This window comes from Scyliorhinus canicula, chromosome 6 (genome assembly GCF_902713615.1).
Source record: "Scyliorhinus canicula chromosome 6, sScyCan1.1, whole genome shotgun sequence".
Lineage (NCBI taxonomy): Eukaryota > Metazoa > Chordata > Chondrichthyes > Carcharhiniformes > Scyliorhinidae > Scyliorhinus > Scyliorhinus canicula.
The window spans coordinates 151,457,616-151,601,794 of NC_052151.1; the positions used below are offsets into that span (position 1 = coordinate 151,457,616).

General features: G+C 46.4%; 1 protein-coding gene across 4 annotated transcripts; it reads left to right on the plus strand.

Annotated features, from left to right (window-relative positions):
- The first annotated feature begins 46,960 nt into the window (after nt 1-46,960).
- Nucleotides 46,961-115,073, plus strand: LOC119967580. 4 transcript variants are annotated; one of them, XM_038800291.1, is made up of 21 exons: nt 46,961-47,112; nt 49,101-49,172; nt 49,996-50,079; nt 51,951-52,031; nt 52,868-52,951; nt 53,788-53,871; nt 54,708-54,791; nt 64,415-64,579; nt 68,995-69,062; nt 72,462-72,572; nt 75,066-75,170; nt 77,296-77,385; nt 83,906-83,992; nt 88,737-88,825; nt 96,937-97,066; nt 99,836-99,896; nt 102,804-103,145; nt 106,571-106,753; nt 108,539-108,633; nt 110,386-110,433; nt 114,768-115,073. In XM_038800291.1, the coding sequence occupies exons 8-20, from the start codon at nt 64,426-64,428 to the stop codon at nt 110,398-110,400; spliced, it is 1,530 nt and encodes a 509-aa protein (XP_038656219.1). In that variant the 5' UTR covers nt 46,961-47,112; nt 49,101-49,172; nt 49,996-50,079; nt 51,951-52,031; nt 52,868-52,951; nt 53,788-53,871; nt 54,708-54,791; nt 64,415-64,425; the 3' UTR covers nt 110,401-110,433; nt 114,768-115,073. The 4 variants fall into 4 exon arrangements, with proteins under 4 accessions (XP_038656219.1, XP_038656217.1, XP_038656221.1 ...); XM_038800289.1 differs by lacking the exon at nt 114,768-115,073 and having other exon boundaries at nt 110,386-110,795; XM_038800293.1 differs by lacking the exons at nt 72,462-72,572; nt 114,768-115,073 and having other exon boundaries at nt 110,386-110,795.
- The last annotated feature ends 29,106 nt before the right edge of the window (nt 115,074-144,179 follow it).

Here is a 144,179-nt window from a genome sequence, read left to right on the forward strand (position 1 = left end):
AGTCCACCCGCGTTCAGGAGCAGGGAGTGGTGCCGGTCATGCATGCCACCCAGGCCGACACCGCACGGGTGGCTTCTACGGTGGAGGCAATGGGTGCGGCGGTTTCAGAGATGGGGAGCAATATGCAAGGCCTGGGGCTTTCCGTGCAGGCGGCCTCCATGGCCCAGGACATGGCTGCCCTCTCACAGGAAGCTATGAGCCAGAGCCAGCGGCAGATCGCAGAGGCGCTCGATGCTGTTGCCCAGTCTCTGCAGGCCATTGCTGAGGGCATCGGCACCATTGCCCAGGTGCTGGCCGCATCACCCAGACACAGACATGGACGGCCAACTCCCTGAGCTCCATGGCTGCAAACTTGCAGCTCCATGTTGATACCAGGACAGGCCTCCAGGACTGGCAGCGCCAGGTGCCGGGGGTGCATTGGATGCTGGACCCGTCCGCACATCCGACCCATGGAAAAGCCGGGGGGCCATCGGGTACCCCAAGGGAGGAGGAGGTTCTGGGGCCCGTTCCGGGTCCCCCTGCCGGGGACGTCCCGGAACATCGTGACACCTCGGACTCCCCCCTTCCGGGCAGGAATCACAGGAGTCCACCTCTAGTTCTGCTGTACCATCTGGGGAACCACCTAGATGTAGTCATAGGCCAAGAAATTGGACACTAAGTTGGCACAGGCGCAGGCCACAGGTTAGTTATAGGGGTGAGGGCACATGTATGAACTGTTTGTCATTAAAATCACTTTCACACCTACAGAAGCTGCCTTTGTGCTCTGTCCGATGCGTGCGGGGGTGTGGTGTGGGGTGAGTGCCTGTGTGTGTGTGAGGGCTAATAGGACGTCGGCCTCAGGTGAGTGTGCCTCCCCCCCGGGTCGCCCTTGGTGGTGGGTGGGTGGGGTGAGGGTGGTGGTGGTGGGTGGGTGGGGTGAGGGTGGTGGTGGTGGGTGGGTGGGGTGAGGGTGATGGTGGTGGGTGGGTGGGGTGAGGGTGATGGTTGTGGGTGGGTGGGGTGAGGGTGATGGTGGTGGGTGGGTGGGGTGAGGGTGATGGTGGTGGGTGGGTGGGGTGAGGGTGATGGTGGTGGGTGGGTGGGGTGAGGGTGGTGGTGGTGGGTGGGTGGGGTGAGGGTGGTGGTGGTGGGTGGGTGGGGTGAGGGTGATGGTGGTGGGTGGGTGGGGTGAGGGTGAGGGTGGTGGGTGGGTGGGTGGGAGGGTGATGGTGGTGGGTGAGTGGGGTGAGGGTGGTGGTGGTGGGCTGGTGGGGTGGTGGTGGTAGGCTGGTGGGGTGTGGGTGGTAGGCTGGTGCCATCCTGTCCTATATGTGCCCATACCCGGTGATTCCCACACCCCTCCTAGTCTGTATACCAGGCGGCTATCAACCCGTCCCGTGCCCACTGGCCCAGCCGGTAACGTAAGGCAGCCTCCCGTCCATGTCCAGCCCGCCTGTCCTGTACATGGCCCCCATCCTCCTCATCTGGGGAGGCCGGCCTTTCGTCATGTTGCTCCTCCCCCTCCCCCCCTCCCCTGTCTCTGCCTGCAGCACATCGCCCATCTGCTGGGCTATATTGTGCAGGACGCAGCAGACCACAATGATGTGGCTGACCCTATCTGACGGGTGCTGGAGGGCCCCTCCAGAGCGGTCCAGGCACCTGAAGCGCATCTACAGCAGCCCAAAGCACCTCTCGACCACATCCCTGGTAGCTGCTCGGGCATCATTGTAGCGGCGCTCCCCGTCGGTCTGTGGCCTCTGTGGAGGCGTCATCAGCCATAACCGCAACGGGTAACCCTTGTCGCTCAGCAACCAGCCCCTTAGCCGGGTGGAGGGTGTCCCTCGAACATTGTGGGGATGAATGATTGCGCCAATACGAACGACTCAGGTACCGGGCGCAGACGTGCAGGATCCTCATGCGGTGGTCACAGACCACATGAATGTTCATGGAGTAGGTCCCCTTCCTATTCGTGAACACAGCCCTGTTATCAGCTGGTGTCGCATGCATCCCATCGATCACCCCCTGGACCATGGGCACCCTGGCCACGGCAGCGAAGCCCACTGTCCAGGCATCCTGGCTGTCCCAGTCCACAGGGAACTGGGTGTAGCGGTCCGTGATGACTTACAAGGTGTCTGTCACTGCACGGATGCACCAGTGCACCATGCTTGCGAGATGGTGGACAGGTCCCCACTTGGCGACTGGAATGACCCCGCCGCGTAGCCGTTCAGGGCCACCGTAACCTTGACGGCCACCGGTAGAGGGCGTCCTCCCCCCGTGCCACGCGGTGCCAGGTGTGCCATCAGGTGGCAGATATGGGCGACGGTTTCCCGGCTCATCCTGAGTTGCCTCTTGCATGCCTGGTCCGTAAGGTCCTGGTACGACATGCGGCGCCGGTACACACAGGGCCTCATCGGGTGTCCTTCGCCGTGGCACCACCACCACATCCTCCTCCTCCTCATCATCATCCTGTCGGGCTGGTGGCCCACCAGCCTGGGCGGCAGCCACCTGCCTCTCTGCGGCACGCTCCTCTGCGGCAGCCTCCACCGCCTCCCTGGTACGCTCCTGCTCCAGGTACCCCCAGGGCAACATGTAGAAGGGCGGCTCCCGCCACGGCGGCCAACATCGCTGGGTGATGCCAAATATTACAGTCTGCAGGGGGTGGGGGATAGACGACATATCACCATTGTACATACCCCCCTCCGCAGCCAGATGCCATGGGCTGCATGGCCGCGACTGTTGTCATCTGGCACTCACACTCCCTGGCACTCAGAATCCCGAGCAGCCCCCTCCCCGGCACTCACCCTCCCCAGCCCCCCCATTCCCGACACTCACCCTCCCTGGCCACAGCCCCCCCACCGGCACTCACCCCCGGCACCGACCACGATCTCCGGCACGCACCCTCCACCGGCACCCGCGACCCCTCCCCCCCCCCACTTTCACTCCTCCGGTGGCCACCCCACGCCGATCCCTACCTCAGCACTGGCCGGCGTCAACCAGCACGACTGGTTGACACCGTTAAAAATGTTGCTTGACATACGCCGGTGTGATCCGTGGTCCATCCGGCTACTCTGCGAGGCGGCGGCACGATTCCCGTCGGCGTGAAGTTTTGGCTGCCAGAGAATATCACAGGCAGTGCCGGAGCGGCGGGGCGGGATTCACATGGCACCATCTGCTGGCAATTGTATGCTAATGCTTTACTGCACTTTGGGGACAACAACAGGATGAAGCAGATCGCAGAAAAAAGACGGGTGCGCCAAGTTTGTAAGAATTGTATCAGACCTAGTCAACGGGAAACATGGGGCGAAATTCTCCGACCCCCACGACGGGTCGGAGAATAGCGGGAGGGCCTTCCCGACATTTTCCCGCCCACCCGCTATTCTCCCCCACCCCCCGCCCAACACCCGACCCGAATCGCTGCCGCCGTTTTTTTATGGCCGGCAGCGATTCACAGCTGTTCAATGGGCCGAAGTCCCAGCCCTTTACGCCGTTTTTACGAACGGCAAACACACCTGGTCTGGCCGTTCGTAAAAACGGCGTCACAAACTCGCTTTTCATAACCATGGCACCGATTGGCATGGCAGTACCACGGCCGTGCCAAGGGTGCCATGGGCCCGCGATCGGTGGGCACCGATCGCGGGCAGCGGGCCCGATGCCCGCGCACTATTTCTCCTTCCGCCGCCCCGCAGTATCCATTCGCGGGGCGGCTGAGGGGCATCCCGGCCCGCGCAAATACGCGATAACGTCATCCGCGCATGCGCGGGTTGGAGTCTTCCAATCCGCGCATGCGCGGCTGACGTCATATGACGCGTCAGCCGGCGCTAACTCCGGCAAGCGGGCTTAACGATATTCGTTAAGCCCGTCATGCCGGAGCCTACGGCGTCGGGCTGCTAGCCCCGACCGGGGACCAGAATCGGTTCCCGGTCGGGAAGGGGCGCGCTGGCGTCAAACCAGCCCAGGTTTGACGCCAGCTTTACGATTTCTCCCGTTTTGGGAGAATCGCGCCCATGGGGCGCGATTCTCCGCCCCCCACGACGGGTCGGAGAATAGCGGGAGGGCCTTCCCGACATTTTTCCCGCCCTCCCGCTATTCTCCCCCCCCCCAACTCCTGACACGAATCGCTGCCGCAGTTTTTTACGGCCGACAGCGATTCACAGCTGATAGATGGGCCGATGTCCCAGCCCTTGACGCTGTTTTTACGAACGGCAAACACACCTGGTCTGGCCGTTCGTAAAAACGGCGGGAACAACTCGCTTTTTATAACCATGGCACCGATTGGCACGGCAGTACCACGGCCGTGCCAAGGGTGCCATGGGCCCGCGATCGGTGGGCACCGATCGCGGGCAGCGGGCCCGATGCCCGCGCACTATTTCTCCTTCCGCCGCCCCGCAGTATCCATTCGCGGGGCGGCTGAGGGGCATCCCAGCCCGCGCATGCGCGGGCTTCGCGCAAATACGCGATAACATCATCCGCGCATGCGCGGGTTGGAGTCTTCCAATCCGCGCATGCGCGGGTTGGAGTCTTCCAATCCGCGCATGCGCGGCCGACGTCATATGACGCGTCAGCCGGCGCTAACTCCGGCAAGCGGGCTTAACGAAATTCGTTAAGCCCGTGATGCCGGAGCATACGGCGTCGGGCTGCTAGCCCCGACCGGGGACCAGAATCGGTTCCCGGTCGGAAAGGGGCGCGCTGGCATCAAACCCGCCTGGGTTTGACGCCAGCCTTACGATTTCTCCCGTTTTGGGAGAATCGCGCCCATGATCAGTCTGGATTATCGTGGACTGGGATTTTGCTCTGTTCTGTGGAAATGATTGTTGACTGTGCATATCATTGTTAGGGTAGTTGGGAGACAGATGTATGGTGACATAAATTAGCTGAAGTGTGTTTTGACTTGAGAATGGTTTTAAAAGACTAGTCCTTTTATTTAGAGTAACAAATGATTTCCTGAAACATAGAGACACGAGTGAGTAATTAAAATGGAGCCATCTCATTTGTTGCTTTTAATTTGGCATTTGTAAAATAGGTGTGCACATCACCAACAATCTGTCCTGGTCCACCCTCGTCAACACTCCGACCAAGAAAGCACAACAGTGCCTATACTTTCTCAGGAAACTAAGGAAATTCGGCATGTCCACATTGACTCTGACCAACTTTTACAGATGCATCATAGAAAGCATCCTATCTGTCTACATTGCAGCCTGGTATGGCAACTGCCCGGCCCAGGACCACACGAAAATACAGAGAGTCGTGAACACAGCCCAGTCCTCCTTTTCATTGACTCTTTCTACACCTCCCGCTGCCTGGGGAAAGCGAGCAGCATAATCAAAGACCCCTCCCACCCGGCTTATTCACTCTTCCAACTTCTTCCATTGGGCAGGAGATACAAAAGTCTGAGAACGCACACTAACACATTCAAAAGCAGCTTCTTCCCCACTGTTACCAGACTCCTAAATGACCCTCTCATGGACTGATCCGATCTCTTCACACATCTTCTCTACTGAGTAGTATACACTCCAGTATGCTTCACCCGATGTCTGTGTCTATGTATTTACATTGTGCATTTTTGTTTGTCCTATGTGTTTTCTTTTCATGTATGGAATGATCTGTCTGAACTGTACACAGAACAATACTTTTCACTGCATCTCAGTACACTTGACAGTAAACAAATCCAATCCAATCTAAATAAAAATGTCCTCGATTTCAACAACCCAGTTGCAAATCTCTCAAAATTGGGAGATTTGGTGAAAAATTATGATACACTGGGAAAATTAAATAAACAGGCATATTTTTCATTCAGCTCATAAGAGAAATTCTATATTTATGGCAGAGTTGGTGGCTAAATCACATTGTGCCATTTAGGCAGCTAAATTATTTAAATGAAATGTCCCTTTCAGCCGCTTCCCGGATGGGGGCCACGAGCCAGGGATCCAGTGCTCAAAATGCTGTTCAGACAGGGAAGTGAAGTTGGAAGTTCCGCAAGGACCTGCTCCTCCAATCAGAGGTGTTTCTCTCCTCGATTTGCTGCTGCTAGGCTCACTGGTGACTGGAGGCGGAGTGGACAACAATGGCGGTCAGTACACAAAGGGAAAAAAGAGCGGATGTCTGAGGTGGTGAGAAAGGACAAAAGAGAGCCGGGTCCTGTGGGGGAAGAGAGAGAGACACTGCTGAAGTCAATGGGCGAGAGAGAAGAGGGCCTGTGGGGAGATCGAGGCATGGCTGCGGGGCATGGGTGGGGTCCTGAAATGTTTCGCTATTTTAGTAAAATCATAAACCTATTCAAAAATCAGGACGTTAACATCTTTGTAAATATCGAAGACAAAGAAATTTTATACAAGCATGTTAACACATTCAACACGCGTATCAAACAGCATTGTATACCTATGTCTATGGATTTTGAAATTCTGGTCCCTGGGCATACCTATTTTTTTAATGCGAGTTGCCAGTTCACTAATTGAACAATCCCTCTTGTAATATTAGTAGACATGGTATGGGGGAAAGAGAAGTGATTTGTGGGGTGTGGGGGAGGAGGGTCAGTAATATTATATATTTCTCTTTCAAGAAGCCCACTTTCTAATTCCAGATTGTAGAGATTCTGTTGCCAACTGCCTTTCAAAGGGGGAGCTCATCGCTCAATATAAGACCGCATCGCCATCAGAATCGTCAATCGTATTTCTGAAACATCGCACGTTCACTGATAAAGCTGTTATGACTGGCTGGGGACGGACGAACTGGCTCCCCTTTATTCATCCTGCTCGGTTAGTTGCAAGAAAAGTTTTAAAAAATGTATTTTCCTTGTAAATGCCGTTTCCAATCCAAATATATTCACTCTTTGATATAGAGCTAATAAAACCAGATTTTCTTGAGTCAAAGAAGGAACATTTTTGTTTAGTTATTAACCCTATAAAAAATAATAAAAGACACAAACTATCATATGACCACATGATTAGAAGTGCAGTAAGCCATTCGGCCCCTCGAGCCTGCTCTGCCGTTCAATAAGGTCATGGCTGGTCTGATTGGAGAGGTGACATATGCACATAGATATCAAAGATAATAAATGTTAGATTCCAAATAAACGTTAAAAGAATATACCCTGTACAATGAAGCCCTTTGTTTGCCCTTGAGGCATAACCTGTTGAACTTTGTAGCTGTTTGATGTTAGTTGGCTCTCTTTAAAATTCTGGAATTTAGTTGAAGTAAATGTTCGTTGCTGGAGACAATCCAACTCCTAGAAATTGATGGATCCTTTCTGGTGGAAATACACTATCTCTGTGAATGGTTTTTAAATTGCTAAGAGATAGAGCTTTTCTTCTTAAGAGAGAGATTCCTTACTGCTCCCTTTTGCAGTTTTTCAAGATGACTTTGATGACATCTCTATTTCTGGCATGGCAAAAACATGCTGTCTGTATATTCTAAGAAAGGAATTCAATTAATATGCTTTTGCAGTCATTGTCATGGAACAAATCATATTTTTCATCTTTCACCTCAGAAACATTTAACACATTTCAAGATAGTAGAAACCAACAACAGATGGGGGTAGGGTTATCTTATTTTCCACAGTAGGGGGAATTTGAGTGTCTATTGTATGTATCCCGGCTAGTTAACAACCCCATTGGCTTGATAGGATTACAGTTGATTAAAGTACCGCACTTTGCATTCTTAATACCTTCTTTTCAAGAGTTCCCTTTGTCATAATATACATCCAGGTATATGATGGAGTGCAGACAGGCAGTGATTGACACATAGGATGACCAGTGAGCACACAGAACACAGCAGCCAACCACCAGACAGGACACGACCAACATAAAGCCAGAGTGCACCAGTTTTCCCGCTCTCGCGGGATCCAGCCTCTGAGACAGTCAGAGCTCGTGAGCAGCAGCTAGTACAAACACCATGTGGTAGTCAGTTAATCTGGTCAGGTTAGCCTCAGGTCTCCAGTCAAGTCAGCATAGTGTCAACCCACAGTTAAGCATGTATTATAGTTAGTTGTTCAATAAAATCATGTTGCATCTCTTCAAGTGTTGGAAGCCTGTCTCTCTCTACACTGCATCAAACGCAGTCCACATAGACACAGCTTACCCAACACATCATGGTACCAGTGAGTAATGCTGAAGTTTGATGGACCTACCTTGAGATAATCTGCCTTGACCAGCGATCAGCCATCCGGTAACATGGACAGCGTTCGCCCTCCCCCCCAGCTCCGCATCGCCGGCAACCTCGGTGCGAACTGGAAGATTTTTAAACGGACATTCCAGCTCTATCGTGAAGCCACCGAACTCGAGGCCGCATCGGATGCCAGGAAGATCGCAATCTTCCTTTCTACAGCCGGGGACCACGCTATCCACATCTACAACTCCCTCACATTTGCTGAAGGCGAAGACAAGACAAAGTTTAAAACAGTCCTGCTGAAGTTCGACAGCTACTGCGACATTGAGGTGAATGAGAGCTTTGAACGGTACGTTTTCCAGTAGAGGCTTCGGGGTAAGGATTAACCTTTTCAGTCATTTTTAACCCATCTCCGCATCCTCGCGCAACTATGACTCGACAACTGATTCCATGATCCGGGATCAGATTGTTTTCGGGGTCCACTCCGATTCCCTTCACCAGCAGCTTCTAAAAGTTAAGCAGCTCACCCTTACCAATGCTATCGAAATCTGCGTCCTCCATGAGCATGCTAACAACCGGTACTCCCACATCAAAGTGGCAGAAACAGCAAGGCTAAACTCCCACGAGGCAGAACGGATGCAGGCCATCAAACAAATGCAGGGCCTGAGTCTGGATGAGAGTGACCATTTCGCGCGCTTTTCCCGGGCTCCAGCGCATGCGCGCCACGACCAAGGGGACGGTGAGACCGACGACCAGCTCGTGCAAGTGCGGACGTCGTTCGACCGCACTACGCATGCGCGGTGGCGCACGGAAAGTCCTGACGTCGGCGTCATGACGTGTTCCAATTGTGGCACCGCCCATTTAAAGCGGCATTGTCCAGCAAAATCTCGCACTGTCTCCAGTGTGGCAAACTTGGCCACTACGCAGCCCTTTGCAGATCTGCTCCACTGCCCAGCACACAGCGATCCCAGCCACCGCGCAAGAGCGTCCGATCAGTACAGCAACCCGCGACAGACTCCGACCCCGACAGTCTACCAGACCCCGACCCTGAGGGCCTCAAATCCCCAAACCAGGTAGGCATCATCGCTAAGCATGCGCTGCCTTTCTCTCAATGGTGAAACAACTCCCAATTCTGAGCATTGATCAGGATGACGAGTGGTGTGCCACCTTTACGGTTAACAAGCTGGACACCGGCGCTTCAGCAAACCTCATTTCAAAGTCTGACCTCGACACCATCCGCGTCAGACCAAGCATTTTTCCACCGGCCTGCCAGCTCCTCGACTACAATGGCAATGCCATTGCTGCCAGTGGCTCATGCCAACTTGCGGTGTCCAATAGGTCATTAAAAGCGACGCTGCGCTTTGAAATCATAGGAACCGACAGAGCTTCCCTGCTCTGTGCTCGGGCCTGCAAACTCCTGAACCTAGTGCAGCGGGTTCACATCATGTCGTCCGCTGAGGCAACAGCCTCGCCAGATGATAACTTCCAGGCTCAAATCGATGACATTATAGCGCAATACCATAGCATGTTCGAAGGTATGGGCACACTCCCATACCGATACAAAATCCTATTGAAGCCAAATGCCATCCCTGTGGTTCACGCACCGTGTCGGGTGCTGGCACCCCTCAAGAACCGCCTCAAGCTGCAGCTGCAAGACCTCCAGGACCTGGGCATCATTTCAAAGATCACAGAACCCACGTACTGGGTGAGCTCCATGGTTTGCGTCAAGAAGCCATTAGGGGAACTTCGAATCGACCCCAAAGATTTGAACCGTAACATCATGAGGGAACACTACCCAATACCAAAACGAGAAGAGCTAACCAGCGAGATGGCTCATGCCAAGTTCTTCACGAAGCTGGATGCCTCCAAGGGGTTTTGGCAAATACAGCTGGGCGTGTCCAGTCGCAAGCTATGCACATTCAATACCCCGTTCGGTCGTTACTGTTACAACCGAATGCCCTTTGGCATCATCTCCGCCTCAGAGGTGGACCACCGCATAATGGAACAAATGATGGAGGGCATCGAGGGGGTGCGAGTGTACATCGATGATGTCATAATCTGGTCCACAACTCCTCAAGAACACATCGATCGCCTCAAGCGGGTGTTCCACAGGATCCACGAGCATGGCCTCCGACTCAACAGAGCCAAATGCTCATTCGGTCAATCAGAAATCAAATTCCTTGGCGACCACATTTCGCAGCAAGGTGTGATGCCAGATGCAGACAAGGTTTTGGCGATCAACGCCATGAAGACCCCGGAGGACAAGAAGGCGATCCTCCGTTTCCTAGGGATGGTCAACTTCCTTGGGAAGTTCATCCCCAACTTGGCGTTACACACCACAGCCCTCCGCCATCTCGTTAAAAATACGACGGACTTCCAGTGGCTACCCGCTCATGAGCAAGAGTGGCGTGAGCTAAGGGCAAAACTCACCAAGGCCCCGGTGCTGCCGTTTTTCGACCCCGCCAAGGAAACAAAAATATCTACCGACGCGAGCCAGGATGGCAATGGGCAGTGCTCCTCCAAAGGGATGACTCCTCCTCCTGGACCCCAGTTGCATATGGCTCGAGAGCCATGACGCCCACTGAGCAACGATACGCTCAGATTGAGAAAGAATGCCTGGGCCTCCTTACAGGGATCGACAAATTCCATGATTATGTGTATGGCCTCCCCAAATTCACGGTCGAGACAGACCACAGGCCACTGGTTCACATCATCCAAAAAGGTCTCAATGACATGACGCCACGGTTACAACGCACCCACAAGGCTCTGGTTTAGCACACTGAGCTAAATCGCTGGCTTTTAAAGCAGACCAGGCCAGCAGCACGGTTCAATTCCCGTACCAGCCTCCCCGAATAGGCGCGGAATGTGGCGACTAGGGGCTTTTCACAGTAACTCTATTTGAAGCCTACTTGTGACAATAAGCGATTTTCATTTCATTTTCATTTCATTTCATTTCCTCCTCAAGCTCTACCGACACGATTTCGACCTGGTGTACACCCCGGGCAAGAGCTCATTGTTGCCGATGCGCTCTCCAGATCTATCACCACACCGTGTGAGCTGACTGACTTTGTCTGTCAAATAGATGCGCAGGTGCAATTCTGTGCCTCCAACTTTCCGGCCACTGATGAGATGGTCGTGCAAATTCGTGAGGAGATGGCCAGGGATCCTCTGCTCCAGCGGGTGATGCAGCACCTCACGAAGGGGTGACAAAAGGGGCAGTGTCCCCAGTTTTACAATGTCAAGGACGATCTGACGGTGGTAGACGGCATCCTTATGAAAATTGACAGAATTGTGATCCCACAGAGCATGCGAGATTTGGTTCTTGGCCAAATCCACGAGGGTCACCTGGGGGTCGGAAAATGTCGCCGTTGAGCCCGAGAGGCAGTATACTGGCCGGGCATCAGCCAAGATGTCGCCAACACGGTCCTCAATTGCCCGACGTGTCAAACATTCCAGCCGGCCCAGCCTAAAGAAACTCTACAGCCGCATGAAATGGTGACCTCCCCATGGTCCAAAGTTCGTGTTGACCTGTTCCATGCCAAGGGCCGTGACTATGTCCTCCTAGTGGACTACTTTTGCAACTACCCCGAAGTGGTCAGACTGTTTGACCTCACGTTTGCGACGGTAATCAAGGCATGCAAGGAAACCTTTGCCCGACATGGGATCCCACTCACGGTGATGAGTGACAATGGCACCTGTTTCTTCAGCCAGGAAGTGGTCTGATTTTGCCCGGCCTTACAACTTTCGGCACGTAACCTCCAGCCCCCACTACCCCCAGTCGAATGGGAAGGCTGAAAAAGGGGTCCACATCGTTAAAAGACTATTGTGGAAAGCTAATGACTTGGGTTCTGATTTTAACCTGGCGCTGTTGGCATAGAGAACGACCCCTCTGTCCACTGGGCTGCCCCAACGCAGCTCCTTATGAACCACACACTGCGAACGACGGTGCCGGCTATCCACATTGCGGACCTTGACAACTTCCCGGTCATATGGAGATGCATCAGTCTCGAGCCCAATGCAGGTCGGCGCCCAACGCCCATGCCACAGATCTCCCCGAGCTGGTCCCTGCTGACCGAGTTCGTGTTCAGCTGCCTGACGGTGGCTGGTCCGCCACAGCTGCGGTGGTCAAGCAAGTGGCCCCGAGATCGTTCCTCGTCCGCATGGCTGATGGCTCCTTTCTCCGGCGCAACAGGCGGGCACTGCGTAGACTTCCACGCCCGCCACCCGACCGTGATGTCCTGCCTCACACACTGCTTCCTCAGGACGCGCCCTTCCATGAGGCCACCGATCTGCCAGTTATTCTACCGACCTCTACAACCACCGCATTGGAGGCAGTTCCGCCCATTCAGGTGCAGGCGGTCCCTGACCCACCCTTGAGGCGGTCAACCAGAATTTGTCCCCGGCCACAGAGACTGAATTTATAGACTGAATGTTGCATTACCTGGTTATGTCATCGTTTTGGCATCTGTACATATCGTTTTTTCTCATGTGTTATCTGCCCTCTATCTGCACTAGACACCTTCCCATGTATATAAGTTAGCATATTCTCTACATAGTCATGTTCCTGTACACATGTTCATTATTTATTGACCTGAACACATATTTTTTTTCAAAAAAAGGGGGTAGATGTCATAATATACATCCAGGTATATGATGGAGTGCAGACAGGCAGTGATTGACACACAGGATGACCAGTGAGCACACACAACACAGCAGCCAATCACCAGACAGGACACGACCACTATAAAGCCAAGGGGACCAGATTTCCCGCTCTCTCGGGATCCAGCCTCTGAGACAGTCAGAGCTCGTGAGCAGCAGCTAGTACAAACACCATGTGGTAGTCAGTTAGTCTGGTCAGGTTAGCCTCAGGTCTCCAGTCAGGTCAGCATATTGTCAACCCACAGTTAAGCATGTATTATAGTTAGTTATTCAATAAAACCGTGTTGCATCTCTTCAAGTGTTGGAAGCCTGTCTCTCTCTACACTGCATCAAACGCAGTCCACATAGACACAGCTTACCCAACACATCACCTTTTTGAAGTGGAGCATTACACCCCCGCACCCCCCCCCCCCCCCCCCCCCCCCAATCCTCGATGTGAAATTCCACCCAACATCATGGCAGGTCTGCAGTGCAATCAGATAGAAACTTTCCAGAAAAATGATCAACTTACAAATGCAGACTTCCGGTGATGGTGATGTGCTGAGGTGGCTCTCCTCCCAACCAGAACCAAAAGAGCTAATTCGCAGAGCCTTTAGGCCCAAAAAGCCATAATAAACAAACCCGAAGGCGAAGACTTAAAGTGGGAAAAAGGATGCCGGTGAAAAAGTGCAGGAGTGGCAGAAAAGGGCAAGACCAGCGAGCAGACAGAACAGCGGAACCCACAGGAGACCTGGAAGCCCCAGCTGGTTAAGAACGGGGGTAGGACGTGGACCCGAGCAGAGACACCAAAGCGCAACCACGACCTCTCCCTTCCCACCATGGGATGGGTGGAAGAGCTTCCTAAAAAAAGGAACTGGCCGCCATGAGGGAAGAGACCAAAACGGAGTTCCAGGTTGCAGTGAAGGAGGTGGTGATGGAGGTGATGGCTTCCAGCACACGATAGAGGGCTTGGGGAAAAGGTGGAGGCACAGGAGAGAACGATCCTGGACCTCGAAAAGGCCTCGTCGGACCAGAGTGACCGGATTGTAGTCCTGGAGGCAGAGGTGAAAAGGTTGGTGGCAGCTCAGGGAAATTGACGGGGAAGGTCGAGGACCAAGAGAACAGGTCTCAACAGCAAAATATCCGGATTGTGGGTCTGCCGGAGGGCATCGAGGGCAGGGACCCAACGGACTATATCACCCAAATGTTGGGTAATTCAGTCGGGGGAGACAGCTTCCCCAACCCCCAGAACTTGACAAGGTACACAGGTCGCTCCAGCCGATGGCCAAAGGAGGGGAACAACCGAGAGCGATTATCGCTAGGCTGCACCGGAACAGGACTGGTAAAAGATTCTGAGGTGGGCCCGGCACACGAAGTCGAGCTCATCGGAAGGATATAGAATCCGGGTCTACCAGGACATTGGGGCGGACCTTGCTAAGAAGAGGGCTGAATTCAATAGAGCGAAATCGGCGCTATGCAAAAGTGGGGCACGATTTGGCATGCTGTTCTAGGCTAGACTCTGGGGCACATACCAGGGGAAAGAACACCCTGCAGTGGCCAATAAATTTGTTACAACGAATGATTTGACCGAGAACAGACCATGGTGGAATTCCCCGACATTGACACACACTGACTGATCATGGGAGGGAACTTTAACTATGTACAGGACACACTGACCGGCCGATCAAACCCCAGAACGGGGGAAAAAACAGGCATGTGTAAGGAACTGGGAACATTTATGGAGCAGATGGGGATGGTGGACCAGTGGAAATTCTTACATCCAGGAGAAAAGGAATTCTCGTTTTTCTCACAGGTGCACAAAGTATGCACCCATATTAACTTATTTGCAGTGGGGAAATCGGTGCTTCCAGGAATCATAGGAGCGGAATACTCCATGATAGTCAACTCCAACCACACTCTACATGAAGTGGATGTGAGGTTGGAGACGGGCCTGTTACGTTCCTTGTTTTGTTCTCCAAGATAGCCAAAGATGTGGTATTGACAAAGAACATTAAACTATATTTTTAAATGAAAACTAATTTATTTTACATTACTGAACTTGATTTGGTTCGCACACTCTACTGAGTAACAGTTAACAAAATAATAGTATTGTATCTGTGATACAGTAATTAATAATCTCTCTAATATATAAACTACACTCTAACTCAACTTCACACTATCCTTCTACATCAACTTCTCTGACAGCTTCTCCCAGCATGCCAAGAGACGTAGCCTTTTATAAGACTACTCAGTGATGCCATCTAGTGTTGATATACATGAACATCCTCTTCTTAACCCTTTACTCTCCTTAGACTATACACATCATTATTGGGTCGTGCCCAGCCCCCCACAGTTCAGAAGGAGGCCATTTGGCTCATCGAGTCTGCACTGGTCCTTGGAAAGAGCACCCTACTTTTAAAAAAATATATTTTTATTCTCCTCCTTTTTCACATTTTCTCCCAAATTTACATCCAACAATAAACAATAATCAGTAACAAGTATGTCAATCCCCATAACAACGATCCCATCCTCCCACCAAAGTCCAAACATTAGCCCGCATGTTAACATAAACAAATGCCAAAAAGGAATCAGGAATCACCCATAGTCACCATTAACACACACAGTTCCCCTGCCCCAACTCTCCCAACCGCCCCTAATGTTCGATTAATCCAATGGCAGGGGGATGGGAACCATTGCAGGAAGTCGGAAGGCAGTAAAACAGGGACAGAAACAAAAGGCAGTAAGGGGGAAAGTGTAAAGCAGAGAAGACATAGTCAAAAAGGTACAGTGACTGAGGGGAGCTCACTGAATAGGCCCAGTAATACTAAAAGGAATAAAATGGGAAGTAAAAACATAAATTGTAAGCGACGCGGCAGGTTGTTACATGAAGATATGGGTTCAACGACAAGGAAAATTAGGAGAAAAGTTAAGAGGAAATTTAACGTAGGAAAGGTTACTGATCGAGGTGTTAAGATTCAAAACAGAGGTATAAAAGCCAACATAAGTGTACTTTAACTGAATGCTCGTAGTATTCGGAATAAGGTAAATGAGTTGATGGCGCAAATCATCGTGAATGACTATGATTTAGTGGCCATTACTGAAACATGGTTAAAGGATGGTCAAGACTGGGAGTTAAATATCCGAGGGGATCAAACTATTTGGAAGGACAGAGTGGATGGTAAGGGAGGTGGTGTAGCTCTGTAATTTAAGGATGACATCCGGGCAATAGTAAGGGATGACATCGGTGCTATGGAGGATAAGGTTGAATCCATTTGGGTGGAAATCATGAATAGTAAGGCGAAAAAGTCACCGATAGGAGTAATCTATAGTCCACGAAATAGTAACACTATGGTGCGACAGGCAATAAACAAAGAAATAACTGATGCATGTAGAAATGGTACAGCAGTTATCATGGGGGATTTTAATCTACATATTGATTGGTTTAACCAGGTCGGTCAAGGCAGCCTTGAGGAGGGGTTTATAGAATGTATCCGCGATAGTTTCCTAGAACAGTATGCAATGGAATCTACGAGGGAACAAGCGGTCCTAGATCTGGTCCTGTGTAATGAGACAGGATTGATTCATGATCTCATAGTTAGGGATCCTCTCGGAAGGAGCGATCACAATATGGTGGAATTTAAAATACAGATGGAGGGTGAGTTTTGTGCTTAAACAAAGGAGATTACAATGGAATGAGAGAAGAACTAGCTAAGGTAGACTGGGAGCAAAAACTTTATGATGGAGCAGTGAGGAACAGTGGTGAACCTTCCAAGCAATTTTTCACAGTGCTCAGCAAAGGTTTATACCAACAAAAAGGAAGGACAGTAGAAAGAGGGAAAATCAACTGTGGATATCTGAGGAAATAAGGGAGAGTATCAAATTGAAGGAAAAAGCATACAAAGTGGCAAAGATTAGTGGGAGACTAGAGGACTGGGAATCTTTAGGGGGGCAACAGAAAGCTACTAAAAAAGCTATAAAGAAGAGTAAGATAGATTATGAGAGTAAACTTGCTCAGAATATTAAAAACAGACAGTAAAAGTTTCTACAAATACATAAAGCAAAAAAGAGTGGCTCAGGTAAATATTGGTCCTTTAGAGGATGAGAAGGGAGACTTAATAATTGGAGATGAGGAAATGGCTGAGGAACTGAACAGGTTTTTTGGGTCGGTCTTCACAGTGGAAGACACAAATAACATACCAGTGACTGATAGCAATGAAGCTATGATGGGTGAGGACCTTGAGATGATTGTTATCACTAAGGAGGTAGTGATGGGCAAGCTAATGGGGCTAAAGGTAGACAAATCTCCTGGCCCTGATGGAATGCATCCCAGAGTGCTAAAAGAGATGGCTAGGGAAATTGCAGATGCACAAGTGATAATTTACCAAAATTCACTAGGCTCTGGGGTGGTCCCGGCGGATTGGAAATTAGCAAACGTGACACCACTGTTTAAAAAAGGAGGTCGGCAGAAAGTGGGTAATTATATAACTTCGGTAGTAGGGAAGATGCTGGAATCTATCATCAAGGAAGAAATAGCAAGGCATCTGGATGTAAATTGTCCCATTGGGCAGATGCAGCATGGGTTCATAAAGGGTAGGTCATGCCTAACTAATTTAGTGGAATTTTTTGAGGACATTACCAGTGCGGTAGATAATGGCGAGGCAATGGATGTGGTATATCTGGATTTCCAGAAAGCCTTTGACAAGGTGCCACATAAAAGATTGCTGCATAAGATAAAGATGCATGGCATTAAGGGTAAAGTAGTAGCATGGATAGAGGATTGGTTAATTAATAGAAAGCAAAGAGTGGGGATTAATGGGTGTTTCTCTGGTTGGTAATCAGTAGCTAGTTGTGTGCCTCAGAGATCAGTGTTGAGCCCACAATTGTTCACAATTTACACAGATGATTTGGAGTTGGGGACCAAGTGCAATGTGTCCAAGTTTGCAGACGACACTAAGATGAGTGGTAAAGCAAAAAGTGCAGAGGATACTGGAAGTCTGCAGAGGGATTTGGATAGGTTAAGTGAATGGGCTAGGGTCTGGCAGATGGAATACAATGTTGACAAATGTGAGGTTATCCATTTTGGTAGGAATAACAGTAAAAGGGATTATTATTTAAATGGCTAAATATTAAAACATGCTGCTGTGCAGAGAGACCTGGGTGTGTTAGTGCATGAGTCCCAAAAAGTTAGAGGTGCAACAGGTGATTAAGAAGGCAAATGGAATTTTGTCCTTCATTGCTAGAGGGATGGAGTTTAAGACTAGGAAGGTTATGCTGCAATTGTATAAGGTGTTAGTGAGGCCACACCTGGAGTATTGTGTTCAGTTTTGGTCTCCTTACCTAAGAAAGGACGTACTGGTGCTGGAGGGTGTGCAGAGGAGATTCACTAGGTTAATCTCAGAGCTGAAGGGGTTGGATTATGAGGAGAGGTTGAGTAGACTGGGACTGTACTCATTAGAATTTAGAAGGATGAGGGGGGATCTTATAGAAACATATAAAATTAGGAAGGGTATAGATAGGATAGATGCGGGCAGGTTGTTTCCACTGGCGGGTGAAAGCAGAACTAGGGGGCATAGCCTCAAAATAAGGGGAAGTAGATTTAGGACTGAGTTTAGGAGGAACTTCTTCACCCAAAGGGTTGTGAATCTATGGAATTCCTTGCCCAGTGAAGCAGTAGAGGCTCCTTCATTACATGTTTTTAAGGTAAAGATAGATCGTTTTTTGAAGAATAAAGGGATTAAGGGTTATGGTGTTCGGGCCGGAAAGTGGAGCTGAGTCCACGAAAGATTAGCCATGATCTCATTGAATGGCGGAGCAGGCTCGAGGGGCCAGATGGCCTACTCCTGCTCCTAGTTCTTATGTTCTTATGTTAATTCTCGAAAGTGCATATTGAATAGCCCCCATGAATTGTAGAATCTCTCCATCCTTCCACTCAGTTCAAATTTGACCTTCTCAAGTGTCAAGAACTCCAGCAGGTCCCCCCGCCACGCCAGGGCACATGGTGGTGAGGTAATCAATGAGGCGAAGACTACAACATCTGTCTTCGCACCTGTTTCCTACCCCGGCTGATCCGACACCCCGGAAATGGCCTCCCGAGGGCCCGGGTCCTGTTTCACATGCACCACTTTCTAGATTACCCTAAAAACCTCCTTCCAGTAACCCTCCAGCTTTGGACAGGACCAAAACATATGAACGTGGTTTACAGGGCACCCCCCTGCATCGTTTACACACATCTTCTACCCCCTCAAAGAGTCGGCTCATCCTCGCCCTTGTAAGGTGCGCTCTATACACCATCTTCAGCTGTATCAGCCCCAACCTCGCACACGAGGTGGAGGCGTTCACCCTCTGGAGAACCTCATACCGGAACCCCTCCTCCATACCCTCTCCCAACTCTTCCTCCCACTTTGCCTTGATCCCGTCCAGCGGCGCCTTCTCCTCCTCCAAAATAGCCCTGTAAACCGCCAATGCTATCCCCTTCTCCAGTCCCCCGGTTGTCAGCACCTCCTCCAGCAATGTGGAAGTCGGCCCTACTAGGAAGCTCTATATCTCCTTTCTGGCAAAGTCTCGAACCTGCATGTATCTAAATATTTCTCCCTGCTCCAGCTCATACTTCGCTCCCAACTGCTTCAATCCTGCAAACCAACTCCCAAGAAACAAATCTTTTAGTGTCCTAATTCCTTTCTTCTCCCATCTCCTAAAATTTCCATCCCACTTCCCTGGCTCAAGTCCATGGTTTCCCCGAATCGGCATTTCCCTTGACCCTGCCCCCAACCCGAAGTGCTGGCGAAACTGCCTCCAAATTCTCAACAAAGCTATTACTACCGGACTCCCTGAATACTTCCCCGGGGCTGTCGGGAGCGGCGCTGTCGCTGGAGCCTTCAATCCCGACCCCCAACCCAAACTCTCCTCTATTCTGACCCATTGGGAGTCATCCCTTCTGACCCAGCTCCGTACCTTCTCCACATTCGCCGCCCAGTAATAATACATCAGGTTCATAGACCCAGACCCCCCCTGCCCGCCTTCCTCTCTGTAGCAGCACCTTTCTAACTCTGGCCACCTTCCCTCCCCATATAAATAAGGTAATTATCCCTTCATACTCTCTAAAAAATGCCTTTGGCAGGAAAATCGGCAGGCATTGGAAAATAAACAGGAATCGCGGCGGCACATTCATTTTAACCACCTGTACCCGACCCGCCAGTGACAGAGGGAGACCATCCCACCTCGCCAGATCAGCTAAGAGCACCCTACTAAAGGCCACACTGCACCCTATCCCCATAACCCAGTAACCCCACCTACCCTTTTTGGTCACTAAGGGCAATTTAGCATGGCCAATCCACCTGACCTGCACATCTTTAAACTGTGGGAGGAAACCGGAGCACCCGGAGGAAACCCACACACACACGGAGAGAACGTGCAGACTCCGCACAGACAGTGACCCAAGGCTGGAATTGAATCCGGGACCCTGGAGCAGTGCTAACCACTGTGCTACGGTGCTGCCCTCAAGTTAAACGTAGATCTCACTCAAGTCACAATTTCCTGTTGTTGTGACAGCTGACAAAACAGAATTTCAAAAGTGTCCTCACTACAATAAGAATACAAAGCATTCATTAAATCAAGAGTGAGGTTTTCATTCCCTGTGAAGAGTCCAGTTTGGCGACTCATCACACAAAGAGTAGCTTATTTAGAAGGAGAAAAACTTTTAAAAAAGGACAAAATTGTCACCCTGCAAAACAGTAGTAAGTTAAATAAGTCTACAGAAAGATAGATTTTAAATTACACATGTAGTTCCACTAATTTCCACTATCACAACCAATCATATTGTGCAACTCTTTGTTCAGGTAATAAGCTCTTACTGTCCATGTCATATTATGTTGGCTCCTGCTATGCTTAGCTGATTTATGATTACACTTGCCAATGCTACATAATTGTCATTCCATAGTTTAATTTTTGGTTTATTACCTGAGAAGTTAGAAATGAAAGGAGAGGGAGAGGATATGTGAAAGGGAAATAATAATAAGAAAAAAAGGAGCAGTTTCACTTCCATAAAGTGAATACATGTTTACAATTACACTGGACTCAGGCTGAATAATAGACAGATTAGTTTTCTCTGGAGCTGAGATAAAGTGAAATCTGGAAATAAGTGAGCCAGAAGTAGCAACTTGTATAGGTCAGAAAGTTCCTTCAGCTTACAGACGAGTCAAAAATAAATGTGTTAAATCTGTTATCTGCAATAAATCAGTGAAATCAGTAACCATGCTCCACAAAGTATGACGTTGTCAAGGGTGTCGTTAATGTGCGTGTAATAACTTCAAAATTGGCTCCACCAGTTAACTTACAAGAAATGACAATTTATTCCAACTATAAACAACTATTTGCAGAATGTTTTAAAACAGTCTTTCCACACTCATTTCTCAGGTCCAACAGCTGGGACAAATCCTAACATGTCCCAGTGAATTCCCAACTGTCGCTGATTGGACTAGCATGTCACATGAACCCCCCTCTCTCAGAGAATGCCCCTTAAAAGAGGCTAGCTACTACAGTGAGGGTGTCAGTAATGTAACTCAAAACATGGCTGATAATTAGCACAAACAGATTTGAGCAAAGATTGAAAATAAGCGATTCATGCATTGGAGTTGGGCAAAGAGCAACTCTCTCACTTGAGAAAACTGAAAATATGTTGGCGGGCTCTTTGAATACGAAAATCCTCCAGCTTTGAATATATTTGAAACTTTTCGTAGTGAATGTTTCATGTTTCATCATTGTAAGAGCTGAAGTGAAAATCCTAACACGTTTGAAGTATATTTTACCGATTAACTGGAAGTTATATACTAACAAATCAAGTCTATTGCATCCAAAGGGTGGTATAGTGGTTAGCACTGCTGCCTCACGGGGCCAAAGACCCCGGTTTGATCCCGGCCCCGGGTCACTGTCCGTGTGGAGTTTGCACATTCTCCCCATCTCTGTGTGGGTCTCACCCTCACAACCTAAAAATATGCAGGGTAGGTAGATTGGCCACGCTAAATTGCCCCTTAATTGGAATTTTAAAAAAATAGTCTATTGCATCCAGATATGCTAAAGACCATGGGTTCCACCAATGCAAAGCTCCTTGCCATGCAATCTGGGAGACACAGGAGCAGAGGAAAGAAACAGCGAGGGAAATTTATGAATAATTCTGTGAAATTGCTCTTTGACTCTTCAGGTGAATCGTGCAGTAATTCAGAATGATTAATATCTACCCTCGTTGCCTGCTGTAACTTTAAATACATTTCTCTCTTATGTGTTTCTCCAGCTGTTTCTCTAGCTGTAAGAAACTTGGGATTACAAATTAGATGGTGCCATTTTTGTGTGCTTATTTTGTGATTCACATTCGGATAGAATCATAGAATTTACAGTGCAGAAGGAAGCCATTCAGTCCACCGAGTCTGCACAGGCCCTTGGAAAGAGCACTCTACTTAAGCCCACACCTCCACCCTATCCCCGTAAACCCTTTAACCCAACCTAATCTTTTGGACACTAAAGGGCAATTTAGCATGGCCAGTCCACCTAACCTGCATACTTTTGGACTGTGGGAGGAAACTGGAGCACCTGGAGAAACTCTACACAGTCACCCAATGCCAGAATTGAATCCAGGTACCTGGAGCTGTGAGGCAACAGTGCTAACCATTGTGCCACCCTCCTGCCCAAACATGGTTGGCAACATGCAAATATTGTGTCCCCAGCCTCACCCGAATGACTATGGAGCAAGCTGATGCACCTCCAGTGCTACCTTCTGCTTCTGAATGCTACCAGCGACTTCTGTGCACAGCAGGAGGGCCAAATACCGATGTTTGCAGACCACGTGGTATTGTCAGAGTGCTCTTTCTTTAAAAACTGGTTCTGTCTTTGACTCTTCAGGTGAATTCAGAATGATTAATATCTACCCTCGTTGCCTGCTGTAACTTTAGATACATTTCTCTCTTATGTGTTTCTCCAGCTGTTTCTCTAGCTGTAAGAAACTTGGGATTACAAAAAGATTGTTGCAATCCTCTAAACTGAACCTCAGGGCAGGTGGATGGATCCAGACTGACAAATGTGTTGCTCAAAGATGCATTAAAAAAAAAAATCTTGATTGTCACAAGAGTTATATTAACACTGCAATGAAGTAATGGTGAAAAGCCCCTAAACACCACATTCCGATTCCTACTCAGTTACACTGAGGGAGAATTCACAATGTCCAAATTACCTAACAGCAGGTCTTTCAGGACTTGTGGGAGGAAACCGGAGCACCTGGAGGAAACCCACACAGACAAGGGGAGAACATGCAGACTCCACACAGAGAGTAACCCAAGCCGGGAATCGAACCTGGGACCCTGGAACAGTGCCACCTGCTGTGCTACCGTGCTACTAACATAGAGCAGAAAACCTCTTGTGAACCACTTGAGTTTGTGGAACTGTTAAGTTTAAATGCATTAAACGGATTATTTAGTAATGAGAGTGCTTCTTTAAGTCAGCGAAATCTGCACTCAACACTTTATTTTACTTAATCTCACCATGGCCTCTGATGTCTGCCCATGGTGATTACTGGTTGAGATGGCATAAAGGGTGTGAAAGTAAAGGGTTGTGGATGGGGATTCAGGTTGTCCAGAGTTGGTATAGGGACTATAAAGGACCATGGGATGTAAGTAGAGAGGCATAGGTTGACATGGAATATATGAGGAGACATGGTGGGTGCAGGTGGGAGCATGAGTTGTAATGGATGGGGCATGGTGAGTGGGTGAAGGTTACGGGGCTTTTAGTTCTTATTTTAACTAGGACGATGGCCCAGAGCACTGGGGTAGGCATTTTAGCAGCCCGCCTTGGCATCCTGCATCCCTCATGGTTGACTCCGCATTGTTTCCAGGGTAAATGTTAACACTCACTGCACACCACCTTCCCCCACCCCAAACATCCAGGGCGCTGTCTCACAATCGGGGTTAGGGTGGGACTGGGGGCGGGGGCGGGGGCGGGGTCGTCCCCAGGCCCTGTGCCCTTAGAAGAGAGTGTGGCCGGTGTCACTGGGAGGCTGTTTTGTGTCGTCATGAGGGAGTGGGCCCTGCCCTTATAAGGGGGTGGGTCTCGTGCGTCATGAGGCTGTGGGTGTGTCGTCACCAGGGGGTTGGCCCTATGCCCTATTAAGGGGGTGGGGTCACGTCCGTCATGTCTGTGGGTCTATGACTTCATCAGCACCGCCAGGTTAAAAATCTGCGACCGGTCTCCGCTCCTGCAGAAGGCGGGGAAAAGCTGGCATCAGCCAATGGAGATGCTGCCGGCCTCGAGGCGGGGCCTGTTTGACCAGGGGCGGAGTCAATGCTGGGTGAAAGGTCAGCGGGCTGAGCCTGTCTCGAGCTGAATGTGGGCCGATCGCGCGTTTGGAGCCGCTCCCCTGAGGAGAAAGATGTGGAGGCCGGGGAACGGGATGGACATGGCGAAGGCGGCTGTGGGGAGGGGGGGCATCACACCCAGCTGAACGGCTGTGGGGGGCATCACAGACCCAGCTGATCGGCTATGGAGGGCATCACAGACCCAGCTGATCGGCTGTGGAGGGCATCCCAGACCCAGCTGATCGGCTGTGGAGGGCATCACAGACCAACTGATCGGCTGTGGAGGGCATCACAGACCAACTGATCGGCTATGGGCATCAGTCCCAGCTGATCGGCTATGGAGGGCATCACAATGAAGGGCACTCAGAAGACTGGGGAATTACTCTGATGGAGTTCACCAAGAACAAGACGAGGGCGATTTACTTTGGGGAGGAACCACGCAGACGAAGATCATCTACCGACACATTCAGGGAGTGTGTAAGTGTTTACAAGAGGTTCAGGGAGTTTTAGTGTGTGAAGTGTTTGCAGGAGGTTCAGGAAGTGTTTGCCCGGAGGAGTGTCACTGTTTATAGGGGGGGTTCAGGGAGTGTCGGTGTTTACAGGGGGGGGGGGTTCAGGGAGTGTGTCAGTGTTTCCAGGGGGGGTTCAGGGAGTGTCAGTGTTTCCAGGGCGGGTTAAGGGAGTGTGTCAGTGTTTCCAGGGGGGGTTAAGGGAGTGTGTCAGTGTTCCAGGGGGGGTTCAGGGAGTGTGTCAGTGTTTATAGGGGGGGTTCAGGGAGTGTCAGTGTTTACAGGGGGGGTTCAGGGAGTGTGTCAGTGTTTATAGGGGGGTTTCAGGGAATGTCAGTGTTTACAGGAGGGGGGGTTCAGGGAGTGTGTCTGTGTATAGGGGGGGTTCAGGGAGTGTCAGTCTTTACGGGGGGGTTCAGGGAGTGTGTCAATGTTTCCAGGGGATTGAGGGAGTGCGTCGATGATTACAGGCGGAGTTCAGGGAATGTCAGTGTTTATTGAGAGTTCAGGCAGTGTGTCAGTGTTTACGGGGGGGGGGGGCTCAGCGAGTATGTCGGTGTTTACGGGGGAGGGCGTTCAGGAAGTGTGTCAGTGTATACAGGGGGGTTCAGGGAGTGTGTCAGTGTTCAGCCGTCTTGGTAATCCTCTCCCCACTCAGCCGGCCATGTGTGAGTCATGGGGGCCACCATCTTGGACGCCATCTTGGCCATCGCCCGATGTTCACCTCGACGACTATGACCTCAGTGGACAGTCATCACGGGGCCACTCCAGCACTGCTGATCGAGCCTCCGACTACCCGCAACTCAACACAGACACGTTGGACCAGTCGCATCCGAAGCACGTCCGGAGCTCGATGATGTCCGTTCACATCAATGGATACAAGACACCGCGCCTCTTCGGCTCTGGGAGCACCGAGTGCTTCGTACATCCTGACCTGGTAAGATGCTGTTCGCTCCCTATCTTCCCCGCACGGCAAACTATCTCCCTCGCCTCTGGCTCGCACTCGGTCCAAATACAAGTGCGGCAGCTACTCTAATTTCCAGCTGTACGTACTCCCCGACCTTTGTGCCCCACTCTTACTTGGGCTCGACTTTCAAGAGCCTCACACTCGGCTTCGGCGGACCCCTACCTGCACTCACTATATGCAGCTTAGCGACTCTAAAAATCGACACCCCTCCACTCTTCGCTAACCTAACGGCTAACTGTAAACCGGTGGCCACTCGCAGCAGGTGGTACAGCCTGATGGATAGAGTATTCATCAGAGCCAAAGTCCAGCGGCTCCTACGTGAGGGAGTCGTAGAGGCCAGTAACAGCCCCTGGAGAGCTCAGGTGGTGGTCGTCAAGACCGGGGAAAAGTTCCGGATGGTGGTTGAATACAGCCAAATCATTAACCGGTTCACGCACCTTGATGCGTACCCCCTTCACAGAATTGCAGACATGGTCAACCAGATCGCCCAGTACCGCATATTCTCCACTGTGGACCGAATGGTGGACCAGTACGGGCTGCGGGCCACGTTTCCATACTTGGACAATGTCACCATCTGCGGCCATGATCAGCAGGACCACAACGCCAACCTCCACCGATTTCGCCAAACCGCCCAGAAACTCAATCTCACAATAAGGAGAAATGCGTTTTCCGCACTACCAGACTAGCCATCCTCGGCTATGTCATGGAAAACGGAGTCCTGGGCCCCGACACAACTCCCTCTCCCTCATTGACCCACGGCCCTCAAGAGGTGCCTGGGATTCTTCTATTACACCCAGTGGGTCCCCCAGTATGCGGACAAAGCCCGCCCACTATTTAAGGCCACACTCTTCCCACTGTCAGCCGAGGCTCGCCAGGCCTTCAACTGTATCAAGGAGGACATCGCCAAAGCCGCCATGCAGGCGGTGGATGAATCAGTCCCCTTCCAGGTAGAGAGCGACTCAGAGGTCGCTCTCGCCGCCACTCTGAATCAGGCAGGGAGACCAGTCGTCTTCTCCCGAACCCTCTCCGCTTTGGAACTTCGACACTTCTCAGTCGAAAAAGAAGCTCAAGCCATTGTGGAAGCCGTACGGCACTGGAGGCACTACCTCCGTAGGTAGGAGGTTTACCCTCATCACCGACCAAAGATCGGTTGCCTTCATGTTTGACAACTCGCAAAGGGGCAAAATAAAAAAGGATAAATCTTGAGGTGGAGGATCGAACTCTCCACCTATAATTATGACATTATATATCGACCGGGGAAGCTCAACGAGCCCCCAGATGCCCTGTCCCGTGGCACATGCATCAGCGCGCAAGACGACCGCCTAAAGGCTATCCACAACGACCTCTGCCACCCGGGGGTCCCCCGGCTCGCCCACTACGTCAAAGCCTGAAATCTGCCTTTCCCCACCGAGGAGGTAATAGCCATCACCAGGGACTGCCCGATCTGTGCGAAGTGCAAACCGCACTTCTATAGACCAGATAAGGCCCACCTGGTAAAGGCTTCCCGGCCCTTTGAACGCCTGAGCATCAATTTCAAAGGGCCCCTCCCCTCGACCAATCAAAATGTGTACTTCCTCAACGTCATAGACGAATTCTCCTGCTTCCCCTTTGCCATCCCGTGCCCCAATATGACCTCCCACACAGTCATCAGAGCCCTGCACAGTGTCTTCACCCTGTTCGGCTTCCCCAACTACGTACACAGCGACAGGGGTTCGTCCTTCATGAGCGACGAGCTGCGTCAGTACCTGCTCGACAATGGCATCGCCTCGAGCAGGACTACCAGCTGTAACCCCAGGGGAAACGGGCAGGTGGAGAGGGAGAACGCGACGGTCTGGAAGACCGTCCTACTGACCCTCCGGTCCAGGAATCTCCCGACCACCCACTGGCAGGAGGTCCTCCCCGACGTGCTCCATGCAATTAGGTCCCTCCTGTGCACTGCCACTAACCAGACCCCTCACGAACGACTATTTGTTTTCCCTAGGGCACTACCACAGGGGCTTCGGTCCCATCTTGGTTGGGGACACCGGAAGCACGTCTGGACACACAAAATGGACCCACTAGTAGAGAGGGTACTACTGCTACACTCGAACCCACACTACGCCTTTATTGAATACCCCGACAGCCGTCAGGACCTGGCGCCTGCAGGATCCTCCACTACCACCACCGCCGCCGAGGTACCAGTCACACTACAACCCCCCACGCCCTGCGCCCCCACGCCTATAGGTTTCCTGTGCCCCCCCTAAGCCCATTGCACCGGTCAGGAACGGAGCTCGGCCAAAACACCCCGGAGTCCACCCTCATATCCACGCCGACCGTCACCACCCAGCCACCCGAAGAGGCTGCAACCCCGGTGCTCCGCCGATCCCAAAGGACGACTCGGCCACCGGACCGGCTCAACCTGTAGGCCCGTCACCCCGCCGGACTTGATTTTTTTTTTACAGGAGGTGAATGTGGTGAATGTAATTCACACTGTATTGTATTGTATGGTATTGTGTCCTTGTGGGCTCTGTCTGTGAGCCGTTGCGCGGCTCTGCCCACAGGGGGAGATGAGGTGCTTGTACAGGGCTCCACCCTCGGCTCCGCACATGGCTCCACCAATGGCCCCTCCCACTACCGACCGTGTGAGCCTGCCCTCAGTTCTTCTGGTCGCAGGCAGGCTCAGTTGTAAGTCTATTAAAAGCACAGTTTACTTCCAATCGTGTCTCGTGAATTGATGGTCACATCACCCTGTACCTCCTGTAAACACTCTCCCTGTACCCCCTGTAAACACTGACACACTCCCTGAATATCCCCCCCCCCGTAAACACTGACACACTCCCTGAACCCCCCTGTAAACACTTGACACACTCCCTGAACCCCCTGTAACACTGACACACTCCCTGAACCCCCCCTGTAAACGCTGACACACTCCCTGAACTCCCCCCCTGTAAACACTGACACACTCCCTGATCCCCCCCTATAAACACTGACACACTCCCTGAACTCCCCCCCTGTAAACACTGACACACTCCTGATCCCCCCCTATAAACACTGACACACTCCCTGAACTCCCCCCTGTAAACACTGACACTCCCTGAACCCCCCCCTGTAAACACTGACACACTCCCTGAGCCCCCCTGTAAACACTGACGCACTCCCTGAACCTCCTCCGTGTAAACACTGACACACTCCCCGAACCCCCCCTGTAAACACTGACATACTCCCTGAACCCCCCCTGTAAACACTGACACACTCCCCGAACCCACCCTGTAAACACTGACACACTCCCCGAACCCCCCCTGTAAACACTGACACACTCCCCGAACCCCCCCTGTAAACACTGACATACTCCCGAACCCACCCTGTAAACACTGACACACTCCCCGAACCCCCCTGTAACACTGACACACTCCCCGAACCCACCCTGTAAACACTGACACACTCCCCGAACCCACCCTGTAAACACTGACACACTCCCCGAACCCACCCTGTAAACACTGACACACTCCCCGAACCCCCCTGTAAACACTGACACACTCCCCGAACCCACCCTGTAAACACTGACGCTCCCTGAACCCCCCCCCCGTAAACACTGACACACTCCCCAAACCCCCCCCGTAAACACTGACACACTCCCTGAACTCCGCCTGTAAACACTGACACACTCCCTGAACTCCCCCCATGTAAACATTGACACACTCCCTGAACCCCTTGTAAACACTGACACACTCCCTGAACTCCCCCCTGTAAACACTGACACACTCCCTGAACCCCCCCCCATGTGAACACTGACACACTCCCTGAACCTCCCCTTGTAAACACTGACACACTCCCTGAACCCCCCCTTGTAAACACTGACACACTCCCTGAACCCCTTGTAAACACTGACACACTCCCTGAACTCCCCCCTGTAAACACTGACACACTCCCTGAACCCCCCCCCATGTGAACACTGACACACTCCCTGAACCTCCCCTTGTAAACACTGACACACTCCCTGAACCCCCCCTTGTAAACACTGACACACTCCCTGAACCCCCCTTGTAAACACTGACACACTCCCTGAACCCACCTTGTAAACACTGACACACTCAATAATCAGACTGCGGGCGGGATTCACATTAGCTGACCCCAAAATTGGGAAGTTCGATGTGACGGAGAACAGCTACTGGCCGCCAAAATCGCAGCAGACGCCGATCGCAGATCGCAAATCGCAGATTTGACGCCAAATCACGATTCTTCCTCACCTCGAAAATGGCATCTATGCATTTCACTCTGCACGTACTGTAGGCACCGTTTGCATATCATTAGCGGTATTCTCTGGGGCTCCGCGATTCTCCGCCTCCGATGGGCCGAGTTCCCAATGGCATGGTTCACTTGTGCTTTTAAATATCATGAAACCGGCGTGGTGGCTGCTGAGGGAGGGAGAGAGAGGTGGTACAGAAAGTGTCCAACATCGCCATAGTGTGCTGAAAGTTGTGCCGCTGGCCGGGGGGGCTTCTGCCATGGCCGGGGGGAGTAGCGGTAAATGACCAGGAGATGGTTTGTGGGTCAGGGTGAATGGAAACAGAGCACCATTGCCGCTGTCGACAAGGCAGCTGCGCACACCACTAACAGCTCATGTGAACCTGGTGCCACGGGTCGTATAGGCTTCCCCCCAGCGTTCCCTGATGGATGGTCTCAGTGGTCAAGAACCCAGTGTGGAGGCTGCGCCACAGACGACCCATCAGCTTTATGGACACGCTCCAGCACAACCAGTGCCACCTTTTTGGCTGGGATAAGTGTGTGTGGGGAATGCAATGTGTATGTGTGGCTGCAGCTTGTCAGCCTCCCGAGTGTCAATCACAGACCTGACTTATCCCACACCGTTTTTCAGTGGAATCGAGTGCGTTGCACACGGTACCAGTGTTAGCCCCTCAGCGGTAGCGGAATCAGTCCAGGTGTGGTGCCGGTTTTTCCGTCATAAAAGTCCACGGATTCTCCCTTGGCTCCAACACTTAATGCTGGATTCTCCATTTCAGCAGTTAAGTGCCGGCTGAAACAGAGAAATCGCGGGCATTTTATGATGCCGTAATTGGCGGCGAACCCTCACTGATTCTGGAACCGGTGAGGGGCCAGCAGCGGCATTGGGTGAAACTCCCAGCTCCCACGCCGACTGGCCAGGTCCGTGGCTGCCCATGCCCACGGTGACGACCTGCAGCAGTCCCGCCGTACAACATGGCGTCGGCCATGCATGGACCCGACCCACCAAACGTGACCCCACAGGCCACCCCTGGCCACCACCAACCAGGCCCCCCAGCCCTGGCAGAAGGCCCCCCCCTCCCCCGGTCAGCGGCACGGATCCTGGCCAAGTGTGGCATCGCTGGACACCGTCCGCAGCCGCCACACTGGGTTCCTGACCACTGAGACCACACATCTACTGCGCAGTCGGGCACGGCCCATCGGGGGCGGAGAATCATAGGAGGGCCTTCTGATGACCCGCCAACATGGCGCGCGAGGCGATTGCGCCACTTCCAAGGGGGCTGAGCATGGCTGACCGGCGTCAAACAGACGGTGGCCCCGATTTGGTCGTCGGAATGATTCACTGCTCGCTTGCCAATTGCAATATCGCCGTCTGGCAACGGAGAATCCCGCCCCATATTCGGTTTAATAACTGGTTTTGGAGGAAGTTGGTTCAATTGGCTAGTTGACAACCGGTGGGTTGACCAGGGACAGTGTTCTGCCTGACAACAGTCAGCGATTGGTTCCTGCCAGGAGTTTTTTTTTGAGAGAAGCTGGCAGAAGCCTCCAGATCCTTGAAGGAAGAGGAGCTGTGTTTCTTCTTCTCTCTCTGCTGCCGGTTGCCTGCTGTCTCCGTGAGTCTGCAATGAAGATCACTACGAGCTGAAGGAAAATAACGTATCCAGTTGAAGGCTTAACCTTAAAAAAGAAAATAACTGAAAGACACCTATCAACCACCTTTTTCCCTCTGTATTGTTTGTCTATGTGTGTGTATAGAGAGAGAGTGAGCGGAGTTAGAGAGTGGCGGGTTGGGAATCAGATAGTGGATAGCTAGTTGTATTTTTTTTTCTATTTAATTATAATTATTGTTAATAATAAAAAGGTTACTTGTGTTTACATTTTACAAACCTCGAGACTTTAGACAATTTAACTCAACCAAAGCCACGGGTATTAATATAAAATCTAATTCCATCTGTGTTGCGACTCAGGGTCAAGTGGGGCTGGAATTGACCACACACTAGTCCAGGGTGTTGTAACACAGTTTACACAATCACAGCTATTTTTATCAGTCATACATTTGCTACCACTGAGTCGTTTAGCTTAGAGTCAAACACTCCCTATGCACTAAGTTGTGGTGGATCAAGAAAAAGAAAACTCCAATCAGTTAAATTATATATAAATATACATAAGATGTCAATTATTCTGTCGGCATCCAGTCCAGCAAGAAAATTTCACTTTGGTCAATTGCTTAGGCAGTGAGAAGAAGAACTGTCGAATATACCTGCCTATTTATCATAGTGAGCCATAAGTTTTTATCAATCGAAACTCACTGACAAGAACAAATATAGGTCACATATCAGATGTTTGGTGATTAATTGCTCATATATCTGCCAGCAATCTTCTCCCCCAATCATTCATTTAGTTTGAATGTTTTGTATTCACTTATATGCAACCAACGGATATCAACTCTTCCCACAAGATCAATTTTTCTATCATGAAATTTAACTCTCAACTTTATTTTATACGCAACAATTGTTAAACAGTCCATTAAGCCAATTCACTTCCAAATGAAATTCACTATAATATCCCTGCAAAAAATAATAATTTCACATGATACCAATGTATTTTTATTATATTTTAATTTTAGCATTGTTTAAGGTAAATATAGAATGAACCAGATCACTTTTAATTTTTGCGTCTATAGAAATCAATTTTTACAGACCAACTTAACATAACGTGAGGCAGACTTTCATAAATAGCATTAACTGGGCAAAGAGTGGAACAAGTAATCCATCTGCATGAAGAAAATCATCACGTTTAGCATGCCATTTTCTTAGATGGGCTTAATTGAAATTAAATTGGCTGGATGCCAACAAACAACATGTGTTCTCTGGGCAGCTGGCCAATTGGCTGGATGGAAAATCCAGAGAGCAGTCTACTACTCAAACAGGTGCTTTAGTCAATGGTGGGTAGCAGACAATATCAGCTATCAACAATATGTTGCCTTCAGCTGAGTTAAACATCCAATGACACTTCACAGGAGCATGGCCAAACAAAATTTGATATCTAATGACATAGGGTAGGTGATCAAAAGAAGAGGTAGATTTTAAGGAGCATCTTAAAGGAGAAAAGTGAGATAGAGAAGTTGTGAAGTGGGAGGTGGTTGCACAGATGGGGAGGAGCGATGGGATGGACGGATTTGAAGACAAAGATAAGAATCTTCATATTAAAGTTGCTTAATTGGGGACCATGCAGCTCACCGAGCACTGCAATGATGGGTAAACCGTATTTTGGCAAGTTTGGAAATAGGCAGTAAAGTTTTGGATTAGCTTAAATTTGATCAACATTGAAGGTGGGAGGAGAGACAGGAATGCATTGAAATTGTTAAGCCCGGTTTTAACAAAGACAATGGGCGGGACTCTGTAGACCAACGCCAAAATCATGATCGGCGATCGGGCGGAGAATGGATTCCCACACCGAAATTGGGGCTGGCGCGCACCATTTTAACAGCGTTGGTGGGTCATCACCCGTGATGATCCGCCCCCGATGGGCCGAGTTTCAGACGACGCGGGCCAGGTGTGGTCCCAGTGGTCGGGAACCCAGCGGGGCCGGCTGCGGACTGTGTCCAGCACCGCCACACGCAGCCGGGATCTGTGCCGCTGGCCGGGAGGCTTCTTCTCGGGCTGGGGGGTGGCCGGGGGTGGCATTGGGGTGGGCTGTGAGGTTGTGGATGGCGGGTTGGGTTCGCGCACGGCCAACGCCAAGTTGTACGGTGCAACCGGTGCAGGTTGTCGGCCGTGCGCATGCATGGCCAGGGACCCGGACGTTCTCCAGCCATTTTTGGCGCGGGCGAAGGGAGGTTCATTCAGTGCCGGTGCTAGACCCTCACCGGTACCGGAATCGGTGAGGGTTTCAAGACAAATTTCCGGTCGATAAAGACCACACATGCTCTGCTGGCGTCAACTCTTAGTCTCCCAAATGGAGAATCCAGCCCAATGAACGTGTATAGCAACATGGAGGGGGCAAATGTAACCATAATCCCCATGTTCATTTATGTAATGGTAGAGGTACTCACTGGCCAAGTGTGCAGCAGAAAAAAGATTTTTATTGTCTCCGATTGGCATTGAGTCAAATTAGTTAAAAGGCAAGGACAGAGGTGGTGATGCAGGTAAATGCTATCAGCATTGTGCCAGGAGCTGACCTGGTCAAAAACATTGGTAATAGCCAAATGGTTAAACCTGCCACGAGGTGGAAATGGAGTAGAAAATGGAGCTGGTCAACTTTAGTATATGCTATGAATGTTACATACCTGATGGCTAATTGGTAAAGGAAGAAACCAAAGCCAGCCTTTACTTGAAATAGATTTATTCAGAGTGCAAAATTACAGGTCTATGTCTCCTGGCTGCGTTGATAAGTTGGTCACATCTGTCCTAAAAAGCAGGGTGTAATAATCCTTGCGAGACCCACAGGCACTATCCAATTGATCCTCCGGGGGGGGTTAGCGGAATACAACCTCCCCTGCTGATGGGTGGAGGCCTGTCGATGTCATGTAATCAACCCTTAAAAGCCGGCCCGGGTTGGGACGATCGGCAGTCCAATTGGGACCTGTCTGCTAAATTGCAGCCTTTTCTTTTTGTTGAAAATAAACTTCCGTTTCGGATCACCTCAGGTCTCCTGAGCTTTTATTCTGGTGACAAGGAAAAACTACGGCTGCGGTTATCGATGTCCGGACCGCATTTGAACTCCTCAGATCAAGAGCAAGGCCGGCAAAATTTAAAGAATGTCGCTTTTTTTTAGAGCAGCACGGTGCCGCAGTGGGACTACGGCGCTGAGGTCCCAGGTTCGAATCCTGGCCCTGGGTCACTGTCCGTGTGGAGTTTGCACATTCTCCCCGTGTCTGCATGGGTTTCACCCCCACAATCCAAAGATGTGCAGGGTAGGTGGATTGGCCACGCTAAATTGCCCCTTAATTGGAAAAACAAATGATTGGGTACTCTAAATTTGTATTTTGAAAGCCTTTGACACAGGTATGAAAGTTTTGGTGCAGTGTACCAAACGGATGCAGTGTTTCTTCCAGGCAAATGGTATTGTAGGAGACGACTGGCAAAAGGTAATACTCCTGACTGCCTGTGGAGCCCCAACTTTCAGTGTGTCAAATACGCGGCAGCCCCATATTCAAAGACCTTTAATGAACTTGTAGAGCTTGGTGCAGATCATTACAACCCTAAACCATCAGTGACTGTGCAGAGGTACTGGTTCAACACGGTCAGGCGAACCGCATGGGGAATCGGTCATGGTGTTCCTGACGCACTTTCGTAAGTTGACTGAGTATTGTAACTCTGGCCCATCCCTCCTGGAGATGTTGCGAGACTTGTTCTATTAAAATAGTCAGAGGGTTAGATAGGGTGGACAGTGAGTCTTTTTCCTCAGATGGGGATGACAAACACGAGGGGACACAGCTTTAAATTGAGGGGTGGTAGATATAGGACAGATGTCAGAGGCAGTTTCTTTACTCAGAGAGTAGTAGGGGTGTGGAACGCCCTGCCTGCAACAGTAGTAGACTCACCAACTTTAAGGGCATTCAAGTGGTCACTGGATAGACATATGGATTAAAATGGAATAGTGTAGGTCAGATAGGCTTCAGATGGTTTCACGGGTCGGCGCAACATCGAGGGCCGAAGGGCCCGTACTGCGCTGTAATGTTCTATGTTCTACTGTCTAGTATGTGGCATTAATAACACGGCAACCCAAATGAAATTGTTGGCAGAACCAGCCTTGGATCTAAAAAGGGCTATAGAACTATCCCTCCATGTGAAAATGCAGAAAAAGAGAGTCCAGGAATGCCGTGTCTCAATGGACTTGGATGTACAGAGCATTGGCCAAATCCCATTCTGGCAAGTAACCCCCCCAAAAGCAGGGCCTATGGGACACAGTCGCCACCTGAATAACGCCGTCAGACCCATTGGCCAAGAACCATTGCAGGAAGAATACTCAGAACGGTGCTGCACTTATGGTCGCAGAAACCCTGGCAGCCCAGAGCACCAGAATGGGCAGTGAATGCGTCGCCCTGGTCGGGTGACACAACTACCCCAAGCCTGATGAGGAGGATTGCACGCAACCAAGTTACATTACAGCACCAAAAGTAACACCAATTAAGATAACCCTTCAAGTGAATGGCCTCCGCCTGGAGATGGAAATAGATACAGGGGCTGCTGTCTCGGTCATTGAACAACAAATTTACCAGAAAATTCATTTGGCGATCCAGCACCTGGGCTTAAAGAACACTAAGGCATGGCTGGCGACATACACCTGAGAATCATTAACAATTATTGGGACAACAATGACCCAAGTTACCCACGGACAACAATCAGTTTGACTGCCACTAGTCGTGGTGCGGGGACCCCGACCCAGCCTTCTGAGCCGCAACTGGTTACAGAGACTCTGTCTAGATTGGCAGATCTTTAGTGTGAGTACTGGCAGATTGTATGATGTCCTGGGAAAATACGTGGAAGTCTTCCAAGACGGATGAGGGAAGATAAAGGTTGTCATCTCTAAAGTTTACGTTGGCCCAGATGCCCAACCCAAATATTTCAGGGCCCACCAAGTCCCATATACCCTGCTGTCAAAGGTGGACAATGGGCTGAGCCGGCTGGAGAACTTGGGGATTATTTTCCCAATCCAGTTTGCAGAATGGACAGCACCAGAATTTCAGAAGTAGGTGTCCGTCTGAAAAGGTGTAAGTGCGTCTCCCAGACAAAGTACGTCGTAGACCTGGGATACCGGGTTGACAAGGACGGTGAACGGAATCAACTATTTTCTGATAGAAGAGAACATCCGAACAATGCCACCTGGGTGCCATCCTAGCACTACCAAGGTGCCCAGGTTGCACTGTCAGCTGGATGAGGAGCTGACATTTTTCTTGCACGGTGGTGATTGGGCTGAGGTGTGCCCTTCGGAGATGTGGGTGTGTGCAGGGGGGCCCGGGGCCCCCTATAGTGAGTTGGGGCTTGGTGGGGTACGGGAGTCATATCCGAGCGGCATGAAGAACCGGGCTAATCTCGTGCTATGGCACTCTGCCCCCATTCGGGTAGATCAGGCCTAATACCAGAATTAAACAGGCAAGGCCATATCAAAAGAGGTAGAGGAAGAGAAAACCCAGGCCCTGAAAGCTGATACTGCAAAGCCAGGTCCAACAACACCCTGTTGTGATGGCGAGATGACCCTCGGAGTGGTGGAGGGTAGGGGGAAGCTGTGGTCGTGGGAAGATAGGGTGAAGGCAAAAGGGTGGTTTGGTGGGGGGGGGGGGGGGGGGGGGGGAGAGGGCAGCGGAGCTGCTGCCATTTTGGACTCCTATTCGGAAAATCGAAGGTGATCAAGTCCCTGTGTGATGGCCCTGAATGAGTCGTTGGGCAGCCCTTTGAGCTAGCTCCAGGTCCTCGCCTTTCTCCTCCTGGTCACCATCCTCGTCCAATGAGGCCAGGCCTGTTGCTCTCCCTCCACCTCCAGCATGTTGCCCCGCTGCTGCGTGATGTTGTGCAGGATGCAGGCCGCTCTGTTAATCCCTCTGATGTGCAGCTGTCGTTTAATGTGTGCAATGAGGAGAGCCACCATCTGGTGGTTCGGCGATTGTTGATGGCCACACCCATCCTGTTGATCATACTGCTGAGACGTGAGAGTTGTGACGGTGCGCTGGAGGGGCTTCCATGATCAGGAGACCTCAGAACGTTGCCTGGGTACTGGCACCAATCATCCTTCTCAACATTCAGGAGCCTGTAACTTACATTTAAGGGGTGGGCTGGAATGCATTTAGAGCAGCCATGGGAGGTTCTGCCAGGGCACCCCGTTCCCAAGGGGGACACCCCAAATCCACACACTTGCCACCAAGTCAGTCCCCACTAGTCCCAGAACTTCAAGCATACATCCCCCAGCAATCGCGCTTCCCCTCGAAGACCATGATGCTAGGGCCCCGCTTGTAAATATTCATACCAAATCTCGCCTGTTTGACTCCCATCTGAGAGGGGTGGAGCATAACAGGGAGGGGGGGGGGGGGCGTGGAGAATTGGACTTCCAGCCACTTATCATATTGAAGTGGATACAAATTGGTGGTTTTCATGTTGGTGCCGGTGCCTGGTGAGTTGCGATGGCTAGTTGCAGAGGAGCGGAGAATGGGAACGAAGCCCGTCCCTGATCCCATTTTTTGGCCAACACTCCATTCCCAACCCAATTGCAGTTCCCGCTCACAGCGGCAGGGAACAGGGGGTGGGATTCTCCAATAATGGGGCTGTGTCCCCAGGCCTGCGAAAAAACGCGGGCGAATCGCTCTGGACTTTCCTGAAGAAAGTCTGGAGCGATTCACTTACCTGGAGGGGGCTAGGAGAGGCCTGGAGTGCTCGTCACAGCTCCAGCTGCCGATACGGGGCTCCTCATTCGGCCGTCCCGCGCAAAATGGCTTACCCACACTGCAGACCGGCACCAAGAAGATAGGCTCCCCTGAGATTGCGCGCGCCCGCAGATTGGTGGCCCCTGATCGGTAGCCTGGCCATCCTGGAGTTCTCCGGTGAAGGATCCCCCTGCCCCCACCAGGACAGACGTGGACTGAGTCTGCAGCCGCCACGCCACGCTGAGTTCCCAATGGGTGAGACCATGAGAGAACCACGCTGGCGAGAACTCGGCCAGTTGACGTTGGAGAATCGCCGCAGGAGCCTATTTCAATGGCCCCCGACCGGTGCTGCATCAACCGCACACACGCGATTCGCGGCGATTATCCGGGGACCAGAGAATCGCGGGAGCAGCATCGGATTGGATCTCGTATTTGAAGCCCATTCCCCGCCACAATGCCGATCACAATTTTAGCTCGGAGAATTCCGCCAAGGGTATCCCGACCTACGCCTGTCAGCTTAGAGGAAGTCAGCATTTCCAACCCTTTCTGTTTTTATTTCCTATTTCAACATCTGCAGCATTTCACCGTTGTCTTAATAATGTGAAGTTATTTTTATCATTATTCTGATGTATTTGTACATAATTATGGGAAGGCTTTAAATGTTTTTGAATTTGGGGCAAAATGACCGTTCTATAGTCGGAACTATAAAGTATTTATTCGATTTATCATGGAGCTACTTAAAATTTTCAATTGACGAAAATTATACCAACAATACCAACGAGAATTTTTGCGTAACTCTTTGGAGCTCATCTCCAACAGTCAGACAACCGGTGACGTATGAACCTGGCCAGATTTCTGACCCTGCTGTCATTTATATACCGGAGGCAGCCTGGGCGCGATTCCCCGCTCCCCACACTGGGTGGGAGAATCGCGGGAGGGCCCCCCGACTAATTTCACGATGCCATGGTGCCCCACGCGATTCTCCCACCCCCCGCTCGGAAGAATCGTCGCTCGCCATTTTTCACGGCGACCGGCGATTCTCCGACCCGGATGGGCCATGCGGCCTGCCGTTCGCGACCGTTTCACGATGGCGGCAACCACACCTGGTCGCTCCCGTCGTAAAATCGCCGTGAGATGCCTGTTTTGGGGCTTGTAGAAGGCCTGGTGGGGAATGAGCACCACGACTGTGCTCGGGAGGGGACAGGCCCACGATCGGTGCCCACCGATCGTCGGGCCAGCGTCTCAATCGGACGCACTATTTGCCCTCCGCCGCCCCACAAGATCAAGGCGCCATGTCTTGCGGGGCAGCTGAGGGGAAGACGGCCACCGTGCATGCGCGGGTTCGAGCTGTCACATAGGCGCCGCCGTTGCATCACTCTCGGCGCGCCGCCCGGTTGCCGAGAGTTACGGAGCACCGCTCCTAGCCCCCCGGGTGGGGGTGAATACGGTGAGAGGAGCGGCCTCCCTGGCCATCGTGAAACTTGGCCGAGTTCACGACGGCCTTCACGATTTTTCCTGGGAGCGGAGAATTCCGCCCCCGGGTCTCTGGTCTCTTGTGAACAATCAGATTGGGAACGTTTCTGCGGAATGCTCATCAGCCTGAAACATTAACTTTGCCCATCTATCCACAGATGCTGCCTGACTTGCTGAGTATTTCCAGCACTTTCTGGTTTTGTTTCGCATTATTGTAATATCAAAGTGTCCATCATGGCCACACTAATTCCAATTATATACTTTATATTCAATCAAATTCAATTCTTGTCTCACCTATTTTCCTTTTTCTAATTTCCTGAAATAATGAGTCCTTAGCGGCTAACTTTCTGAAGGCTCGTGTATCAGCCTTGACAGCCACTGTCACACAGCCTGTGCGAGAGGAAATCAAAGTGAAAGCTACCAACGAGCACACTTCTGGCACCACTGTTACTACTATTGTTACCACAGTTGACCCCAGGCTATTTTCTTCCTCTGTGCCTGGCTGAGAACAGATTACTCACCACAAGGACCAAACTTTCCTACTTTATGTGGTTCATCTATTGAAAGTCTAAACCTGGCCCTTCGGTATATCAAAACGGTATACCCCATTTGTGAAGAGAAAGTTTCGTAGCAATCTTATTAATTATATAGTAGTGTTCAAAATAGCATTCCAGTCTTCAACTGAGCCTCTAATAGACCGACAATAGTTTTCTTTGGGGTTACTAATATATTTAAGCTACTTAGCACAGTGGGTACTTCAGGCTTCCTTCCTTGGTTGCAACAGGGGACTTTATAGGTTGCTGCTAAGACATTGATCACAATTGATCCCTGTTACCTTAATGTGATTTGACATCTTCAATAAAAAAGCCAGGACTGATTTTCTTTCAGCATTTCAATAGGTTTTCATGTGGCTGGGTTACATCAAAGTTATACTCCTACATTTAGCTTATTTTCATTAACAATTGTAAGAATGTTTTGTGTTTAACCATTCGCACACACACACACACACACACACACACATGTAATATTCTTTGATTGGGCTGATGTGGAATCTCGATATTGCCATGTGAACAAAGAACATTAGACTTTGTGTTATAAACAAAGTTATTTAATAATGAACACTAAACTAACAGATAGCTAAAATATCTACGATGAATACAGTTGGAGATAAATATCTAACACTAACTCACCCTTAGATAGAACAGGGTTGCTCTAATATGGGATTGCTATCAACTCCTTTCAAACACCTTCTGCCGGAACACATGGTGCATCCGGGTTCCAGGACTCTGTACTCGCCCCACCTGCTGGCCGGATGCCAGAATTACAACAGTGAAACATATAACTTATAATACACATGCAGATCATAGATCATAGAATTTAGAGTGATGATGGACTACTCATATATACAGATGATAGTCCGCTTATCATCACAACACACACACATACTTTTTCCCCTTTGAAATTATTATTAGCCCATTGAACCATATCAAGGACATTCCTTCCATGGCCAACATGTCTTGTCATGGGACTTGAACCTGGAGCTTCTAGGCACTGAGATAGGGACGGTACCATCGTACCACAAGATCTCTTTTAATTGGTGCAAAAAAGTTTATAACACTTTCACACTTCATGAGCTAAATATCAATGTTTTATATCAAAGACCTTCAATAGGCTCTCTTTACAGTTCTGGGGTGTGATTCAGCGGCCTCGTCACACCCGACTTGGCGTCTTTTTTTGCGATGCTCGAAACATTAGATTTAACGGAATATTGTGAGACATCGCGATCTGGATCTCGGCATCACTGGGCGTGACCCAGATCTGCATATTTAAATGAGCCATTAAATATACATTTGCCGGATTCACCTGATGCCCGAGACTCAATGGCTGCGCTTGGGTGACCTCACCAGGGTGCCGTTTATTACTGGTTCACACAAACGTGGACCAGTCATAATGGTAACTGGGGGCGGGAGTATCCCAGGCCATTGGAGACCCCTGTGTGGTCTAGGACAAGGCAGTGTAGTACCCTGGCTCTCCATCTGGCACCAGGACACCTTGGCGCTGCTAGCCTGGCACCCTGGCAGTATCACCTGGCCACCCTACAGTGCCACTCTAGCACTGCCATGGTGCCCTGATGGCACTGCCAGGTTGCCAGCCTGAAAGTACTTGGGTGCCCAGGTACCAGTTTGGTACTCCCAAGGATTGGGCCAGGTAGGGGTGGGTGAGGTGGTGTTTCTGGGACCTCTCAAGGTCAGGTGGTGGGGGAGTCGAAATAATTGGGGGCGGAGCCTGAAAAGGCAGGGGAAGATCTGAACAGCCTTCCAAAATGCGCCCCGCTCTGCGAGGAGCCTTTCCTGCCCTAAGTACGACCTCAGTACAGAGAATCTCCCCAAGGCCAAAGAAAGTGGCAAAGTGCCGTTGAATAGCAAAACTTTCTCAGCACTGCAGCTGCCAAGAAACACTGTGCTAAACCCGCCCAAAACTGACATGCTCCACACCGACCCACCCGCAGCCTTAAGGCCCTGCAGGGAAGACTAACCAGGGCCATGTAGGACCACGGCCTCTCATTGGGATTGAAGTTCAACCCCTGGAGCTGCTGGTCAATCCAATTGTCCTGCAGTTCCATCAGTCCTGGCAGTGCCAGAAAGGCATCAGAGACAGTTGCCAGGACTACAGGAAAAAGAGGATGATGAAGATCCATTGATCCCCAGAACCGGTAAGTCTGGGGTATTGGGCCAGGAAGGTTTGGTTAGGTTAGATATGGTATGACACTCTCCTTTCATCAACTATACCTTAGCCTTGGAGTTGAGGTTGAAGAAAACTGTGACCTTCCCTTAATATTTCTAATTAAATCAACCAAATCTACCTCTTCCCTCCAGCAACCACCGTTGTAGCCCTGTTGCCTCACGGCGTTGAGGTCCCAGGTTCGATCCCAACTCTGGGTCACTGCCGTGTGGAGTTCGCACATTCTCCCCGTGTTTAGGTGGGTTTCGCCCCCACAACCCAAAGATGTGCAGGCTAGGTGGATTGGCCACACTAAATTGCCCCTTAATTTGAAAAAATGAATTGAGTATTCTAAATTTATTAAAAAAAACATTTTACAGCTTCAACCTTGAAATAATCACCCTGGTTTCTGTGATGATAGGTAGACTATCATCTGTATATAATATGAGTAGATCATCGTCTGTATATGTATTATAAGTTATATGTTTTATGTTTGTGGTTCCAACATCCGACCAGCAGGTGGTGCAAGTATGCAGGCATGTGACCCTGACGCACCATGGGCGCGATTCTCCCACACAGGGAGAAATCGTAAGGCTGGCGTCAAATCCGGGTGGGTTTGACGCCAGCCCGCCCCTCCCCGACCGGGAACCGATTCTGGTCCCCGGTCGGGGCTAGCATGCCGCCGCCGTAAACTCCGGCATCGCGGGCTTAACGAATTTCGTTAAGCCCGCTTGCCAGAGTTTGCGCCGGCTGACGCGTCATATGACGTCAGCCGCGCATGCGCGGATTGGAAGACTCCAACCCGTGCATGCGCGGATGACGTCATCGCGCATTTGCGCGAAACTCGCGCATGCGCGGGCCGGGATGCCCCTCAGCCGCCCCGCGAAGTGATACAGCGGGGCGGCGGAGGGACAAAGAGTGCGCGGGAATCGGACCCGCTGCCCGCGATCGGTGCCCACCGATCGCGGGCCCATGGCACCCTTGGCACGGCCGTGGTACTGCCGTGCCAATCGGTGCCATGGTTTTAAAAATCGGCACTTTACGGCCGTTTTTACGAACGGCCAGACCAGGTGTGTTTGCCGTTCGTAAAAACAGCCGTAAAGGGCTGGGAACTCGGCCCATCGGACAGCTAAGAATCGCTGCTGGCCGTAAAAAAACGGCGGCAGCGATTCGTATCGGGAGTCGGGCGTGGGGGGGGGGGGAGAATAGCGGGAGGGCGTCGGACTAGCGTGGCCGTAAAATTTTACGAGCCACGCTATTCTCCGCACCATCGTGAGTGCGGAGAATTGCGCCCCATGTGTTCCAGGACAAGGTGTTAGTAAGAAGTTGATAGCAGGCGTATATCAGGAGTAGCTCTGTTCTATCTTAGTGTAAGTTAGTGTTGGACCATTATTTCCAACTGTATTAATCTTAGACATTTAGTAATTTGGTAGTGTAGTGTTAGTAATAAATAACTTTGTTTATAAAACAAAGTCTAATGTTCTTTATACAATCTCAAGATTCAACATCAGCCCAATCAAAGAAATTACAGTTTTGTCAAACACTTTCTATCATGCTTCATTGGATAGCATTGATTTAAAAAATATATATTTTTATTCTCCATTTTCACACTTTCGTTCAAAATCTACACCCGCCGCGCCCCCCCAACAAGCAGTAAATGGTAACAAATACAGAGTTAATACCCTTAACATAAACAACAATCCCATCCTCCCACCACCCCAACCAACGGCCCACCTGTCAATATATGCATCAAATAAAACAAACCCTCCCACTGTGGAAAGAAAAACAAAGGAGAAAAAGAAAAAGGCGTCCGGAATCACCCATGGTCACCATTAACCTATAGAGTCCCCCCCCCCCCCCCCCCCCCGACACTCAATGCCATCCAACCTCTGAAAGAGTACCGTAAATGATACCCAAGACTTGTAAACCCCCCCCCCCCCCCCCTAACTCCTCCCCTCTACTCTCTCTTGTAAAGCTCCTCTCCCCAACCTCGGTTCCTTCCCCCCAACTTTCCACCCCGGCTAGACTCATCGGACCCTGTTCTGCCAGGCTCCGATGGCCGCAGCCTCTCCCCCCACCTCACCCCCGTTCACTGCCCGGCTTAAACCGGCCAGTGTGGAGGCCCCCGCCCAGGTCTCTTCTCCCTTGCCTGGCCCCAGGAAAACCCAGAAGTCCCCTTTAGCACACAAACCCCACATACACACCCACACCCCAAAGAACTCTCATTACGACTGAAAGTCCCATTTCTTCCCTTTGTCCAACTATATACAACGTTGGTTCCTGTAGCCCATACACCAGCATGCAGTGAAACAAAAAAGAAAAAATCCAGTCATGGGGCTACATCGGTACATGACCATTTCTCAATTTTGCCACAGTCCTTCTGCCTTCGCAAACTCTGCCGCTGCTTCTGCCATCCCAAAATAAAAGTCCTTGAACTTGTAGGTCACTCTCAGCTTCGCTGGATATACAATGCCGCACTGCACCTTGCTAATGTACAGTGCCCTCTTCACCCGGTTGAAGGCAGCCCACCTCTTCGTCAGATCCACCGTAAATTCCTGGTATACGCGTATATCAGCTCCAGCCCACTACACCACCCACTTTTGCTTAGCCCTGCACAGGACCTTCTCCTTTACACTGTATCTATGGAAGCTCAGAGTCACTACTCTTGGCGGCTCACTCGCCTTTGGTACAGGCCTCCACGACTGATGAGCCCGATCCAGTTCATATCGGGAGGGATCCTCCCCCTCCCCCAATAGTTTCACCAACATCGTGGCAAAACACTCAGTCGGCCTCGGGCCTTCCACTCCTTCGGGCAGCCCCACAATCCTCACATTCTGTCGCCTGGATCAGTTTTCCAGTTCTTCCATTTTGCCTCGCAGATCCCTGTTGATCTCCATCACCTTCCGCATCTCCTTTCCCATCGAGGTAAGTTGATCACTGTGCTGCAATAATGTCTCTTCCACTTCCTTCAGCGTCTCGCCTTGCTCCCGCACCTCCGCCACTGCGTTCGCCACCGCCGTCCTCACCGGGGTAATCGTCTCCTCCACCAGCACTTTCAAAACCGCCCCCATCTCCTTCCTCATTGCCTCCATGTGTTTTGTGAACTGCCTTTCGAATTTTCCACGGCCATCACTTTAGTTACTTCTTCAGCCGTAAGCAATGCGGCCTCCCTTGGTGCCGCCATTTTCTTTTCCGACCCTATGGTGACCTTTCCATTCCCTGACGGACTTTCAGCTGCTTTTTTCATGGCCGTTTTTTTTATTGATCCTCGACATTTCCCTTCCCTGTGCTTTCTCCCGACTTTTACTACCTCCACTGCCCTTAGGACCAGGCGTTAGCCCCGACAATGCTGCCAAGAACTTCGGGACACACCGGCTCAGAGCCCTCCAACGTGCGGCTGCCTCCCGCCCGCTGTCACCGGAAGTCCCATTGGATAGCATTGTTTACAAATATTCTGCAATTGTGATCGTTGTGGTTGCTGAGGTTATGGTTTGGAAAACATACATTACAATCAACTGGGTCCATATAAATTGTTTAATTTGAGCTCAAGTTATTTAAGCAGTTTGTCAAATATAACTTCCAGTTTGCCAACGTCTTTGATGTAGTAATGATGCAGGAGCAAGGCAACTCTGACAAAAAGAAGAAGATGCTGAATTCAGTGACCAAATGTTTGGTTTCAAAAGTAAGTTTTAAAGGGAGTATGGGAGGTGATTGGAGAGAATTCCAGAGTTGAAGAGAGCCACGAATCACAGAGCAAAGGAAGCCATTATATAGATCCGTGCCAGTCGGTGAAGTTTGGGGTCAAAATTTAGATCAGCTGCTGATCATCTGAACCAAAGACTGGTGGTTGGTTCCACCCCGCTGTACATTTCAATTAAACTTTGAAAATGTGTTAAAATATATTCAATTGATCAGACTGCAGATATCTGACATGTGACAAATATGACATTAGTCTTTCCAGGCTAGAGGGGTTGTTCGCCAGTAGGTATGAATTTAGTGCATATTAACTGTATGCAGATTAACTTCTTATATATCTACCAATAGTATTTTGTTGAAAGATTAACAAAATGTTATTCTTAATTCATTATCATGTTTTGTAAGTTCGAAATAAAGTTTGCCTTGGAGTGAAAATTTATGTAGAAATATTCATATTATGATGTAAGGAGAACATTTCCTTCAGTTTGAAAATGTGACCTGCTTTTGTTAGAAGTTGAAGAGTGAAGCAAAGGTGCAGATATCTCACTTGTAGATGGCCACTGACACTGAAGTGTTTCCAAAGAGAATTGGGGGAAAAATCCCACAGCACAGGGATGGCAACTAGTGTGGGGGGGGGGTCAAGTAAGAATCCTTGGAGGGACTTCAGAAGTAACATTAGCGCATGCTGGGAAGAGAAACACATGCGGGAGTTCCTCTGGCTACGATAGCGTAACAAGTAGATTGATGCCAGGGCAGAAAGACTCTTCTGGTTGGCATAGAGAGGTTTTAAAAAAGTTTTAATAATCTTTTAAAAAAAGTAATCTTTATTGTCACACGTAGGCTTACATTACCGTTGCAATGAAGTTTCTGTGAAAAGCCCCTAGTCGCCACATTCCGGCGCCTATTCAGCTACTCCGAGGGAGAATTCAGAATGTCCAATTCACCTAACAGCACATCTTTTGGGACTTGTGGGAAGAAACCGGAGCACCCGGAGGAAACCCACGCGGACACGAGGAGAACGTGCAGACTCCGTACAGCCACTTGGCCAAAGGGAAATTTTGGAGCAAAGTTTTGCAATCAACAATATCAAAGATTGTTGACCGATTGAGAAAGGTGAGGAGGGATATAGCAGCACCAATGTGAAATGATTTTTCTCTCGACTTTGAGTTCTCTCTTGTTTAGCCAATCTGTCACTTAACCTGTAGAATGGGTATACGGATTGTTTTCTTTTCAATGTACAGACCAGTGAGTGGTTCTACCTCTATCTTAGACTGTAGTTACATGGGTAAATGCTGTTAAAATTAACTTATATCAACACATTGGTCAGAATTCAATGCACCCCACGGAGGTGAGGGTGGGCCCCATTTGATACGAGGGAGGATGTAGGTTGGAGACATGACTACCTCCCCCTGATTAAGTGTAGACAGAAAGGCTTGTGGGTGAACCTTCTCCCATGGAGCTGGGGGTTTCAGCAACAGGGTTACTACTGCCAATTAGACTTAATTCCCAGACAGCGGTTTGGCAAGGATGCCGCCAGTTTTGGTGGCAAATGTGAGGTTCCAAGCCGTCCTTATTAGATTCCAACCCACTATCCCTCCCCCATTGTATTTCATCAAATGCATTAAATTTGAGCAAGATTCAAATCCTAACTAATTAACATATTTTGAATATTTACAATAAAGTCTGTCTGAAGAATAATCTGTGAGGAAAATTCCATATTGTGATACAAAGAGAAAGTGTTTGCTTTGGGGTTGAAAATTCCTTTTAAAATTTAAAGTGCCCAATTCTATTTTTCCCAAATAAGGGACAATTTAGCGTGGCCAGTCTACTGACCTGCACATCTTTGGGTTGTGGGGGTGAGACCCACGCAGACACGGGGAGAATGTGCAAACTCCACACGGACAGTGACCCAGAACTGGGATTGAACCTAGGTCCTCTGCACCGTGAGGCAGCAGTGCTAGCCCCTGCAAAACTGTGCGGGGTTTGAAAATATGACCTGTTTTTATCAACCTTTCAAATAAAATTTCTGCGATAATGAGGTAAAATCCTCCTCTCCCAATTTCCTGCTAAAAATAAACAGTATACTGGGGTTGGTTGTGTCAAGCTGCTGCACATTACCAAAACACAGAAGAAGCACCCCAATGACTAGCCACTCTAGTTCTCAAATGGGAAAGCTCGGCAGCAGGGGTGACATGATAGCACAGTGGTTAGCACTGCTGCCTCACAGCTGCAGGGTCCTGGGTTCAATTCCGGCCTCAGGTGACTGTCTATGTGGAGTTTGCATGTTCTCCCCGTGTCTGCGTGGGTTTTCTACGGGTGTTCCAGTATCTTCCCACAGTCGAAAGATGTGCAGGTTAGGTGGATTGGCCATGTTAAGTTGGTCCTTAGTGTCCAAAAGGTTAGGTGGGATTATTGAGTTCAGGGTATAGGGTGGAGGCATAGGCATAAGTAGAGTGCTCTTCCCAAGGGCCAGTGCAGGCTCGATGGGCCGAATGGTCTCCTGTACTGTAAATTCTATGATAAGAAACGAGAACAAGCAAGATTCTTGGGGACTGTGCCGATAACCATAGAATTCTGACAGCGCAGAAGGAGGCTATTCGGCCCAACAAGCCTGCACCAACCCTCTGAAAGAGCACTCTATCTAGGCCAACTTCCTCCCCCCATCCATATAAGCTTATAACTTCACATAATTTACACATCCTTGGACACTAAGGGGCAATTTACCATGGCCAATCCACCTAACTTGCACATCTTTAACAGTGCAGGACAAAATAAAAAGTCAATGCAGGATATTCTTTAACTAAAATTACATAGGAAATGTATCTGGGCCAGGGCAGAGAGACTCTGTTGGACTACAAGAGAGGTTCTGGTGTCAGGGCAGAATAGTAAGGTTATGGTGTCAAAGGCTGAACTTATTGAGAAAATGAAAAGCGGTATAACATAATTAATAGGGGTACAATATACAGAATGTGACAATATTAAGTTGCATTCTTTTCATATTTGAATTTATACAATCTGTCAAACTGGCTTGAACGACAATAGAATGTGGAATCCCTTGACCTGTAGAATGAGATTGTGGAATTGTTTTCTTTTCAATGCAGTTACTTTGATTCAGATCAGTTACTGATAAACCAGTAATCGGTTCCAGACGTATTTCAGACTGTGGGTACTCGGTATGTATAGTTAAAATTAATTTACAAATCTAATTTCATTGCAGTGTTAATGTAAGCGTACTTGTAACCATAAAGATTATAATTTTTTTTAAAAATCTATTAATCATATTTAATAAATACCAGAATAGTTAATTCTTAATTGATCAACATTTTGAAAGTTGACAATAGAGTTTGTCTTGGGTTGTGCATAGTGATCACATTTTGATGAGCAGGGAGATTGTTTCCATTGCCAGATTTGACAGATCTTTTTGAATGGAATTTAAGCAAAAATGGAGCAAATCACACATCTCCCACCTAATCTCATTTACAATTGACAACAAACTCCATAATAGGGAAGGCAGTGTGGTAACATTGGTATTTCATAGAAATATATCATAATGATGGTTGAGATTGTTTCCCAGAGGCTCTCTGGCAGGGAAATGAGAAAAGGTCTGCTGGACTTTGATGAAAAATAGGCAGCCAAGCAGAAATCCATTGGGGAGCCCAGAGGTAGCAGTGTGAAGAGAAATTATTACAGGAGATACTCTGGCTGCAGCTACTTTAGAAAATTAGGTCAAAGAGACTGTCCTGGAGCACAAAGGATGGTGCTGGAGGAGAATGGCGCAGTCAAGAGTGCCAAAGGCAGTGGGCCAAGAAGGGCGAGGAGGGCTGTAGCTCCATAAATTGGGGAAACAAACAGGGAGGGTCTGAAAGTATAATTTAAAAAAAAATTGAGATAATAATTACTCAGCAAAAATGTCAAACTATTATGAACAACAATAGAATGTGGAATCCCTTGACCTGTAGAATGAGATTGTGGAATTGTTTTCTTTTCAATGTGCAGGTACTTTGATTCAGATCAGTTATTGATCATCTGAAACACAGACCAGTGATCAGTTCCAACTCTACCTTTGTCTGTAGTTACTAGGTATGTATAGTTAAAATTAACTTCCTCTATATCTACTAATGGTATTGTATTAAAAGATTAGCTAAATTAAATTCTTCAGTAATTAATATATTTTGATTGCCTTGATTAATAATTAATAAGGGGATCAGCCATAATTGAATGGCGGAGTAGACTCGATGGGCGGACTGGCCTAATTCTGCTCCTATGTCTTATGTCTAATAAAGTTTGTCTTCAACTGAAGATGTATGGGAAATATTCACGTGTGCTCAAATGATGGTGTGTAGAAAGATTGTTTCCTTTGGTTTGAAAATGTGACTGATTTTGAGAGCTTGTATGTGTGAAATATCCTCAAAAATGGAGCAAAACCACCAGCCACTTGACGCTGACAATGCACTGGCTGTGTTGTACCAATGCAGCTATGCAGAAAACATCATAATGAACATTTACACCATTACCCCAAAGTTCTTTGGCAGAGAATTAGGAACATGTTGAGCAAGTTCCTGGGTGGATGCTTGAGCTGAAAATGGTTGAGACTGGGATTGTTCCATCCCAACTCACTATCACTGCTACCTGTGAACTGTTAGTTTGGCAGCTTTCTCTATAAATTTCAACGGCCACCATTCTCTGGTGTTGATCGCCAAAACCCACAGCTGCACAAAATGGTCAATATGAAACATTATCAATGTGACAGGGGACTGAAAGTGCAGTTGAAGGAAGTACTACATTTCAAATAGTCCAAAGTCACCGCTTTGTTTTCTCACCACCTCTCTAGCACCAAGTCATGCTTTTTGCTGATCTGTCTAGGAAAAGGTCAACTGGCCATGACAAATGGGTCACTGTCTGTGCGGAGTCTGCACGTCCTCCCCGTGTGTGCGTGGGTTTCCTCCGGGTGCTCCGGTTTCCTCCCACAGTCCAAAGATGTGCGGGTTAGGTGGATTGGCCATGCTAAATTGCCCGTAGTGTCCTAAAAAGTAAGGTTAAGGGTGGGGTTGTTGGGTTACGGGTATAGGGTGGATACGTGGGTTTGAGTAGGGTGATCATGGCTCGGCACAACATCGAGGGCCGAAGGGCCTGTTCTGTGCTGTACTGTTCTATGTTCTATGTTTAAAAGCACCGAAATTTGCTGCAGGATATAGTATGTTTATAGTGAGAGGCAAATCCAAGAAGGAAGCCCAATTTGGGTCACAAGTGTCCAGCCCATGGCCCACTATCACCATGGTGATAGACGGCTCCATGCGTGCTTCCTATGGCATAATGGCAAGGTGCACAGATTCTGTGTCATAACCCGCAGCGCAGAGAAGCAGAGATTTGGGAAAACCTATTTGGGTCTTATGTCCCTGCGACAAACTTTGTTTCCTAGCTACTCAAACTCATTCACAATCGACAACAAACTCCATAATAGGGAAGGCAGTGTGGTAACATTGGTATTTCTTAGAAATATATCATCATGATGGTTGACATTGTTTCCCAGAGGCTCTCTGGCAGGGAAATGAGAAAAGCTCTATTGGACTCAGATAAAAAAATAGGCAGCCAAGCAGAAATCCATTGGGGAGCCCAGAGGTAGTAGTGCGAAGAGAAATTATTACAGGAGATACTCTGGCTGCAACTACTTTAGAAAATTAGGTCAAAGAGACTGTCCTGGAGGACAAAGAATGGTGCTGGAGGAGAATGGCGCAGTCAAGAGTGCCAAAGGCAGTGGGCCAAGAAGGGCGAGGAGGGCTGTAGCTCCATAAATTGGCGAAACAGACAGGGAGGGTCTGAAAGTATACTTTTAAAAAGGTTTTGAGATAGTTACTCAGCAAAAATGTCAAACTATTATGAACAACAATAGAATGTGGAATCCCTTGACCTGTAGAATGAGATTGTGGAATTATTTTCTTTTCAATGTGCAGGTACTTTGATTCAGATCAGTTATTGATCATCTGAAACACAGACCAGTGATCAGTTCCAACTCTACCTTTGTCTGTTACTAGGTATGTATAGTTAAAATTAACTTCCTATATATCTACTAATGGTATTGTATTAAAAGATTAGCTAAATTAAATTCTTCAGTAATTAATATATTTTGATTGCCTTGATTAATAATTAATAAGGGGATCAGCCACAATTGAATGGCGGAGTAGACACGATGGGCCGAGTGGCCTAATTCTGCTCCTATGTCTTATGTCTAATAAAGTTTGTCTTCAACTGAAGATGTATGGGAAATAGTCACATATGTTCAGAGATTTGGGAAAACCTATTTGGGTCTTATGTCCCTGCGACAAACTTTGTTTCCTAGCTACTCAATCTCATTCACAATCGACAACAAACTCCATAATAGGGAAGGCAGTGTGGTAACATTGATATTTCTTAGAAATATATCATCATGATGGTTGACATTATTTCCCAGAGGCTCTCTGGCAGGGAAATGAGAAAAGCTCTACTGGACTCAGATAAAAACTAGGCAGCCAAGCAGAAATCCATTGGGGAGCCCAGAGGTAGTAGTGCGAAGAGAAATTATTACAGGAGATACTCTGGCTGCAACTACTTTAGAAAATTAGGTCAAAGAGACTGTCCTGGAGGACAAAGAATGGTGCTGGCGGAGAATGGCGCAGTCAAGAGTGCCAAAGGCAGTGGGCCAAGAAGGGCGAGGAGGGCTGTAGCTCCATAAATTGGGGAAACAAACAGGGAGGGTCTGAAAGTATACTTTAAAAAAAGTTTTGAGATAATTTCTCAGCAAAAATGTCAAACTATTATGAACAACAATAGAATGTGGAATCCCTTGACCTGTAGAATGAGATTGTGGAATTGTTTTCTTTTCAATGTGCAGGTACTTTGATTCAGATCAGTTATTGATCATCTGAAACACAGACCAGTGATCAGTTCCAACTCTACCTTTGTCTGTTGTTACTAGGTATGTATAGTTAAAATTAACTTCCTATATATCTACTAATGGTATTGTATTAAAAGATTAGCTAAATTAAATTCTTCAGTAATTAATATATTTTGATTGCCTTGATTAATAATTAATAAGGGGATCAGCCACAATTGAATGGCGGAGTAGACACGATGGGCGGAGTGGCCTAATTCTGCTCATATGTCTTATGTCTAATAAAGTTTGTCTTGAACTGAAGATGTATGGGAAATAGTCACACATGTTCAGAGATTTGGGAAAACCTATTTGGGTCTTATGTCCCTGCGACAAACTTTGTTTCCTAGCTACTCAATCTCATTCACAATCGACAACAAACTCCATAATAGGGAAGGCAGTGTGGTAACATTGATATTTCTTAGAAATATATCATCATGATGGTTGACATTATTTCCCAGAGGCTCTCTGGCAGGGAAATGAGAAAAGCTCTACTGGACTCAGATAAAAACTAGGCAGCCAAGCAGAAATCCATTGGGGAGCCCAGAGGTAGTAGTGCGAAGAGAAATTATTACAGGAGATACTCTGGCTGCAACTACTTTAGAAAATTAGGTCAAAGAGACTGTCCTGGAGGACAAAGAATGGTGCTGGAGGAGAATGGCGCAGTCAAGAATGCCAAAGGCAGTGGGCCAAGAAGGGCGAGGAGGGCTGTAGCTCCATAAATTGGGGAAACAAACAGGGAGGGTCTGAAAGTATACTTTTAAAAAAGTTTTGAGATAATTACTCAGCAAAAATGTCAAACTATTATGAACAACAATAGAATGTGGAATCCCTTGACCTGTAGGATGAGATTGTGGAATTGTTTTCTTTTCAATGTGCAGGTACTTTGATTCAGATCAGTTATTGATCATCTGAAACACAGACCAGTGATCAGTTCCAACTCTACCTTTGTCTGTTGTTACTAGGTATGTATAGTTAAAATTAACTTCCTATATATCTACTAATGGTATTGTATTAAAAGATTAGCTAAATTAAATTCTTCAGTAATTAATATATTTTGATTGCCTTGATTAATAATTAATAAGGGGATCAGCCACAATTGAATGGCGGAGTAGACACGATGGGCGGAGTGGCCTAATTCTGCTCATATGTCTTATGTCTAATAAAGTTTGTCTTGAACTGAAGATGTATGGGAAATAGTCACATATGTTCAGAGATTTGGGAAAACCTATTTGGGTCTTATGTCCCTGCGACAAACTTTGTTTCCTAGCTACTCAATCTCATTCACAATCGACAACAAACTCCATAATAGGGAAGATAGTGCGGTAACATTGATATTTCTTAGAAATATATCATAATGATGGTTGACATTGTTTCCCAGAGGCTCTCTGGCAGGGAAATGAGAAAAGCTCTACTGGACTCAGATAAAAACTAGGCAGCCAAGCAGAAATCCATTGGGGAGCCCAGAGGTAGTAGTCCGAAGAGAAATTATTACAGGAGATACTCTGGCTGCAACTATTTTAGAAAATTAGGTCAAAGAGACTGTCCTGGAGGACAAAGAATGGTGCTGGCGGAGAATGGCGCAGTCAAGAATGCCAAAGGCAGTGGGCCAAGAAGGGCGAGGAGGGCTGTAGCTCCATAAATTGGGGAAACAAACAGGGAGGGTCTGAAAGTATACTTTAAAAAAAGTTTTGAGTTAATTTCTCAGCAAAAATGTCAAACTATTATGAACAACAATAGAATGTGGAATCCCTTGACCTGTAGAATGAGATTGTGGAATTGTTTTCTTTTCAATGTGCAGGTACTTTGATTCAGATCAGTTATTGATCATCTGAAACACAGACCAGTGATCAGTTCCAACTCTACCTTTGTCTGTTGTTACTAGGTATGTATAGTTAAAATTAACTTCCTATATATCTACTAATGGTATTGTATTAAAAGATTAGCTAAATTAAATTCTTCAGTAATTAATATATTTTGATTGCCTTGATTAATAATTAATAAGGGGATCAGCCACAATTGAATGGCGGAGTAGACACGATGGGCGGAGTGGCCTAATTCTGCTCATATGTCTTATGTCAATAAAGTTTGTCTTGAACTGAAGATGTATGGGAAATATTTACATATGTTCAGAGATTTGGGAAAACGTAAGCCATTTGGGTCTTAAGTCCCTGCGACAAAGTGAGATGAGCTTCTGATCACTTTGTTATCTGCCCTAATACCTTCTATGCGACGCAGTGCCATGCTTGCATTTATAGCACTCTCAAGGATGTTTTGTTATATCCAAGATGCTCTGTAAATAAAGTTATTGTTGTCATTTAGTGTGGCAACAACTCGTTGGAACGCCAGTGGAAGTTACGTTTTGTGACTTACTGTTCACTGACGAACCGTGCTTGTGAGGAGCAGTGTCAAAGAGTGTCACATACAATGCTGGTGCTTGATCACGTGGTAATAACTTCACGTCTAGTTATGCTTTAAACATGCAGCATCAGGGCAGCACGGTGGCCTAATGGTTAGCACAACCGCCTCACGGCGCTGAGGTCCCAGGTTCGATCCCGGCTCTGGGTCACTGTCCGTGTGGAGTTTGCACTTTCTCCCCGTGTCTGCGTGGGTTTCGCCCCCACAACCCAAAAATGTGCAGAGTAGGTGGATTGACCACGCTAAATTGCCCCTTAATTGGAAAAAATAATTGGCTAATCTAAATTTATAATAAAAAACATGCAGCATCACAGGCTGTAGAGTGAGTGTCGGCCTCTAGATATTGCCTATTGGGATAGACTTGCAAATATTGAGTGATGCATCAGATTTTACAACAGCAGGGCATCGAACAGCACCTGAAATTTTAAAATTGTAGCACTGCACCCTTTGGCTCAAGAAACATTTTTGCCCACTAAGTTACTGGAATTATGAGGGAGAAATTCTATTATACGGACCCACAACGTGATACCTTCATTGGGTCAGAGTTTCCTGTGTATAACATTTAACTGCATCTGCCATTCGTAAGACTCATTCATCCACATTTAGTTTTTGATTTTTTTGTATGGTAAGTGGCTTAAAATACGAGTTCACAGTCGTGGTGAGAGAAACTGGGAATCTGCAACCTAAGTGGCAGCGACACTGTTTTTCCTTAGCCAATCAGCTTGAAGGATAGTGAAATTAACAATGCAAGGACTGAGAAGGAAGGTAAACTAAAGTGGGTGAATTCAATGTTATAATCAGGTACAAAAAGTAAAATTACAAGGGAGAAAGAATGATGGCATCAAGATAATGTAAATACAAGCCAAAATAATTTTTTTAAAAATGTTTAAATCTGACATTTTTAACATCTCCAGTATAGGGTCTTAGGAACCAGAATGGGCCATTTGGCCCAACAAACTTTTTCTGCCATTGAATACAATTCTGGCTTATCTGTGATCTTAACTTGATATACCCACCTTTGCTGGATATCCTTTCATACCTTTGATTAGCAAAAATCCATCAGTTTCAGCTTTAAAAATTAATTAGATTATGCCCCTTATTCCTGGGCTTCTCGACTAGTGCAAATAATTTTGCTTATATCCCCCCATTTGATTCCCTCAATACTTTAACAATTTTGATCAACTCATCCCACAAACTCCTCAAAAGAAATGTGTATTCATTTTTTACGGGATGTGGACTTTGCTGGCTAGGTCAGCATTTGTTGCCCATCCCTAATTGCCCTGAGAAGGTGGTGGTGAACTGACTTCTTCAACCATGGGGTGCAGGTACACCTACTGTGCTGTTAGGGAGGGAGTTCCAGGATTTTGCCCCAGCGACAGTGAAGGAACGGCAATATATTTCCAAGTCTGGAGGATGAGTGACTTGGAGGGGAACCTCCAGGCGGTGTCATTATCCTTCTAGATGGTAGAGATTGTGGGTTTGGAAGGTGCTGCCTGAGCAGCCTTGGTGAGTTCTTGCAGTGCATCTTGTAGATGGTACACATGCCTGCCACTGCGTGACAGTGGTGGAGGGAGTGAATGTTTGTGGAAGGGATGCCGATCAAGTGAGCTGCTTTGTCCTGGATAGTCTCGAGATTATTGAGATATTTTGGAGCTGCACTCATCCAAGCAAGTGGGGAAAATTCCTTCACATTCCTAACTTGTGCTTTAAAGGTGGTGGACAGGCTTTGGAGAGTTAGGAGATGAGTTACCACAGGATTCCTAGCCCTTGTAGCGACAGTATTTACATGACGAATGCTGTTAAATTTGTGGTCAATTGTAACTCCATGGATTTTGATAATAGGGGATTCAGTGATGGTAATGCCATTGAATGTTAAGGGACGATTGTTTGATTTTCTCTGATTGGAGATGGTCATTGCCTGGCACTTACGTGGCACAATATTACTTGCGACTTGGAAGCCCAAGCCAGTTCTTGCTGTATTTGCACGTGGACAGCTTCAATGTGTGAGGAGTCATGGATGGTGCTGAACATTGTGCAGTCATCAGCAAACATCCCCACATCCGACCTTATGTTAGAAGGAAGGTCATTGATGAAGCAGCTGAAGACAGGTTGGGCCTCGGATACTACCCTGAGGAACTCCTGCAGTAATGTCCTGGGACTGAGATGATTGATCTCCTACAACCATCTTCCTGTCTTCCTTTGTGTTAAGTGTGACTCCAACCAGTGGAGAGTTTCCCCCCTGATTCCCATTGACTCTAGCTTTGCTCAAACTCCTTGATGCCATACTCGGTCAAATGCTGCCTTGATGTCAAGCGCAGTTACTCTCACCTTACCTCTGGAGTTCAGCTCTTTTGTCCATGTTTGAGATCCATGAGGTCAGGAGCTGAATGAACCTTGCAGAACCCAAACTGAGCCCCTCAGTGAGCAGGTTATTGTGAAATAAGTGCACCACTTGACGACACTGTTGATGACTCCATCCATCACTTTACTGATGATTGACAGTAGATTAATGGGGCGGTAATTGGCCGGGTTGGATTTGTCCTGTTTTTTGTGCACAGGAATTTTCCACATTGCTGGGTAGATGCCTGTGTTGTAGCTGTACTGGAACAGCTTTGCGGCAAGTTCTGGAGCACAGAGCTACCGATCAGCTGTTCTGGGGAAATTTGCATGCGTGCAGTGTGGTCAGCCTAATTTGAAGGTGGTTTGTGGAGGGGCTGTTGTCAAGTGACAGTTAAACCCGAAACACTTCGTCAGTGTTTCCCACCCTACCTCCTCCTCTAACCAAAAAAAAAACCCACGGTTGTTGGGAAGCGGGAGCAGGGGCCTGTCGTGAAGGTGAGTGAGTGCCTTTAAATTTGCTTACCTTTCAGCGGCAGCAGGGTTTGAGGGAATATCAGGTAAGCTCTTCCTTTCTTTTTCTTTTTCTTGTTTTTTTTTTAAATCTAGAGGTGATGTCAGGGAAGGCAGTACAATGCTCCTCCTGCAGAATGTTTGAGGTGAGGGACGCCATCAGTGTCCCTGCTGATTTCATCTGTGGGAAGTGCACCCAACTCCAGCTCCTCAAAAACCGTGTTAGGGACCTGGAGCTTGAGCTGGATGAACTTCGGATCATTCGGGAGGCAGAGGGGGTCATAGATAGGAGCTTCAGGGAAGTAGTTACACCAAAGACTGGAGATAGATGGGTAACTGTAAGAGGGACTGGGAAGAAGCAGTCAGTGCAGGGACCCCCTGCGGTCGTTCCCCTGAGTAACAAGTATACCGTTTGGATACTTGTGGGGGGTACGACTTACCAGGGGTAAGCCATGGGGTACAGGCCTCTGGCACGGAGTCTGTCCCTGTTGCTCAGAAGGGAAGGGGGGAAAGGAGTAGAACATTAGTAATTGGGGACTCAATAGTCAGGGGCACAGATAGGAGATTTTGTGGGAGCGAGAGAGACTCACGTTTAGTATGTTGCCTCCCAGGTGCAAGGGTACGTGATGCCTCGGATCGTGTTTTCCGGGTCCTTAAAGGGGAGGGGGAGCAGCCCCAAGTCGTAGTCCACATTGGCACTAACGACATAGGTAGGAAAGGGGACAAGGATGTCAGGCAGGCCTTTAGGGAGCTAGGATGGAAGCTCAGAGCGAGAACAAACAGAGTTGTTATCTCTGGATTGTTGCCCGTGCCACGTGATAGTGAGATGAGGAATAGGGAGAGAGAGCAATTAAACACGTGGCTACAGGGATGGTGCAGGCGGGAGGGATTCAGATTTCTGGATAACTGGGGCTCTTTCTGGGGAAGGTGGGACCTCTATAGACAGGATGGTCTACATCTGAACCTGAGGGGCACCAATATCCTGGGGGGGAGATTTGTTAGTGCTCTTTGGGGGGGTTTAAACTAATTCAGCAGGGGCATGGGAACCTGGATTGTAGTTTTGTGGTACGGGAGATTGAGAGTATAGAGGTTAGGAGCACAGACTTGACTTCGCAGGAGGGTGTCAGTGTTCAGGTAGGTGGTTTGAAGTGTGTCTACTTCAATGCCAGGAGTATACGAAATAAGGTAGGGGAACTGGCAGCATGGGTTGGTACCTGGGACTTCGATGTTGTGGCCATTTCAGAGACATGGATAGAGCAGGGACAGGAATGGTTGTTGCAGGTTCCGGGGTTTAGGTGTTTTAGTAAGCTCAGAAAAGGGGGCAAAAGAGGGGGAGGTGTGGCGCTGCTAGTCAAGGACAGTATTACGGTGGCGGAAAGGATGCTAGATGGGGACTCTTCTTCCGAGGTAGTATGGGCTGAGGTTAGAAACAGGAAAGGAGAGGTCACCCTGTTGGGAGTTTTCTATAGGCCACCTAATAGTTCTAGGGATGTAGAAGAAAGGATGGCGAAGATGATTCTGGAAAAGAGCGAAAGTAACAGGGTAGTTGTTATGGGAGACTTTAACTTTCCAAATATTGACTGGAAAAGGTATAGTTCGAGTACATTAGATGGGTCGTTCTTTGTACAATGTGTGCAGGAGGGTTTCCTGACACAATATATTGACAGCCAACAAGAGGCGAGGCCACATTGGATTTGGTTTTGGGTAATGAACCAGGCCAGGTGTTAGATCTGGAGGTAGGTGAACACTTTGGAAATAGTGACCACAATTCGGTGACCTTTACGTTAGTGATGGAAAGGGATAAGTATACCCCGCAGGGCAAGAGTTATAGCTGGGGGAAGGGCAATTATGATGCCATTAGACATGACTTAGGATGTGTAGGTTGGAGAAATAGGCTGCAAGGGTTGGGCACACTGGATATGTGGAGCTTGTTCAAGGAACAGCTATTGCATGTTCTTGATAAGTACGTACCAGTCAGGCAGGGAGGAAGGGGTCGAGCGAGGGAACCGTGGTTTACCAAAGAAGTGGAATCTCTTGTTAAGAGGAAGAAGGAGGCCTATGTGAAGATGAGGCGTGAAGTTTCAGTTGGGACGCTTGATAGTTACAAGGAAGCGAGGAAGGATCTAAAGAGAGAGCTAAGACGAGCAAGGAGGGGACATGAGAAGTCTTTGACAGGTAGGATCACGGAAAACCCAAAAGCTTTCTATAGGTATGTCAGGAATAAAAGAATGACTAGGGTAAGAGTAGGGCCAGTCAAGGACAGTGGTGGGAAGTTGTGTGTGGAGGCTGAGGAGATAAGCGAGATACTAAATGAATACTTTTCGTCAGTATTCACTCAGGAAAAAGATAATATTGTGGAGGAGAATGCTGAGACTCAGGCTTTTAGAATAGATGGCATTGAGGTGCGTAGGGAAGAAGTGTTGGCAATTCTGGACAAGGTAAAAATAGATAAGTCCCCGGGGCCTGATGGGATTTATCCTAGGAGTCTCTGGGAAGCCAGGGAAGAGATTGCTGAGCCTTTGGCTTTGATTTTTTAGGTCATCATTGGCTACAGGAATAGTGCCAGAGGACTGGAGGATAGCAAATGTGGTCCCTTTGTTCAAGAAGGGGAGTAGAGATAACCCCGGTAACTATAGGCCGGTGAGCCTAACGTCTGTGGTGGGTAAAGTCCTGGAGAGGATTCTAAAAGATACGATTTATAATCATCCAGATAGGAATAATATGATTAGGGATAGTCAGCATGGTTTTGTGAAGGGTAGGTCATGCCTCACAAACCTTATCGAGTTCTTTGAGAAGGTGACTGAACAGGTAGACGAGGGTAGAGCAGTTGATGTGGTGTATATGGATTTCAGTAAAGCGTTTGATAAGGTTCCCCACGGTCGGCTATTGCAGAAAATACGGAGGCTGGGGATTGAGGGTGATTTAGAGATGTGGATCAGAAATTGACTAGTTGAAAGAAGACAGAGAGTGGTAGTTGATGGGAAATGTTCAGAATGGAGTTCAGTTACGAGTGGCGTACCACAAGGATCTGTTCTGGGGCCGTTGCTGTTTGTCATTTTTATAAATGACCTAGAGGAGGGCGCAGAAGGATGGGTGAGTAAATTTGCAGACGACACTAAAGTTGGTGGAGTTGTAGACAGTGCGGAAGGATGTTGCAGGTTACAGAGGGACATAGATAAGCTGCAGAGCTGGGCTGAGAGGTGGCAAATGGAGTTTAATGTGGAGAAGTGTGAGATGATTCACTTTGGAAAGAATAACAGGAATGCGGAATATTTGGCTAATGGTAAAATTCTTGGTAGTGTGGATGAGCAGAGGGATCTCGGTGTCCATGTACATAGATCCCTGAAAGTTGCCACCCAGGTTGATAGGGTTGTGAAGAAGGCCTATGGTGTGTTGGCCTTTATTGGTAGAGGGATTGAGTTCCGGAGCCATGAGGTCATGTTGCAGTTGTACAAAACTCTAGTACGGCCGCATTTGGAGTATTGCGTACAGTTCTGGTCGCCTCATTATAGGAAGGACGTGGAAGCTTTGGAACGGGTGCAGAGGAGATTTACCAGGATGTTGCCTGGTATGGAGGGAAAATCTTATGAGGAAAGGCTGATGGACTTGAGGTTGTTTTCGTTAGAGAGAAGAAGGTTAAGAGGTGACTTAATAGAGGCATACAAAATGATCAGAGGGTTAGATAGGGTGGACAGCGAGAGCCTTCTCCCGCGGATGGAGGTGGCTAGCACGAGGGGACATAGCCTTAAATTGAGGGGTAATAGATATAGGACAGAGGTCAGAGGTGGGTTTTTTACGCAAAGAGTGGTGAGGCCGTGGAATGCCCTACCTGCAACAGTAGTGAACTCGCCAACATTGAGGGCATTTAAAAGTTTATTGGATAAGCATATGGATGATAAGGGCATAGTGTAGGTTAGATGGCCTTTAGGTTTTTTCCATGTCGGTGCAACATCGAGGGCCGAAGGGCCTGTACTGCGCTGTATCGTTCTATGTTCTATGTTCTAAGTCTTCAGTACTATTGCCGGAATATTGTCAGGACCCATAGCCTTTACAGTATCCAGTGCCTTCTGCCGTTTCTTGATATTGCGTGGGGTGAATTGAATTGGCTAAAGACTGGCACCTGTGATGCTGGGGACTTCTGGGGGAGACTGAATGGATCATCCACTCAGCACTTCTGGCTGAAGATTATTGCGAATGCTTCAGCTTTGTCTTTTGCACTGATGTACTGGGCTTCTCCATCATTGAAGATGGGGATATTTGTGGAGCCCCTCCTCCAGTGAGTTGTTCAATTGTTAATTGCCCGATCTAGCAGCTATGCCCTTTAGGACTCAACCAGTTCAGTCAGTAGTGGTGCTACCAAGCCACTCTTGGTGATGGACATTGTAGTTCCCCCCCCCCCCCCCCCCCCCCCCCCCCCCCCGCAGAGCATATTCTATGCCCTTGCCATTTTCACTGAGGGAATTCACTGCTTCTTGTGTTTGAGGACTCAACATTTTCTTCTGCAATTTAGGACTGTAAAGTGTCTGAAAGTAGCATAGTGCTTGCTCTATCAATGAAGTATATTTTACTTAATTATTTTTGAAAGAGCTCAGCACTTTTAAAAGTGTATAATAATATATACCATCCTACCTCTGCCAGTGTTTGTGTTAAATTATCAAACAATCAATCAACATGGAAGTTAAAAATTCCTTTGTTGTGGACTTGAATACTGGTGTCACCTATTTTATGACTGAGCAATAGAGATTGAATGATTCATTCATTTTTCATTTTGTCTTTTGTAATTAGGCCTTTTCATTCAACTTGCTCATTCAAATTCTATTAAATTCTGACAGTAAATGCATTTGACTAGGGGCTGAAGCAGGAGGTTCAAAGAATGTGTAAGCAATGATGGCAAAAATGGAGAATGAGCAGAAAAAAGTTAGCGGTCACATAGCTGAGTACAAACAAAGCAGCAGAAGCATGGGCAGGGGAAAAAATCCTCGTCACAAAGAAGGGACAAGGAGAGGAAAGCAAAGGGCAGCATGGTGGCGCAGTTGGTTAGCACTGCTGCCTCACGGCGCCGAGGTCCCAAATTCAATCCCGGCTCTGGGTCACTGTCCGTGTGGAGTTTGCACATTCTCACCGTGTCTGTGTGGGTTTCACCCCCACAACCCAAATATGTGCAGGCTAGGTGGATTGGCTACGCTAAATTTCCCCTTAAGTGGAAAAACTGAATTGGGTACACTAAATTTAAAAAAAAAAAGGATAGGAAAGCAAATTGAGGAATGGCATTGCCCTTGTGGAGTCACACAATATGTTACATATATGTAATTATTGTAATAACCACTTACCATGGATGACCAGGGAGCCTGCATTGTACCTGGGATGTTCATTTAATGAACAAGTTGGGGTGGATGCTGGGGGGTGATTGCTGGAATAGCTTAAAATGAAATAAAATGCTGAAAAAAGGATGTAGAATGGTTCTGCAAAATGTCCGCTAAATACAAACATTCACTGATTTCTTCTTTGGACGTCGTGTGTAAAACAAAGTCATATCATTGTCATGACATGACGAGATCCTTTAGTAAGTTGATGGAAAGTGTTATGGACCAGGGTTTAGAGAACCCCAAAGTGTATCATGGAGTTCACCTGACCCACAACTTTTACTAGATTGTGGTATGGGGAGCACACAACCCTCTCTACAGGTGTGGTGCAGCAGAAATTTAAAAGTAATTTTTAAAGCAAAGCAATGTTTATTCTATGAACCCTTTTTAAAACATAAAGTGAACATCTTAGAAACCATTAATTCAAATACACTCTCCAAAGAATACAACATTCTAAGTAATACTTAAACTTTCCTTTTAACATCCATAAGACAACAAAAACCTTTTAACAGAAGCACATCAGGTTTAAATTCTCTACTGAAAGCAGTTATCGCTCTGAATTCACCAAATGATCTAGAGATAGTCTTTAGATTGCAGAGAGATCGAAATTACACATTCTTTGGCTGGCTTCAGTTCTAACACTAAAACAAAACCAAAAAAACACAGACACACCCAAGCTTTTCCTCAAAGCGAAATTAAAAGCTGACAGCCAGCCAGCTCCACCCACACTCTGACATCACTGATAAACACCCATTTCTTACATCCACTATTCGATAAACACCCATTTCTTAAAGGTACTCTCACATGACAAAAGCCTGTTAGAGAAAGCAATTGTATGGACCTGTACTAACTGTGTTTTGATAACCTTTATCCCCAGGTGAGACAGCAATGAGATCTTTACTTTGTCCATATGACGAACAGCTTGATCGACCGTATGCCTACCAAAGGCCTGTCGATCGACCTAGAAGGGCAATTCGATCTTTATTTTCATTGGGAGTTCAAGCGGATTTTTATTCAGGACGCTTTAGATCGCAGGAACCTGGTAATGTTCTATTGCTGTCTGCAGATTAATATCCAAATCTAGCCTTCAAGTTAATGAATATGCCTGTACAAATCAAATGTTCTTGTGGAAAAAGTTTAGAAGGCAGCATTTTTCCCATTTTCTGTCTTCCTATCTCCCTTATATAATGTGTCAATGGAACTCCAATCTGTCAATAAATTGTAATGAATGTCCTTATTGCTCGTTTCATGTGGTGCTGTACAAAATATGAACAGAGGAAAAAATAGATATTGTGAATTACTTAGTGCGAGCCATTTCTTTTTATTTTTCTCCGTGTCTTGATTTAGATTTTCTGACTAATGTGCCAACTGTAGACACTAAAATTAAAGTTGCCATAGTCCCAAATGTCCATAGGCTGCATTCCCTTTTGAGAGGAAGGTGGTGATTTAACCTAAGGGGCATCACACCTCAGGTTCAGAAGGTGGAGCTTTCATGAATAATCTCAGCCGGTGCAGGAATTGAACCCGTGCTGTTGGCCTTGCCCTGCATCATGAACCGGCTGTCCAGCCAACTGAACTAAACTGGCCCCCAACTAGCTCTCACTCCATCATCGATGCAGCTTCTGACCCACCCTCTTGTAGGTGTGTAATAATAACCCAGAACATGTATTGTGCTCCAGTGCACTAAGGTTATAACTTAACATCTGCAATTGGCACGTAATATTAATGTTCCATTCACTCTGACAATATTTGTTTGAATTGTTATATGTGCATGTGAAAATAATCACTTATTACTCCATAGGATTTTGCAACTCTTGCTTTGCATCAGTTGCGGTAGGTACATAGCTGATATAGACATGTTAAACCAGAATAAATGCTTCATTGAGCAGTTGACTTGCCGATGTTAATACTGGGATTCAAAAATGAAAGAGAAAAAAATCAAAATAAAAGTAGAGGGGATATACTTTGGAACATAAGAACAGGAGTAGGCCAATCAGCCTGTATGTCCTGCCAGTCAATTCGCTCGTATCTGGTTTCTATCAAAACTCCATCTGCTCACCTTGGTTCCTTAGCCCTCAATATCCTTGCCTGACAAAAATTTTCAACAGATTTTTTAAGGAGGGAGCTCCAGATTTCCACTAACCTTCCTGTGCTGTCCAGATTTACCCCAAGTTGGCCTCGCTCTAATTTGAAGGACTTATTTTGCCCTTGTCCTCGGCAATCCCTCTAGATAAAATAACTTATCACAATATACCTTATCAAATCTATTAATTATTCCAAGCATCTCGATTATAATATCCTTTCATGCTCTATGTTTAAGGGAAAGTGTGCCTAGTCCATGCATCCTGTGTTGATAATTTAATTCTTTTCAACCTGGCGAATATCCCCACCAAGGTTAATATTTCCTTCCTGAGGTGTGGTGCCCAGACCGGAATGCAGTAAGATTTGAGGGTGTATCTTAGTGGTGTACATACTGCGCTAAAGACGGCTCGTTTCTTTGCAGAGCAGCCATTGACTATTGAATAATAGTCTGCAAAGGTGAATCTGCAATGGCAACTTGAAGGGGGAGAAAAGGCAGTACAGCAAAAGATGGGAGAAGAAGTAGCCATCAGTGGTGAGAGGGAGTAAAACAGGCTTGATTTAATATTTATTGTTGCTTGAGCTTCTTCCCAGGGAGAAAAGTTAATTACTAGGGGGCCACAGGTTTAAGGCGCGAGGGGGAAAGTTTAGAGATGCGCGAGGCAAGTCTTTTACCCAGAAGGTGATGAGTACCTGGAACGCGCTGGTTGACTCTTGACTCTAAGAGGTAACGGAAACAGGTATGATAGCGACGTTTCTGAGGCATCCTGACCAATACATGAATAGGATGGGATTAGAGGCAAGAGGAGCTGTAATTAAAATTAACGGACCCTGGAAGTGCAGAAGGTTTTTGTTTGGATAGGCATCACAATCGGCGCAGGCTTGGAGGGCCGAAGGGCCTATTCTGTGCTGTACTTTTCTTTGCTCTTTGTTCTCCCCATAACATCTCAAAACTCCCAAGTTCTAAGTAGTAATTTTAAAATGCAGGTTGTAATTTGTAGGCTTATTTGATACACTTATATTCAAATTAGTCCTTTAAGAAAACACTGGTAAACTGAAGTGTTTTGATGGGTCTCATCAATATGGATCCTCATAATTCACAGAACTGTAATTAACTTTTTTCATCCTCCAGTTGTCTTGTCCAACTGATCACTTTGATGGTACCGAATATTTCCCTACTTGTGGAAATGGAACTTCCTCACAATACATGAAAGCCACAGACAGCATCATCTAATCAGGCTGTACTTAAGACCATTTGACTTTTTCCCTCTCATTCAGAGTGTTCAGACAGCATTATACTTGAGGGGGCACTTAACTCAGGAAACGGGGTCATGCAAAGTAACATATCTTGCTGTACATTTTAAATGCAGAAATGTACCGAATCATTTTTTTTCACACAAGTTTGTTTAAAATTCCTAAATGATGCACACTTCATGAGGCATAACCAAGATTATGTCATCCCATTGTCAATCCTGTCATCATGCTTACCTCAGCTTACTTATAAAAGATTGTTTAATCAAATAAGAAGTTTATTTTTCAATGTATATATGGTTCAGTGCATGTGTTTGAGGTATGAAATCACATTTATGGACAATCAAACACTTTCCCATTTCAGTTCTAGTGTCATCATCATGCAGTCCCAGGGTGCTCCAAAAATGTGCATTAATCAAACAAAAAATGTAGAGTACCCAATTATTTTATTCCATTTAAGGGGCAATTTAGTGTGGCCAATCCACATAACCTGCACATCTTTGGGTTGTGGATGAGACCCACGCAAAAACGGGGAGAATGTGCAAACTCCACATAGACAGTGACCCAGGGCCAGGATCGAACCCAGATCCTCAATGCTGTAGGCAGCAGTGCTAACCACTGCACCACCGTGCCACCCCAAACGTGTATTAATATAGCTGTAAAAGAGCAATCCTAAAAATACCTTTCCATTTCAGAGGTCATTGTGGTTTTAATGACTAAGGGTCAGTTTGTGCTCTCATTATGTTGCCTCGTAACCGTTCCCTTGCTATCCGCAGAGCTTTTTCCAATTCATGGTCAACATGGAGGAATATTAGTTAATCAGCAGAAGAAGAATAGGAACTTTCCATGTTCATGTTTGTCCCAATACCATGAGACTTCATTTCATGGAGACCAAAGTCATTATTAAGGACTCCAAGGACCATGTTATGCCAACTGTATACCACCGTGCTGCACCTCTGGTGAACCTTTTCTGCTGTTAAGGCAGGACGTACCCAGATATGTGATGCTGGAACCGGGGAGAATGATTGTGGAAGGCCATTGCCTGACTGGTCTACAGAACAACTCCCTCAATTTGTTAATGGGGAGGACTTTGCAAAGATGACTGGGCTGGTTGTGTCTATTTCATGTCGAGGTTAATGTTAGGTAGTTTGTTCAAAATTTGCCTTATTTAATGTGTGGGATTTTCTGTCCCTTCCCACCAGTGGGATCTTCCGGACCCACTGACTGCAATCCCCCCCCCCTCCCCACCGCTGGTTCCCCGGTGGCAGAGGGCACGGTAGCATTGTGGATAGTGCAATTGCTTCACAGCTCCAGGGTCCCAAGTTCGATTCCAGCTTGGGTCACTGGCTGTGTGGAGTCTGCACATCCTCCCCGTGTGTGCGTGGGTTTTCTCCAGGTGCTCCGGGTTCCTCCCACAGTCCAAAGATGTGCGGGTTAGGTGGATTGGCCATGCTAAATTGCCCTTAGTGCCCAAAATTGCCCTTAGTGTTGGGTGGGGTTACTGGGTTATGGGGATAGGGTGGAGGTGTTGACCTTGGGTAGGGTGCTGTTTCCAAGAGCCGGTGCAGACTCGATGGGCCGAATGGCCTCCTTCTGCACTGTAAATTCTATGAAAAAACAACTGGAAACCCTGTTGACAGGGGTCTGGAAGATCCTACCACTGTCCAATGGCAAGCTCAAAACATGCAGCGGGGGTGTGGAAAATCCTGCTCAATATTTCTGTAACTGTTTGATAAAAACAAAGGCAGTTAAGAGTCAACCATATTGCCGTGGATCTGGAATTACATATACACCAAGCAAGCCCAGCAGATTTTCTTTCCTAAAGGGCATTAGGGAACCAGAGGTATCTTTGCTTCAATCTGGTTGCTTGATGATCACCATTATTGACATTGGCTTTTTAATTCCGAATGCATTGCATTAATACATCTTAAATTCCTAGTTGTCATAATTGCATTTGAACTTTTGCACTCCAGTCCATGTCCAAATCTCTGGATTACCAATCCAGTAACATAACCATTCTGCCACCATACCCTCAATTGTCTTTCTCTGTAAAATGATTGTGAGTAAAATTAATTCTTAAACTGATGAATGTCATCTTATTATATTTCTCTGAATTTTCCATAATAGTTCCAAGCCGAAGTAGCGGTCGAAATGTGTATAGAAGAGAGCTGCCTCCTGTCCGGAATCCTCCATCTGTAAGCAGCCTTTTACTATTGTAGATATATCTTTGCCATTATTAAATGCTGGATTAAATATAATGTAGCTGGTGTTATGAAGACTGGTGCAGGATATAACCGATAAACAATCAGTGCTGTTAGCTGATCCAGTTATTTAACCACCATGAACTTAGTTCATTGAACTAAAACAAATACACCTAATTTTACTGGACTCATGCTCAAGAGAATTAAATTTAAAATAATCTCATTTTAATTTTTGACTTGCTCATGACCACCTTTGACATTGGCAGTGATTCACAGTGGCTGCTAGCCCCAGGAGAGATTCCCGATGGCCCGTTGAATAGGGCATGAGGGTCAAATCGGGAGTTCTTGCCAGGCATCAAACCCATTATGAGTCTCCCTGCCCACTCCCCCGGCGTAATCAGATTCCAGCCTCGACAGGGTGAGAAACTGATCCAAACAAATTCAAAATAGAAAGTAGTATGTTCCGCCATCACAGGATTTTCCGCTCCCACAGCCCCCAACTGAGTGGTTTGGCTAGACCCTGTCAGAGGGCAGTTAAGAGTCAACCATATGTCTATGAGTCTGAAGTCACATAGGCCAGACCAGGCAAGGACTTCCCTGAAGGACATTCGTGAACAGATTACTTTTTTTTAATGGTAGTCACCACCACCGGTACTAGCTTTACCAGGTTTCTTTTCTTTTGTTCTTCTTCCAACAATTGTGTTGTGCCAGGCAAACTTTCATCTGTTCTGATAGAGAGTTTTACCTGGAACAGATTATTAGTCTGTCACCAGAGGCTTAAAGCTTGAGGGGTACCACTCCATGCTACGCATGGTGGATGCCAGGAGACCCTCCCACTCTTACTACCCATCCTTGGCATATTGGAAGGATTTTCTGGTTACTACTCAACCTGCTTGGCCACATTATGAAAACACCTTTTTTGGCCATCAAGACTTGGAGTGGGACTCGAACCCAGAGCTTCCAGCTCCGATGCAGGAAACACTACCTACTGCTTCACAAGACCACTGGTTTCTTTCGGTGAATTGCTCACTTTCCTTTCCATGGTTCAATTTTCCAATCCTGGGTGAGACAACTTTAAATTCATGGATAATCCATTTTCATTTAATTTAGTTTTTATTTTTGAATGCTCTGTCCTTCCCTCTCTCTCCTCTTCGCTCCCATTTTTGCCACAGATTCCAACAACAATGCTGCTCCTCACCTCTAAAGCAGCTTCAACATCCTATGGTGAAGTTTCACCATCCTTCCACCCTGTGAATATTAATTGTCATCTCGACACATACTTTAACCCTTCCATTTTTCCCAATCATCCCAAACACTAACCTGCTCCATGCCACTCGACCTTCCCCACCCTGGTGCTCCTCCCCTACTCTACCACCACTACTACTACTACCCACGTTCTTGCTCCAGTTTATTTTTTATTCCCTATGTGCTGCAAGATAGGAGAATGGATGGGACTTTTTGAAAACTGATGACTGTCTGTGGCATATCACAAGAAGAATATTTGGTGTACATAGAACATAGAACATAGAACGATACAGCGCAGTACAGGCCCTTCGGCCCTCGATGTTGCACCGACATGGAAAAAAAAACTAAAGGCCATCTAACCTACACTATGCCCTTATCATCCATATGCTTATCCAATAAATTTTTAAATGCCCTCAATGTTGGCGAGTTCACTACTGTTGCAGGTAGGGCATTCCACGGCCTCACCACTCTTTGCGTAAAAAACCCACCTCTGACCTCTGTCCTATATCTATTACCCCTCAATTTAAGGCTATGTCCCCTCGTGCTAGCCACCTCCATCCGCGGGAGAAGGCTCTCGCTGTCCACCCTATCTAACCCTCTGATCATTTTGTATGCCTCTATTAAGTCACCTCTTAACCTTCTTCTCTCTAACGAAAACAACCTCAAGTCCATCAGCCTTTCCTCATAAGATTTTCCCTCCATACCAGGCAACATCCTGGTAAATCTCCTCTGCACCCGTTCCAAAGCTTCCACGTCCTTCCTATAATGAGGCGACCAGAACTGTACGCAATACTCCAAATGCGGCCGTACCAGAGTTTGGTACAGCTGCATCATGACCTCATGGCTCCGGAACTCAATCCCTCTACCAATAAAGGCCAACACACCATAGGCCTTCTTCACAACCCTATCAACCTGGGTGGCAACTTTCAGGGATCTATGTACATGGACACCGAGATCCCTCTGCTCATCCACACTACCAAGAATTTTACCATTAGCCAAATATTCCGCATTCCTGTTATTCTTTCCAAAGTGAATCACCTCACACTTCTCCACATTAAACTCCATTTGCCACCTCTCAGCCCAGCTCTGCAGCTTATCTATGTCCCTCTGTAACCTGCAACATCCTTCCGCACTGTCTACAACTCCACCGACTTTAGTGTCGTCTGCAAATTTACTCACCCATCCTTCTGCGCCCTCCTCTAGGTCATTTATAAAAATGACAAACAGCAACGGCCCCAGAACAGATCCTTGTGGTACGCCACTCGTAACTGAACTCCATTCTGAACATTTCCCATCAACTACCACTCTCTGTCTTCTTTCAACTAGCCAATTTCTGATCCACATCTCTAAATCACCCTCAATCCCCAGCCTCCGTATTTTCTGCAATAGCCGACCGTGGGGAACCTTATCAAACGCTTTACTGAAATCCATATACACCACATCAACTGCTCTACCCTCGTCTACCTGTTCAGTCACCTTCTCAAAGAACTCGATAAGGTTTGTGAGGCATGACCTACCCTTCACAAAACCATGCTGACTATCCCTAATCATATTATTCCTATCTAGATGATTATAAATCGTATCTTTTATAATCCTCTCCAAGACTTTACCCACCACAGACGTTAGGCTCACCGGCCTATAGTTACCGGGGTTATCTCTACTCCCCTTCTTGAACAAAGGGACCACATTTGCTATCCTCCAGTCCTCTGGCACTATTCCTGTAGCCAATGATGACCTAAAAATCAAAGCCAAAGGCTCAGCAATCTCTTCCCTGGCTTCCCAGAGAATCCTAGGATAAATCCCATCAGGCCCCGGGGACTTATCTATTTTCACCTTGTCCAGAATTGCCAACACTTCTTCCCTACGCACCTCAATGCCATCTATTCTAATAGCCTGTGTAATTAAATCTTTTGCTGATGAGTATATAATGTTGGAGGCCAGAATGATTTTCTTTGATCACCAGCCTTCCCCTCCCCATTATAAACCATCTCAGACCACTTGCAGCAGTGACTGACTCCACTAAACCAAGGAACCATCTTTGCCCCCTCAATCTGTATCTATTTAATTTATCTCAATAATTGTAAAAGTTCTGAACACTTTTATTTGTCTAATGTATGTGATCAAATGCATTCACTTTTTTTTTTGTAGATTATAATCAATAAAAGGGTAGATCACCTCTACAAAAGTAGAAAGTCTGGATTAGACAATTCTGTTTCAAAACACATATGTAAAGTGATTGTAGATTCAATAACAAATAAAGTGAGTACTAGCACATGGACTTATAGGTTGGTATTGTGCCTTCTATAAACGTGATCTGAGTGAATAGAACCTTTCCGCCCCTAAGGGAGCATCCACCCTCCAACTCTCCATGCGCCCCAAGTGCTCCCTCCAAACCCCTCCCCTTCAACACCCCCCCCCCCCCCCCCCCCCACCCCACACACACTGTGAACCACTCGTGTGGCTAAATGCCCTCTCTGTGTCTCCTCTGGAAAAGTTCTCCCATAATCGCTGGGAGAGGGGCCAGACTGGCGGAGGGGGGCCAGACATCAAAATCCTCACCACCTTTGAGGAGTGGGCCCTGAAGGTGACCAGTGTGACCGTGGACAGGGCCACCAGCAGAGGCTGGTGCACGCTTCACCCGGGGGACCTGTCAAACATGAGTTGTTATTGCCTTACTGACTGACCCATCTCTCCCATTGACTACATGTCCATTCTCCTGCAGGTCCTCCAGCTGACAGTGCTGGCCCAGCCTGGGAGGTCCCCTCTCCAGCCTTCCAGGAGACCACCTCAGACAAGAGCACCAAAATAGTCACGCTACACTGTCATCCCCACCCTCCACCAGTGCAAATACACGCACCTCGGTGGAACATGTTGTGGTCAGGCTCCTGGGACACAATCTGGTGAGCACCACACTGCTGATGATGTACATCAGGTGGAGGCAGGAATCCCTAGGCACGAAAGCTGGTCATACTGGATCCCAGGACCCTGATGGATCCCAGACTGATGCTAAGTCTGTGGTATACCCGGAGCTGATGGAGATGATAGGGTGTGGCTGGGACATTCAGAGGGAGATGTCAGCGACACTCCAGTAGACCCATAGCCGCTTGGGAAGTCCCAGAGGCTACAAGCACAGGAGATGTTGCTGGCAATGAGTGGCACTGCTAGGGTGGCGACCACAGTGGAGAGCCTGGTGCACAACGTCAAGTAAATTAAAAAGTAAATTTAGAGTACATGGGCCCTACTTTCACCCTCAGATCAAATGGATTGATCTTCCTGAATAATGGTATAGTTAATTGAGGGTAGGCGATTCTTCACCTTTTTGCAGGACACGGAAAGGGCACCATCTCCCCCCCCCCCGCCCAAAAGTTGACGACTTTTCCTTTTCGACTGGCCCGATTTAATCACGTCACCAGTGTTGTAGCATGAGGCAATACGACGAGGCAGAATTAAATCACAACGATGATTTATTAACAAAGGAAGAACTGGGGCAGCATGGTGGCAGTGGTTAGCATTGCTGCCTCATGGCGCCAAGGTCTGAGGTTCGATCCAGGCTCTGGGTCACTGTCCATATGGAGTTTGCACATTCTCCCCGTTTTTGCGTGGGTTTGCAAAGGTGAAATCTTTGCAAATCCCAAAGATGTGCAGGGTAGGTGGATTGGCCACGCTAAATTGCCCCTTAGTTGGAAAAAATGAATTGGTTACTCTAAATTAAAAAAAAAACAAAGGAAGAACATTATATTACAGATCAACACAGGACAAGTCCCACCGGTCTTACTCTGATGCTCCCCTGCTATCCATGTCTGTGCCCTGGTACCTGACAGGGTCAGGTTCATGTGCTCGGTCCCCATAGGTTCTGGGCACGTCATGTGGCCCATGAAGGATCGCCCCTTAAAGGAGCCACGCTACTACAGCCCCACAGCCATGGACCATTAAACTGGCTTTGTATAATTAGGGAATTCCCAACCCAAGCACCAAAGTATTTCTTCTATACTCCCCAAAACTCTGCCACAGCCATACTTTATTACAGTACATTGCCCAGAGAAAATCTGAGTGTTGGTTAAAGTCAGAGTGCAAGTGGGGCAAAGAATTAAAGTGGCACGTGAGCGTAAGCTTAGAGTCATTCCTGTCACAGGGAATGAAGGTGTTCAATGGCATCCACAATATGAAGGAGACTGCATTGTGAGCAGGAAATACTGGAAGAAGTACAAGTTAATCTCCTGTACTTGTGTGAGAAGGTGCTGGGAATGTAAATAGGTTTTGGAGGTGAGAGAAGAGTGGATTCAGTTAAGGAGATGGACTGCTTTCTCTCTCTTCTCTTGATAGCAACATTCCCCTCCTCTCCTGTTATCTCTATTGTCAGCCCGTTCCCCACCTGAGTCATGCTCATCCCCTGACCAGGTTTGTCTTTGAATGACAGCAAGGGTCCAGGCGCACATTGGGAGCACGCACCTATTGTATTGCGTCTTGTGTCTATTATCTAGCTGCCTTAGCCTTTCATCAATAAACCCCATATGTTTATTACTGGAATTCACCAGTGGATGTCTAGAGCCGCCACAGAGGCCATTCGGCCCATCGTGTCTGCAACGATATCTCCACCAAACCTGAGACGTAATCGACAGACCTGAACTTGAAATTAATATCGCCTTGTATTAATTGTATCCAGTTATTTTAAAAGCTTTGAATTTCTGTTCCGACTCTATTAAAGTATGTAATGTATGTGATTAATTGTACTGACTCATTGCTATTTAATAGATTGATTTCAGCAAAATTGGAAAGTCATCTTCATGGTCTGACTCATACCTGTGTGCAATAAAACACCTGGCTCACAATATCAAGAAGTCAACAATAGAAATAATTGTGAGTACTGGCAAATATAATTTAGAGGCTGCTGCTGAAAGTTTAAGTTGAATCAAGTGAATATGGACTGAATGCAAGATGAAAGAGAATAAATCTTGTTTGTATGTAACATGTCCCAAGTATTCCATTTTAGTTTGATTTTCTTATTTTGAAAAATAACATCTTATCATTACCTAAACAATGCCAGCCAGAGTGTAGAACTGATGCTGTTTAAACGGACTTGATACCATTATCTTCTCGGGCTTCTATTGCAAATCAATAAGTGAGGTTGAAGAGCCACTGGGACAAGAATGGTTGCATATGAACATACAAACAACTAGTAGGGGCAAGCCATTCGGCCCTTCAAGCCTGCTCCGCCATTTAAGAAGATCATGGTCGATCTGATAATAATCTTGAATCTGCATCCCATCTATCCCAGATAACCCATCATCCCCTGGCTTGTCAAGAATCTATCTAACTTTGCCTAAAAAATAGTCAAAGACTGCTCCCACTGACCTCTCAGGAAGAGAATTCCTAACACACTCAGAGAAAAACCTTTGCCTCAGTTTAAATGGGTGACCCCTTATTTTTCAAAAGGCACCTCAAGTTCCAGTTTCTCCCACAAGAGGAAACATCCTCTCCAAGTCCACTCTGTCAAAATCCCTCAGGATCTTTTTTGTTTCAATTAATTCGCCTCTTACTCTTCTAAACTCCAGCAAATACAAGCCTGGCCTGTCCAACTTTTCCTCAGTAAGACAACTAGTCTATTCCAGATGTTAATCTGGTAAACTGTCTCTGAACTGCTTCCAATGCATTCACATCCTTCCTTATATAAGATGACCAATATTGTATCTAACTTTTCTAAGAAGTTGACATTCTTGCTGGCGAGTTCTGCTGATCTCAAGTCCTTGGGGTATACAGTTTAAATACTGAACCTTGTTGTGTCCCTTTTCTCCTGTTAATGCCAGCTACCACAAATCTGGGTCTCCTGCGGTGCACTGAAAACCCAATAAATATCATAAGTGGTTGTTAGCTCTCTGTGGTTAACATCTGGGTAATACTGCTCGATTAGGAATCAAATATCGTTCTTGGGGCTAAAGGGATATTGGGTATTGAACTTGATGATCAGCCATGATGATAATGAATGGTGGAGAAGACTCGAAAAGCCGAATGGCCTCCTCCTGTTTCTATTTTCTATGTTTCTATTAAAGAGATTCAATGGAGGCCAGAAATCATATGATGCTTAAAATCTGATACTGCTTGTCTGATACATCCGACATGGCAGTTACAAATGTTTAATCAAGGATACAAGCAAGAAAGCCAATTGGACCTGGGGGGTATATGACCACCCCAGTTGTTGTGTACCAATAGTACACAATGAATGGAGCAGCGGTCCGTTCCATCTCCGCTCCCAGTTCCCCTAATGCAACCATGCTCCATTATTAGCACTTGCTGCTGAGAGAAAACGTAACTGTTATTAATGTGTAAAGTTGTTAAACTTAATATTAAAGCCTTTCTTTTATTTTTACTACACCCTCTGCCCTTCCCATCTCTGAGCTTACTTGCTAAACCTGAGGAGATCTTTGACTGGCCAACAACTTGACATGGGTGCTGTGGACTTCTTCCAACTAAACATGGGAAACCCAGGGACAGGTTTCAATAGTTTATTCATGGTTCAAGCATGCAGGGAACTACCCCAGAGAAATGCTGGAGTAGAACCCTCCTCTGGCACAGCAATCACATGGAGAGCTTTCTAATACAACTCTCAGCTCCAAGTCACAGATACAGACTGCCAAACAGTTAGTCAGTATGCAGAACATTATTTTTAAAATTCCGATCTTTTCTATGTAGATTTATTATTAAACCTTCATCCAAAAGCTTGCCTGTAACCTTTCAGCTTCAAACTGTCTGCTTTTCTGAGAAGTTGACATACTTGCTGGTGAGTTCTGCTGACCTCAAGGCCTTGGGGTATACAGTGTAAATAACATGTGATATTACTTTAATGCAGGGGTGTTAGATCTATCCCCCCTTTTACTAAACCTATTAGTTCACCCTTAACATGGATATTAATAATTGTAATATTAATAATTTAACATTTTTGTTTGTGTTACTAATAATCGTGTTTATTTGGCACTGTTTTTTGTAGTCTAGATTCCTATCCCCAGTAAAGCGTTCTTCAGAGACTGTCTCCCGTGGAAGAACTTCAGAACGCACAGAAGATACATACCTTCTACCAGTGAGTAGTTCTACAATACATAGTCAGTAACTGTACTGGTGAGTGGTTTTAGCTGTAACACTTAGAGGCTAGTATTGTGTCTCAGAAAATTTAAAGCTGTACCAAGTGAATATGCACTGATAGCAAGATTAAATAAGGTCTCATATATCCCAGGCACTGTAACATGAAATCATTTCCTTTTTACAATGAGCTTCTTATTTTGACAAATAATTTTACACCCTAAACTCTAGTATTAGTGAACGAGTTTAGTTCAGAATATGATTGAATGTGGGAGTATTTGCACACAGAGAAATATTTGCACTGAAAAACACTTGGATCACAATTTTATTTATGCTCAGTTCTATTTCAGTGACAGTCACACAGTTCTCCTAAATTTCATTGAAAAAATAAGCTGGCAAAATGAGAAAGTGTAATGTAAGAGATTGACAACTTGTATAAAAACTGGTTATAAAAGGACAGCAGGAAACATTTGGATTTATTGTCACAGCTACAGTGAAAAGTATTGTTCTGTACACAGTCCAGACAAATCGTTCAATACATGAAAAACATAGGACAGTTCCCCTTTATTACATATAGTTGGTGTTTTGTGACAAAGACATATTAGATACAAGATGCAAAATCAACCATTGGAGCCGAGTGTCCCTGGAGAGGGAGCATGCGGTGTCCACAGGCACCATCAACACCTTCCATGCCCAATAGGCACCACAGGGGTTGGATTGCTTTATAGACCCTCTTAATCACACTTTGATTTGATGTTTGGCAAGTTTCCATTGCTGTTTTTTTAGTTTGGGCAGTTACCCTACCCGGAGCGGCCCCTTTTGATTTGTCCCCGAGTTTGTTTCTTTTAGTATAATTGGTTGATTAACCTTAAAAGACCTGCATAATCAAACACCTGTGGTGCTGCTCACAATAAATTAGAGGATCTCAAAGTATAAATTAGACTGGTTCATCCACAACTCTGCTGTCCATTATGTTATGCCCAGTTCTGTTTTTGTTCTTTGATTCCCGGTGTTTTTTCTTGCACATTCCATCTCGGTGCTGTTGGTGGCGGTGCCTTCAGCTGCCTGGGCACTCCGCTCTGGAATTTCCTCCACAAACTCCACTTCCTCTCCAACTATCTCTCTCCTTTTTAAACCTAAACATTCCTAATAACTCTTTATCTGGCTCTGTGTCTAATTTTGTTTGATAAGACTTCACTAGATTAAGGATGCTATACAAATGTAAGTTCTGGTTACTGTTAGATAAGAGCAGAGAAAACAATCCTGTATCAAATCTATTGTTGGGATGTGTCCGTTTTTATGGCTGCAAAGTGTAATTGTTCCTTATCCTTGAAAGAATGGTAGGTTTATTTAATTCACTTTGCAGGTGAGAATCCTAGTTTTGTTTGACAGATTTAGTTTAATGGTTTGAAGACTTTGTGGCACAAGTATGTTGGGGAGGGAGCTGAAATACAGCATAATATTAGTCTTTCTTTTAGGAAAAGACAGACAATATAAATAGTCTTAATTGTAGCAATCAAATGTTTAACATCATTGTACCAACCTTGAGGCTGTTCGGATTGGGTTGTGTTAGTCTCTTCTTTAGCTTGTTCCAGCAATTCAGAAAATGGGAGTTCAGGGACCCTGTGTCTGTGGACCAATCATGGGTCAAGAATAATCCTTTCCAGTGAGGTAGAATGGTAGAATACATTTGCCAGTGCTTAAGAATGATATACAAGGGTCATACAAAAGGGTTGCAGCAAGTGTATGAGAGAAACACAAGGGTATTAGTTTATTTTTGCGCATGTATATCAGTAGAGATTAAGAAATCTGTAGTGGTGATTGGTTCCTGGGTGGAAAGCTGCAATAGATTTTGGTGCTGTGTTTAAAATGTGACAGACAGTATAAATAAATTTTAATTTAAACACATGCAGAGGTATACACAACGTTTTGAATTGGTGCATTCTGGTGCAGAAAAATTGTAACTGTCAATTATTTCTGTAAAAGATGTCACCTACTGAGCCCGGGTTCAATTGTGGCCTTGGGTGAGCGTCTGAATGGATTTTGTGCTATCTCCCCGTGTCTGCGTGAGTTTCTTCTGGGTGCTGCGGTTTCCTGCCTCAGTCCTGAGATGTGCAGATTAGGTGGCTTGATCACTTAGAAAAATTGTCCCTTAGTGTCCAGGAAAGTGGAGGCTGGGTGGGGTTATGGAGATAGGATAGAGGCTGCGGCATGAACCTGGGCAGGGCCCTCCTTCTGCACTAGGTATTCTATTCTATTCAAGTTTGCTTCCTTTAATTTCAACACTGATCCACTTCAACAACAGAATGATATGATATACAGTGTTATGTGGCCTTGTGTTGCTATCATTATTCTGATTAATTTCCAATGAGCAATACAACTGAAGATCCCCTGGATAGAAACGATTTTTGAGTAATTCAGCCAATAGTTAAGCTTTCTCATACAGCATATCTGTGAGAGAATGACAAACTGTGATGTGTGGCATTAATTTATTTGGTCACTTTACACTTTGATCTGCCAGTGACAGTCACCACAATACAGGCGATGTGATTTCCACCGGCTGTTTCATTGTATGCAAATGAATTCTCAGGAGGTAATGATGTAGTTCACAGGTTATTGTTTGTTATTTACAGTACAGCAGGAGTCCATTCAGCCCATCGTGTCTGCCGGCTTCCAAAATAGCTACCCAGCTAGTCCCATTCTCCAGCACTATTTCTGTAGCCCTCTAAATTAGTCACTTTCAAATATGTCACCAGCTCTCTTTTGAATCCAGCTCCACCACTCCACCTACATGGCTGAAATCTTCAGTCAGGTGACTGGATGTTCTGCTTTCCGATTCATGCAGTCACTGGGAGAATGTTGACACGGACAGTGACCCGGGGCTGGGATCAAACCTGGGTCCTCAGTGCTTTGAGGCAGCAGTGCTAACCTGTTTTCTCAGTTTTAACCCCTTGTTAACAGCCTTAAAATTCCCCTATCATTGCCACTTTGATCTGTGTTGCTTGAATGGGCAGAATTGCTTCACTTGCCTGACTCCCCGCATGTCAATTGAGCTGCTGCTAATCTATCTCAGCTGTGCCTCTGTCCGCACATTCCGTTAGGTAGCCCTTTACTGACCCTACCCCTGCCACTGTGTCTCAGTGCAACCTTCCCTGCTGGTTACACTCCAGCCCCAGTCCTTCCTGACCACTTCCCCAGTGCAACCTGTGTCCTGCAGCACAGTAAAAGCCACCTCCGTCTTAACCCTGGTGTGGTAGCTGCAGAGATTTGCCTGAGACACCCCCACCACCACTCCCAACATGAAACTGATGTGGTGAAGCCTGGGGCTGATTCCTGCAAAACGCGAGGTATGTGAACTAAACTACGTGTGACACGTAGGCCACCAGCTGCAACGCGGTGATACCCTGTTATGCAACACGTTTTAATTGCTCGCTGACGTGTGCTCTCAATCCAGCTCGGAGGGATGATTCTGGCCAGCAGGTGTCATAATGAGATGCTGATTTATGCTAATGACATTGTGGCATTTGGCTGCGGGAAATGCGGCCTGACATTGCTGACTGATGTTCAGATTCACTTCCTTGTTTTGTGTCATCATTAAACGTGTCTTGGGCCTTGTCTCAAGATTTAGCTCTTATGCCTGCAATGACGACCACCACGATCAGGAGAGGAAAATCATGCTGCAGTCTCAGGATACTTTAGTATTTGCTATTTTGGACTGAGATGAGGAGACATTTCTTCCTCAGATGTTTGTAAATCTTCAAAATTACATAACCCACTGAGCTGCCAACATGGCGCTGGAGTTTCTTCCATTCCAATTTTCACAGGACCTCAATTTAGGCATCCAGAGCCTCTGCCAGAAACGGCTGGAGGTCTCATTTAAAGTGGCAAATTGGATCAGGACCTTGGTGTCGTTTCCATCCTAATAAGCATTGTTATCACCCTCAACCCACCCGCAGACACTGGCTGCTGCAAGTCTAGACAATGAACCTTTGCTTTAGTTAGGGAAAAATGAAAGAGAATAAATTCCGGGCGGAAGGTTGGGGGGGGGGTTGTTGGGTTACGGGTATAGGGTGGATACGTGGGTTTGAGTAGGGTGATCATTGCTCGGCACAACATCGAGGGCCAAAGGGCCTGTTCTGTGCTGTACTGTTCTATGTTCTAAATCTTGTTTGTATGCAACATGTCCTAAGTATTCCATTTTAGTTTGATTTTCTTATTTTGAAAAATAACATCTTATCATTACCTAAACAATGCCAGCCAGAGTGTAGAACTGATGCTGTTTAAACGGACTTGATACCATTACCTTCTCGGGCTTCTTTGGGGCCTCACGGTAGCATGGTGGTTAGCATCAATGCTTCACAGCTCCAGGGTCCCAGGTTCGATTCCTGGCTGGGTCACTGTCTGTGTGGAGTCTGCACGTCCTCCCCGTGTGTGCGTGGGTTTCCTCCGGGTGCTCCGGTTTCCTCCCACAGTCCAAAGATGTGCGGGTTAGGTGGATTGGCCATGCTAAATTGCCCGTAGTGTAAGGTTAATGGGGGGATTGTTGGGTTATGGGTATACGGGTTACGTGGGTTTAAGTGGGGTGATCATTGTTCGGCACAACATTGAGGGCCGAAGGGCCTGTTCTGTGCTGTACTGTTCTATGTTCTATGTTCTATTGGAAATCAATAAGTGAGGTTGAAGAGCCACTGGGACAAGAATGGTTGCATATGAACAAACAAACAACTAGTAGGGGCAAGCCATTCGGCCCTTCAAGCCTGCTCCGCCATTCAAGATCTGATAATCTCGAATCTGCATCCCATCTATCCCAGATAACCCATCATCCCCTGGCTTGTCAAGAATCTATCTAACTTTGCCTTAAAAATAGTCAAAGACTCTGCTCCCACTGACCTCTCAGGAAGAGAATTCCTAACACACTCAGAGAAAAACCTTTGCCTCAGTTTAAATGGGTGACCCCTTATTTTTCAAAAGGCACCTCAAGTTCCAGTTTCTCCCACAAGAGGAAACATCCTCTCCAAGTCCACTCTGTCAAGATCCCTCAGGATCTTTTTTGTTTCAATCAATTCGCCTCTTACTCTTCTAAACTCCAGCAAATACAAGCCTGGCCTGTCCAACTTTTCCTCAGTAAGACAACTAGTCTATTCCAGATGTTAATCTGGTAAACTGTCTCTGAACTGCTTCCAATGCATTCACGTCCTTCCTTATATAAGATGACCAATATTGTATCTAACTTTTCTAAGAAGTTGACATTCTTGCTGGCGGGTTCTGCTGATCTCAAGACCTTAGGGTATACAGTTTAAATACTGTACCTTGTTGTGTCCCTTTTCTCCTGTTTAATGCCAGCTACCACAAATCTGGGTCTCCTGCGGTGCACTAAAAACCCAATAAATATCATAAGTGGTTGTTAGCTCTCTGTGGTTAACATCTGGGTAATACTGCTCGATTAGGAATCAAATATCGTTCTTGGGGCTAAAGGGATATTGGGTATTGAACTTGATGATCAGCCATGATGATAATGAATGGTGGAGAAGACTCGAAAAGCCGAATGGCCTCCTCCTGTTTCTATTTTCTATGTTTCTATTAAAGAGATTCAATGGAGGCCAGAAATCATATGATGCTTAAAATCTGATACTGCTTGTCTGATACATCCGACATGGCAGTTACAAATGTTTAATCAAGGATACAAGCAAGAAAGCCAATTGGACCTGGGGGGTATATGACCACCCCAGTTGTTGTGTACCAATAGTACACAATGAATGGAGCAGCGGTCCGTTCCATCTCCGCTCCCAGTTCCCCTAATGCAACCATGCTCCATTATTAGCACTTGCTGCTGAGAGAAAACGTAACTGTTATTAATGTGTAAAGTTGTTAAACTTAATATTAAAGCCTTTCTTTTATTTTTACTACACCCTCTGCCCTTCCCATCTCTGAGCTTACTTGCTAAACCTGAGGAGATCTTTGACTGGCCAACAACTTGACATGGGTGCTGTGGACTTCTTCCAACTAAACATGGGAAACCCAGGGACAGGTTTCAATAGTTTATTCATGGTTCAAGCATGCAGGGAACTACCCCAGAGAAACGCTGGAGTAGAACCCTCCTCTGGCACAACAATCACATGGAGAGCTTTCTAATACAACTCTCAGCTCCAAGTCACAGATACAGACTTCCAAACAGTTAGTCAGTATGCAGAACATTATTTTTAAAATTCCGATCTTGTCTATGTAGATTTATTATTAAACCTTCATCCAAAAGCTTGCCTGTAACCTTTCAGCTTCAAACTGTCTGATTTTCTGAGAAGTTGACATACTTGCTGGTGAGTTCTGCTGACCTCAAGACCTTGGGGTATACAGTGTAAATAACATGTGATATTACTTTAATGCAGGGGTGTTAGATCTATCCCCCCTTTTACTAAACCCATTAGTTCACCCTTAACATGGATATTAATAATTGTAACATTAATAATTGAACATTTTTGTTTGTGTTACTAATAATCGTGTTTATTTGGCATTGTTTTTTGTAGTCTAGATTCATGTCCCCAGTAAAGCGTTCTTCAAAGACTGTCTCCTCTGAAAGCACTTCAGAAAATACATCATCACGAATTGTACCAGTGAGTAGTTCTACAGTACATAGTCAGTAACTGTACTGGTGAGTGGTTTTAGCTGTAACACTTAGAGGCTCGTATTGTGTCTCAGAAAATTTAAAGCTGTACCAAGTGAATATGCACTGATAGCAAGATTAAATAAGGTCTCATATATCTCAGGCACTGTAACATGAAATCATTTCCTTTTTACAATGAGCTTCTTATTTTGACAAATAATTGTACACCCTAAACTCTAGTATGAGTGAACGAGTTTAGTTCAGAATATGATTGAATGTGGGATTATTTGCACACAGAGAAATATTTGCACTGAAAAACACTTGGATCACAATTTTATTTATGCTCAGTTCTATTTCAGTGACAGTCACACAGTTCTCCTAAATTTCATTGAAAAAATAAGCTGGCAAAATGAGAAAGTGTAATGTAAGAGATTGACAACTTGTATAAAAACTGGTTATAAAAGGACAGCAGGAAACATTTGGATTTATTGTCACAGCTACAGTGAAAAGTATTGTTCTGTACACAGTCCAGACAGATCGTTCAATACATGAAAAACATAGGACAGTTCCCCTTTATTAGTGTTTATTGGTGTTTTGTGACAAAGACATATTAGATACAAGGTGCAAAATCAACCATTGGAGCCGAGTGTCCCTGGAGAGGGAGCATGCGGTGTCCACAGGCACCATCAACACCTTCCATGCCCAATGGGCACCACAGGGGTTGGATTGCTTTATAGACCCTCTTAATCACACTTTGATTTGATGTTTGGCAGGTTTCCATTGCTGTTTTTTTAGTTTGGGCAGTTACCCTACCCGGAGCGGCCCCTTTTAATTTGTCCCCGAGTTTGTTTCTTTGAGTATAATTGGTTGATTAACCTTAAAAGACCTGCATAATCAAACACCTGTGGTGCTGCTCACAATAAATTAGAGGATCTCAAAGTATAAATTAGACTGGTTCATCCACAACTCTGCTGTCCATTATGTTATGCCCAGTTCTGTTTTTGTTCTTTGATTCCCAGTGTCTTTTCTTGCACATTCCATCTCGGTGCTGTTGGCGGCTGTGCCTTCAGCTGCCTGGGCACTCCGCTCTGGAATTTCCTCCACAAACTCCACTTCCTCTCCAACTATCTCTCTCCTTTTTAAACCTAAACATTCCTAATAACTCTTTATCTGGCTCCGTGTCTAATTTTGTTTGATAAGACTTCACTAGATTAAGGATGCTATACAAATGTAAGTTCTGGTTACTGTTAGATAAGAGCAGAGAAAACGATCCTGTATCAAATCTATTGTTGGGATGCGTCCGTTTTTATGGCTGCAAAGTGTAATTGTTCCTTATCCTTGAAAGAACGGTAGGTTTATTTAATTCACTTTGCAGGTGAGAATCCTAGTTTTGTTTGACAGATTTAGTTTAATGGTTTGAAGACTTTGTGGCACAAGTATGTTGGGGAGGGAGCTGAAATACAGCATAATATTAGTCTTTCTTTTAGGAAAAGACAGACAATATAAATAGTCTTAATTGTAGCAATCAAATGTTTAACATCATTGTACCAACCTTGAGGCTGTTCGGATTGGGTTGTGTTAGTCTCTTCTTTAGCTTGTTCCAGCAATTCAGAAAATGGGAGTTCAGGGTCCCTGTGTCTGTGGACCAATCATGGGTCAAGAATAATCCATTCCAGTGAGGTAGAATGGTAGAATACATTTGCCAGTGCTTAAGAATGATATACAAGGGTCATACAAAAGGGTTGCAGCAAGTGTATGAGAGAAACACAAGAATATTAGTTTATTTTTGTGCATGTATATCAGTAGAGATTAAGAAATCTGTAGTGGTGATTGGTTCCTGGGTGGAAAGCTGCAATAGATTTTGGTGCTGTGTTTAAAATGTGACAGACAGTATAAATAAATTTTAATTTAAACACATGCAGAGGTATACACAACGTTTTGAATTGGTGCATTCTGGTGCAGAAAAATTGTAACTGTCAATTATTTCTGTAAAAGATGTCACCTACTGAGCCCGGGTTCAATTTTGGCCTTGGGTGAGCGTCTGAATGGATTTTGTGCTATCTCCCCGTGTCTGCGTGAGTTTCTTCTGGGTGCTGCGGTTTCCTGCCTCAGTCCTGAGATGTGCAGATTAGGTGGCTTGATCACTTAGAAAAATTGTCCCTTAGTGTCCAGGAAAGTGGAGGCTGGGTGGGGTTATGGAGATAGGATAGAGGCTGCGGCATGAACCTGGGCGGGGCTCTCCTTTTGCACTAGGTATTCTATTCTATTCAAGTTTGCTTCCTTTAATTTCAACACTGATCCACTTCAACAACAGAATGATATGATATACAGTGTTATGTGGCCTTGTGTTGCTATCATTATTCTGATTAATTTCCAATGAGCAATACAACTGAAGATCCCCTGGATAGAAACGATTTTTGAGTAATTCAGCCAATAGTTAAGCTTTCTCATACAGCATATCTGTGAGAGAATGACAAACTGATGTGTGGCATTAATTTATTTGGTCACTTTACACTTTGATCTGCCAGTGACAGTCACCACAATACATGCGATGTGATTTCCACCGGCTGTTTCATTGTATGCAAATGAATTCTCAGGAGGTAATGATGTAGTTCACAGGTTATTGTTTGTTATTTACAGTACAGCAGGAGACCATTCAGCCCATCGTGTCTGCCGGCTTCCAAAAGAGCTACCCAGCTAGTCCCATTCTCCAGCCCTATTTCTGTAGCCCTCTAAATTAATCACTTTCAAATATGTCACCAGCTCTCTTTTTGAATCCAGCTCCACCACTCCACCTACATGGCTGAAATCTTCAGTCAGGTGACTGGATGTTCTGCTTTCCGATTCATGCAGTCACTGGGAGAATGTTGACACGGACAGTGACCCGGGGCTGGGATCAAACCTGGGTCCTCAGTGCTTTGAGGCAGCAGTGCTAACCTGTTTTCCCAGTTTTAACCCCTTGTTAACAGCCTTAAAATTCCCCTATCATTGCCACTTTGATCTGTGTTGCTTGAATGGGCAGAATTGCTTCACTTGCCTGACCCCCCGCATGTCAATTGAGTTGCTGCTAATCTATCTCAGCTGTGCCTCTGTCCTCACATTCCATTAGGTAGCCCTTTACTGACCCTACCCCTGCCACTGTGTCTCAGTGCAACCTTCCCTGCTGGTTACACTCCAGCCCCAGTCCTTCCTGACCACTTCCCCAGTGCAACCTGTGTCCTGCAGCACAGTAAAAGCCACCTCCGTCTTAACCCTGGTGTGGTAGCTGCAGAGATTTGCCTGAGACACCCCCACCACCACTCCCAACATGAAACTGATGTGGTGAAGCCTGGGGCTGATTCCTGCAAAACGCGAGGTATGTGAACTAAACTATGTGTGACACGTAGGCCACCAGCTGCAACGCAGTGACACCCTGTTATGCAACACGTTTTAATTGCTCGCTGACGTGTGCTCTCAATCCAGCTCGGAGGGATGATTCTGGCCAGCAGGTGTCATAATGAGATGCTGATTTATGCTAATGACATTGTGGCATTTGGCTGCGGGAAATGCGGCCTGACATTGCTGACTGATGTTCAGATTCACTTCCTTGTTTTGTGTCATCATTAAACGTGTCTTGGGCCTTGTCTCAAGATTTAGCTCTTATGCCTGCAATGACGACCACCACGATCAGGAGAGGAAAATCATGCTGCAGTCTCAGGATACTTTAGTATTTGCTATTTTGGACTGAGATGAGGAGACATTTCTTCCTCAGATGTTTGTAAATCTTCAAAATTACATAACCCACTGAGCTGCCAACATGGCGCTGGAGTTTCTTCCATTCCAATTTTCACAGGACCTCAATTTAGGCATCCAGAGCCTCTGCCAGAAACGGCTGGAGGTCTCATTTAAAGCGGCAAATTGGATCAGGACCGTGGTGTCGTTTCCATCCTCATCTGCATTGTTATCACCCTCAACCCACCCGCAGACACTGGCTGCTGCAAGTCTAGACAATGAACCTTTGCTTTAGTTAGGGAAAGATGAAAGTTGGTCTGCTCTTTCTTTTTACTGTGGTCACTCACGTGTTTTGAACCTTAACAGCTTCCAATATGTCCCCTCTTTGTTGGCAGGATTGGAAACATTTCCCTGTTGCTGTAAACTGCTGCCTCATTTCACTCCTGGCACTTTCACTCGTCCCCTCTGAGGTGCTGCACTTGACTGATTTCTGATCAGCTGCCCCATCAGATTCCCCACCCTCCCAATCATTGAGCTGCTGGTGAACACTGTGACTGGTTTTGGCAGCTCACCTGGTCAATGTAAATGAGGCCTGACCACAAACATTGACTGGGTGAAGCAGATTGACCTGAAATGCCTGAAATTCATTTGCACAGTTTTAGTATAACTCCTTGTGAGTGAGTGCCCAAAGTGTCAAGTTGACCATTTGAAAAACCACAAGGAGAGACGATCTGATGTAAAAACGCTGACAATCTGGGGTTAAGTATTAAAATTGCTGGCAAAAGTAGAGGGGCACCATCATTACTTTCATTCTGCTGTACTGTGCAATTAATTTGGAAATTGGAAGGAAGCCTGGTTGGGGAGAACATTTCTGTTCCATCACTTAACGATAGAGCAATCCCCTTTTTGTCCTGGGGAAGAAATGACCTCCGCTTTCATGCTGCAGGAGTAAGGGTAATCCTTCCAAATACATTCTGAAATTTGGTCAGAACTCATTGTAAATCCAGAGCAGGCAAATTCATTCCATTTGTATCTAATTCCAGGAAGCAACGGCCAGCACCAGTGATTCAACCAACCAGGGAAAGCGCAAACGTTTGGTTAAAACAGCAACCAATGACGGCATGCCGAAAAGGTTTGGCGCCATCTTTCAATCCTTCTTGTATCTTTGAGCAATGTTTACATACTCATAGCTGCTGTAATTAATTAATTAATTAATACATGTTTAATTGCCCATCAGAGTTGCAATCATTTATATTCCTAGCTTATTGTAAGTATTTATTTTAATTTGTTTTAATTGTTTTACTTTAATAGAAATGTTTATCCTGGTGGTCTGTTTGTTTCTTCCCAATATCATAAATTCCAGAATGTATCTATGTTAATTTGATTTGTATAAAATGTGCAATCATTCAGGAAATTGAATGCTCCAATGCAATGACACTAATGACGATCCACTCATACAGTGATTCCAGTTACTTAGTCTTTTAAAGTCCATGCTATGCAATACAGCTCTTTCGGGGTCGGTTCAGCTCACTGGGCTAGACATCTGGTTCGTGATGCAGAGCGGCACCAGCAGCGTGGGTTCAATACCAGCTGAGATTATTCATGAAGGTATTGCATTCTTAACCTTACTTGAGGTGTGGTGGTCCTCTGGTCAAATCACCTTAAATCACCACCAGTCAGCTCTCCCCCTCAAAGGGGAGCCTATTGTCATCTGGGACTATGGCAACTTTACCTTTACGTTACAGTTCATCTTTTTAAAATTACTTATTCCAGGGGGTGGGGTGGATCACGGGTTGTGAGGAAGGGGTGGCTGTGTTTCCACGAGATCTAGCTCTGCTCATCTTTTAATCCTTTTGTTTTATCCTTGTGCACATTTCATAATTATCTTTTTTTGGGTCATATTCTTGATAATATGCACCCCGGATGGTCCTAACTGTAGTTTTGTTATGTGGAGCTGAGCGAAATCGTAAAGGATCCTCATGTGATTGAGGTGGTCAGAGTTGGCTGGGGTGGGGCTCAGTTTGCAGTGGCGGTGTTGCTGGTGAGCGGGCCTGAACCTCGGCAGTGCAGTGGGCATCGGGATGATAACCACCTCTGAGAGTGTCGTTCTAGATGGCGATCTCACCTCCATGTTGCAGGTGTTTGGACCTCATCTTGAAGAACCACAAAGTATTCTTGAGAGAATCCGTGTATTTGATAGAGCACTTTCCCTGATAAGGGCCTGCCTTCGGTTTGTTGGCATCCTGCTGCATGGCATGTTGCATATCCTGATGGATTTGGGAGGCAGTGGCAGGGCAAGCCGCATTCATGTATCCAGTTTCTGGCGGCAAGTGAGGGGCAAGTTCCCGACTGAGTTGGAAGATTAGCTGCCATGCTTTAGTAATCCTGATTAGGAGGTTGGGTGTACCAGGTTTGATGGAGCACGATGTCACCTGTTTTTTGAAGCCTTTTGCCCCCCCCAACCACTGGTCTTATATTATCCTTTTAAGTGAAGATGCTTAGTTTGTTGGAATACTCAAGTGTGTGATCCTGTTACAGATTTGGCCTTTTCAAGCAACAAGATGGTGTTATTCTGTGGTTCCTCAGTAATCCTGGACATTGCTCACTTATCATTATACTGTTGTTGTCTTTTCTCCTGCAAGGGTGTGCGATATGTGAGGAAGAGGGTGAAAGTTGCCTGCTATCCTGTTACAGCAAAAAGTATTTTAAGTCGTCTATGTAGTCCATGCACAGTTTTGCTTTCATGTGCTGTTATCTTTGAGGTTATGGGAAAAGAGTGCACTTTGGACACCTCTTATCTTTTTGACAATGAAGTTGAGTGAGCCATGGCAGGGTGATGGGTGGTTGGTTGGTGTGGAGTTGGGTGGTAGGGTTAGTTAAGTCTTCGCTGAGATTGAGCGCCGTCCTCTAGTTAAAGCTAATATTTTTTATGCACGCCCAAATATGACGCTAAAATCCTATGCTAAATTTATTCTTCACAAGACAACCTTGCGTCTGGACTCTTGTACTTCCCTTTTCCCTGGTGGTAAAACATCTTGATATCTGCAGAGCATGAACAGTTGGCAAGTTTTCTGATACCTTTTGAGTTCTAGATCATGTGTTAGCACATTGGGTACCTTGCATCTTGGGAAAGAATCTTGGCAACTAACATTGATGAGGAGATATGGGGTAGTATGTGGGATTATGCCAATAAACATTTGGTATGCAATAGAATGAAGGAGACTCAGTTCAAGGGACTGCACCACTTGCATATCACAGAGTTTGAGACATAGGTTTGTTCCTGCTATATTCCTGATGTGCCTGGTAGTGAAGCACGATTATATACAGTGTGCATGGCCCTGTGCCAAGATTCAATCCTATTGGTTTGGTGTAGTTAAGGAACTTAAGAGGATATTTGCAAAGCCTTAGAATTCAATCCTTTTTTCCTAATTCTGGGTCTTCCAGATGGGAGAATTATTGAAAAAAAGACTGTATAACATCCTAATATTTTCATCTCGGGGAAAATATCCTCTGCCACTGGACCTGTGGCAAGTACACTTCAATTCAAAACTAGCATAAAAGAGTCATGGAATGTGTTCCTATAGACTTTCTGGGAGACTTTCTATAGACAGCCGCCTTCTGTGACTCTTGTGGTCTTTGTGTGGACAGCTCCCCTACCTCTGGCACCTCTTAAGAAGATGCTGCAGCATTCTCTGGCAAATCCAGGAATGCAGCAAAGTACCTTCAAAAGCAGTCTTTGATAAATGTTACGAGGCAAATTCCAAAAAGCCACATTACCCAAAAGATTTTTTAAAAATTCATTTGTGGGATGTTAGCTCTTAACTGCACTTGAAAACGGGGTGATAAGCCACCATGTTGAACCTCTGCAGTCCAAGTGGTATAGGAGGTCATCCCATATTAGGGAGCGAGTTTAAGGATTTTGACCCGGCAACAGTGAAGCAATGATAATATAGTTCCAGCTCCGGATGATATATGATTTGGAGGGCAACTTGGAGGTCTTGGTTGTTTCCAAACATCCCCTGGCTTTGTTCTTCTAACTCGTAGAGTCTGCAGGTTTGGAAGGTGATGTCAGAGTTTTTGGTCAGTTATGGCAATGCACCTTGTAGATGATATTCACTGCTGGCATTATATGCCAGTGATAGAAGGGTTAATGATTAACAGTCAGCACAATGTTCAAAGATGTGTTGCCCAGAATTTCATTTTGGTTTCAAAGTGATTGCAAACTTTAGCTACTCGCTCCACTGACTGAAGTGGAATTACCTTGTAGCAGTTTGTGGATCAAGCAAGCGACTTTGTCTTGGATTGTGTTGTTGCAGCTGTGTTCTTGGAGTTGCATTCATCCAGGCAAAGAGACAATATTCTACTAGATTCTAACTTGTGCCTTGTAAATGGCAACAGGCTTTGTGGAATCAGGAGGTGGGTTACTCGCTGTAGAACTTCCTGTCTCCGACTTGCTCTTGTATAGAATTCCTACATCACAGAAGGAGGCCGTTTAGCCCATCGAGTCTGCACCAACCCTCAGAAAGAGCACAGGACCTAAGGGCACTCTAAATTTATTTTTTTTACGAAGTGTCCTGATGGATGAAAGATGAAAAGCTTCAACGTGTCTTTTTTTCAGCAATCCTCGGGGAGAAGCATGTTAAAGGGGGCAGAGAAGCAAAAAGATAGGAAATTCCAGAACGTGAGGTTTAGGTGGTTGAAAGTGAATGGTGCTGTAATTAAAATTGGGAGCCTAGAATTAAACGCAGATATCTTTGATTTGATTTGATTTATTATTGTCACATGTATTAGTATACAGTGAAAATTATTGTTTCTTGCCTGCTGTACAAACAATGCATACCGTACATAGGGAAGGAAGGAGAGACTGCAGAATATAATGTTACAGTTATAGCAAGGTGTAGAGAAAAGATCAACTTAATACGAGGTAGATCCATTCAAAAGTCTGATGGCAGCAGGGAAGAAGCTGTTCTTGAGTCGGTTGGTATGTGACCTCAAACTTTGGTATCTTTTTCCTGACGGAAGAAGATGGAAGAGAGTATGTCCGGGGTGCGTGGGGTCCTTAATTATGCTGGCTGCCTTTCCGAGACAGCAGGAATTGTAGACAGACTCAATGGATGGGAGGCTGGTTTGTGTGATGGATTGGGCTACATTCACGACCTTTTGTAATTTCCAGCAGTCTTGGCAGAGCAGGCTCCATACCAAGCTGTGATACAACCAGAAAGAATGCTTTCTATGGTGCATCTGTAGAAGTTGGTGAGAGTCGTAGCTGACATGTCAAATTTCCTTAGTCTTCTGAGAAAGTAGAGTCGTTGGTGGGCTTTCTTAACTATAGTGTCAGTGGTAATTTGGTAGTACACTCTGAGGGTTGTGTGGCTGGAGGAGATTAAAAATGAGGAGGGGAAGACAATGGATGGTTTTGGAAACCAAAGGCTGAATTTTAAAATGGTGCCTTAATTGTCTAAGCCAAAGCTCATGAGTGATCGGGACTTGTTGCAATGGAGGCAGCAGAGTTAAATCCAGTGGGAAGGCTGGTGATGTTACAGGGTCTGTAACATCAGGTGGACCAATATGCAGATGGAAGCACATCTCCTGGACAAGTATGACACTAGATTGCATTTAGTTGTCAGAACCATGGAATCTTAGAATTCCTACAGTGCAGAAGGAGGCCATTTGGCCCATTAAGCCTGCACCAACCCTCTGAAAGAGCACCCTATCTAGATCCATGCCCCGCCCTATCCCTGCAACCTAATCTGTACATCCCTGTGCAGTAGGAGCAATTTAGCATGGCCAATCCATCTAACCTGCATATCTTTGGACTGTGGGAGGAAATCGGAGCACCTGGAGGAAACCCACGCAGACACGGGAGAAATGCAAACTCCACACAGTCACCCAAGGCTGGAATTGAACACAGGTCCCTAGTTACTGTGCTATCTGTGTATATGCATTGCACCCGCTACTGATCTTTTAATTCTCTTTACCATCATTTATTAATATTTAGTCCTGAGTATATTAATATACTGGATCCAGTGCTATGTTTATTATTGGGCGGCACAGTGGTTAACACTGCTGCCTCACCACACCAGGGACCCAGGCTCAATTCCAGCCTTTGGTGACTGTGTGTAGTTTGCACTTTCTCTCACTGTTTGCGAGGGTTGCCTCCGGGTACTCCAGTTTCTTCCCACAGTCCAAAGATGTGCAGGTTATGCAGATTGGCCATGATAAATTGCCCCTTAAGTATCCAAAGATAGCCAAAAGGCTAGAAGACTGTGTACCTGAGGTGGTCACAGAGGACCAGACGGGCTTTGTCAAAGGTAGACAGCTGACCGCGAACATCAGGCGCCTGCTGAACGTGATAATGACCCCCTCCGGGGAGAGAACACAAGAGGTGATCGTCTCCCTGGACGCAGAAAAGGCCTTCGACAGAGTCGAGTGGAAATACCTCATAGAGGTACTGGAGCGGTTCGGGCTTGGAACAGGGTTCACCGCTTGGGTAAAGCTCCTGTACAACGCTCCCATGGCGAGTGTACAGACCAACAATACCAACTCCCAATACTTCCAGCTGCACAGGGGCACCAGACAAGGATGCCCACTGTCCCCGCTGCTGTTCGCACTAGCAATTGAACCGCTAGCAATCGCGCTCAGGGCAGCAAAAAATTGGAGGGGGATCCGAAGGGGAGGTAGAGAGCACAGAGTCTCACTCTATGCGGATGATCTGCTCCTCTATATCTCGGACCCACAAAGCAGCATGGACGGAATCATCGCGCTCCTGACAGAGTTTGGAGCCTTCTCGGGCTACAAACTCAACATGAGCAAAAGTGAGATCTTCCCAGTACACCCGCAAGGGGGGGGGGGGGGGCAGCACTAAAGGGGCTGCCGTTCAAACAAGCCCGACATAAATTCCGCTACCTGGAGATCCAAATAGCCCATGACTGGAAAGGGATCCACAAATGGAACCTCACCAGCCTGACGGAGGAAGTTAAAAAGGACCTGCAAAGATGGAACACACTCCCGCTCTCCCTCGCGGGGAGAGTTCAGACGATCAAAATGAACGTACTGCCCAGGTTCCTCTTCCTGTTTAGAACCATTCCGATCTACATCCCCAAGGCCTTTTTCAAAGCGCTGGACAAACTCATCATGGCGTTCGTATGGGGGGGTAAAAATGCTAGGATCCCAAAGAAGGTCTTACAAAAAACAAAAACCAGGGGAGGGTTAGCCCTCCCGAATCTACAATTCTACCACTGGGCAGCAACAGCCGAGCGAGTAAGGGGATGGATCCAGGAGCCAGAAGCTGAGTGGGTGCGTGCGGAGGAGGCCTCCTGCATGGGAACCTCCCTCCGGGCCCTCGCCACGGCAGCACTCCCATCCCCACCCAAAAAACACTCCAGCAGCCCAGTGGTGACAGCCACCCTCCAATCCTGGAACCAACTGCGGCAGCAACTTGGCCTGACCAAAATGTCGAACAGGGCTCCCATCTGCAACAACCATAGGTTCAAACCAGCACTGACCGACGCCACCTTCAAAAGGTGGAGGCAGGACGGGGGGACACTGACAGTCAGGGACCTATACACGGACGACAGGATCGCAACACTGGACGAACTGACAGAGAAATTTCAGCTAGCTGGGGGGAACGAGCTACGGTACCTGCAGCTCAAAAACTTCCTACGAAAGGAGACAAGGACGTACCCACAACCGCCACGACAGACACTACTGGAAGACCTACTGGACGCAAGTATCCTAGAGAAAGGGAACTGTAGTGACATGTATGACCGACTGGTAGATAGGGACGACACCGTACTGGACGCAACAAGGAGGAAATGGGAGGACGACCTGGGGATGGAGATCGGGTGGGGACTCTGGAGCGAAGCACTGCATAGGGTCAACTCCACCTCCACGTGCGCAAGGCTCAGCCTGACGCAACTAAAAGTGGTACATAGAGCCCACTTAACAAGAACCCGTATGAGTAGGTTCTTCCCGGAGGTGGAAGACAGATGTGAACGGTGCCAAAGAGGCCCGGCCAACCACGCCCACATGTTCTGGTCTTGCCCCAGACTCGTGGAGTACTGGACAGCCTTCTTCGAGGTAATGTCCAAAGTGGTGGGAGTGAGGGTGGAGCCATGCCCGATAGTGGCGGTCTTCGGGGTTTCAGAACAGCCAGATCTATTCCTGGGGAGGAGGGCAGACGCCCTTGCCTTTGCCTCCCTGGTCGCCCGCCGTAGAATCCTGTTTGGCTGGCGGTCAGCAGCACCGCCCAGAGCTGCGGACTGGCTGTCCGACCTCTCGGAATCTCTCCAAATGGAGAAAATCAAATTTGCCATCCGAGGGTCGGACGACGGCTTCCACAGAACGTGGGAGCCATTCATGCAACTGTTCCGGGACCTATTTGTGGCCAATGTACAAGAGGAAGAATAGTCGGGGGAAGGTAGCGGGAGGGGGGGGGGGGGGCTACAGGTTCGTTGCGGGGGTTCGATGGCTAGCTAAGGCCCAAAACCAAACTAAATAAACATGTTGAGGGGGGGGGGGGGGGGCGCAGATACTACTACGAAGATGCTTACCTGTAAATATTCATGCTAAATTTTTGTGTTTTCTTTTTTTTCTCTCTCTAATAATTTGTAATTTGTCATATATAAAATATGAAAACTCAGTAAAAAACATTTATAAAAAAAAAAGTATCCAAAGATGTGCAAATTAGGTGGGATTACGGCAATAGGGCGGGGGAGTTGGCCTAGATAGGATGCTCATTCATAGGGTTGGTGCAGATTCGATGGGCTAAATGGCCCCTTCTGTGTTAGACATTTAGCTGCTGTTGTATAAAGAGTCAAAGGTTCTGCTCCTTTTCACAAACACCTTTATTTTATTTTAACAGACTCTGCACAAAACGCTATCATCACATCACCTGACACACAGGCCACCTGAAGCCCCTTTACATAATCAGTGTCAATTATTGGATACTTAACATAAATGAGACAACTAATTGGAATGCCTCTTAAACCATTACTTAATATCCCGCACTGAAGGGATTCTATAATTATTCTTGCATTGAGGTTTACCACACAGAATTCTTTGCATTTCATTTTGCATGAGGTGAATTGTGGACCAACATTTCATGTCAAATATTATTGTCAAATTCTAAATGTATGCAATTTGCGGTCTTCTGAAAATGGATGTTTTTTGAAGTTTTCATCAATGTTATAACATGTTACAACAATTGTATTAATTTTGTCTGTTCCTGGAATTACTTTACAGAGTAAGGCATTTTTCTCCAGAAATATTATACCAGTACAAACCAAAGGATACTTCCGTACAAAATCCGATGAGTGCTGGTCACTTCTCAGCTTGGGGGGTAGAAGATGATGAAATCCGATACTACATGAAGGTATACAATAGCAGCTGAATCGGCCATGGACTGTGTTACCTCTCATGAGACATTTGTTAGCTGAGAGTACATTGCAAGGTTGTAAAATATCGCAAACGTTAATACAGGACAAAGTATGGTTTCCCCGACTGAAGGTACAAACAAAACTGCTTTTAGACCTGTGGTAATTTGACAAGAACTGGTGCAATTTCATTAGGCCAGCTGTATAAATGCGATGGTTACCAGTGCAGGTCAAAAGCTATGTACTTCTCTGATTTGGCGAGTGGCTCATGCCCTGACCCCTCAAAGCCTTCACTGCCTATAATGACATCTCCAAGCTGTTTATTCATGTCAATAATCATTCTGACTGGGGCATATATCACCATTCCTTCATTGACGTTGAGTCATAATCATGAAACTCCTTACCTAATGATTGAATTGTGGGAGTAACATCACATTGCAGTAACTCCCCACTTTCTCAAAGGCAAATCGGGATGGTTTTGCCAGATTGTCCAAATCCCAAAGTTCAACTTTACAAAAATAAATTCAATGAATCAAAGTGAAAATGTCAAATTGGTGCAGTTGGGAGCAAGCTGCGTTCGAAGTTATTCAGGGGTAGTAAAGTTGAGGCAGTTTTTCTTCATGGGTATTGTGGTGCATAGCCTGAAAACGTTTAAGAGGAACTTGGGCCCCATTTTGCATTTTGTGTCAGTATGTACAATACTGACTGAAGGGTTATTCTAAAATAAATGATTAAATAAAATCTGCTGCTCTTACGTGTGAAGGCAGGATATGTTGATGAAAAGAATCCAATACAATTGCATTTTTTGAAAGGTAGGAAATAAACATCTTTTTTAACTCTTTCATGGGATGTTGGTGTTGCTGGCAAGGCTGGCATTGTTGCCCAACCCTAATCGCCCTTCAAGGTGATGTCCAAGGAACACTGATGCATTGCTGCAGTGCATCATGTATATAGCATAGACTGTTGTAGGATAAAGCAAGAGACTTCTGAAGTTGGTGGAGGGTGTGCCGATCAAGCGGACATGCGCAGTATCATTTGCAACTCTTGGGTGGTGTTGAGCTTCTCTGAGAGTTGATGAGCTGCATCCATTCACGCAAATGGAGAGTATTCCATCACATGCCTGACTTGTGCATTCTAAATGGTGCACAGGTTTGGGGAATCAGGAGGAATTCAGAATTCCCAGTCCCAGGCCTGCTCTTGTAGCACAGTATTTATATAGCTGGTACAGTTCAATGTCTGGTGAAGACAATGCCCAGGATGTGACAGTGAGGAATTCAGCAATGATAATGCCATTGAATGTCAAGAAAAGATGGTTAGATTATCTCTTGTTGGAGATGGTCATTGCCTGCACTTGTGTGGCACAAATATTACTTGCTTATCAGTCCAAGCCTGACTGTTATCGAGTCTTGCTGCTTATGGACATGTGATCATTATCGCAAATGGTATGAACAGTGTGCAATCATCAATAAAAATCCACATCTGACCTTATGATGGAGAAAGGTTATTGATGGAACAGCTGAAGATGTTTGGGCCTGTGACATTACCCTGAGGAACACTTGCAGCGGACCTGGGCCTGAGATCATTCAATCATTCACATCCAACAACACAACCATCTTCCTTTGTGCTAGTTAGAACTCCAAGCATTGGAGCATTTTCCCTCTGATTCCCAATTAGTTCCGTTTTGCCAGAGCTCCTTGATGCCATACTAATCAAATACTAACTTGAGGCCAATGGCAGTCACTCTCACCTTTAAAGTTCAGCTCTATTGTCCATGTACGGGCCAAGGCTGCAATGAGGTCAGGAGCTGAGTGCCACTGGCATAACTCAAAATGAGCAACAGTGCACAGGTTATCATTGACTAAGTTCCACTAAGGCATTGTCAATGACACCTTCATTACTTTATTGATGACCAAGAGCGGACTAATGAGGCGGTAATAGGCCGGATTGGTTCATCCTGGTTTTTTTGGACAGGGCAATTTTCCACATTGTCAGGTAGATGTCAGTGCGGTATTGGAATAGCTTGGCTAGAGGCGCAGCTAGTTCTGGAGTATAAGTCTTCAGTACCATTGCTAAAATATTGTCAGGGCCCATAACATTTGCGATAAACAGTGCCTTCAGCTGTTTTCTGATGTCACTTGGAGTGAATTGAATTGGCGGAAGAGTGGCATCAGTGCTGCTGGGGATCTCCGGAAGAGGCCAAGGTGGATCATCGGCACTTTCGGCTGACGATTGTTGAATAAATGGATAAACAATTCCTTTTTAAAAAGGAGCAGAGTAACACTTTTAGTTAAAAGTATGTATTTTTTCTATTAATGATTCTGCTACTAACTGCTTAAGGGATAGCAGCTTTCACCTAAATTGATTTAAGTTAGATTCTGACACATTGATGATAAAATGGGATCCTAGTCGGGAGATGTACTTGATGAAGTGAGCAGGAAACCTGCGGAAATGACCTAAATGTTTTGTGTCATGAAATATTGGTCAGATGTGAAGAGTATAACTGGAAACTTTCCGCATGCTGCACAGAAGATAGATTATGGCAGCTAAGGCATCCTGGTCTGGTAGAAGGCATTTAATTTTTTCAAATTAAGGGGCAATTTAGCGTGGCCAATTCATCTAACCTGCACATCTTTTGGGTTGTTGGGGCGAAACCTACGCAGACATGGGGTGAATGTGCAAACTCCACACGGACAGTGCCCCAGAGCCTGGATTCGAACCTGGGACCTCGACGGGCACTTCATTTCATAATGTTTCTCTTCCTTTCACAGAAAGACATCGGTGGTTGTTATCGCTACTCTAGGTATATTGCTCGAAGAAAACAGCAAAAAGGTGAAGTTTATTAAATAACTTTGTGAAAAGTCAGACTCTCGGGGCCCATTGGCCCTGGGTGAAAATCCCGTTACAGTTGCAAACTCTGACGAGAGGGCCAAAACGGGTTTTTAAGCGACGAAAACTCCATTTGAGATCTTCCCCGCTCCACCACAAACCTGATTTCCATGAATTTAAATGTATCTTAATATCAATGGTTGAATAAACTCGGTTTGTTCTCACTGGAATGATGGAGATTGAGAGGCGACCTGATAGAGGTCTACAAAATTATGAGGGGCATAGACAGAGTGCATAGTCAGAGGCTTTTCCCCAGGGTAGAGGGATCAATTACTGGGGGCATAGGTTTAAGGTGCGAGGGGCAAGGTTTAGAGGAGATGTACAAGGCAAGTTTTTTTACACAGAGGGTAGTGGGTGCCTGGAACTTATTATTGTTTATTATCATAGAATTTACAGTGCAGAATGAGGCCATGAGGCCCACCGAGTCTGCACCGGCTCTTGGAAAGAGAACCCTACCCAAGGTCAACACCTCCACCCTATCCCCATAACCCAGTAACCCCACCCAACACTAAGGGCAATTTTGGACACTAAGGGCAATTTATCATGGCCAATCCACCTAACCTGCACATCTTTGGACTGTGGGAGGAAACCGGAGCACCCGGGGGAAACCCACGCACACACTGGGAGGATGTGCAGACTCCGCACAGACAGTGACCCAAGCCGGAATCGAACCTGGGACCCTGGAGCTGTGAAGCAATTGTGCTATCCACAATGCTACCGTGCTGCCCTATTGCAGGAGGAGGTGGTGGAAGCGATAGTGACATTTAAGGGGCATCTTAACAAATACATGAATAGGATGGGAACAGAGGGATACGGACCCAGGAAGTGTAGAAGATTTTCGTCGTGCAGCATGGTCGGCACGGTCTTGGAGGGCCGAAGGGCCTGTTCCTGTGCTGTACTTTTCTTTGTTCTTTATACGCTTAACACGGTGGCTTCCAAGCGCATTCAATGTCGTCGTCGTCTCCCCTCTCCCCAACGGCATGACATCACACCTGCGCGTATCACAATAAGTCATGATGTCCATGCCAGGGGTGTGGAGGTGCCTGGAGGCCCTGGGGTTCAGACTGAGGCTGCACAGTGCCCCAGCACTCTGTGCCAGTGGCACAGATATGGGGCAAACCCTGGGAGTGGTGGAGAGAGGTGCGCACTGGAGAACGGGAGGGAGTGAGGGCGGAGATTTACATGGTGGTGGTGGTGGGGGGGGAGGGAGAGGGAGAGGGAGAGAAGAGGTCGTCCCGAAGATTGTGGAGAGGGGTCACCCACATCCGTGGGGGGAGCATATTTTTAGCACCGATCAGGGCTCCTTTTAAAGGTGGTACCCCGATCTCCGTGTATCCGGGTTTGGCGCAGCAGAGTGAAGGTGCAAAACACGCCCCCGATTTGTTTTCTGATGAAGTTGGATAAGGTCTGGACAGAAAACCTGGCATTGCTTCTCAGGAGAAAGACACCACGTTTCAGTCAGAACATGACATTTGCTAAATTTTGGGAAAATTAGCCCAGATTGTCTATACGGTACATATTCCTCAAATTTATTGCAGGTAAAGGGGAAAAAAATCTGGAATGGTCATTTGTATATGCCTTCCTCGACTACACATGAATCATTTTGGGTTGATGTATTTAATACATTCCAACTGTCTGTACGTTTATCGCAATTTAATTTACTTTGTAACGTATCATTAAAGTGCAGGCTAGACAGTAGGATCAGTCACACTATGGAATCATAGCTTTATTAATCAGTCTGTAACGACACTGATTTCTTTTAAAAGGTATTTGGTAGATGTTTTATAGAAACCTTGTTAAGAGTTAGTTATGATAGAGGCAGGGAACTGAAGAAAATGCTCTGACTAGATTCACAATATGGGTCAAGATAGATGGATTGGACAAGTTTTTATTCTATTTTTTCGGAGGAGTTTATTAATCTATCCATATCACATTAGTATGTTTGTGAAAATCCAATGCTTTCTTTCTTGCATTTACCTTCCAAGCCTGAATTGCTTGGTTGAAGGCATTTCCTAGCCACTCATTGGATAATATTTTGCATTTTGTTATGCGAGATATCATATTGCTCAATTTATTGGTTTTGTTTTATTTCTTGAGGCTTTTGATCTGATCCCAATGCTGACATTAGCACAGGATTCAAAGTTGCTGGGGTGGGGTGGATTACTAAATTACATAGGGCAACACCTCCAACATTCAGCCGACATCTTGTTTTACAGCAGCAGATTTCTGGATGTTCTAGTGTCCCACCTTGGAGAGGTGGGATGCTTAATTAACATTAAATCACTGGGGGAACCCAATTCAATATGGCTCCCTGCCTGCGTTTCCCAGGGCTCAAGAAACTCAGCATTGAAAATAGGGATGGAAGTTATTGCTCTCCTCAGCAAGTAATCTCCAACATTCCTTGTGGGTCAAGAGAAACCAGTAGTTCCTCAAGAAAGCCTTCAACCTCTCCATTGCTGATATCAGGCTATCCTCTTCCCCGCTAGCAATGGTAGACCCTCTTCTGCCCACCCACCCACCTCAACCCAGTTGATCCTGGCCCCTTTTTCTCCCCATCCCATCCACCACCCAGTCCCATTTACTGACCTTTCAAGTTCTGCCTTTTGTGTTTGCCAGAAACCATTTCCAGAGCTAAAGCCTTCTGCCAACAGTGTTCTAATTTATTGAACCTATAAGCTGTTGGTCTCACTGACTTTGCTTGGACTGGTGGGAGTGGGGAGGTGGGGGTTGGGGGGTTGGTGGGATACCGGTATATATTAGTGACCATGTTAAAACCTATTAACACCTGTGATTCAAAAATTCTTCTTGCACAGAGGATGTTGTTGTCAAGCCCTCTTTTCTTTCTTTCAGCACCCAAGTCACCAGAGCGAATCCGGAATTCCCGTGACAGGATGAGAGGATTTACCATATCACCATATAGAATGTTTGCGACCAAGGATAAACCGAGGCACTTTGCAACCTGGATGAGGTCGACCTCGAAAACAAACCCAGCGGCTTATTTTTACTCCTATTATGACGAAAAGGACTTCAAAGAGCCTGAGGAGCCCTGTCCGGAGAAGACCAATTCAGCGGAGATGTGGACTTGCGACACATGTTTATTTTTAAATAAAGTTCCATCGGAGAGATGTTGGGTTTGTGACGTAATCAAATATGGAGTCATGTCACGAAGCACTGAAAGTTCCATGAGAAACGGTAATCACTGATCCCAAGAATTTCCTGTTCTGTAATTACGCATAGATTGTCACCATGATGAAGTTAATGGAACCATCTTTTTTTATTTAATGTTGCTAATTTGACAGCCTTATTAATTTTATATATAATATATATATTGTTTGTACATCAAATATATTTTTGAAATCAGCCAGCAAGACTCATGATACCACCTCACTGACGCTATGAGTCCTCAAGTCAACAAGTCACAGTACATAAGCTTTTCAGGTGAATTTGAAGGTTGGCTAAATCAGTGGAACTGCATCAGGAGGACAAGGGACCAATAGCGATGTGTCAAAAGTGGCTCATTGCTGAGACCTATACTATTTACAATATATGTAGAAGATTGGGAGCCAAGGGTGGGAACACTGCTGTCTAAACTTGCGGGGGCTGCCAGATTTAAAAGAGGATTCAAATTGTGGAGGAGAAGAGGCAAATCAAATGCAAGAGACTGGGAATGTGGACTGATTTGAATGCTAAATGGCATTTACTGTTAGTAAATACAAAGTTCTGAAACTAGCGAAGGAAAGTTAACAGTGGGAATATAAACAAAATGGTTCTAGGCTGCAGGGGGGGGGGGGGGGGGGGGGATGGATTTTGGCATGTTGATGGTCAGCTGACTGAAATCAGTAAGAAGTAGTGCAGCAGTGACAAGGAGGGCTAACTGCACCCTGGGATGTATGATTAGGGACAGAACTGGAAGTAATAATCAGACATGCGTGTACCTGGTATGGCTGTACCTGCAGTGAAACTTTGGTCACTGTATCACAATAAAGGTATCCGGGGTTTGGAGAGGCAGCAACAAAGAGGGGCACTCAAACTAACGGCTGACTTAAAGCAAATGAGCTTTGAGCGGTAGTTGAGAAAAGTCCATGCAGATCTATTCAAGTACACAGATAAACTAAACTCTAGTAATATAGTTGAGGTTTCCACAACCCCTCAGCATGAGAGTGTGGGCTCAAACTCCAAAGAGAGAAGCTCCATGGAAAGTTTGCATTTGATTACTTTTATGTTGAGGGCAAATTGAAATTGAAGGATGATTTGATTGTATTTCTTGTGCTGACCAATACAAATAGATAGCCATTTTAAAAGTGTTGTTGTATTTAAGTGTTGTGATTAAATCGGGAGTACTAAATAATAGGAATAAATGGGAAATGGTTCATGTATTGGAATTGTCTACTTAGATGATGGTGTACCCTTAAAATGCATTGTCAAAGTTACATGTGTCATCTATTGTGTATTTGAATGGCAAAGCTCCTGAACGTCACCCTAAAATCAGAGTATTTTGTTTTACATGATTATATCAAACAATACTTGGAGCCACATAGATGCATCTTTGTCACACTTTGCAATGTAATCTTATACAACATCTGTGGATATGCAGGCCGTGATTTCCATGCAATTACTGGGAGCCACCCCATATCCAACGGCCTGCTGTCATTCAGTGGCCTCCCCAGCAAGTGGTCACCCTGGCACCGATTAGTACTCTTTTTTTAAAAATGAAAACCAGGTGGAAGGGCTTCTGTGGGGAGCCGAGGAGGTGAGTAGCCATCGTCGCTCGCAGGCAAAGAGCCTGGGGGTTCCTGCCTCCACCTGACGTGCATCAGCAGAAGTGTGGTGTTCACAAGAATGTGCCCGAGAAGCCTGACCACTAACGTGTGTGTATCTGCGCTGCTGGAGGGTGGGGATGACAGTTGTAACCTGTCGATTGTAGCATCCTCAGAGCTCTCCTCCGAGGTGGTCTCATGGGAGGCAGGAGAGGGGGCCGCCTGGGATGGGCTGGCGCCGCCGGCTGGAGGCCCTGCGGAAGAATGGATGTGTGGTCAGTGGGAGGGATGGATCAGTCTGTTTGACGTTAACAATTCCTCCGCATTGGTGACCACTTTGTCCTCGGCCACCCTAGTCACCTCTGTAGTGATGTCATGGTTGTTTTGTAATTCACCGACTGACCACTAGGAGTCTCACTAGTATGGAACTGGAGGCCAGTCCTCCTGCTCATGCTGCCCAAGCTGATGGCCACTGCCACTTTATCCCAAATGGCACTGGCTGCCCTGTGGCTCATGCTCTGGGACCCTCAGAGTAACAGGCCATCCCTCCTGGCCTCGACCACATCTAGGGGCTTCCCCAGGTCTGTGTTTCCAAATCCTGGGGCCAAGCTTTTCTGCGCCATGGCTGTGAGCCGAGTAGGGTTGGCTGAGAATGTGCTATGAGTGCTGCTCGACCTTGTTAGCAGGGGGCTGTCCTGGCGAATCAGCTGGTCAGCCTACATTTGCGTAAAGCCCATGGGGCCTCATTAGCTGGACCAATTAACATTGTATTGCGTTGCTGGCCTCGCCAGGCCGAGAGCGGGGAAGGTCGCGGCAGTTCCTGCTTGCTACCACACTTAGAAATCTTTCGGGAGAATTGCGCCTGTAATGTTCATACATAGTTTTTCCATTGAGTAACTTGGTGTAATGACGGATCCTCGCAGCTATATTTGAAAGGGTGGAGTGTCAGCTATAACTTATTCAATGTACTGTGTTGAACAGAGGAGTGAGTATAGGCGTATAGCACTTAAGGCACAGAATTTTCCACAAGTCTCTATTTGTATTGATCTAGCACACAAAGGCACTTTGTCCCCCTTAGTATTACACGCAATGTAAAATTTGCCTGAAATTATTTTAAATTAAGCTATGTATAATATTTAAAAGGTTCTCCATCGTTAAATAAAATGGGAGGACAGTGCACTGAGGAATGGATTTCTGTGTGAAGCAGTGATGACAGAATTACCTTATTGATGGTGGATTGTAGTCATTGTTGCCCCTCACTGAAGGGGTGGAATTGGGCCTATGGGATGGAGTTGTAAATTCTTTAATGACCTGAATGGAATTTATTGTCCATCTCTAGTTGCCCTTGTGAAGGTGGTGACAAGCTGCCTCTTGAACCCCCGTAACCAACCCGCATGTTGTAACTACTCTCTCTCCAGTTGGAAAGTCAATTAGCAGTGGAGTCATTGACATCAAAGCACCTCGGGGGAAGCAGGGGAAGATGAAACTGCAGCAGTCGAATCAAATTTCTGTCAAGGGTTGAGAGAGTTAGAATCACTGGAAGAGCAAATCAATGGAAAGGAATGGATGACAGTCACTTAATCAGAACTTTTCAACAAGCGGAGGGAACAGCGAGTCACTGAAATAGAATATTTCAGGAAAGGAAGGGAGAGCAGAGACACAGATGGAGCTTAGCTGGGGGAATTCAAACAGGATCATAGAATCCAGCAATAAATGTTATTGAAAGCCAAACCTTTTCATCAGGAATGCAAAATCTGAATATAGTTGAAATGCTAAGATTGTGATAACCTTACATTGGTAGTTGTGTGTGGAAATCATGCCCTCCTTTCTGAGAAAACCTACTGAATTACTTATTTACAGAACTGAGCAGCAACAAGCGTGGGGTGCACGCCCAACAGACTGCCAGTGTAGGAGATGCGTCTACGTCATCTGGATTGTCTGACATTGAACCCCCTCGCCCAAAACCAAGACCAGTGGGCATCCTTATGGGACAGTGGGCACGAAGGAGAACTCTCCCAATGGAAGGCGACTGTATGGATCCAGGTGTGTAAAATTCTTCTGCATGGCTCAGCTTAATTTCAATTGATTATGATTAATATTGTGAGAGTTTTCTACTGAACAGTCATTCAGCAGTTCCTCTTTAAACACTATTGTAAGCCTGCTGGATAAAGTGAAAGAGGAGAAGCTATGAGGCATGATTTAACGGGACAAGTTCTTGAGTGCCGTAGTGAGGGAGCTTTCCCACAAGCTCTTCAACGAATGAGTTGGAGAGCTCCTGACCACTATCAAATGGGACTTGGTCATGTTTTTCGGCCCCTGCAAGTTGCTCACTGGGCGAGCCCACACTTCAGAATTATTTTCATTACTCGGAAGCTGAGCTCGCCGGGAAAACTGGTCAGATCGCTAATATGAAAGGATGGCCCACCTCTAGGTGAGCCACTTGGTCGCTTACACCCCCACTCATGGATAATAACACCCAGGATCCCAGGTTCGATTCCGACTTGGGTCACTGTCTTGTGTGGAGTCTGCACATCCTCCCCGTGTGTGCGTGGGCTTCCTCTGGGTGCTCTGGTTTCCTCCCACAGTCCGAAGATGCGCAGGTTAGGTGGATTGGCCCTGATAAATTGCCCTTAGTGTCCAAAATTGCCCTTAGTGTTGGGTGGGGTTACTGGGTTATGGGGATAGGGTGTAGGTGTTGGCCTTGGGTTGGGTGCTCTTTCCAAGAGCCGGTGCAGACTTGATGGGCCGAATGGCCTCCTGCTGCACTGTAAATTCTATGATAATCTATGGTCCTGCCTTGTGAGCCACTGTGATTATAACTAGCAGCCAGTACAAAGTATGCATGTTGTCCGCATTACTTTGAACAGGCCCATGTTAATCAATTAATTTCTTTGAATTACCTGGAAGAATTCCACTCCCCAGAAGTGGTGTTTCTTCTTTACAAGCCCAGCTTCCTGCCTTGCAAGCCTTGGACTGTACCCACCATGCCAGTGGATGCCAGTGCAGTTCAGCGAGCTGTATCCAGCAGATACCGGGTTTATTGAGACACCTCCCTGAGAAGTGGCATTAATCACAAATTTGCTATCTTCTGTCAGGAATGTAGCAATTGTGACGCGGCCCTACCACTCCACTTGGAATTTGTCAGCCAGACACTGCAGACCTCTTGACTCCCAATGCCAAGATGGAAGAGCCCAGCATTCTAAGCTCAAGAGCTTCTCGAGGTTGTCCTCCGAAGTAATCTGCAGTCTCATTCAATGGGAAGCAAAAGCTCCACCAGCCATGCTGCAGCCACTGGAGTAGCCCTAGAACAGGCAAAGGCACTGGAAAGAACCATCAATAAACAACAACTCATCCATATGATGCTGTTGATCCCTCTAAATCATTCTGGTGCATTGCCTGCAGCTTAATGTGTGTTCAGCAGTGCGAGGTCTGTTAAATCATGGAGTTTCAAAATGGCCACGCTGACATCATATCATAGTTGTGCGCTGATTGATGTCCTGATTTACCTCCTCCACATACTTTCAATGGACGTTAACTGATGTGTTAACCCCTTTACCAAGATGGCGTCCCCAACATTTCATGTCAGAAGTTTGCACATGTGGTGAGGAGACCATTTTTGTGCCTAACAGTACAACTAGCACCCAAAAAGGGATACTACTGAGCTCAATTTCATCCCCAGATATGTTTAAATAATGTGTTGCATGTGAATTTGAATCACAAACGACCTAATAGTGATGTTTTCATAATTGCATTTTTTTCTAATGTAGCTTGAAATAAGGTAGCAGTTTTACTTAACCTATTTGCAATTTCTTGTTCATTTCATTTCAGAATTTACTTGTCCGACCTTTAAACCCCCACCCATGAAACCTGAGTTAGTTAAAGCCCTTAATGCACTTTTAAATCAACGGATCCATTACAACTGGGTAAGTTCAGTGAATTAGCATTTCACTTTCCGGTTCCATTTTCAACACCACAGAAACACTCTCTGTGATAGGACCTTTTAAAGGCTAGTTTTGTCCAGCTATACTTCAAATGTTCAATTACCTAGTTGAGATTGGACACAACGAAAGAACAAAAGGGCTGGGATTCTCCGAGTCCGCGCCGGGTCGGAGAATCGGCGGTGACGCGTGAAATTCCCATCCTGGTGGGGCGCGGGGGGGGATCAGATGCTGGAGAGGGGGGGGGGGGGGGGGGGGGGGCGTCCACGGCGTCCAGACCCACGATCGGGGGCTACCTATCTGCGGGTGCCAGTGATCTGGAGGGGGCACACCTTCTTCCGCGTGGGCCCGCTGTAGGGGTCCGGCATGTTGCGCGGTGCCAGCGTGGAAACGGCCACCACGTGCATGCGCCGGTGCGGAGCCGGCCGTCGCGTGCATGCGCCAGCAGGGAGAAGGCCGTCGCGCCCATGCGCGGAACGGTGCCGGCAGTACAGGGCCGCATATCAGGGGAGCAGCGTAGAGCACTCCGGCACCTTGCTGACCCTCTGAGGGCCGCTGAATCGCTGGCCAGGAGACCCGTTGATGCCAGCGTGCACCACTCCGGTGTTTGCGCTACCGCCAATACTTGGCCGGGATTTCGGAGAATCCCAGCAGGTTTCCAAATCTAGTAAGAATTTCTGTAATTATTAATGTTTTGGCATTAGATATCACAAACACATTCTAAAATATTGTTATAATATTTACAAAGCAGGCTACACGTCACTGTGAGAACTGTTCTCCACTCTAATTACAGTTTCTTGTGAACTGAGGGGGTATATAAACAGACTAGTTTCAGAATCCTAAGTCTAACAGGGTTCAGCAATGTACATAAGAGAAGATTTGTGGATTATCACACTACCTGTAGGTAGCTATGATGTGGAGATGCCGGTGTTGGACTCACCTGATGAAGGAGCTGCGCTCCGAAAGCTAGTGACTCCAAAACAAACCTGTTGGATTTTAACCCGGTGTTGTAAGACTTCTTACTGTCCCTGTAGGTAGTGATCTCTGTATTAATTGGGACTGAGGCAGTGATGATCACCACTGACTCCTATTTGTCTAACTTAAAAGGACGTGTGCTGTTAATACAAACCTGAAGCAGTTCCAAGTATAAGTCTGCAAACTTTGTTCAATAATAGTAATCCTTGGCAGATGTTCTTTTTTAAAACAATAATTTCAGATGTCAGACATCCCTTTGTTAGCTTTGCATTTATGGAATGCATTATTCAAATGCTAATTCCCTGAATGTCAGCAATGGTTAGGTTAAACGGTCTAGACTTTCCTGCCAAAATGGCTGAGAGGTTAATGCATCTGTATGCATAATTTATGTAGTAATTTCAAGCAAGGGGCATATCCAAAAGATATTGTCCACTTGTCTGGCAGTAGCTTTGCGAAAACATCATTTCGCTGTCTGCCTCATCATTACAATTAATTTAACACCTCTTGCATAGATACAAGCGACGCTGTCTACAGAAAGCGACATATTGTCCGCTCCAGTCTGAGTATCCTTTTAACATGGCAAATGTTATTGTTGCTACCAACTACTCTACCTCTGAAAATGTAATATTTCAAGTCTGGCTTATTTCTTCAGGTTTTGATCAATGTTGGAAAATTTTAAAATGTAATATTGTATCATTTTTAGAAATTCACTTTTCCTTTCTGTCTTTTTTCCCCTCTCTTTGGATTCCATGTTTATTTCAGTTTCTTTATCATTGAAAGTAAGTGAGGACTAGGTTCCACTAGCACATGGTGAGTATACAGTTTGATCAAATGAGATTCAATTGGAATTTTACTCAATACTACCGATGAACTAGCTGACAGCAATTTTAAAGACAGCTTTATTTCCTATCAGTTTTCCGGTCAGTACTTTATTTGCTCAAGTTCTCAACATAACACACCGTTCTATTAGTTTTTATATTGCTCGTATCCTTTGGCTTATTTAGCATATTAAATTCTCGATGTGTGTGAATTCAGATCCTGTGCAACCCATCCTTCAGAGGATATAAATAGGTAGGAAGGGAAAAAACAGATAATTATAGGCCAGTGAGTCTAGCATCAGTGACAGGGAAATAATTGGAAAAAATTCTGAAAGACAGAATTAATCTCCACTTGGAGAGACAATGATTTAAAAAAAAATAAATTTAGATTACCCAATTATTTTTCCAATTAAGGGGCAATTTAGTGTGGCCAATCCACCTACTCTGCACATTTTTGGGTTGTGGGGGCGAAACCCACGCAGACACGGGGAGAATGTGCAAACTCCACACGGACAGTGACCCAGGGCCGGGATCGAACCTGGGACCTCAGCGCCGTGAGGCAGCTGTGCTAACCACTAGGCCCCCGTGCTGCCCTAGAGAGACCATGATTAATCAAGGATAGCCGGCATGGCTTTGTCAGGGAGAGATCGTGTCTAAAGAATTTGGTTAAACTTTTCAAGGAGGTGAAAAAGGCATGTGGAATACTTGCAGGGAGGTTATAATAGAGCTGTATTAAATGTTAGGTCACAGCAAGAGTATGTGTGGAAAGGATGTGATTGCACGAGAAAAGGTGCAGAGGAGATTCACCAGGATGTTGCCTGGGCTCGAGTGTTTCAGCTATGAATAGAGGCTGGATAGTCCAGGGTTAATTTCCTTAGAGCAGAGAATGCTGGGGGGGGGGGGCACCTCATTAAGATGTACAAAAGGCTGAGGGGAGACCTCATCGAGGTGCACAAAGTTATGAGGGATTTTAGATAGGAAGAAATCTTTCCCTTTGATAGAGGGGTCAATAACCAGGGACCGTAGATTTAAGGTCAAAAGCAGGAGATTTAGAAGGAATTTGAGGAAAAGCTTTTTCAACCAGAGGATGCTGGGAATCTGGACCTCAGCCTGAAAGAATGGTAGAGGCGGGCACACTCACAATATTTAAGAAACATTTAGATGAGCATTTGAATCGCCATAGCATACACGTCTACGGACCAAATGTTGGGAAATTGCATTTGGAATAGGTAGGTGTTTTATGGCCAGCACAGACGCGATGGGCCAAAGGCCATAAAACTCTGCCACCTTGTGAGGAGTACTTGCACGCTAAACAGTGGAAGCAGCATGGAAATAATCCCACAACCAACAGATCAGATCAAAGCTCTGCCACAGTGAGTCATAAACAGTGAGGGACAATTAAACAACTAAGGAGAGGAAGAGGCTGCATGAAATTTCACCTCTTCAATGATGATGAATCCAGTATAGAGGGCAAAATGCAAGGCTGTGATGCATTTGCAATTGGTTGAAGCCATAATGTCCAGGGGATGATCCATCTCAGCCTCCTCCTCAGGTCCCCACCATCACCAAAAGTCAGGCCAATTTGCTTCTCTTTACATTGATATCAAGAAATAGCTGACCATGGGGCTGTGGTTAGCACTTCTGCCTCATGGTGCTGAGGACCCGGGTTTGATCCTGCCCCCTGGTCACTGTCCATGTGGAGGTTACACATTCTTCCCATTTCTGCGTGGGTCTCACCCCCAAAACCCAAAGATGTGCAGGGCAGGTAGATTGGCCATGCTAAATTGCCAACGACAATGCTGGCATCTATCCAATGTCACTCACCATCCTGACTTGGAAATATATCGGCATTCCTCCACTGTCGCTGAGGCAAAATCTTGGAACCACCTTCTTAAGGGCAACTAGGGATGGACAACAAATGCTGGCTCAGCCAGTGAGGCCCACATCCTGTAAAAAAATATATATTTTTTAATCCTTTGCGGTTACTGGGTGACGATCTGGGCATTGTGGAATTAACTTGGCCACACTGACTGGGAATACAGAGGCTGCACCCCACCACTCCTTCTCAAGAGCAATTATGGATGGGCAGTGCATCAAGGTTTTGCCCTTGATTGAATAACAAAGAAGGGTATTAAAGAGCCAGGCTTGGTCGAGAATTTTGACCTCAAAGTTGCAACATTGTTGGCAGATTTCAAAATCATTTTTAGGCAAAACTATATCAGTGACAAAATTCATGACCCCGCCACAACCAAAAGTTCTGCCAATCGCCCTTTGACATTCAATGGCATTACCATCATTGAATCCCTCACTATCAACATCCTGGGGATTACTACTGACCATAAACTGAACTGGATTAGCCATATAAATACTGTGGCTACAAGAGTAGGTCAGAAGAGTGGCACTTGTCAGCACATGGATATTGTCCAGTTATGATCAATCCATTGTTTCCAATGCAGGCAGCGTGTCATCTTAGGGCTGTGAACTAAACTCCATGCTTGGAGCTTACAGCCAGCGCTAACTGTGCTCTTTGGCAGCTGGAAATCTCAGCAAGGGCTCCAAAATAGTTAAAGCTAAAAATAGTTAAAGTTAGCCTGCCCTAGTTAAGGGCAGCCCACACCTCTTAAAGATGAGGTCCACTGTGGCTGGAGAAGGTTCTGGAAGTCATTCTACTAATGAACCTGATCTGGAAAAGAAATGGGAAAGAGCAGGCTTCATGATTTTCCAATGCTTCACCAGTGGCATTGGTCAAGGAAGGGGGAGTGATGTCCTGTATCGACCAGGAGGCCTTCAAAACAAACTCTATGAAAGCAGTGGGAGCAGACAGTGGTTCAAAGGTCAATAACTGAAAACCTGGATGCAGGGTTACAAAACCTCCTCACACAGGTGCCCCAGGTTAGTGAATGTATCTTTAAATGCCATATCCCACCAATGGATTACGAGCCTCCTACACTGCTCAAATCACCATAAACACCTACTTAACAATCTCTTTGAATTAGGACTTGTACTTAACATTCATAGCTTCATGTCACACTCCCACCTTCAACCAGTGCTCCAAGCCTCACATTCGAATCTCACTCGTGGACACGTGGCCAGCTATTCAATCATGAGAGCCACATCACCACATTCACTGACACACTTGCAGGACAAGATGACATACAATGTGAGGCAAAAGGGATTAACTAGTGGCAGGAAGGTGCGGCTACCCCCACAGAGAAAATGGTGGTGGACATTGTTGGAACAGCCATAGTTAAATCCATTATTAATCATACTGCTGAAATGATGGAATGTGATGGTTTGTCATATCAAATACTCCTTTGGAAAGCATCCTCCCTACACCCTACCCCCCAACCCCACAGTCTTGCTGAGCTAGAAGCTGCAGATGGTTTAAGAATACACCTCTTACTCACCCCCACCCCACCCCACTGCTCCACCCGACCATAACCTTAGTCTTAGCTGGGTGAAAGGAGAAATGCACCAGAACTTCAAATTAGCGGGCAGTCGTGAAAAATAAAGAGTTGGAAGAGCACAAAGTGATGAAGAAAAATCAACATTACAACCTCTCACAATCACAGCAATCAGCTCAGATAGTAACAGTGGGAAACTTAAAAGTGGTGTCTGTCTCTGTAGTGAGTCCCTGAGGTGCTGCGCCAGAGAGGCAGTGGGTCCATGAAGCCCCTAATTCCTGTCTTCTCTCAAAAGGACAGGATTACTGATCCCATTCATGCCAGTCCAGCAGTTGCCTGCCAGGCAGCCAGCTCCACCTTTGGCTGCCCATGCCGAGATGGGGCAGTCCAAGGCCCAGCTGTCAATGAGGGCTGATGCTGATCAAGATAGATCTCCATATGCAGTCTCCTCCACTGAATATCACAAGCCATCCACTGACCTTGCTGTAAAGCACTGGGATGGCATTGCATAGGAGCAATAGAATAGATACAGACACATGCCAGATGGGCAGAAGGGAATCCACAAGGCTGATTAGTTCACATCTGTATGAATATGACATGCTTTAATTTTATAAAAGGTTGGAATATTTACTTTATGCTGACATATATTGTTGTATTTTGACGAAACAGTCATTACGGTGATGTTGAAGTCATTGGAGAGGCTCAAACCTCAATCAGGATGAGCTCTGCTTATATCCAGAAATTCGATCAGAAACTAAATTTTAAAACCCTGATATGAGTTTACAGTGACTAAATGAATCGCCAACCTTTTGACAGTTTAAGAATTAGATCCACCTACAAAATTGCCAGAATAATGTAACATTGTCAATAAATTAAATAACATATGCCACATGAAAGATGCTTAACGTGAATCCTTTTTAAGTTACAACCCTCTAGGTGAATTGAAATGATTGAACAGAACAAGCTCGACTTTGTTAACCAACTTCTCGAAAGGAACAGGAGATGCCTGATATTGAAGAGATTTGATGCGTCATTACAATCAACATTTTAGATTTGATCAATTTTAATGTCTTCATCAGGTGAGTGAAGAGGTAGGTTACACAAACACAGCATATATAGACAAAACCAATCCTGCAAGATGATACTTGAATGCAGGTCTTTGCAGGTAATTAAGTATTTACAGGTCCAGATGGTGTGACTGGAGAGAGGAATAGTCACAGGTTAAAGAGATGTGAATTGTCTCAAACCAGGACAGTCGGTAGGATTTCACAAGTCCAGGCCAGATGGTGGGGGGGTTAAATGTAGTGAGTCATGAATCCAAGATCCCGGTTGAGACCGTACTCATGCGTGTGGAACTTGGCTATCAGTTTCTGCTCGGCGATTCTGCGTTCTCATCCGTCCTGAAGGCTGCCTTGGAGAGTGCTTACCCGAAGATCAGGGGCTGAATGCCCTTGACTGTGAAGTATTCCCCAACTGGAAGAGAAGAACATTCCTGCCTGGTGATTGTCGTGCGACGTCTGTTCATTCGTTGTCGCAGCGTCTGCATGGTCTCGCCAATGTACCACGCCTCAGGACATCTTTCCTGCAGCGTATGAGGTAGACAACGTTGGCTGAGTCGCACAAGTATGTAACCTGGTGGGTTGTGTTCTCGCATGTAATGGTGGTACACATGTCGATGATCTGACACTTCTTGCAGAGATTGCCATGGCAGGGTTGTGTGGTGTCATGGTCACTGTTCTCCTAAAGGCTGGGTAGTTTGCTGAAAACAATGGTCTGTTTGAGGTTGCGCAGTTGTTTGAAAGGTAGTAGTGGGGGTGGCCTTGACAAGATGTAAGGCTTCATCGATGACGTGTTGACGGCTGTGAAGAAAGTACTGGGCGAAGGAAAGGAAAAAAATGTCATTGATGTATCTGGTGCATAGCGTGGTTGAAGGTCCTGTGCGGTGAAGAGATCTTGTTCGAACTTGTACATGATGATGTTGGAGTATTGAGGTGCAAATTTGGTCCCTATGGCTGTTCCATGTGTTTGGTTGAAGAGCTTGTTGTTGAAGGTGAAGATGCTGTGATCCAGAAAGAGGCGGATGAGTTGTAGAATTGCGTCTGGAGAATGGCAGTTGTTGCTGTTGAGTACTGAGGCCGTTACAGCAATGCCGTTGTCATGGGGGTGCTGGTGTAGAGTGTCGAGACATCTATTGTGACAAGGAATATTCCTGGTCCAACTGGCCCATGGGTGCTGAGTTTCTGTAAGAAGTCCGTCGTGTCGCGACAGAAGTTGGGGGTTCCTTGCACAATGGGTTTCAAGATGACCTCGATGTAGACAGAGAGGTTCTCACACATGGTCCCATTGTCTGATACGATAGGGTGGCCTGGTGTGTTGCTATGTGTATTTTCGGGAGGCAGAAGGGAGCTTCCACACGGGGAGTACATTAGGTGAAAGTACGTTGGGTGCTCTCAAGGTCTTGCTGAAAGGTCTTGATCAGTCTGTTTACCCTGCTAGGCTCCTTTTCCAATCAACTCTGGCCAGCTCCTACCTCATGCCTTTGTAGTTATCCTTATTTAATTGTAATACCGTTACATCTGATTCCAGCTTCTCCCTCTCAAACTGAAGGGTAAATTCTATCATATTGTGGTCACTGCTCCCTACGGATTCCTTCACCTTAAAATCCTTAATCAAATTTGCCTCAATACACATCACCAAATCCAGAATTGCCTGTTCCCTAGTGGGCTCTACCACAAGCTGCTCCAAAAAACCATCTCTTAAACATTCCCCAAATTCCTTTTCTTGGGATTCACTACCAACTTGATTTTCCCAGTCCACCTCCATTATGGTCCCAGCTTAGACCCCTGAGGCACACCACTAGTCACCGGCTGCTATACTAAAATAGACCCCTTTATGTCCACACTCTGCCTTCTGACAGTCTGCCAATTCTCTATCCATGCCAGGATCTTACCCTTAACACCATGGACTCTTAAGTATTTAATAATCTCCTATGTGGCACCTTGTCAAAGGCCTTCTGGAAATCAAAATAAATCACGTCCACTGGTTCTCCTATATCTAACTTCTTTGTTCCCTTCTCAAAGAACTCTTAACAGATTTGACAGGCATGACCTCTCTTTGACAAAGCCATGCTGACTCTGTCCTATTATATCATGCACTTCCAAGCACTCCGTGACCTCATCTTTAAAAATGGACTCTAAAATCTTGCCAATGACCAAAGTCAGGCTAACCGGCCTATAATTTCCCATCTTCTTCTTCCCTCCCTTCTTAAGCAGTGGTGTTACATTAGCCACTTTCCAGTCCTCTGGGACCCTTCCTGCCTCTAGTGATTCCTGAAGGATCACCACCAATGGCTCCACAATCTCCTCAGCTATCTCTTTTAGAACCCTAGGGCGTAGTCCATCCGGTCCAGGTGACTTATCCACTTTCAGACCTTTCGGTTTCCCCAGAAGCTTCTCCTTAGTAATGGTCACTGCACTCACCTCTGCCCCCTGAATCTCCAGGAGCTCTGGCATCCCACAGGTGTCTTTCACCGTGAAGACTGATGCAAATTAACCATTCAGTTCGTCTGCCATTTCTTTGTTTCCTATCATTACTTCTGCAGCCACGTTTTCCAGTGGTCCAATGTCAATTTTTGCCTCTCTCTTACCTTTTATATATTGAAAAAAATTCTTCCTCTTCTTTTATATTACTAGCTTGCACTCATATTTCATCTTCTCTCCCCTTGTTTTTTTAGTTGTCCTCTGCTCGCTTGTAAAGGCTTCCCAATCCTCTAGCTTCTCACTAATCCTCGCCATTTTGTATGCTTTTTCTTTTACTTTTATGCTGTCCTTGACTTCCCTCAGCAACCTGGGGAGGACAAAATCGATGCGTTGTTCTCCCCTTAGCAATATTCTTCCTCCTTGGGATGAATTTCTGTTGTGTCTCCCGAATAACCCCCAAAAACCCCCACCACTGCTGTTCCACTGTCGTCCCTGCTAGGCTCCTTTTCCAATCAACTCTGGCCAGGTCCTACCTCATGTCTTTGTAGTTACCCTTATTTAATTGTAATGCCGTTACATCTGATTCCAGCTTCTCCCTCTCAAACTGCAGGGTAAATTCTATCATATTGTGGTCACTGCTCCCTAAGGATTCCTTCACCTTAAAATCCTTAATCAAATTTGCTTCATTACACATCACCAAATCCAGAATTGCCTGTTCCCTAGTGGGCTCTACTACAACCTGCTCCAAAAAATCATCTCTTAAACATTCCCAAATTCCTTTTCTTGGGATTCACTACCAACTTGATTTTCCCAGTCCACCTCCATTATGGTCCCAACTTAGACCCCTGAGGCACACCACTAGTCACCGGCTGCCATACTAAAATAGACCCCTTTATGTCCACACTCTGCCTTCTGCCAGTCTGCCAATTCTCTATCCATGCCAGGGTCTTACCCTTAACACCATGGGCTCTTAACGTATTTAATAATCTCCTATGTGGCACCTTGTCAAAGGCCTTCTGGAAATCAAAATAAATCACGTCCACTCGTTCTCCTTTATCTAACTTCTTTGTTCTCTTCTCAAAGAACAGATTTGACAGGCATGACCTCCCTTTGACAAAGCCATGCTGACGCAGTCCTTTTTTATCATGCACTTCCAAGCACTCCGCGATCTCATCTTTAAAAATGGACTCTAAAATCTTACCAATGACCAAAGTCAGGCTAACCGGCCTGTAATTTCCCATCTTCTTCTTCCCTCCCTTCTTAAGCATTGGTGTTACATTAGCCACTTTCCTGTCCTCTGGGACCCTTCCTGCCTCCAGTGATTCCTGAGGGATCACCACCAATGCGTCCACAGTCTCCTCAGCCATCTCTTTTAGAACCCTAGTGTGTAGTCCATCCGGTCCAGTTGACTTATCCACCTTCAGACCTTTCAGTTTCCCCAGAACCTTCTCCTCAGTAATGGTCACTGCACTCACCTCTGCCCCCTGATTCTCCAGGAGCTCTGGCATCCCACAGGTGTCTTTCACCGTGAAGACTGATGCAAATTAACCATTCAGTTCGTCTGCCATTTCTTTGTTTCCTATCATTACTTCTGCAGCCACGTTTTCCAGTGGTCCAATGTCTATTTTTGCCTCTCTCTTACCTTTTATATATTGAAAAAATTCTTCCTCTTCTTTTATATTACTAGCTTGCACTCATATTTAATCTTCTCTCCCCTTGTTTGTTTAGTTGTCCTCTGCTCGCTTGTAAAGGCTTCCCAATCCTCTAGCTTCTCACTAATCCTCGCCATTTTGTATGCTTTTTCTTTTACTTTTATGCTGTCCTTGACTTCCCTCATCAACCTGGGGAGGACAAAATCGATGCGTTGTTCTCCCCTTAGCAATATTCTTCCTCCTTGGGATGAATTTCTGTTGTGTCTCCCGAATAACCCCCAAAAACCCCCACCACTGCTGTTCCACTGTCGTCCCTGCTAGGCTCCTTTTCCAATCAACTCTGGCCAGCTCCTACCTCATGTCTTTGTAGTTATCCTTACTTAATTGTAATACCGTTACATCTGATTCCAGCTTTTCCCTCTCAAACTGCAGGGTAAATTCTATCATATTGTGGTCACTGCTCCCTAAGGATTCCTTCACCTTAAAATCCTTAATCAAATTTGCTTCATTACACATCACCAAATCCAGAATTGCCTGTCCCTTCGTGGGCTCTACCACAACCTGCTCCAAAAAATCATCTCTTAAACATTCCCCAAATTCCTTTTCTTGGGATTCACTACCAACTTGATTTTCCCAGTCCACCTCCATTATGGTCCCAGCTTAGACCCCTGAGGCACACCACTAGTCACCGGCTGCCATACTAAAATAGACCCCTTTATGTCCACACTCTGCCTTCTGCCAGTCTGCCAATTCTCTATCCATGCCAGGATCTTACCCTTAACACCATGGGCTCTTAACGTATTTAATAATATCCTATGTGGCACCTTGTCAAAGGCCTTCTGGAAATCAAAATAAATCACGTCCGCTCGTTCTCCTTTATCTAACTTCTTTGTTCCCTTCTCAAAGAACAGATTTGACAGGCATGACCTCCCTTTGACAAAGCCATGCTGACGCAGTCCTTTTTTATCCTGCACTTCCAAGCACTCCGCGATCTCATCTTTAAAAATGGACTCTAAAATCTTACCAATGACCAAAGTCAGGCTAACCAGCCTATAATTTCCCATCTTCTTCTTCCCTCCCTTCTTAAGCAGTGCTGTTACATTAGCCACTTTCCAGTCCTCTGGGACCCTTCCTGCCTCCAGTGATTCCTGAAGGATCACCACCGATGCGTTGTTCTCCCCTTAGCAATATTCTTCCTCCTTGGGATGAATTTCTGTGGTGTCTCCCGAATAACCCCCAAAAACCCCCACCACTGCTGTTCCACTGTCGTCCCTGCTAGGCTCCTTTTCCAATCAACTCTGGCCAGGTCCTACCTCATGTCTTTGTAGTTACCCTTATTTAATTGTAATGCCGTTACATCTGATTCCAGCTTCTCCCTCTCAAGCTGGAGGGTAATTTCTATCATATTGTGGTCACTGCTCCCTAAGGATTCCTTCACCTTAAAATCCTTAATCAAATTTGCTTCATTACACAACACCAAATCCAGAATTGCCTGTTCCTTCGTGGGCTCTACCACAACCTGTTCCAAAAAATCATCTCTTAAACATTCCCCAAATTCCTTTTCTTGGGATTCACTACCAACTTGATTTCCCCAGTCCACCTCCATTATGGTCCCAGCACAGACCCCTGAGGCAAACGACTAGTCACCGGCTGCCATACTGAAATAGACCCCTTTATGTCCACACTCTGCCTTCTGCCAGTCTGCCAATTCTCTACCCATGCCAGGATCTTACCCTTAACACCATGGGCTCTTAACGTATTTAATAATCTCCTATGTGGCACCTTGTCAAAGGCCTTCTGGAAATCAAAATAAATCACGTCCACTGGTTCTCCTTTATCTAACTTCTTTGTTCCCTTCTCAAAGGACTCTTAACAGATTTGACAGGCATGACCTCCATTTGACAAAGCCATGCTGACTCAGTCCTATGTTTTTGCAAATTCACCACTCTTCTTAGAATTCCCCCTATACCAAAAAGGGCCAATATTCTAAATGGTGAACAGGGATTCTCACTCCCTGACTCCGATGCAGGCTTCTGTGGGTGCTATTCAGGTCAAACTATCTTTTCAAGTTATCCCCCGGTATAACCCATACCTTCACCGAACAGTTTTACCTACTTACCCCTTAATAGCATTGATGTCCTGGGTCCTGCGTTATTAAGGAAGTGAAGTAAACTTTTTCAGGTTAAGTTATTTTATTATTTTTATACTTTTTTTTTCTAACTTGCAAACACATTCTTTACAGAAAGGTAAAAAGATTAGTGATTCTGGATGCTGTCTGGTTGGTTATAGGGACCTTCAGACCCACCGTAGCATTTTAACTTTAAATCCTAGCCTTCTTTAAAGCTATTACAGTTTTTACTCGGCTGCTTGCCTTGCTTTTCCCATGACCGAGTTCTCTCTATCTCTCTCTCTCTCTCCTCTTCTCTCCTGATGCTGGTTCTCTGTTTTCTGTCCTCCTTCCTCTGTGCTCCGTTCTGACCTCTCCAGCTGCTGCTCCCTCGTGTTCTGCTCTCCTGATGCTGCTGCCTCGTGGGTGGGGTGTAGGAGGAGGCCGCACATGATACATTTTTGGCGGGAAAAATCGGGACCTCTGATAGGGGATGGGCTACGGGGCTTAAAGGGGCATGGTGGGCTATGGGGCTTAAAGGGGCATGGTGGGGGGAGGGCCTGAGCGCCGGGGCGGGAGACAGACAGGCGCCAAGGGCAGGGAAAGTGTCTTATTTAAAATGTTTATTCTTTCCCTGTACCCTCTCAGACCAGATATTGCCAGACTTCAATGTTTCAAATGACACCTTTTTGTATTTTCCAGAACACCTATTTCTCATGCACTTCCAAGCACTCCGCGATCTCATCTTTAAAAATGGACTCTAAAATCTTAGCAATGACCAAAGTCAGGCTAACCGGCCTATAATTTCCCATCTTCTTCCTCCCTTCCTTCTTAAGCAGTGGTGTTACATTAGCCACTTTCCAGTCCTCTGGGACCCTTCCTGCCTCCAGTGATTCCTGAAGGATCACCACCAATGCCTCCACAATCTCCTCAGCTATCTCTTTTAGAACCCTAGTGTGTAGTCCATCCGGTCCAGGTGACTTATCCACTTTCAGACCTTTCAGTTTCGCCAGAACCTTCTCCTCAGTAATGGTCACTGCACTCACCTCTGCCCCCTGATTCTCCAGGAGCTCTGGCATCCCACAGGTGTCTTTCACCGTGAAGACTGATGCAAATTAACCATTCAGTTCGTCTGCCATTTCTTTGTTTCCTATCATTACTTCTGCAGCCACGTTTTCCAGTGGTCCAATGTCAATTTTTGCCTCTCTCTTACCTTTTATATATTGAAAAAATTCTTCCTCTTCTTTTATATTACTAGCTTGCACTCATATTTAATCTTCTCTCCCCTTGTTTTTTTAGTTGTCCTCTGCTCGCTTGTGAAGGCTTCCCAATCCTCTAGCTTCTCACTAATCCTCGCCATTTTGTATGCTTTTTCTTTTACTTTTATGCTGTCCTTGACTTCCCTCATCAACCTGGGGAGGACAAAATCGATGCGTTGTTCTCCCCTTAGCAATATTCTTCCTCCTTAGGATGGATTTCTGGTGTACCTCCCGTATGACCCCCGCCATTGCTGTACCACTGTCGTCCCTGCTAGGCTCCTTTTCCAATCAACTCTGGCCTGCTCCTACCTCATGTCTTTGTAGTTATCCTTATTTAATTGTAATACCGTTACATCTGATTCCAGCTTTTTCACTCTCAAACTGCAGGATAAATTCTATCATATTGTGGTCACTGCTCCCTAAGGATTCCTTCACCTTAAAATCCTTAATCAAATTTACCTCAGTACACATCATCAAATCCAGAATTGCCTGTTCCCTAGTGGGCTCTACCACAAGCTGCTCCAAAAAACCATCTCTTAAACATTCCCCAAATTCCTTTTCTTGGGATTCACTACCAACTTGATTTTCCCAGTCCACCTCCATTATGGTCCCAGCTTAGACCCCTGAGGCACACCACTAGTCACCGGCTGCCATACTAAAATAGACCCCTTTATGTCCACACTCTGCCTTCTGCCAGTCTGCCAATTCTCTATCCATGCCAGGATCTTACCCTTAACACCATGGGCTCTTAACGTATTTAATAATCTTCTATGCGGCACCTTGTCAAAGGCCTTCTGGAAATCAAAATAAATCACGTCCGCTCGTTCTCCTTTATCTTACTTCTTTGTTCCCTTCTCAAAGAACAGATTTGACAGGCATGACCTCCCTTTGACAAAGCCATGCTGACACAGTCCTTTTTTATCATGCACTTCCAAGCACTCCGCGATCTCATCTTTAAAAATGGACTCTAAAATCTTACCAATGACCAAAGTCAGGCTAACCAGCCTATAATTTCCCATCTTCTTCTTCCCTCCCTTCTTAAGCAGTGCTGTTACATTAGCCACTTTCCAGTCCTCTGGGATCCTTCCTGCCTCCAGTGATTCCTGAGGGATCACCACCAATGCGTCCACAGTCTCCTCAGCTATCTCTTTTAGATTCCTAGTGTGTAGTCCATCCGGTCCAGGTGACTTATCCACTTTCAGAGCTTTCAGTTTCCCCAGAACCTTCTCCTCAGTAATGGTCACTGCACTCACCTCTGCCTCCTGATTCTCCAGGAGCTCTGGCATTACACAGGTGTCTTTCACCGTGAAGACTGATGCAAATTAACCATTCAGTTCGTCTGCCATTTCTTTGTTTCCTATCATTACTTCTGCAGCCACGTTTTCCAGTGGTCCAATGTCTATTTTTGCCTCTCTCTTACCTTTTATATATTGAAAAAATTCTTCCTCTTCTTTTATATTACTAGCTTGCACTCATATTTAATCTTCTCTCCCCTTGTTTTTTTAGTTGTCCTCTGCTCGCTTGTGAAGGCTTCCCAATCCTCTAGCTTCTCACTAATCCTCGCCATTTTGTATGCTTTTTCTTTTACTTTTATGCTGTCCTTGACTTCCCTCATCAACCTGGGGAGGACAAAATCGATGCGTTGTTCTCCCCTTAGCAATATTCTTCCTCCTTGGGATGAATTTCTGTGGTGTCTCCCGAATAACCCCCAAAAACCCCCACCACTGCTGTTCCACTGTCGTCCCTGCTAGGCTCCTTTTCCAATCAACTCTGGCCAGGTCCTACCTCATGTCTTTGTAGTTACCCTTATTTAATTGTAATGCCGTTACATCTGATTCCAGCTTCTCCCTCTCAAGCTGGAGGGTAATTTCTATCATATTGTGGTCACTGCTCCCTAAGGATTCCTTCACCTTAAAATCCTTAATCAAATTTGCTTCATTACACAACACCAAATCCAGAATTGCCTGTTCCTTCGTGGGCTCTACCACAACCTGCTCCAAAAAATCATCTCTTAAACATTCCCCAAATTCCTTTTCTTGGGATTCACTACCAACTTGATTTCCCCAGTCCACCTCCATTATGGTCCCAGCACAGACCCCTGAGGCAAACGACTAGTCACCGGCTGCCATACTGAAATAGACCCCTTTATGTCCACACTCTGCCTTCTGCCAGTCTGCCAATTCTCTATCCATGCCAGGATCTTACCCTTAACACCATGGGCTCTTAACGTATTTGATAATCTCCTATGTGGCACCTTGTCAAAGGCCTTCTGGAAATCAAAATAAATCACGTCCACTGGTTCTCCTTTATCTAACTTCTTTGTTCCCTTCTCAAAGAACAGATTTGACAGGCATGACCTCCATTTGACAAAGCCATGCTGACTCAGTCCTATGTTTTTGCAAATTCACCACTCTTCTTAGAATTCCTCCTATACCAAAAAGGGCCAATATTCTAAATGGTGAACAGGGATTTTCACTCCCTGACTCCGATGCAGGCTTCTGTGGGTGCTATTCAGGTCAAACTATCTTTTCAAGTTATCCCCCGGTATAACCCATACCTTCACCGAAGAATTTTACCTACTTACCCCTTAATAGCATTGATGTCCTGGGTCCTGCGTTATTAAGGAAGTGAAGTAAGCTAATAACCACTTTTTCAGGTTAAGTTATTTTATTCTTATTATACTTTTTTTTCTAACTTGCAAACACTTTCTTTACAGAAAGGTAAAAAGATTCGTGATTCTGGATGTTGTCTGGTTGGTTGTAGGGACCTTCAGACCCACCTTAGCATTTTAACTTTAAATCCTAGCCTTCTTTAAATCTATTACAGTTTATACTCGGCTGCTTGCCTTGCTTTTCCCATGACCGAGTTCTCTCTCTCTCTCTCTCTCCTCTTCTCTCCTGATGCTGGTTCTCTGTTTTCTGTCCTCCTTCCTCTGTGCTCCGTTCTGACCTCTCCAGCTGCTGCTCCCTCGTGTTCTGCTCTCCTGATGCTGCTGCCTCGTGGGTGGGGGGAAGGAGGAGCCCGCACTTGATACTTTTTTGGCGGGAAAAATCGGGACCTCTGATAGGGGATGGGCTACGGGGCTTAAAGGGGCATGGTGGGCTACGGGGCTTAAAGGGGCATGGTGGGGGGAGGGCCTGAGCGCTGGGGCGGGAGACAGACAGGCGCCAAAGGCAGGGAAAGTGTCTTATTTAAAATGTTTATTCTTTCCCTGTACCCTCTCAGACCAGATATTGCCAGACTTCAATGTTTCAAATGACACCTTTTCTGTATTTTCCAGAACACCCCGTCTTGACATTTGAAACATATCTATAATTTGGTTTATTTGTCCCCCCATCCAATTGTACTAACTAACCTATATCCCCGATCATTGTCATTTGTATGCATATCTCAGACCAGTGTCGATAAGAGTCTTATTTTCCGTTCCAGTCCAATTACCGTGAACCATAGCCATAGCCGCTCAGGAAGGTAACACAATAGCTTTCCGTGTGTTCCACTACCTCCAAAGCATTTTACTTCCTTGGGATAGCAGCACCGTATAAGCTTCCTCATGTCCCTTTGAAACAGCACACAACTCAGTTCATCAGTAACCAAACAGATCTTTTGTCCATCACCGGCTGTTACGTGTCCCATTTTTCCGTCGTCCAAATTGTTTTCCATTTCTGATTGAAATGGGGTAATTGTGATATCATGTACCACCCACTGATCCCCTTGTTTCATTAATTTAAAAGGTTCAATTGATCCTGCTTGTATTCCTAACTTCCCCATTAATGTCTAACATTGTCGTGAATCATGTAAGTCTGCCAACCCCTGGTTTACATGAGAGAATATGTTTCTGACAAATTTCCTTCAAATCCCTTTCATCTGTCATCATTTCCCTTACAACATTAAAGTGTATACTTTCCATTACAGCATTTGCAAAACCACATTGAACCGTATCTTTTTCAAACAAATTCTCCCTATTATTATATAAATAGTAAAAAAATCTTATCTTAACACATTATTCATTACCTAACCACAGAAATAGACTGTGTGCTACAACTTTACATATTTTCAACTGTTATCACAATTTAAATACCAGAAATAAGGTACAATATCGAAACATCCCTTCTTGGCTTTGGGACCAATAGTTATTACATACTAAATATGGCATTTATAACAACATCAATATTATTTGTAATGTACTATATAGTTAAATCAAGAAAACACACTAAACTACCCCTCTATTAAAACATTCACACAGTTTAGAAATGCGGATCAAGTTCTTTAACGACACACATACCCCCCTTATCATATATATATAACAGTCCCTATCAATTTACATGAAATTTTTTATTATTTTTTTTTAAATAACGATTACAGCTCTTCAATGCAATATTGTTTTGCTGCATTGGTAACAATTTTCCCGCCGTGGTATCAAGCTACAAAAATTCTTAAACTATTGTCATTTATCATATTGGGGTTCCTCGTCAGTCTCTGCTATCTGCCGAGACCCTTAATAATTCCACCGCGTAGTACATACTCCATGGAGACCGCAGATCACCCATCAGCTAATGTCCAGTTAGAGATGTCTGACCGGAGGTTTCACTGTCCAGTTATAATTTGATATTTTGATTTGTTTCTAACCCGTAAAGTTTTTCTCCGGGTTCTGTCATTTAATTCCCTCAAATATGTAGCCAATTGTATCATTAGTTTCCCCCCCAATCCTGTCTAAAAGATTCCTCTCTGGAGTGTAGTTCTCTTCCTTCTTGTGAACTGGTTCGTTATTTATTTTTTCCATCTGAAAATCAAATGAACAGATCAAGGGTGGAGAGGGCCCTATTCTTTAATTTGTACCTTCTGTTTTCATTTGGTTAACCCAGAAATGCCCTCTCCAGGACTTCCGGATTTCTTTTACCACCATTTCTTTTTGAACTGGTTTATTTTCCATATCCTTGATGTACATCATACAATTAAGGCCTGTTAAGCCTCCTTCTGTCATTGCACCCCTGAGTGAGATTCGAAGAATCTCAAACTCCTCTTATGCTCACTGGGTCATGTGTTTTGATTGTGATACAATTTCTTTTGCTCCAGACACCATGCTTCTCTAATTCAACTGTATGTGTACCCAGAATCTGAACAATCTTGTCTTTACATTTTACAGTCTCACGAATGATTTTCCCTGCAGTCTTAGTTGGTAGCTTCACCCAAACTTCGTCTCCTACTTGATAATTCCCAGATTCACTTGGGTCCCCTTGTCCCTGGGAGACAGAGGTTCTGAGATTACTATTAAGATCAAATACTATTCTTTCAATGTCTTTATCCCAGCCTTTATTATTCTGATTCTTTATGATCCAATTCTTTACTTTTCTTACAGACCTCTCAGCCATTCCATTACTCTCAGGTGCATATTTCACGGCCCAATTGATTGTTATTCCTCTGTCAGCACAAAAGTTAATAACAGTATTATTTCTAAAGTGTGGTGCATTGTCCATTCGGATCGATTCTGGTCTACCTCTGGAGGTCATCATTTCTGCCAATACCCTTTTGGTCGTGGCTCCATTTGCTTTGCTGGTTGCTCTAAGGTCAATTTCTCCCGTGCAGCTATCAGCTTTGACTAAAAAATACAAATTACCTTTGCTGCTTCTGGGAAAAAGTGGTCCTGCATAATCTAATGACCATTCTTGCATTGGTTTCTCAGTTTTTATGCTCCCATATGTTTTATTCCCTCTCTGTCCTCCACAGGCCATACATCTCTCACATTTTCTCCTTACTGCAGTTAAATGTTGTCTCCAATAGGCTATTTTAATTCCCAACTTTTTCAACTCCCTTGCGACTACAACATGACCCCCATGTCCTGTGGCTTCATGTATTTGCTTAATTACCATTTGAAGGTCGGCTGCTGTGTTCCCAAGAGTCCCCAAGATTATCGTCCTAAGTCTGGCTAATTCATTCACTTCCTGATTCCCCTTACACAGTTCCCCAGTTCCTTTTGTGTGTGCTTTTTGATGAATTGTCTGGATTTCCATATCGGCTAAAATTTTATCTATCTCTTCCCACTGTTCTTTCTGTTCCAGTAGTTTATTTCTACCGTTCGTCCAACCGTTTAGTTTCCAAAACTTCAAATCTTTCTCCAATCCTTGCTGCACGAAAAAGCTGTCGGTTACAACGGTTACTTCCTGCAGCTTTCTCTGCTGACACTCCTTTAGCCCTTGCAATACTCCCTCTACCTCAGCTGTCTGAGCTGATCCAATGATTATTCCCTGTTCCTCCACTACTATTTTTCCTGATTTTTAAAAAATGAATGCCCATCTTGCTTGTTCTTCGTCCTTCTTGACTTTACTACCATCAGTATATAATACCCAAGCATTCACCAACTCCGTTTTACTAACTGGTTCATCAAATTTCTGTCCCTTTTTAATGTTATGAATAAACATTAAGTCAAGGTTTAGAAGAATGGTTTCCCATCTTTCCCATCGAGCTGTATTCGCGCCTTGCTGGCAAATCTGTCTCTTGGTTAGCTCCTTTAATTCCAAAAACTCAGTTGTGACATAAATTTTCTTACCACCTGACAAGTTTTCTATCTCTGCTATTCTCTTTGTTATAGCTGCTAGACATTTCTCGATGTTTGAAAACTTTTGTTCAGCTCTCGACCAGTTTCCTGTCAGATGTTTGATAGGTGTCTGATTGCTATGATTAGCAAGCACCATACCATATCCATTTTTATATATGTCTAATTTAATGCTTAATTCATCCTCTTCTTGTCTCCCAACTAATGTTCCCGATATCGCAATTGCTGTCTTTAACTGATCTAACCCTCTCTGGGCCTCGCTGGTCCAAATAAAATCCCCTTTCAATGTTTCATAAATGGCTTTAGCATAAAGACTAAAGTCCTTCACTACTGGCCTTAGATATCCCAATATTCCCATTATTTTTTGAACCCCTTTTTTCGAAACAGGCGCAGTAATTTCAGCTACCTTCTTCCTCATTTCAATACTGGCCTCTCTACCTTCCTTCGATACTGAATAACCTAAATAGTTGACTTCGCTTCTCCCAATTTGACATTTCTTTAGCCCTATTTTAAAGCCTGCTTCACTAAGTGTCTTAATTATCCTGGCCACTCTTTCCACATGTTTGTCCTGATCGTCATCTCCAATTAATATATCATCGATATATACTAAAGCCAAATCATCTTTAATCAGTTCCCTGATTATTGCCTGAAAGTGATTCGGAGAATTAACATATCCCTGTGGCAGTCTACAATATACATAATGCTTAGTTCCGAAGGTGAATGCTGTTTTCTCCCTGCTGTCTGGGTCTAATGGAACACTCCAGAATCCATTCGCCAAATCTATACTAGTTAAGTAAGTTTTTCCCGCGACTTGCTCTAAGGTAGCTTGTGGATTTATTAAATATCTCTTGTCCTTCTTTGTGACTTTATTTAAAGCTTTGTAATTTGTTACCATCCTAAATGTACCATCTGGTTTTCTTACTACCTGAAGTGGACTATTTGTTGAGGCATATGTGACCCCTTGAATAATCCCCTGCTGCTCCAATTCCTTGATTATTATCTCCAGCTCGCTCTTAGCTCCTCTGGTCAAAGGATACTGTTTTTGAGGTCTGTGTTGTCCACCGTGAATTGTGTGTTGGAACCGCTTACTAATTAAACCTGTATCATTCTTACCTATCGCTAGGTTTGCTCCCATTAATAATTCTTCCATCTTCTTCCAAGCTTCGTCATTTAAAATACTTTTCTCTTTCTGTTTCCTTATTTCCTCCATGTTATCAATTGGTTTTAATATCCTTATTTTTCCAGTATCTATTTTTATTAAATCTTTCCCTGCCATCAGATTCTCAGTTCCTGATATTGCAAGTATTTCTCCCAATCTAATTTCTGGTCCAATATCCTTATTCCCTAATGCTCCTTCTACTATGTATTCTTTTCCTGTCAGATTTCCAGCTTCTTCCCTTATCATTGATATCTCAGCCCCTGTGTCCACTATAAATCTTTCCCCCTTGTATACTACTACTAATTCTCCTTTGTCTGTTTCTGTTGTTTGATTTTGGATAGCCTGTTTAAGGGGAGAAGCCGAATCCTTTCAATATATACCGGGGCCTCCTCTGCCTCTTCCTCGGAATCCCCCTCGCGAGGGTCCCGAGTACCATTCTGGTGGTTGATATCTATCTTGCTCAATCCTCCCCTGACCAGCTGCTCTTCTTCTCCTATCCTCAATGAATCTGTCTCTTTCCTCCCGATTGAGGGCTAGGAATTGTTCCCTTGGTAAGTAATCTAGATTTTGTGGTGGAGGTGGCCCTTGTGACCGCAGATTATACCCATGTTGTGGCATTGCTGGTTGGGCTAGATTTTGTTCCGATTTGTCGGGTATCTGTCGGTTTGGTGATCTAATCTGAGCATTTTGTGTTGAAACATTATTTTGGGCAGCTGCTACTCTTTTTTGTTCCCCTTTTGTGTGTTTATCCTTAAATGCTTTGCCTGCCAAATCAAATTTCACCAGTTCTCTTCCTATTTCTCTTCTGGAGGTCGTTAACAGTATTGTTGAGAGGCTATTTCCTCCTGGAATCTTGGGTCCTAATTCCCTCAGGAATCTGACTACATCGGCCCCCTCTTCCTTATTAACCTCATATATTCGGTCGACATATGTTGTGAGGTGTTCCCCTGCATATGCTGCCTCTGTCATTTCTTTCATTAAGTTAGCTCTCTCATTTCCCAAATCTAACTCATTTATTAAATCTGAGACTTCGCCTGTAACTATTTCTCCCACTGTATGCAAATCAATCAATTTGGTGGATTCTCCTGATGCCCCCATTTTCTTCGCTAACTGTTTTAACCTCTGTGAATACTCAATTCTACTCTCCCCATGTTTCTTTGGGCCTGCTGTCTTCATTACTGCTGCTACTATTTTATACGGTACCATACCTCCCTGTCCTTCCTCTGGACCTGGTGTAAATGACTGAACTACTTTCTCACTTCTGGGGCATGGTGTTCTTAAAGGGGCACCTCTATCTCGTTTCCTATATTCTGAGAAATGTATCTGTCGTTGTACCGGTTCTTCCTCAAAATAGGGGGTACCATGTTGTACAAAATCTTCCACCGGTTCTATATATTCTTCAAACATTGCAATTGGTACTTGGCTATCTCGTGGAGCATAACTTGCCCTATCCATAGGAGTAGGAGCAGTTATTCGGGGTCTTGGAAGATTCTGTATCCTTTCTTGTGGTCTTAATGCTGCTATTATCTGGCCTTGTGTTTCTGTGCTGTTCCTTACTCTACTCATGGCTCTTCCGAAACTGTCATACCCTTTGCTCATTTGACAAATTTTAGCTTTGGGGGTAACGTTTGGTAATTCCAGTAATTTCGTAGAATCAATTTGTTGACTTCCTCCTAATATTTCTCCTATTTTAAGTCCCCTAGATGTAACCTCTCTTTCCCATCCTTCCTGATCTCTATGGTGTACCATTTTTGCTTCTGGATTATACATATAATACGGTAAATCCTTATTTATTGGTCGATAAGTGGAAGGTTGTTGTTGTTTCCAGTAATCACTATAATCCCCTATTTCTAATGGTTTAGAATTTTTTCTATTCCCTATTCTTCTCCTTGGTTTTAATATTTCCTCATTCTCTGATGAGGGTGATAATTCTTCCTGTCGCAGCGCAGGAGGCGCAATAATCCCAACTAGGCTTTGTTCCTCTTCACTTTCTTGTGTTTCAAAGAAATAATCGATAAAAGCTCCTTTTTTATGTGTGGCAGATTGCCGAGGCCAATTTTCTTCCTGAAACGGACTTGGATCTGGGTATTGAAAATTGTATCCCTTTGGGAAATTTTCAAAGGGGTCCGAATTCTCTTGGCTATCTGAAGCACTGGGACATGTTTTTTCTATCTCTAACAGGGGTGCTGGCATTTGGTTGAATTGAAATTCAGATTGCTGTCTTGTTCCTGCTGTGTCTAAAAGGAATTGTGGCCATTACTCTCGCCAAATCCTAATTATCTGACCTGCCCTAACTGGAGGGGTTAATGCACATGTCTTTATTATTGCTCTCAGAGATTCCCTTGAGTTATTTTTGTATATTCCGTCTCCTAATACTGTCATATCTATATCTCTCCCTGCACTAAGTCTCAGGATCCCTTCCATGTTCGCTTGATTTACTTCTGTCTCCTCCATGATACCATACTGCTGTCCGGAATTGTTTAGTGATACCACATGTATAATCATTGTCCCATGGCTCAGAGTTGTGGCTCTAACTATCCCTTCTTTAAATTCTCCTCTTAGAACTACCTCCTCATCCATTTTTAGCTGTAACTCCGGATTGTATCTATGAGCCAATACCCCTGAAATTCCTGCCCCTAATTTCCCTTTTCTATTGGAAGGATTAACTTATACGTCCTTTTGGGCATTTGTAAAGTCTCCTTCCACTAAGTGGATCTGCTTTCCTCCTATGTATAATTTTTTTATAAGTCTCGTCTGTTCCCATTCATCTGCACTTTTACTTGGCACATTTGTTTGAAACCCTACTGTTTTTACTGTGCTATCTGATTCTAGGACTGATTCCTCGTCATTTTCCATTTCCAATGCTTCATTTTTCTGCAGTTGTTTTATATATTTGTTTGCCACTTCAGAGTTACTTTTGTGTTCTTTGGCCTCTTTTACCAGTAATGGATGCAAGATTTTGTGTTCACTAGGGATCTGTATTATTTCTTTCATGTTTTCTTCGTCAATGATTTTAATCAGTTTGGAGCACACTTTGCCCACTTGAGCAGCTGCATGCTTCTGTCTGTGTCCGAACAAGATTAGTGATTCAGCTTGCTTTTCAAATGCAAACTTACAAAGTGCTTTAAGAATCCCTACTGGATCTGTATATTGCAGGGCTTTGGGCACTCTAACAAAGAAGGAAATATCTCCGTCTGGATACATCTCTCTTTTCCAGGATTTCTTTTGCTCTTTTAATTTCTTCCATTCCTGTTTCATTGCTACATCTCTCTTGACTGTATTCCAGGGCAAGAGAATTGCCCTAATTGCCATTTTTCGGATTTTTTACTTCTGTTCCTGGTTGTCCCTTTCAGGTGCACTCTGAAATTAAGGATAAGTACCCTTTCTGGGCCCTATCCAAGGCTGACCAAGGCACTATCTTCCTGTTTTAGTTAAGGGTCGATTGGTTATTGGTTTCTGAAGATAAGAGTCCCTATTTTCCAGAAAATGTCCGCACAATCTGCCTTACTCTGAGGATGATTTATTCTTTGGCCTCTTTTACCAGTAATGGATGCAAGATTTTAGTGCTGTCACCAAAATGTCTTGCAGACTTTTCTCAGGGTCAGTATCTTCTAGTCTACTGATTTTCACACCCAACCTGAGCTTCAGTCCCCTCGATCCACAGAATATCCTTACAAAAGCCAATCACACATGACTTTCCAAACTAAACTCGGCAGGTAAAGTTTGACTCACACATAGACTAGAAACTTCTAATATTCTAGCCTTTGTGCCGGTTAGAAACTTCTAATATTCCAACCGTTTCTTGGGAACTAGAAACTTCTAATATTCTAGCCCCGCTTTACCTAGAAACTTCTAATATTCTAGGCTCACTTTACCTAGAAACTTCTAATATTCTAGGCCTCCACGCTGGGCGCAATGTTTTTGCAAATTCACCACTCTTCTTAGAATTCCCCCTATACCAAAAAGGGCCAATATTCTTAATGGTGAACAGGGATTCTCACTCCCTGACTCCGATGCAGGCTTCTGTGGGTGCTATTCAGGTCAAACTATCTTTTCAAGTTATCCCCCGGTATAACCCATACCTTCACCGAAGAATTTTACCTACTTACCCCTTAATAGCATTGATGTCCTGGGTCCTGCGTTATTAAGGAAGTGAAGTAAGCTAATAACCACTTTTTCAGGTTAAGTTATTTTATTATTATTATACTTTTTTTTCTAACTTGCAAACACTTTCTTTACAGAAAGGTAAAAAGATTAGTGATTCTGGATGTTGTCTGGTTGGTTGTAGGGACCTTCAGACCCACCTTAGCATTTTAACTTTAAATCCTAGCCTTCTTTAAATCTATTACAGTTTATACTCGGCTGCTTGCCTTGCTTTTCCCATGACCGAGTTCTCTCTCTCTCTCTCCTCTTCTCTCCTGATGCTGGTTCTCTGTTTTCTGTCCTCCTTCCTCTGTGCTCCGTTCTGACCTCTCCAGCTGCTGCTCCCTCGTGTTCTGCTCTCCTGATGCTGCTGCCTCGTGGGTGGGGGGAAGGAGGAGCCCGCACTTGATACTTTTTTGGCGGGAAAAATCGGGACCTCTGATAGGGGATGGGCTACGGGGCTTAAAGGGGCATGGTGGGCTACGGGGCTTAAAGGGGCATGGTGGGGGGAGGGCCTGAGCGCTGGGGCGGGAGACAGACAGGCGCCAAAGGCAGGGAAAGTGTCTTATTTAAAATGTTTATTCTTTCCCTGTACCCTCTCAGACCAGATATTGCCAGACTTCAATGTTTCAAATGACACCTTTTCTGTATTTTCCAGAACACCTATTATATCATGCACTTCCAAGCACTCCGCGATCTCATCTTTAAAAATGGACTCTAAAATCTTAGCAATGACCAAAGTCAGGCTAACCGGCCTATAATTTCCCATCTTCTTCCTCCCTTCCTTCTTAAGCAGTGGTGTTACATTAGCCACTTTCCAGTCCTCTGGGACCCTTCCTGCCTCCAGTGATTTCTGAAGGAACACCACCAATGCCTCCACAATCTCCTCAGCTATCTCTTTTAGAATCCTAGCGTGTAGACCATCCGGTCCAGGTGACTTATCCACTTTCAGACCTTTCAGTTTCGCCAGAACCTTCTCCTCAGTAATGGTCACTGCACTCACCTCTGCCCCCTGATTCTCCAGGAGCTCTGGCATCCCACAGGTGTCTTTCACCGTGAAGACTGATGCAAATTAACCATTCAGTTCGTCTGCCATTTCTTTGTTTCCTATCATTACTTCTGCAGCCACGTTTTCCAGTGGTCCAATGTCTATTTTTGCCTCTCTCTTACCTTTTATATATTGAAAAAATTCTTCCTCTTCTTTTATATTACTAGCTTGCACTCATATTTCATCTTCTCTCCCCTTGTTTTTTTAGTTGTCCTCTGCTCGCTTGTAAAGGCTTCCCAATCCTCTAGCTTCTCACTAATCCTCGCCATTTTGTATGCTTTTTCTTTTACTTTTATGCTGTCCTTGACTTCCCTCATCCACCTGGGGAGGACAAAATCGATGCGTTGTTCTCCCCTTAGCAATATTCTTCCTCCTTGGGATGAATTTCTGTTGTGTCTCCCGAATAACCCCCAAAAACCCCCACCACTGCTGTTCCACTGTCGTCCCTGCTAGGCTCCTTTTCCAATCAACTCTGGCCAGGTCCTACCTCATGTCTTTGTAGTTACCCTCATTTAATTGTAATACCGTTACATCTGATTCCAGCTTCTCCCTCTCAAGCTGCAGGGTAAATTCTATCATATTGTGGTCACTGCTCCCTAAGGATTCCTTCACCTTAAAATCCTTAATCAAATTTGCTTCATTACACATCACCAAATCCAGAATTGCCTGTTCCCTAGTGGGCTCTACCACAACCTGCTCCAAAAGATCATCTCTTAAACATTCCCCAAATTCCTTTCCTTGGGATTCACTACCAACTTGATTTTCCCTGTCTACCTCCATTATGGTCCCAGCTTAGACCCCTGAGGCACACCACTACTCACCGGCTGCCATACTAAAATAGACCCCTTTATGTCCACACTCTGCCTTCTGCCAGTCTGCCAATTCTCTATCCATGCCAGGATCTTACCCTTAACACCACGGGCTCTTAACGTATTTAATAATCTCCTATGTGGCACCTTGTCAAAGGCCTTCTGGAAATCTAAATAAATCACGTCCACTGGTTCTCCTTTATCTAACTTCTTTGTTCCCTACTCAAAGAACAGATTTGACAGGCATGACCTCCATTTGACAAAGCCATGCTGACGCAGTCCTTTTTTATCATGCACTTCCAAGCACTCCGCGATCTCATCTTTAAAAATGGACTCTAAAATCTTAGCAATGACCAAAGTCAGGCTAACCGGCCTATAATTTCCCATCTTCTTCCCTCCCTTCTTAAGCAGTGCTGTTACATTAGCCACTTTCCAGTCCTCTGGGACCCTTCCTGCCTCCAGTGATTCCTGAAGTATCACCACCAATGCCTCCACAATCTCCTCAGCTATCTCTTTTAGAACCCTAGTGTGTAGTCCATCCGGTCCAGGTGACTTATCCACCTTCATATATATTGAAAAAATTCTTCCTCTTTTATATTACTAGCTTGCACTCATATTTCATCTTCTCTCCCCTTGTTTTTTAGTTGTCCTCTGCTCCAAAAAACCATCTCTTAAACATTCCCCAAATTCCTTTTCTTGGGATTCACTACCAACTTGATTTTCCCAGTCCACCTCCATTATGAAGTCCCCCATGATTATTGTCATTTTGCCTTTTTTTACATGCTTTCTCTATCTCCTGATTTATTTTCTGCCTCAGTTCCTGACTACTGCTCGAGGGCCTGTACATAACTCCCAATAGAGTATTTTTACCTTTGCGTTTCCTCACCACTACCCACAGAGACTCCATGCCTTCTGATTCTATATCGCTCCTTGCTATCGACTTAACTTTATTCCTTACAAACAGTGCAACCCTGCCCCCTTTGCCCATCTGCCTGTCCTTTTGATAGGACACATATCCTTGTACATTTAGATCCCAGCCCTGATCTCCTTGCAGCCACATCTATGTGATGTCTACAACATCGTACCAGCCAATTTCAATGTGCACAACAAGCTCATTTACCTTTTTTCGTATACTGCGCGCATTAAGGTACAATACCCTCAGTCCTGCATTGACCACCTCCCTTCTCACACTTGACACTTTTTGCTTTGCGAGGGTGATGTTGTTCTTTTAGTTTTGTTCTCTATTTCTCATTCAGTTATGACACCTTCTGAGCTAAGGCTCTGGTTCCCACCCCACTGCCATACTGGGGCTGTTTAGTACAGGGCTTAAATCGCTGGCTTTGAAAGCAGACCAAGGCAGGCCAGCAGCGCGGTTCAATTCCCGTACCAGCCTCCCCGAAGAGGTGCCGGAATGTGGCGACTAAGGGCTTTTCACAGTAACTTCATTGAAGCCTACTCGTGACAATAAGCAATTTTCATTTCATTTCATTTTCATTTAAATCCTCCCGAGTGACACTAGCAAACCTCCCAGCCAGGATATTGGTGCTCCTCAAGTTTAGATGTAACCCATCCATCTTGTACAGGTCCCATCTGCCCCGGAAGAGATCCCAATGGTCCAGAAATCTGAAACCCTCCCTCCTACACCACTGGTTTACCCATGTGTTAGCTGCACTATCCTCCTATTCCTTGCCTCACTGGCACGTTGCACAGGGAGTAATCTTGAGATTACAACCCTGGGGGTCCTGCTTTTTAGCTTACTAACTCCCTGAACTCCTTCCGCAGGACCTCTTCTCTCTTCCTGCCTATGTCCTTCATACGTATGTGTACTACGACCTCTGGATGTTCATCCTCCCCCTTCAGGATGTCCTGTGTTCGTTCAGTGACATCCTGGACCCTGGCACCAGGGAGGCAACACACCATCCTGGAGTCTCTTTCAGTTCCACCGAAATGCCTATCTGTGCCCCTTAGGATAAAGCCCCCTATGACTATCGCTCTCCTGCACTTTGCCCACCCCCACTGAGCAACAGAGCCAGTTGTGGTGTCATTGTTCTGGCTGCTGTTGTTTTCCTCTGGTATGCTACCCCCCCCCCCCCCCCCCCCCCCCAAACAGTATCGATTACGGTGTACCTGTTAGAGAGCGCGACAACCACAGGGTATTCCTGCATTCCTGCACTGACTGCCTGCTCTTTCTAGCAGTCACCCATCTGCCTGCCTGCACCTTGGGTGTGACCACATCTCTATAACTGATATCTATGATGCTTTCTGCCACCTGCATGCTCCTAAGTGCATCAAACTGCTGCTCCAACCGAACCATGAGGAGCTGCCACTGCTTACACCTCCTGCAGACGTAGTCAACCAGAACGCTGGGAACATCACAGATCTGCCACATCTCACAGTTAGAGCACTGCACCTCGCTGAGTGACATTTAAGCACTAGTTAATTAATTTTAAATAATTACGTAGATTATTGTTCGAGTCCAGGGCAGCGGCCTTCCGGAGGGGTTCAATTCGACTCTTTCCTCTTTGGTTGCTGCACGCAGATCTCTTGATCTGCTGTTCCGGTTCATTGGTTGTCTCATTGGGTTGGCTGTCGGCCTCTTGGGGTCTGTGGAAGAACTCCCGGAACCTCATTCGCCTGACGAATTCCTCCGTGTCTGCCGCGAGACTGATGGGGTCCATTTTGGTGGTGGTACAGAAATTGAGCCCTCTGCTGAGGACTTCAATTCTGTCTGGTTGAAGGGTGTAATCTGTAGTACCGGGGTAGGCTTGATTGCTGCTGGTTGTGATGCCGAGTTTCTCAAGCTTCCTGTTCTTGGTGTGCATATAGATGGCGTAGTACGGTTGTCTCATCTGCTTGGTGGTGTCCCGCAGCTGGTCTGCTGTATCCTGAGTGTCTCATTGGGTTCACTGTTGGCCTCTTGGGGTCTGTTGAAGAACTCCTGGAGCTTCATTCGCATGATGAATTCCTCCATATCTGCCGTGAGACTGATCGGGTCCATTTAGGTGGTGGTGCAGAACTTGAGCCCTCTGCTCAGGACTTGTCTGGTTGAAGCATGTAGTCCAAAAGTGGAGCTGAGTCCACAAAAGATCAGCCATGATCTAATTGAATGGCCGAGCAGGCTCAAGGGGCCAGATGGCCTACTCCTGCTCTTAATTCTTATGTTCTTTATTTAAGACCCTCTCTGGCTACATCGAGGGCATCTTGAAACCTATTGTACAAGGAACGCCCAGCTTCTGTCGCGACACGACGGACTTCTTACAGAAACTCAGCACCCATGGACCAGTTGAACCAGGAACACTCCTCGTCACAATGGACGTCTCAGCACTTTACACCAGTATCCCCCATGACGACGGCATTGCTGCAACAGCCAAAGTGCTCAACACCAACAACTGCCAAACTCCAGACGCAATTCTCCAACCCATCCGTTTCATTCTGGATCACAACGTCTTCACCTTCAACAACAAGCTCTTCTTCCAGACACACAGAACAGCCATGGGGACCAAATTTATACATCAATATGCCAACATCTTCATGCACAAGTTCGAACAAGGGGCGGAATTCTCCGACACCCCCGCAGGGTCGGGGAATCGCCCGGGGCAGGCGTAAATCCCGCCCCCACCGTGGCCGGAATTCTCCGCCACCCGGGAATTGGCAGGAGCGGGAGTCATACCCCGCCGGTTGGCGTACCACTGCGCTAATCGGAGTGCCCCCCGTGGCGATTCTCCGGCCCGCGATGGGCCGCAGTCCCGCCGCTGACAAGCCAATCCCGCAGACGTGGTTTAAACCACCTCTGTGCCGGTGGGATTGGCCACGTGAGCAGGCCCCCGGGGTCCTGGAGGGTGCGCGGGGCGATCGGACCCCGGGGGTGCCCCCTCGGTGGCCTGGCCTGCAATCGGAGCCCACCGATCCGCAGGCAGGCCAATGCCGTGGAGGCACTCTTTTTTTCTTCCGCTGCCGCCACGGCCTCCACCATGGCGGAGGTGGAAGAGACCCCCCCCCCCCACATGCGCCGGTGGTGACGTCAGCGGCCGCTGATGCTCCGGCGCATGCACGGTCTCCCGCCGACCGGCGAAGACCTTTCGGCCAGCCCCGATGCCGGCCGGCGTAGCACCAAAGGCTGTTGGCGCCAGTCGGCGTAGCGGGGGCCTCTCCGGCGCGGGCCTAGCCTCTAAAGGTGCGGAGAATTCCGCACCTTTGGGGAGGCCCGACGCCGGAGTGGTTGCCGCCACTCTGCTACGACGGGACCCCCCCCACCCCCACCCCGCTGAGTAGGGGAGAATTTCGCCCAAGACCTCGTCACTGCACAGGACCTTCAACCGACGTTATACACCAGATACATCGATGACATTTTTTTCCTTTGGACCCACAGTGAAGAATCATTTGAGGCAACTACACGATGACATCAATAGGTTCTATCCCATCATCAGACTCATCATCGACTACTCTCCAGAATCAGTTGCATTAGTCGACACACGGATCTCCATCAAGGACAGTCACCTCAGCACTTCGTTTTACTGCAAACCCACGGATAACCTCACGATGCTCCACTTCTCCAACTTCCACCCAAAACATATTAAATAAGCCATCCTCTATGGACAACCCTCTGTGTACACAGGATCTACTCAACCGAGGCGAAATGTAGCAGACATCTATTGGTGTTGAAAGACACCCTCGTAAGAACGGGTGATGCGACCATCAATTCACTCTGAGACACGAGTTGGAATAAACTGTGGCTTTAATCGGCTTACAACTGAGCCTGCCTGCGACTGTGCTGAACTGAGGGCGGACTCGCAGGACCGCAGCACTTATACTTCCTGATGGGGGCGGAGCCAAGGGCTGAGCCCTGTACATGCTCCTCATCTCCCCCTGTGGGCAGAGCCACGCAACGGCTCACAGATGGAGCCCACAGGGACACAGTAATGTACAGTGTGAATTATAGTGGTACCACATTCACCACCTGTTTAAAAAATCAAGTCCGGCGGGGGTGACGGGTCTACAAGTTCAGGCGGTCCGGCGCCCGAATCGTGCATTGGGACAGACGAAGCACTGGTGTTGCAGCCATTTTGGATGGCTGTGGAAGGATGTTCGGTGCAGGTCTGGGGGTGGACTCCGGGGATTGCTCTTCCTGAACTTCGTTCCTGCGGACTGGTGTGCTGGGTGGAAGGGAGCGCGGGAAGCACATAGGTGCGGGACGCGGGGCGTGGGAGGTCGGGTGGGGTGTAGTGTGGAGGGTGTATCGGCGGTAGTGGTGGTAGAACCTGCGGGTGCCAGGTCCTGGAGGCAAATGGTGTCTTGCCGGCCAACGGGGTGTTCAACATACGCGTAGTGGGGGTTCGAGTGCAGGAGCTGGACCCTCTCTACCAGGGGGTCAGCCTTATGTGTCTGGACGTGTTTCTGAAGGAAGACAGGACCCGGTGTCCTCAACCAGGATGGAAGCGAGGCGTCCGTGGTAGTTCCCCTAGAGATGACGAATAAGCCTTCATGAGGAGTCTGATTTGTGGCCGTACAAAGGAGGGACCTAATATCATGGAGCGCATTGGGGAGGACCTCCTGCCAGTGGGAAGTCGAGAGATTCCTGGACCGTAGGGTCAGTAGGACGGTCTTCCAGACCGTCGCGTTCTCCCTCTCCACCTGTCCGTTCCCCCTAGCGTTATAACTGGGTGTCCTGCTCGAGGCGATGCCCTTGCCGAGCAGGTACTGACGCAGTTCGTCGCTCATGAAGGATGAACCCCTGTCACTGTGGACATAGTTGGGGAAACCGAACAGGGTGAAGACGCTGTGCAGGGCTCTGATAACCGTGGTGGTGGTCATATCGGGGCATGGGGTGGCAAAAGGGAAACAGGAGAACTCGTCTATAACGTTGAGAAAGTAGGTGTTACGGTTGTTCGAAGGGAGGGGCCCTTTGAAATCAATACTCAGGCGTTCAAAGGGCCGGGATGCCTTTACCAGATGGGCCTTGTCTGGTCTATAGAAGTGCGGTTTACACTCCGCGCAGGTCAGGCAATTCCTGGTGACAGCTTTAACCTCCTCTGTGGAGAAGGGCTGGTTGCGGGCTTTGATGTAATGGGCGAGCCGGGTGACCCCCGGATGGCAGAGGTCATTGTGGATAGCCTGTAGTCAGTCGTCTTGCGCGCTGGCGCTGTGCTGCGGGACAGGGCATCCGTGGGCTCATTGAGCTTCCCAGGACGATATACTATATCGTAATTATAGGTGGAGAGTTCAATCCTCCGCCGCAAGATTTTGTCATTCTTGATTTTGCCCCGCTGCGAGTTGTCAAACATAAAGGCAACCGATCTTTGGTTGGTGATGAGGGTAAACCTCTTACCCGCGAGGTAGTGCGTCCAGTGCCGCACGGCTTCCACAATGGCTTGGGCTTCCTTTTCTACTGTCGAAGTTCCGAAGTGGAGAGGGTTCGGGAAAAGAACGCTACCGGCCTGCCTGCTTGGTTAAGGGTGACAGCGACCTCTGATGCGTTGCTCTCCACCTGGAAAGGAACGGACTCATCTACAGAGGTCTGGCACACATAGCGGCTTTGGCGATGTCCGCCTTAATGCAGTTGAAGGCCTGGCAAGCCTCGGCTGATAGTGGGAAGAGTGCGGCCTTAAATAATGGGCGGGCTTTGTCCGCATACTGGGGAACCCACTGGGCACAGTATGAAAGAAATCCGAGGCACCTCTTGAGGGCCTTGGGACAGTGAGGGAGAGGGAGTTGTAAGGGTCAGGGTCGGGTCCTAGGACCCCGTTTTCCACGACGTAGCCAAGGATGGCTAGCCTGGTAGTGCAAAAAACGCATTTCTCCTTATTGTAGGTGAGACTGAGTTTTGGGCGGTCTGGAGAAATCGATGGAGGTTGGCATCGTGGTCCTGCTGGTCATAGGGTGACGTTATCCAAGTACGGAAAAGTGGCCCGCAGCCCGTACTGGTCCACCATTCAGTCCATTGCTCGTTGGAACACCGAAACCCCCTTCGTGACGCCAAAGGGAACCCGGAGGAAATGGAAGAGGCGGCTGTCTGCCTCGAACGCCGTGTAGTGTCGGTCCTCCGGGCGGATTGGGAGCTGGTGGTATGCAGACTTCAGATCCACCGTGGGGAACACACGGTACTGTGCGATCTGATTTACCATGTCTGCAATCCGGGGGAGGGGGTACGCATCGAGGTGCGTGAACCGGTTAATGGTCTGGCTGTAATCAACCACCATCCGGAGCTTTTCCCCGGTTTTGACAACCACCACCTGAGCTCTCCAGGGGCTATTACTGGCCTCTATGACTCCTTCACGCAAAAGACGCCGGACTTTGGATCTGATAAACACTCTGACCTGCAGGCTATACCTCCTGCTGCGAGTGGCCACTGGTTTGCAGTTGGCAGTGAGATTAGCGAAGAGTGGAGGGGGGTCGATTTTCAGAGTTGCTAGGATACATAGTGAGTGGGGCAAGAGGTCCGCCAAAGCTGAGTGTTAGGCTCCTGAGGTTGCACTGGAAATCCAGTCCGAGGAGGAGAGAGGCGCAGAGGTCTGGGAGCACATACAATTGGAAATTAGTGTAATCGGCGCCCTGTATTGTCAGAGTCGCAGTAGTGCGCCCCTTTATTTGAACTGAGTGCGGAGGAGATTGTTTGCTGTGTCGGGAATATCGGGAGCAAGCAGCGTCTTACCAGATCCAGGTGAACGAAGCTCTCAGTGCTCCCGGAGTCGAACAGGCACGGTGTCTCGTATCCGTTGATCCGGACGGACATCATGGAGCTCTTGAGGTGCTTGGGCCGCGACTGGTCCAAGGTGACTGAGCTGAGGGTAGTCGGTGGCGTGATCGGCAGTGCTGGAGCGGCCCCGCGATGTCTGTCCGCGAAGGTCATAATCTTTGAGTGGCGTAGCGGGTGATGGCCAAGATGGCGGCCCCTGTTGATCGCATGTGGCGGGTGGCGAGGAAGATGGCCTCCAAGATGGCTGCCCCCATGGATCACACGTGGCGGGCGGCAAGGAAAATGGCGCCCCCCCCATGGATCGCAAATGGCCGGCTGCGTGGGGGAGGATGGCCAAGATGGCCCCCGCGAGTCGCACATGTTGTGTGGAGGCGGAGTTGGCAGACATGCTGCCACATTACGGGGTCTGCGGGCCTGAGAGTCGGAGGAGCAAGT

Bases quoted from the DNA above. Each gene is read 5' to 3' on its own strand.
- LOC119967580 (XM_038800291.1), top strand. From the start codon at position 64,426: ATGAGATCTTTACTTTGTCCATATGACGAACAGCTTGATCGACCGTAT. The intron at 72,573-75,065 runs GTGAGTACTAGC...GCTATTTAATAG, and splicing joins TAGATTCAATAACAAATAAA to ATTGATTTCAGCAAAATTGG. The intron at 83,993-88,736 runs GTGAGTAGTTCT...ATCTAATTCCAG, and splicing joins CATCATCACGAATTGTACCA to GAAGCAACGGCCAGCACCAG.